The sequence below is a fragment of the Triticum aestivum genome, chromosome 1D, assembly GCF_018294505.1.
Source record: "Triticum aestivum cultivar Chinese Spring chromosome 1D, IWGSC CS RefSeq v2.1, whole genome shotgun sequence".
Taxonomy (NCBI): Eukaryota; Viridiplantae; Streptophyta; class Magnoliopsida; order Poales; family Poaceae; genus Triticum; species Triticum aestivum.
In genome coordinates, this window is record NC_057796.1 from 463609255 (window position 1) to 463752236 (window position 142982).

Consider the following 142982-nt stretch of genomic DNA (forward strand, 5'->3'; position numbering starts at 1 on the left):
TTGATGCATTTAAAAAATATGTTCTGCCAAATCACACGAATTATATAACTAAATAAAAAGTAAAAGCGGCCGAATCTATGATCTGCCAAATCACACGCACGTTGCAAGTGTGCTAATCCAATTCCATGGTGGTCCAGATTTTTATAACCCAACGATGCGTAGAGCGTAGTCCTTAGCTTAAACACCAAGCGCTAAGCTAATGCGGTTGCTGTTGTAATCCACCATCAGTATCATGGCTGGTGACCTCGGTATCACTCTGTATATATGGATGCTTCTCCGAGTTACTGTGCTAAAACTCTTTTCAGTTGAGCGGCTTGGATGAGCGACTAGTTTGACCTTTGCGCGGCCAACAATGAAGAGGAGAATCATTTATGTAGAATCGACTGAAGAGAAGAATCTACTCTTTGGGCGATGAGTACAGAAGAAAGAAGCTGATGCTCAGCAGCAACGAGGAATATCCGATTATTAGGCCATTATTCCCAGCAAGGTGTCCACCGGGGGCTGATCCGGCCGGAGCTTCTCTTGTGACTCCGCACTCCCCACGTTTCGCCGGTACGTACCACTTGCTAATTTGGACAGGCAAAATCCCTAACCGTCCCGCACTAGAAGCAAACACTGCAACTGTACGACAGTGCAAAGGGGTGGCAACGCATCGCCATCGTCCCGAGTGTTTAGGTAGGCGACGTGGATGGGCTGACGTCGCCGTCCACTTGCGCCGGCATCGTGCCGGCCAAACGAAAACAAACGGCACGGACGGCCGCGCGGCCCGGGTCCCCGTTGTGTGTGTGGCCCTTGTCCGTTCGCCTCCCTTCCAACAAGCTAAAGGTTCTGGACTCATCACTTTCTTTAGTTTAGTGATGGATATCTTAGAGAGTGTAAGCCAGTAGTACCCTTTAAGGTGTGTGAAGAAAAGTGAAACGTAAGTGAGGTTTCGAAGAAACGATATAAAATATAATTTTTGTCACCCTCCTTTCTATATTCTCCGAAATATTCACAAGTTTCTCCGGTGTTCTGTTACAGCCAGCCAATCGCAAGTGCTTTGATAGTGTGCCAGCTGAGCGACTAGCTTTCAGGTAATATGCATTTTCTATCCTAAGGTCAACAAGTAGGTAAGCAAAATTTATTTCCTAAGTACTCCATCCGTCCCGAATTACTTGTCGCAGAAATGGATGTATCTGTCTAGATACATCCATTTCTACGAATTCTAGATACATCCATTTCTGCGACAAGTAATTCCGAACGGAGGGAGTAGCAAACAAGTCCAATTCCGGAAGAAATGAGGTTCTCTTTTATTTGCCAAGTCAGGTAGGATACTCAAGTAAGAAAATAAAACATATGCCATCCTATATCTTTTTTGTCTAAGAAAGGAATTGAACCTAACTTTCCTCCTGCTTTACATATAAAACAACAATTGAACAAAGTACACGGCCGAATGATACAAAGTGAAAATGTTGTCGATGTGTCCAGGATGATGGTCGTGGAATGCTCCACATCACCTTTCTAAACTTCCTTCACCTATAAAAGGTGTTGCGCCAGGAACTCTAGAGTTTCGCTGCCTTCCCTTGTTTAGGCTCCCAACTCTCTCCATGAAATCTTGTACTCATGGCTCCAGGCTGGACACCCCCCAGGTGATTTTACTCAAAAAGGATTTCTGGAGCTCATGCTACAACTGGGTATAAATCGACATCTCGATTCTCTTCTCTCTCCTCCGGTTCAACATGAATCTCATGTGGCGACTGTCGTTCCATGTTGGCATAATGGCGTGCACTATTTTGGACAAAACCGCAAAATTCAAGCTTAGCCTGCTGCTTTTAATTTATATCGTGTCTTGATGGACTAGAGTCAATCGAGGCAAATCATTCCATGTAGTAGGGTTCGCATCTAAAGAGGCAAATCCACGTTCTGTATGTATCATGTAGCTCTTCTCCAATATGCCCAAACCCATAGTAGCCGCATGTTTGTACATTTCAGGCTCTCAATAGAGCAGCCGCAAATCCTATTTGACGCTTTCGCACAGACGAGCGAGGCGAGCGTTCATGGTGGGCCGACCCATTTAAGCAACTACGTGAAACCAATTATAGGTAACTTCTAGGATGTTCCGGTTCAATGTTTCCTATTTATTTTATTTTTTATTTTCTTTCCTTTTCAGGATTTTATAATTTTTCTTTTTTGTAAAAACTTGCCGAATTTCAAAAAATGTTTGGATATACAGTCCGTGTTTTCACAAAATGTTCAGGAATTTTCTAAAATATTCATGTTTTAAAAAATTGTTTGCATTTTTAAAAATGTGGTCAAATTATAAAAAATGTTCACAAATTTTCAAAACTGACAAAAAAAATTCCAAATAAAGAAATAAAGATTTTTTAATCTTACTTAAAAAAATCAAACGAAAATAAAAACACACTACTATAAAAGAACAACATTACAGTAACCAAGCCAAACCGCTACATCAGTGACCCGTCACCACAGTTGCAGTAATGGTTCGTACCAGTGCTGGTGTTCCTTTGCGTGGGGTCGCTATTGGATGGAGAGAGCGTCACATACTCCCTCTGTCCCCTTAAATGGATGTATCTAGCACTAACTTGGTGGTAGATACATCTATTTGAGGGGGAGGGGGGCAAGTTTTTTCGAACGAAGAGAGTAGAATATTCCTTGGGCAGCCATCATTTCTTTATTCTTTTTTACGGGATTAAGAAGTCAAACATGACGCTCCACCTTCACCTACTTTGCATCTCTACTCTTGATAAAAAAAAAGTTTGTGTCTCTACTCTTGTGCTCCACCTTCACCTCCCATATATCTTCATGTATGGTCAACCAACATGTGGTTGGATGGTATTTCTGGATTTATTTCAGGAATTCTAGCGATGCGCATTCAGTTGGAGGAGACGTTCCCGTCGACGACGAGGTGCCTACGATGACTTCGCAAATTTCAAGATGATATGTCGGCTCAGTCTTTCGGAGGTGCTCATAGAGATAGGGTGTGCGGGTGTGCGTTTATAGAAGTGAGTGTATGCGCAATGTATATGAGCGCTTGCGTCTGTACTGTTTTTAAAAAAAATATCTTCCTGTATGGTCACGGCACACAGCCGCTAGAGAACCTCTTTTTTTTTTTTAGGGGACTAGAGAACCTCTTACTCGTCCCTGGATAGCGTGGCATCCGCATGAATTTTAGCATAATCAGCATGAATTTTCCGTTGGATTGGAGGTTTCCACTTCTTCCTTGTCATCACCTGAACCGGCACCTTGGCCTGAGTACGTTTCGGAAGCGCAGACAAATCAGCCGCAGTTTGTAGAGCGATGCATCTATTTGCTTGCCTCCATGGGAACAAGGCCTGTTCCCATCTCTGCTTGTTGTCAACAGGTTCCACGAACGGCACGGAACCGTGCCATTTGGTCGTCGGAAGCCGGAACCACGTAAAAACGGCCAGATCTATGATGGCTGGCCCGGTTGCCTCTCGGGCGGCCGGCCGGCGCCGTGGATATCTTCCGCCCTGCTCGATCAGCACAAATCATACGCACGTTAGAGCATGGTTAATAGTATAGCCAGTTGTTGGTTATAAGCCAGTGCCATGTCATCTACAGCCCATCTTATAGCCAACGTATATAATAGTAGATTAAAAGAGTGTACTACTTTTTTATTATGTGGCCCACCTTTCATTCTCACAAAGTATATAAGAGCACGTGCTATAGCTGGCTCTTCATGAAGAGCCCGCTTACCTTCTCTCTCCTTTCTCTTTCCTCCAACTAAGAAGAAATATACTAGTTTACTCTTTATAGCCCTCTGACTCACCTCTATTATACTGGCTCTTAAGATGGTCCTTCGGTCCCGGAACGCGTGCCGATCAAATTCCACAGTGGTCCAGATTAACCCAATGGTCCTTATTAGTCCTTGGCTTAATCACCAAGCGCTAATGCGCTGTTGTTGGAATCCACGATCACGCCGAGCAGATCTCAGATCGTGGTCGTCGTACTGGAGCTTCTCTGAATTAAAATTGTAGGAGTAGTAAACGATTTCCAGCTTAGCTGCTCGGACGAGTGACCAGTTTGACCATGGCGGGCAGATCCGCAGGACTGCACACTCATTTATCTATTTCTATCTCTGATGAAGAGAAGAATCTTTCTAGATCAAAAACTGAAATGTCCGAAGAGAAGAACCTGGTGCTAAGCAGCAAAGAAGAATATCCGTTTAGTAGGCCATTATTCCAGGTGTCGACCGAGGATTGCACTGGCCGGAGTGCACCTCCCACGTTTTTCACCCGTACCACTTGCTAATCCACCACCAGATCGATTAAGCTCAGCCGGCCGGCCCCACAACGCACCGGCCGATCGACACGATGATGCCGCCCCGTGAAGAAGCCAGCAGTGGTACCAGAACTGGGCGGTCGACACGTCATCGAACTCCAACCTCATCCTGTTCGGCGACGTGGATGGGCTGACGTCGCCGTGCACGCACGTCCGCCGGCCTTTTGGCCACTCGTGCCGGTCAAACGAGCAAACTGGACGGACGGACGGCCGGCCGGCAGCGCAGCTCCGGTCCCCCCGGTGTGTGTGTGTGTGGCCTTCGTCCGTTCGACTGCACTGCAGCGCTGCGCCGCTACGGCAACAGCAGCGGGACACGGGCGCGACTAGCGACGATCGGCGCGTGGCACCGCCGCGGAAGGTTCCCAGGTGCACGTGGTGGATGCGTGCGGGTTCACCGCGACGTACACCATCCTTCGAATACATCACCTCGACTTGACACAGCTTGAACTTGCCGTCCATGTTGGGACGGTTTTTTTTTTCGAAACATGTTGGGGCAGTTCTTTTGAGCCTTATTCTATATATGTAAATCGTCTGAAAATATATTTTATGTAAGTTGATTTTCTAGGCCATTAGATTAAGGATCCAACGGCAGATCTCTTTCTTCTACCTTCAGCTTCCTTCCTCTTTTCACAAACCCAAATTGCAAATTCAGTCAACTCACATATAGCTATTGTGGCTTATTATAGCAGCTTAATGTGAAAATAAGCTAGAAAGCTCAAAGAACTCGTTTGAGGAGGATTATGTCGAAGTGCCCTTGTTTTTCGCATGCAACCGACTCATTCCCACATCCCACCCAACCCTAGACCCAGGAAGGCCCTCCTCTTCTCGCGTTTGTCTGCTGGCGGGCACAGAAAGCTAGGGTTCTTCCTTTGGGCAGCAGTAGTCGCAGCCGATCCCCTTCTGTCCCGTTGCTCGACTGCCATTCCTCAGGCGCCGTGTACATGGACGGCGGATAGGCCATCTCCAACATGCATATTTGATAAACAAAGAAACAAAAAACAGTATCTTTTGTATTGGCAGTGGGGTTGTTCCAATGCTTGTGAATAAAATTCTCTGTTTTTCTTGATATTAAATTATGTAATTTGTTTGTATTGCCATGACGAAAAATAGATGAAAGCACAATGGGATAGTATCGGCCTTGGAATTTTCCTTCATATTATGTGGAAGAAGTGAATGCAAATAATTGTGGTAAAGATGGATGGTTGACCAACCTTAATGTTGCATCAGGAACCCTAGGGTTTCGTTGCCTTCCCTTGTTTAGGCCCCCACCAAATCTTGTACTCTTATGATACACATTGAGAAACATATTCAGGTGGGGACACCCTTAGGTGATTTTACTCAAAAAAGTTTTCTGAAGCTCATGCTATAGCAAGCTATAAATCAACATCTAGGTTCTCTTCTCTCTCCTCAGATTCAGCATGAATCTGACGTGGTAATTGTCATTCCATGTTGGCATGTGCTATTTTTGACAAAACCCCAAAGTTCAAGCTTAGACTGTTGGTTTAATTTAAATCGTGTATTGATGAACTAGATTCGATCGATGAACTACATCCTCAACATGATAAAAGACGGTCCATGTACTAGTTTTGTTCGCATCCAAAAAAGGAAATCAACCTTATGTAATTATACAGGTATTTTGGGGGGGGAGGGGGGGGGTGTCTGCACTTATACATGCAGCACAAACAAGCGAGGGGAGAATTCATGGTTGGCCGGCCCATTTTAAGCAGCTACGTGAATCTGTTGTGTGGAACCTTCTAGAATGTTATGTCCCGTACTACCTAAAATTTTCTTTTTATTTTGTTTTCTTCCCTTTTCGGATTTTTCTTTTTCATTTTTTATAAAAAATTCTGAAATTACAAAAAAAAATTCAAAAAATGTTTGTTTTTTCAGAAAATGTACACGGATTTGAAAAAAACATGGTTTTAAGAAGTTTCACATTTTCAAAAATTTGTTTGAAAACTGTTAATTATTTTCAAAACGTAAATAAAGAATTTTAAAATGTTACTTCAAAAAATCAATCTAAAACAAAAACACTATTAAAGAATCACCATTACAGTAACCGAGCCGAACCGCTACATTGACCCATCGCTATAGTTGCAGTACGAAAGTACTCCATGCACGACATCCTGCTGCACGATCGCAGCACGATTGCTAATCATACGGCTTGCTGTAATTTGGCGCACTGTATCGACGGTGCCATCTGGAGTGTCGTCCACATTTTGTGCGTGAAGTGTCGTGTGTAGCAGCATTCTTGCAGTAAATGGTCCGGCCCAGTGGTGACCTCCCTTTGTACTGCGGTCGCTATTGGAGGCAGAGAGCGTCACATATGATCTCCCTTCGGCATCCGCCATTTGTATTATTTTTGAAGTTGTCACTAGATTTTATTTAATTAAAATAGAGTTGGTGATACAAGTAATCTATAGGGAATTAAGAAGCCAAACATGATGCCCTAGATCTAGTGACATTGCTGCTTACTATATAGCTAAACAATGGGCTTCATAGTTTGCATCTCTACTCTCGTGCTCCACCTTCACATCTTCAAAGTCTTCCATCATAGCCTTCACGTCCCTGATAAATAACAACGCTACTTGGTTTCGTTTCGCGAACCAACCTGTGGTTGGATTGTTAGAGAGACTGTGGTATCCCCAGCCCATCATGGTTTAAATCCTGGTGCTCGCATTTATTTCTAGATTTAATTCAGAATTTCTGGCGATGCGCATTCAGTGCAAGGAGACGTTCCCGTCGATGACGAGGTGCCTACGGTGACTTCGTAAATTTCAATATGATATGCCGGCTCAGTCTTTCGGAGGTGCTCATAGGGGTAGGGTGTGCGTGTGTGCGTTCATAGAGGTGAGTATATGCGCGTGTATATGAGCGTTTACGCTTGTACTGTGTTAAAAAAAATTACTGTACTTGGTTCCATTAAAAAAAACGACGCGGACTTTTTTTTACTCGGTCACCACATGGATCTTTGTAGCACATAGCCTCTAAAACTTCAGGATCGGTCAGACCTTGTAATCATCTGAACTGGCACCTTGCCTGAGAATGGTTGGGCACCGCCGCACCGCAGACAAATCAGCCGCCATTTGTAGACCGATGGAATGGATCTATTTGCTTGCCTTCATGGCCTGTTCCCTTCACTGCTTGGTGTCAACAGGTTCCACGAACGCCACGGAGCCGTGCCATTTGGTCGTTGGATGCCGGAACCTCGTAAAACCGGCCAGATCTATGATGCCCTGGTAGTCTCTCGGGTGGCCGGCCGGCCGGCGCCGAGGATTGCCTCCGTCCTGCTCGGTCAGCTCAAATCATACGCACGTTACAGATGGCTCGCCCATCCGATCACACGGTGGTCCAGATTAACCCAATGGTCCTTAGTCCTTAGCCTAATCACCAAGCGCTAATGCGATGGTGTATGGTGTTGGAATCCACGATCACGCAGAGCACATCTCAGATCGTGATCGTGGTCATCGTGTGTAGTCTGCTCTGCAACGCACGGGAGGTGGGGGTAGTACTCCTTGGGTCCTTCTTAGTCCGCGTATTAAATTTGTGTCAAGTTTAACAACATATAGTTTGACCAAATTTATATTAAAAATGTCAACATCTACAATATCAAATATATATACTATGAAACAATATTTCATATCAGGTCTAATGTTTATATTCTTTGTTATAAGTATGATCAAAGTAGGGATATTTTGATTTTGGACAAAACTTATATGCAGACTAAAAAACGAAGGGAGTACTAGACTATTTCCAGTTTGGCTGATCAGATGAGTGGCCAGTTTGACCATGGCAGGCAGATCCGCACACTAATTTATCTATTTCTATTTCTATCTCTGATGAAGAGAAGAATCTTTCTAGACAGAAGTCTTTGCTAAATGAAATCGGAAAGGGATCTCTCTTTTATCAGAAAAAAAAAAGAAGAAGATCAAAAACTGAAGTGTCTGAAGAGAAGAATCTTCCGGGTGATATGTGGAAATGGAGGAACCTGATGCTAAGCAGCAAAGAAGAATATCCGTCTTTTAGTAGGCCATTATTCCCAGCAAGGAATACAAACTGTACGCCAGGTGTCGACCGAGGGTTGCGCTTCCCACGTATTTCACCGGTACCACTTGCTAATCCACCACCAGATCGGTTAAGCTCAGCCGGCCAGCCCCACAACGCGCCGGCCGCCCAGTGAAGAAGCCATCAACAGTGGTACCAGGACCGGGCGGTCGACATGTCATGGAACTCCAACCTCATCCTGTTCGGCGACGTGGATGGGCTGACGTCGCCGTGCACGCACGTCCGCCGACCTTTTAGCCGCTCGTGGCAAAATTTTGTGTTTTGACTTTTTTGCAAACAAAATCAGAATCTGACCCGTTTGCAAGTATTTCGGGATCTGACCCTTTTGCCTACCGCCAGGGGGCCTGGCGGTAGGATCATATAGCCTACCGCCGAGACCAGCGGCGGTAGCAAATTTGTCCACGTCAGCAACGATAACGGCCTCCGTGCCCCCTCCGTCACACCCTACCACCGCTCCACCCGGCGGTAGGTTGTCTGAACCTACCGCCGGAGTCTCTGGCGGTAGGGTGTGGGCATATATAAACCGCGGGCCGGCCGCCCCCACCCCCTTCTCCCCCCACCCAGCCGCCCCCACCACGAAGAACAGAGCAGTTGCTCCAACTCGCCCTCTCTCATTCCCTCCACTCCCCCCTCCGATCTTCTTCGTTTCTTGACGGATTTTGCGGATCGAGATGGCCCCGAAGAAAGAAAAGTAAACTCTTTCAATCCCTCCAATAAGTTTTAATCAAACACCTTTCGATTCGTCGCATTATTCGATTCAAATCACTCCTATTTGAAAAAAAAATAACCCTAGGATTGATTTAGGTTGATTCTAGATGTTATATTGTGTTAGATATGAACTATATTGTATAGTTGGTATGTTTGTGTTAAGATGAACCCTAGTTCATAATTGATTTGAATGGTTTTTTTATATGATGGATGATGCATGTTCCTATGCTATGATGCAAGTATTGGATGTAGTGTATGATGAATATTGGAGATGAATATTTGATATATTTGTTATATGTAGTGTATGAATCCTCAAGATGAACCCTAGTTCATTTTTTTGTTTTTTAACAAAAAATGAGATTATGCATGTTGGATGTTGTTGGAGAAATATGTGTTATGATGCATTGAAACCATGGTGATTGCATCTTCATAAAAGTATTTTATTTAGTTCTTGATATATGTATTGTATTTAGTTCATGTTCATAATAATCTTGATATATGATTATTCAAAGATTAAACTCATTGGTTCTGTTGGATGTGATTAATTTTTGTAATGCATCGATATGTTTCGTAGTTAATGTTGAACCATAGTTCATGTTGAAAAATCTTTTGATATGCTTATGCAATTCTTTTAGGAGGCCACCTCTTGCGGACGACATCGGCACGAAGAATGCTTGACCCAAGGTTCGACAAGCGTCACCGTGCCCGTTTCATTGAGAATGGAGTGGTAATTACCATTTTAAACCAAATCTTTCGAATTGATGAAAACAAGTTGCTAACTATTATGTCCATGCTAATTATGCTTTGGTTATTGATTTTCACAAATGCTGCCGCCACTGTAGATGAGGGCTCACAAGACGACGGTTAAGATGGAGTACGACGATCGGTACGCGTCGTTCTTCAGGAGAGCCCGACTATTGGGTTTCGTCCTGCAATTCAAGCATAAGCCGCTGACGCTCGTTCACTCAGCTCTCACGGCTTTGATTGACCGGTGACGGCCAGAGACGCACATCTTTCATCTTCCATGCGGGGAGATGACCGTGACCCTCGAGGATTGGGCGATGATTACGGCACTACCGCTCGAGGGTCATCCTCTCACAGGAAGAGTGGAGAGAGTGAACTGCCCCCCCCCCCCCCCCCCCCGCTAAGAGCAACCGGACTTCCGGCATACCGCTGCCATGGCTCCTCGAGCACCAGAGCAAGTGCCCGGAAGATGCCGAGTCCCGGGTGGTGGAGCAGTACGCCAGGGCCTACCTGTGGTACATTCTCACGGAGGTAGTGTTTCCGGACTACTCCGGGAACTCTGCCCTATGGATGTATCTCGACTTCCTAAAGGACTGGGATGCGGGGTACAGCCGGGGGGCCGCCGGACTCGCCTACCTATACCGTTCGGTAAGTGAATATCACTTTCTTTCAAATATCAGACGTGTGCTGCTTTACATTTTGACATCTTATCATCTATACTTGGTTTGTAGCTTGACGACGCAACCCAGAGAGCGGAAGTCACGTCCGGTATGTGTGGATGTGTATGGGGCCTCTCCATTTGGATGTGGGAGCGAATCCCGGTTGAGCACGCCGGCATAGTACTACTGCCCGGTTGAGCACGTCGTAATGGAGGTGAGTGGTTTGGTGTTAGGGGACTCCGGCTCCGACGGCACAAGGTTCTGTGAGTGCGGGCATGGCCAGGGGCTTGATTGCTGCGAGCGGGGAGTCCGGCAGCCGCCAATGGACACCGCGCGCAAGCTTGTCGGGCTGGCGGCGAGGTGGCCATCAGCAGCCCGGCGGGTCCGACGACGAGCACCCTAGGTTCTTCTGTTGCAGCCCGGCAGCGTGTCCAGTTGCTGCTGCAGCCCCGGCCGCTCCAATGGGCCGATGGCGGCCAGACCACGAGGGGCGTGGGAGAAAGAGAAATAAAGAGGTGGGATCGGGTGGGTGGATGGCAGGTGGGCCACGCAGGACAAGTAGCGAACACAACCGGACGAGTAGGACGTGGGAAACATCCGGTTTGTGTCCGCTTTGTATTCAAATAGAGAGCAAATTTGAATCGAAAATGGGTCCGAGCGAACACAAAACGAGATGGGTGTCTGCGTTGGGCGTCACTTTTTTGTCCACATGGACACAGATGGACGCAACCAGACCATTTGGGTCGTTGCGTTGGAGTTGCTATAAGAAGATGGAGATGAAAGTCTATGAATGAAGACCATGATGTTTTTTATTTCTTGTTTGGGCGTTTCAATGTATTTCTATGCATTATTTGCCGTTTCTCACATATAATGAAACAAATACCGTGGCGTTTCTTGTGGAAAAATACAAGCCGAATCGAAAAACTGGTTGGTGAACCGGGCGAGGAATAACAATGGTCCTACCACCTACTACTAGGTGCCAGCCGAGCCCGGGGAGCCGGGGGACCTGCCAGTCCTAGGCCGGGCCGGGGTGCAAACGGAACGGTGGTGGTTCCGTGATTTCCGTGGCGCCACCGCGTCGTACGTGGAGACGCCAAATCCAATCCACCATCGCCGCTCACGGCTCCTCTCCCAGCCTCCCCCGTCCCATCCCGTCTCCCTCTCGATTCCCTCCTCCTTCCTTCTTTAAAGAAGAAACCCAGCCGGGAGCCGCCACCTCCTCCTCCTCCTTCCGCCCCGCCGGCTCCGATCGCCCGCCGCCTCCCTCGTCTCAAGTTGGCGGCTCTCAAATTCGCAATGAAGATACTAACGTGGCAGGCCTAGGATGTGCATTAGATGCTACCCAGCAACTCTAGTAGAATCGCCATATTGGTCAGATATCCATAATAACTGTCATTATGGCGATTTTGGTCAAAAAAAACACTCTAGCAGATTTAGAAAGTCCCTCCATATCTGGCCTCCCAAACTCCATACATGGTGATTTGGGTTGCCTTTTGGACCGCGCTTCATATGACAGTTATGTGTGGCGAGAAGGAAACTTCAAGTGACCCCCCACCTCACATGGGATCTTTATTTTAGTTGGAAAAAAGGTATGCCCCACTGATACATGGTCCCACAATTATGGCATTATGGTGGCTCAGTGTTTGCACGCAGCCTCCATAATCCATATGGAGCATGTCGATATGACGACTCTGCTAGAGTTGTTCTTTCATCTACCAAAGTTAAAGGTCTAAAAAAGAGATGATGTCCTTATGCACCTAGTCATGCGATGGTGCAAAAGATAATGATGATAGATTGCAATTTACGTGTATTTCCAACCTTTGGGGAAAGAGAGAGATTAGCCACAATTCGGTGACATCTGAAATGAAGGAGGATCTTGTGAGAGATGTGATTAAAAAGATGAAGGACATGGTGATGAATGATGGAGGTCTACCTGGAAGTGAAGTGTATTTCCATGCTCTGCAGTTGTTTATAAAGAAGGAACATCGTGATGTCTTCAGTGTCCTCATGGAGGAGACGACTAGTGTGAGGTTAAAACGGATCAAGAGGACATGGAATACATTTATGAAAAATATTAGAGCATGTGTTATGTTACTTTCTTTGTTGTGAAATTGTTGTAATGGCATATATCATGTGTTGTGGACCAAATGATTTGTTTTGTTGTGGACAAAATTTAATGATATGTATCATGTGTTGTTTGTGTCATAGAGGGACATCCGTATTGAGGAGAGTTAAAAACTTGATTTATATGTTGTTGCAATCACACATTATTTTAAAAACAAAGAGAGGGTGCCATATGCACCTACAAGAGCATGGACGATGACATGATTACAGTGGGTGGCAGAGAAACAGAAGCAACCACAAACATTGTACTTCATGTTCAGGATGCGGATGTTAGGGCATCTCGAACGTTAACACCCAAATCGAACACCGTATTCGTCCGCGGGCCTGTCCGGACACTGATACGGGAGCCGGCCATATAACCCTGTCCGTATCCATTTTAAAACAAATTTGAACAAGCCGGACTATATGTACAAAATAAGCACTTAAAAAGAAATGAGAACCTTCCGCCATCCTAAATAGCCATGCTAGCTAACTAGTGTCTTTCACCTTCCCCCAACATGGTATTACTAAAAATCACTTGAAAAAAATAAAAGTGTTTCGGAAAAAAGTGAAACAAGTGCTTCCCCGAACATGACGCGAGATGTGAATGGCGGAAGGTGAACTGGACGTGACACATGTTTGCGGAAACCCGACCTTCCGCCATATTTGACTAATAATGACGCCTTCATTCCCACCAAAGAGACAAAATTAGCAACCGCTTTCCGCCATCCAGACAGAGCGCCCTTTGGGTGGCCAGACAGATGTTTGGACTCGTGCAGAGGCTCCTTTGTTATCTCGGATTTGCGGAAAAAAAATGCGTTCAGACCGGCCGGCGGACCGATGCAAAACCATGTTGAATTACGTCCGCAGCAGTCCGGACGCCTGCGAAAAATTTGAGGAAGATGCCCATAGTGTTTTTTCACTACATGACATTTAGTTGAGAAGAATGGACTGGCTCGACTGTTGCAAGATGTCAAGCTAGGAAGCGTTAACACGGCCGACGGATCAAGCCCGGGCGGTCAGCGCGGCGACGTACGTACGCATCGACCGGTCGATGATAACGATGTGGTGAAGAAGTAAACGGTGGGCGCTAGCAGGCCGGGGCGACACGTCATCGCACCGCACCGCATCGTCGTCCTGTTAAGGCCGGCGACGTGGATGCCTGGATAGAGCAATGTCGCCGTCCACGTCCCGATGCCCGTCCCCTCGCGCCGGTCAGCAGGCAAACAAGCAACCAAACAAAGAAGGACGGACGGACCGCCGCTGCGGCAACGCCGGTAGAGCACACGGCCGTCGGACGGCGCGTCGCCCCGCGTCCTAGCGGGAACCGGCAAATTTAACAAATTTGACCTATAAACGAAATCAGATCACAGAATAACTATCCGTAAAACTATTTCACGCGTCTGACCTTTTTATTTGACACCCGACACGAAGACGCCACACTACACTGTGCAACGCCTCACAGATAGGCGCTACACGGCCAGTGTCGCACCCGTGTAATCAGAAAATTACTAAGTCAGTGTGCAGCGCCTGAGAGCTAGGCGCCACACTATACAGTATAGCGCCTAGCTCCTAGACGTTGCACTAGTGCAGCGCCTGAGAGCTAGGCGTCACGGGTCAGCCGCGTGAAATAATTTCACGGACAGTTCATTCTGTGATTTGATTTCGTCTATAGGTCAAATTTGTCAAATTTGCCGCGGGAACCGTGTCGCGCTGGCCGCGGTCCGGGCTATACGTGTGAGTGTGATGCGCCCGTCGCGTCGCCATCCCCTGCGCCTGCGCGCGCGTGTACGGTCTGCTTTGTCCTCCGTAGAAGGTGAGGCGAGTGCCGTCGCTGCTACGGTGGGCCCACTGCCCAGGACGTTGAGACCGACACGTACCTAGTGTAAAGACTCATGGCCAAAAATAAATCGAGAAAAGGAGCCGCGCTGCCATTTTCATTAACGAAATTGAGCACGCAGATTTAGAGACGCACTGTGCCAACACATCACTTTGAGATCGATGAAGTCGAAAATACGAGCACCAATGTCATGTTTGTGACTTGAACACTGTTCTCCTAAGAGAAGTATAATAAGGTGACGTAAGCGGGCTGTAAGGATTTAAATACTATATCTTTGCTGACTTGGAAAAGAGAGAAGAGAAGTGGACTGTAGACTTACAGCCGGCTGTAGCACGTGCTCCAAGAACCTATGTGACAATGTATGGTGGGCCATATGATAAAAAAATAGTACTTCCTTATAGCCCACTATTATACGTGTTGGCTATTATGTTGGCTATAGATGACATGACAAGATGTTATAGCCAGCAACGGGCTATACTATTAACCATGCTCTAACCATCCAACCACAGATTGTTTCGCGACACAAAACACTTTCAGTTGTTTTATCAGGCTGTGGGTGTTTCGCAACACAAAACACTTCCAGTTGTTTTATCAGGCTGTAACTAGCAAATAAACGGTGCCTGCAAATCCTGTTTAGTTACTTATAGCTAGCTGGATAGTTCATTTACCCTGAGGAAAAAAACTTTATTGAATTATTAGACCATGTGTGGACTTAAACGGGACCCAACTTACATCCCTATTATCGGTTTTGCTATATCCTAGGTGCCTTTTTTTTGCGTCAGTCACTTTATGTTTGCATGAGGCTGAAGGCGGGGATGGTGTGAGGAGCGCCGGCTATGGCAAGGTCGAGCTAGGACCTCACCAGAGTCGGGGCTCACAGCGTCGTCCCACGTGGAGGTGAGAAAGAAATTTAATTGGAGGGGAGGAGTCGAGGGGAGGGTGCAGAGCTCGTCGGGGCCATGCAGGTCAAGGGTTTAGAAGTGGGGCGGCTGGCCGGCGAGGGTGAAGGGAGGGTGGGACAATGAGGCGGTGCACTGTAGCATTCGCCGGCCATGGGTGTCGAAGGCCGGTGCCCGGTGGTTGGGGCAGAGTAGACGGGAGGCAGGAGGAAGAAGAGAAGGAAGGTTGAACATGAACAATGTGATTTATTTATTTTTTGCAGGTGAACAATGTGATTTCTTTGATAAAATATGATGGTCTTGAGAGAAGTGACTGATAATTGAAGCATTTTAAGAAATCTGACCTACAGAGAGTCCTTTATTATATATATTTATGATTTTTTCTGATCATGGCGGGATCATGTGATCTCGGTTGTAGGCTGACACTACTAAATATCTTGCGAGTAAAGAGAAAGAGACAGTGGAGTGGTTGTGTCTTTATTTCAAACTGGAATATTTCTTTTCAACGTAGTACAGACGCATATACAGATATAGATACATATAAACTCATATATATATATTTTTTAAAAACTTTCAATCTATTCATCCTCAAACATGACAGTAGAAGGAACACTAGAAATAATAAAAATTACATCAAAACCGTAGACCACCTAGCGACGATTATAAGCACTGAAGCGAGCTGAAGACGCGGCGCCGTCATGACCTCTCCCACACTGGAGCCGGGCAAACCTTGTTGTAGTAGACAGTCGGGAAGTCGTCGTGCTAAGACTCCATAGCACCAGCGCACCAGAACAGCAACCGCCGCCGTTGAAGAGTAGCATAGATAGGAAGGATCCAACCTGAAGACACACGAACGTAGACGAACTACGACAAGATCCGATCAAATCCATTAATGACAGATCCACCGAAGACACACCTGCACACACCCACCGACGATGCTAGACACACCACCGGAACGGGGACTATGCAGGGAGAACCTTATTCCATCTTCCGAAAGCCGCCGACGTCTCGTCTTCCTGAGCAGGACACAAACTCTAACAAAATGTGAAAAAACATTTAAACGCGGAGCCCGCTTCAAATAGCTGTTTGTTTCAGATTCTATTCAACTTCACTGGCAAAGCTGAATACGGGGTCTCAGAATCCGAAACAAACACGCCTAAATTTAGGACTAGCACAACACGGGAGCGTGCGCGTGACGAGCGACGCGGGGGAGGGGAGGCATCGGAGCGTGGAGCCGCGTCCGTGGCCGGACCCAGGCGCCGTGCGCGTTCGCGTCCCGTGCCGGAGACCGAGGCGCCGTCCTCGCGCGCCGGGACGTGTGTCCGTGCGGGTTTGACCGTGACGTCCCCCCGCTCTGCGGTGGCGGCGGGTACGACACGGTGGCCGTCCCGGTCTCCTCCGCACTCCGTACCCCAGGACAACATAGAGTATACTTCGCCTTTGCCTTGGGCAAGATTCCTGTACGTACTCGGTGCCAGAGTCTCAGCCGGCCCTGCCTATGCTACGTATGACACATGGTACGAGTAGAAACGACGGCGAGTAGTCGCGACGGCTAGAGAAACACGACAATGTGTACACATCATATTACATATACATGTATTTGTTTTTTTAACAAACACAATATAGACGCAGACGCTCCTTCCTATGAACGCACACGCGCACACCCAGTCCCATACGAGCACCTCCGAGAGACTGAGCCGACACATCATTTTAAAATTGAGAAGTCGCCACAGACGCTTTCGTAATCGACGGTAACATCTCCTCCCACTGAACGAGTGGACCGAGCATGACTCATAATAGCGGATGATTGCATTTTATCTAAAAGCTACTGTATTAAGGTTTGTCCATTTGGTCTCTAAGGTACTTACAAAAGTAGGGGTTTCATAGAGTGAGTGTGTGTTTCTCAAAAGAAAATTTACGGTTGACCACATTTATATGTTAGTTATGTACTCGCTACACCGTTTCGTTTGCAAGGCCCCCGCTATCGGTAAGGGCGTCGCGCTCGTCGTCGAGGACCTCGTCTACACTGCCGTAGCCTGGCACAAGAGCAGATGCACACACGTTGAGCATGCCGGCATAGTACTACTGCCCCCGTTGAGCACGCCGTCATGGAGGGTGAGTGGTTTGGTGTCAGGGACTCCAGCTCCGGCGGCAAAAGGTTTTGCAAGTGCGAGCACGACCGGGCGTGTGATCGCCGCGAGTGGGGAGGCCGGCAGCCACCCATGGCCACCGTGCGCGGGCTCGACAAGGCAGGCTGCTGCAGCAGCGCTACGACAGTGAGGTGTCCATTAGCAGCCCGGCGGCCCCGACAACGAGCACCCCGTCTGCTTCTGCTGCAGGGCGACGACGTGCCCAATTGCCGTTGCAGCCCTGGCCGGTCCAACAAGCCGATGACGGCTAAGTCGGGGGGGGGGGGGGGGCAAGAAAGGGAGAGGTGGATGGGGGGTGGATCCATACCAAGAGCAAATTTACGCCGTAAATGGGTCCACACAGTACGAATAGAAAACGAGAATGAGTGTTCAGGTTGGGCGTCACTTTTTATCCGCGCAGCCACAAATGGGGACGCGGCCGGATCATTTGGGTCCTGCGTTGGAGTTGCTCTAAGAAGATGGAGATGAAAGCCTATGAATGAAGACTATGATGTATTGTTTTTTATTTCTTGTTTTTGGGCGTCTCAATGTATTGTTTGACGTTTCTCACATAGTATAATGAAACAAATACCGTGGCGTTTCTTGTGAGAAAAATACAAGTGGAATCCAACAAAATTGGTTGGTGAACCGGGCGAGGAATAACAATGGTCCTACTACCTACTACTAGGTGCCAGCCCAGCCCGGGGAGCCGGGGGACCTGCCACTGCCAGTCCTAGGCCGGGCCGGGGTGCAAACGGAACGGCGGTGGTTCCGTGATTTCCGTGGCGCCGCCGCGTCGTACGTGGAGACGCCAAATCCAATCCACCATCGCCGCTCACGGCTCCTCTCCCTGTCTGCCCCGTCCCGTCCCGTCTCCCTCTCGATTCCCTCCTCCTTCCTTCTTTAAAGAAAACCCAGCCGGCAGCCGCCACCTCCTCCTCCTCCTTCCGTCCCGCCGGCTCCGATCGCCCGCCGCCTCCGTCTCCGCCAAATTCTATATCCATACTTCCTCGGCCCGCGCTACGGATAGGGTCGCAGGTCCACGAGGACAGCTGGAGTCCTGAACGAACTCTCCTCGATTCCTCGGGCGGCCGGCCTATCCATCCATACGTGCCGGGAAGCTGGCGGCAGGCCGCTTTGGCGTCTAGCCGCCACCCCCCGAGCCTCCGTCCGGCCGGCGGCGTTCCCCGTCGTCGCCGCCGCTGATAGTCCGCCCGCGGCGTCCGTTCTGCCGTTTCTCTGTCTCGAGCAGGCATGGAGGCGGCGGCGGCGGCGAGGCAGAGGGCGCGGCCGCGCACGCCGCCGGCCGAGGAGTACGACCCGTGGACGGCCTGGCTCTACAAGCCGCGCACCATCTCCGTGCTCCTCGTCGGCGCATGCCTCCTCATGTAAGCAAAACAAGAACTCTCCCCTTCCCCGGTCGATTGATTCCTCTCGTCTCGTGTTCGTCGCAATTCCCGAGCTTTTTTATCTTTCTTTTCTTCTTCTTCCGCCGGCCGTGCTGTGCGACCGACTGTGAAAAGTCAAAACCAGATGTGAAAAAGCGTGCGCGTATGCGCTGGGCAAGTACAAGGGCGTGCAGGGATATCAGGTGCTGCAACAGTGTCAGAGTTGTACACTCTTTTTTTCATGGAATACAGTACTTTTTTTCTGAGTCCAAGTTTAATGGGTTTTGTGCCAAAGGATTCAACTTTTGAATGATTGATTGAAGCATAATGAACCAACCTACTACTAGGAAGGTAGGAGTGCCGATGAGAATCGAAATCTTTTTCGAATATCTCAAGCCAAATTTTTTTATCTGAAAATATTCTTCTGCTGCTCGGCTGCATTTCGCCTCATTCTAGAAGAACACCTCTGCTGTTGCTTGATGAATGGATGAGAGTGACACCCCCATCAAGCTCAGAGCTAAACAAACCCCATAGACAATCCTCCATTGAGTGAGCTGAGTGTCAAGCCATCCCATATCCCATAAGAAAGATGTGCCTGAACTCATGCGGGACAAGCAACAGATTAAGTAACCTGTACTCCTACTACTGAAGAAATGTGGACTGTTCTTCTCCTCATTACTTTCCCTGGCTGCCATCTGACCTGAGATTCAATTGTTTCCCGTTTCAGCTGGGCGAGTGGAGCTCTGGACCCGGAGGGCGCTGCCTCCCACAGCAGCGCGACATCTATCAAGAGGTACTATGTACTAGTAGTAGTATGGCTGAATGCAACCTGAATTTTCCTTTTCGCTGTCATGTTTATCACGGCTGGGGAAAAATGGGTTCTGATGCCGCTTTTCGGCAAAAATGATTGGGGAGAGCGAGTGACGCTGACATGATTTTTTCCTTGCTGGCGCTTTCCAGGGGTGTCTGGGCTATGATTGCGGTGTTCCTCGCTTACTGCACACTCCAGGCACCATCAACGTGAGTTAATTTTTCCCAGTTTTTATATATTCTGTAGAAACTGAACATTAGTGCTCAATTTTCCCCAGTTGATTTCTTCATGATTTAAGATTCTTGTAAATTTGCTTGCTGTGCTGGTCTCATTGGATGATTTGATAGACAATAATTCAGCCATCTGGCGAAATTGTGACAGGATACTTATTCGGCCCCATCCTGCTTTCTGGCGCCTGGTGCATGGGCTGGCGGTTGTTTACCTTGTTGCTCTCACCTTTCTTCTTTTCCAGGTTAGCTATGTGCACACTATTTGTTACTGTTCTGTTAGCATCCAAACACATCGATCTTGACACTTCAAGAGTAAATACCATGGATATACACAGTGCCTTCTCATAATTTCTCGCTCGTTTTCCAGAATCGTGACGATGCTCGCCGGTTCATGAAACACCTTTCTCCTGATCTCGGAGTTGGTAATGTCTTTGTGTGAATTCGTTAGTTTCACATTCAACACTGGTTAAAATGCGAAAAGACGGTGTTAACAGACCCCTGCTTTTTTTTACCCCAATGCAGAATTACCGGAGAGATCCTATGGAGCCGATTGCCGTCTGTATGTTCCAGAAAACCCTAAAAACAAGTTCATAAATATTTATGTATGATTTCCATGTGAACCTTCCCATTTCATGAAGATGGCCTGCTTTTTATTGTTGCTGTCATTAATCCCACCAAATTTGATGGCTTCCGTGATCAATATATAGGAGACATTGTTTGATGAATTTGTGGTCGCCCATGTCTTGGGCTGGTGGGGCAAGGCTGTAATGATACGGAATCAAGCTCTCCTTTGGGTCTTGTCGATTGGCTTCGAGCTAATGGAGGTTAGATCTGGTCGTCTTGTTTGTAAGAAGTTATGTTTTTGTCGCCTTATTGCCGTCTTTGACAATGAAGTGTGCTTACTATCATCTTTTTGCAGCTTACGTTCCGACATATGCTGCCAAACTTTAATGAGTGCTGGTGGGATAGTATTATCTTGGACATCTTGATCTGCAATTGGTTTGGTGAGACATCTAAAGGCACTTAATGACTTCGCATACCTTTTCATACCTTATATTACCCAGAAATTTCCTGTAACAGATTTATGCATATTCAAATGGCTGAGTACTTCTCGGTTTGCTTGATTTGATACAGTTCCTTTGAATCTGACCTTATCAACTGTAACATGATAACATTAAAAATATTGATGTGATGTATCCAAAATTTGGAAGGGATTAAGGTGTAGTGCCTGATCGACATACTACTGATTGCTACATAAGATGCTTCCTACTTGACAATAAGATTCAGTTTCTCTTGTTCTTTTGCTTCAGTGGTAGAAACTGGACTTTCTGTTGCAAGTACCACTAGCGAAACAAGTCTTTAATTAATACATAAATCACTATTTCGAATATTGATTGCCCTTATGTTGACGGGATGGCTAGTTTAATTATCAAATGCTATGTGTACGGGAGCTAACGGTGTTCAGGTCATTGAAAATTCATGATATTTCACCTGGACGTCTTTTGAACTAAAGTAAACCATTTCTATCTGTTGCTGCAACACCTCATCATTTTGTCTGAGCACCAACTGCTAGTTCTGTCACAGGTGCAATCTTTTACTGAAATTCTGGTATTCTGATTCAGGTATTTGGGCGGGAATGCACACGGTCCGATACTTCGATGGCAAAACATATGAATGGGTTGGACTGAGCCGACAGCCCAGCATCATGGGTAAGGTATGTTAACTGAAAATACATCAACGGACCAATGGTTGCCTTGTCTCATGACTCAATTGCATCCACAGTCCCTAATTAGCACATCAGTGTTCCTTTGCCACAATGAATGGCCAATATCCTATACTTGTCAGATTCCCACGGTCTCCTCTGGCTCTCTAAAAGTTACAGCATGAATAATGTTGTGAGTTATCACAGACTCTGACCAGATTGTAGTGCAAGACCAGTAGTAACTCCATGAAACCTTGCTGTCAGCCAGTTACTGAGGAAAAGTGAATTGCTTTGACTTCTTGTATGTGAGATACCAGGCAACATGATGCAAGGGCATCCCAGTGGGGCTGTGTCTTGCGCTGTTCGAATCTGTCTTTTGTCATTATTGTTGTTCCATGATTTATTTTCTTCATAATTTGTCTGCTGCATGCCAATTCTTTATGCATTTATCTGGCACTGTACCCACATGTGAACAGTCACAGCCTGTTACATACAACCAAACTTGTTAATCAGTCTTTGTCCAGCTAAGAAATTGATATGATGGTATGGCCTAACAAACATTGATTTGGAAGGAAGCTTGCTAGAATCTGAGAAAAGGAAATGTTGTTAAAAAGAAACAATACTATTTTTATCATCTTTTTCATAGTTTATTCATGGGAACTATTGACTGATTTTATATTAGTTAACTATAAAAACATTTAATAAAATTATTTCAACATAAGCTGGTGTCGGTGTTGTTAGTGTGATTTATCTTGAAGCTTAGCTGTGCAACTAGTTAGTTTTGATTCAGTCTGCTTACACCATCTACTGCATCCCTTTTAATTTGCAGGTGAAAAGATCGTTGAGCCAGTTCACTCCGGCACAGTGGGACAAGGATCAATGGCAGCCGTTCATGGGGCCGTTGCGGTTCATCCAAGTGTTGTTCCTCTGCGTCGTTTTCATGATGGTGGAACTCAACACATTTTTCCTTAAATTCTGCCTCTGGATCCCTCCGAGGAATCCCCTGGTTGTGTACAGATTGATCCTGTGGTGGCTGATCGCGATCCCGACCATCCGCGAGTACAACTCGTACCTGCAGGACAGGTACTTCTCGGTTCCTCTGCACAAACCTGCCAACATATTAAGCATGCATTTATTGATGGAATTATAACATTTGGCCATGAACTGTTTTGATCACCTCAGCAAACCGGTGAAGAAGGTCGGGGCCTTCTGTTGGCTCTCTGTAGCCATATGCATAGTGGAGCTGCTTATCTGCATGAAGTTTGGGCATGGTGAGCTCACCTTTTTTCTCCTCGTCACATATACCCTGCTGCTTCATGCGCTGCAAAATCGGCATTAAGTGTCTAACATACGGAAACTGAAATTAATCTGGCCAGGTCTTTTTCATGATCCGATGCCTACCTGGCTGATCATCTTTTGGAGGTCGGCGGGGATAGCATTCGTGATCTTCATGCTCGCCTGGTCGTGGAGGAACCACCAGAAATTCCGGAGAAAGAATCTTTGATAGTTTGGTGTGAAGAATGATTTCTACTGGAATCACTTCAAAGTTACTTTCTTTTATACGTAGGCTGTACATATATGATGTAACTTGAAAACCTCACGGGAGCCAATTCCATGTGGCTCTTGACAGTGACACGAACCTGGTCTGTCACAGTAGCCCTTTGTTGCCAGCTTCATAAGATTGACAATTATAGATCAATCAGAAATAATGCATCAAGGCATGATGTAACGAGCTAATAAATCGAGATTCTACATTTGGGGTCTGTCTCAAGATGCCCGGACAATCTTTGTGTACAAAAGTAAATAAATCTGGGGCTGTTTTTCTGTTTGCGCCGAGTTTATATTTTTGTTTGGTCCAAGTTTCTGATGCTGGCTAAACCATTCTGGACAACAAGAAGAAAAGAGTCCTCAAGGAGTTCAGAAAAAACGAAGTCCCAAGCATACTTGTTAAATATTGAAAAATGTAGGAGAATATGTTTGGTTAATAGATGGACTTTGTCATAAAAATTGTAGTATTTTCGTGTAAAAAATATATAATGGCTGGACTTTGTCACACCTCTTCTACTAAGTTGTGTGGCAGGCGTGTCCAAATGGTTCCAAAATAAGCTGTGCCAATAATGAAAATTGCAGGAGAGTATTTAAGTAACGAAAATTGCAGGAGAATATGTTTGGTTAATATTTTTCTAGGATATTTGGTTAATAACTAGGGTATAAAAGCGGGCCACGTTGCACGTCGGCCGGTGGCCGTTAAATCTATAACTATTCAGCCGAAAACCCAATTCGGTGCCCAGGTTCATCTGCACCCGGTCAGAAAAAAATCAAAACAAATACTAAACAAATTCAAAAAACGACAAATGTAACGAGCGAACGTTCTGGAATTGACAAAAGGTCCGAACGATCGCACAACCGTCCGATCTGCATCTATCGCCGCGAGTGAATTTCGTCGTTGCATCTCAGCGTCTCTCGCGCGAGGGAGTTATCCCGCGCCCCTCTCTCCCTCTGGCAAGTGGCCCCGCCCGCCGCGGCTTCATCCAATCCCCACTTCCCTCGCCCACGATCCCCTCTCTTCTTCTCCCGAACTGCAACGGCTCTCGCTCCACTCCTCCCACTTCGCCATTACTTCTCCTCTTCCTCTTCCTCCGAGCGATTCGACTCCAAACCGCTCGAGTTTCTGCAGATATCGCGCGGACGGGCGCTGGTTGCTTCCGCGGCGGTTGGCGGCGACTTGTTCCGGTGAGATTTCCTCCCCCCCTGTTGTGTTTCCGTTGTTGGGTAAAGCCTGGGGTTCCGCGGATGAGAGCGCCATAGTTGATTTTGATGTTGCAGTGACCTGTTTTCGTCGAGTTGTTTTGATCGAGTTGCGAGTGCATATGTGAGTTCATTCCATTCTAGGTCGTACGGGGGGAGGGGGATAAATTGTGGATTGGGCGTAGATGGCGATGAAATAGGTGGTTGAAGACCGATTTTGACGGTGGGTGGTTTGTATGAGTCTTATCCGCGCGTGGTTCCTTCCATTTTTAGCAAATTTTTGGAATGTGGATGTGAACTCTGTACCCAACCCCCTCCCTGATGTGTTTTCGGATGCAGATCTGGGATGTTGTATTGCGCGAGGTGCTGCTTGTTTAGATTCACATTCCAACTGTAAATTGTAGTCGGTGCACAACTATCAGGACTCATTCACTAAAGTTACCATCGGAATTGTTAAGTGTTACCACGAAATTCATGCTAGCACATGCTTCAGATACAACTTATTGCGTAATGTTTTTTCCAAGTCCTTTTTTGCTTTGTCATTAGCACTGATTTTTGTTAGCGGTTACCCTGCAACCCGTCTGTGGTCCACTTGTTTTATATCTATCATTCTGTTTGATTTTTGCCATGTCTTATTACTTCAAACTAGCACTTGAATTGTTAAGTAGTTGCCATTTTAATTACTCTATCTGCATTTTCAAATCACCCATTTGTCTCAGTATCTATTTTCAATGACATTTTAAGAAAGCTCAGTATCTATTTTCAATGGCATTTTAAGAAAGTTATCATGGCTGTTAAGTTCTGGCTATCAGTCTCATTCATACAAGTTACCAGACTTTTTGTTTTGTTATCTCATTGGTTGATGTGTCTTCCAATTCACCTTTTGTAACTCCTTACTTGTCAGTCCTTTAATATTGTTTTGTTTCTCAGGGGCACGATGCCAAGGAAGCGCAAAGGTTCTGGTGATGGCCATGAGGGTGTTCCTTCCAAAAAGCCGAAGCGCCCTCCACCTCGGAACAGGGCTTCGCCAAACTCACTTATGGCTGCGTGTAAAGATCTGTCTGATGGTAGGAAAAATGCTATCGATGAAATGGACTTGAAAAGCCTTCGAGAGATCAAGTGCGACCACCTCTTCAGTTTTCTTAGTGAATGGCTTGCTGGGTTATACGAGCCAGACTCCCGTGAAGTGGTTGTTCTGGGGCGTGGGAGGATCCCTGTTAACGAAGAGTCGGTTCATCGTGTGATGGGTGTGCCCCGTGGTGGGAATGATGTCCCTTACAGTCTGCCAGAAAAGCTGATATTGAGTTAGGGATTGAGATGTTTGGTGAGCTTGGTCACACACCGAAGATGACTGATGTCCTTGATATCATAACAAGTTCTGCCAATTATGATGAGAAGTTCAAGCGGATATGGCTTATGCTTGTCGGCAATACTGTCATTGCTCCTACTACATCCAACAAGATCAGCCCTAGATGGTATGGTGTGCTGGTAAGTACTGGTAACTTATGCTACGTGGCTGATAACTTGCATCATGTTCACATGGTAACTGTATTGCTTTATATCATGTAGATTTTTTGTTCATTTACTTCCTTGTTTTTTCAGCAAAACATTAATAGAGTCAAGGACTTGAACTGGTGCAAGTTCATTGCTGATGAGCTCCATAAGGCACTTTTGAAGGGGAGGCCTACAAAGGGGTGTCTTCTTTTCTACAATGTAAGCGATGGTGCTTTTTTTTTTCTTTTCCTGCTGTCTGGTTGTGTATTTCTGACAGCAATGACTCTTTTTTACCAGCTTCTGTACATTGATGCTATCGATCTTACTGGTCTTGGTATCTCATTGCCCGATGGAGCGTTTGCTATCAATGTTTGGACAAAAGAGAAGATATCTGAATTGCTTAGTATGGATGTCCAAGCAGACGGAATTTCTTATGGCAAACTACCGGTAACTTTGTTTTTCTTTTCCTTCTAATCAGTTCATGTACTTACTGCAAATGCATTTGTTCTTTATACTTTTCTTTACTCGTTTTCATTCTCAACAAATCACCAGTTGAAACCCCAGTTTGGCTTTGATTTCTGCTTGTTTGGCAGTTTACAAGGTCTTGGGAAGTTCATGCGTGTGCATGTCCCACCAAACTGCAGTGAAGAGGTATGCTTTTTTTGTTTATATCTATTCTGGTAATTTGTAGCCTTTTTCTTTGTTGTTGATACATTTTTTGATGGTAACTAATGACTATGCAACCTTATAAGTGTTTTTGTATTACACATCTGAAATATTTTCTTCATTGCTATTTTTATGTTGTGTTTTATGATGGTAACTTTTGTTGCATACACATGGTAATTTGTGTCTGTTTTACCTGATAAATCATGTTTTACCAATCTAAATTTTATTTTTTTAATAGCTGATAACTTGTGTTGTAATTGGCTGATACTTTCTGTTGCACTCACATGATAACTTGAGTATGGAAATCCTGTCTATTTTTTTAGTTCTCTTATGATATCTTGTTTTGTTTGTTTTATTAATGAGTAGAAACTTGCAAAGGCTTCTGAGCTCGTGGGTCGGTTTTCATCTGGCTTGGTTGGCATGCATGGCGATCTTGTGCAAGGGTTCGTCTCACTTGATGATGAAGGCCGTTCATATGTGTCTCGTCGACTAGACACTGATCTTAGGGCGATTTCTTCTGCTACCCGGAATATGGCAAAGCCCTCTCCTGCCCGCCGTACCCGTCAATCGGAGACCCCCGGCAAGAATAATATGGATGAGCCTGATACTGACCATGATACAGATGAAAACGACGGGGACGAATCTGATGATGATGATGACTTTACGGTTTTGTATCATGGTTCTTCTTCCCGCAGCGGGGCAGAGAATGTGGCCTCTGGCAGCAGGGCAGCGGATGTGGATACAACTCACTCAGGCGATGCAAACGCTGAAGTGCGTGACAGTGTAACAGAAAATGTAGAAGGCATACCTGATAGTGTAGTAGGAAATGTGGACCCAACTCAATCAAGCGATGCAAACGCTGAAGCGCGTGACAGTGTAGCAGGAAATGTCAAAGGCATATCAGACCGTGCGGGCGATGAACCTGTTATTGAGTCCCAGATCTTGCTCACTGGTACTTCTAACACGGTGTCAAGCAGCTCAGGGGATGGCGTGCTCAGCCAGCGTGATATGACAGACACGCAGTTTGATTTGGCCACTGAGTCTTCTGTTAAAAGATGCGGTGCTCAGCTTGCCAAAAATTTGGCTTACATGCGGAGGCGCAAGAAGTTGAAGCTACCATCTCCACCCCGTTCTGTTCAGCTGTCCAGCTGTCAGAAAGGGACATCCATTTATCTGTCATGAAGGTTGTTGTAGAAGAGCTTGGGATCCGTGTGGCTGACAAGGGCATTGGTGAGGTCATTCGACCCTCAACTGGTACTAAACAGGTTCCACGCAGGTGAAATATCCTTTTGTATTTTTCTACTTCTTGTATTTCTTCAATTCTAAAACTGCATGGTAGCTTCAACTGATTTTATGTGATAACTTCAGTAGGACCCCTATGATAACTTCACCTTTTATGTGATAACTTCAGTAGGACACATCTTCTAAACTACTGGTCCAACCTCTTTGTTCACTACTTCATTTTATTTTTTCAGGGCACCCTGCAAACAAGTTGGTACACTTGAGGCGTCATCCAGTATCCCAAAGTCTAGGTAATCTGTTGGACCAATTGGTCTTTCTTTTTTTTGTCTTTTTTATTCATTTCGTGTTGCATAATATATGAAGAATTTCAGTTTCTTTTCTTTAGACTTCATACTTGCTACTTCTTATAATTAGCTGCCCTTTTGTACAGTATATACATCCGTGTAGTATATTTTTAGCTCGTTCATTATTCGTCGTGATTATCTTTTGTTAAAAAATATGTTGCAGATTTTCATTATTATTTTTGCATGGTAGTTTTGAACTGTTTGTCTGGTAATTTTAGTAGTATTACAATGATAACCTGTAACTGTCTCCTTGTTTCTATGCATCTACGCTCTTTTTATATGGTAACTTTTTTTTAGGATTCACACATGCTACTTCTTATAAATAGCTATTTGTGTGTGTTCATTTTAACACTACATCTCACAACTTATCTTTTTTTTGCAGGAAGTCAAGTGGAATTAATGCCGCTAAAAAGGTGCGGTTTACCAAGACTAGGTCTTCTCCTCGACTAAGAGTAGCATCTTCACAGCCGATAGAGGTTGTGGATCTTGAAGATCAGCCCACGTTGACGTCTCCTGTTTTCGTTTCACAACCTATTGTGATGGGCTCTTCGCCAGCGTCCGTCGAAGCAGCTGCTGCTCCCGAAGTTGCATCTGATGCTGTGAATCTGTAGAACAACTGGCTACAGCGGCCACCGTCACTGCTGTTGTTGAAGAGCTTGCCACTGCAGCTGTTAATGATGAAATTGATGCTGATGAAACTCCTGTTGTGGACACTGGTATGCATTGAATGATAACTAGTCTGATGTTAAACATACATATCTAGTTTGTTCAATGTGATAACTTTTTTTGTCCTCTCATTTTATGCAGCTCAACATGTTACTGAACCCGTCACCGAAGCTGCCCAAGTGTCCATGCCCCCTGAAGCCGGAGTGGCTGTTGTAGTGACTAGTGTTGATGCAGGAAAAACAACTCCAGGTATGGACTGTTCTGATGGTAACTATAACATTTTTCTGGTGGTAACTCTTACTTGTTTATGATGGTAACTATAGTGTATTTCTGATGGTAATTGTACTTGTATACTGCAGTCCCAGCTGTCAATTCTGATGCTCAAGATGAAACTGCTGAACTTCAAGTTGCGGATGATTCCCAGAATGTCCAATTGCATCACCAAGTTCAAGCTGAAGACGTTGTTGTTACTCCAGAAGCTGCAAGTGATGATGCTGTATTTAGAGTTGATGGTGATTTCACCCCACCAAGCTGCTCTCTCGGACTTGGCTCCATTTTTTGGTGTGACGCCTGAAGCTCCACCAGTGGCAGCTGCGGTTCAGGGTATTCCTGCATCACCTCATGCACCACAAACAGTAGCAGGAGCACCACAAGCAACAGAAGTGCTAGAATTAGTAGCCGCACCACAAGCAGCAGAAGTACCACATGCAGCAGCTACAACATTAGCTGATTCAGACGCGATCGTAGCGCCTGCCTCTACTGCCGCGGAGAAAGTTGAGGGCATTGACGTTGAACCGGTTGCTTGGGCGCTGCCTGCCAACTCCGGTAAGTGAAGACCTTTTTGTGTCTTCGCTTCACAACAACGATTGAATGATGGAGGCACTTAATCGAAGACTTTTTTAACTGTTTTTATGTGCTTTCTTCCGTATTTAAGTCAATTTTTTTCCTTTTCCCTATGTCTGTGTGCGTGTGTGGATGAATGTAATATGACTCTTTATGCTTTTGTGTTATGTGAAATGAACCATTTTGTGATTCTCGTTCACCATAATTTGTGTGTTGTGCTTTTGTATTTATTTTTCTGTATGTGTGTACTCCTGTTTGTGATTACTGATTACAATGTATTATTTTAACCTCCCATGACAACATGACTGTGTGTTGTTTTCATAATATAACACCCCCTTCTCCCACCTGGTAACTTACCTTCTCCCACCTGGTAACTCACCTTCTAACTACCTGGTAACTTGATATGGTACACGATGGTAACACCTCTCATTACTCTGACAACATGCTCCACTACCCTGCCTTAGACCATATGTTCTATGGTGATCTAAGCTAACCAGTTTTTTTGCATGACATCTTCTGCATTTTTTTCTGGTCAAGGTTAATAACAGTTTTTTGAACATTTTTTCATGTTTTTGCCTGAACAGTGATGTCCTGATAAATGTAATTGTTTTGGCATGATAACTTTGACTCTAACCACATATTATCTTACCCAATAAGGTTTTCACAACAGTCCTTTTGTTGTGTTGATAATTCATCTTGTTTTTGCATGAAAGAATGATGTCCTAATAAATGTCATTGTTTTGGCATAATAAATTTGACTCTAACCACATATTATCTTACCCAATAAGTTTTTTCACAACACTCCTATTTTTGTTGTGTTGATAATTCACTCATTACTTTTAGCTGGTAACATCCATTGGATTATACTGGTAACTATCACTCTATCCCAACGTTACCTTGCACAACAAATATTTTTGGCAACAGCCCCTTGTTTTTTAGTGTGCTGGCATGTCATTTATTATTATGCTTGTAAATTTGATTGTTATATCTTGATAACTTTATATTATATCATAATTTTTAGTTCTCCCACTAAGGCATTGATAACACCCCCTCCCTTTGTTGTTTTGATGGTACTTATCCACGGAGCTCATGAGTGTTATTTTCCGTATATGCATTATTTTGGTTTGTTTATCGTTAATATCCTTTTCTCATGCCCCTAATCTTACCTTTTTTTTATGTTCATGAAAAGACCGTCGTGTTCGGGTGTACGATGTCGAACTTGACGATGATGAAGTACTTATGTGGTGGGAAGAATTTGAACATAACAACCCATCAGCCAAAGGAAAAGATGTTGTCCAAGGAGGTAATCAATTTTTGTTAGTTTGAGAATGCCAAAGTTGTGATGTACCATATCAATGTCTGCTGATAACTTCTGTCCAAACTGCTGATGTCGGGGATACACCCCGCGGTGTAACCCGCCGGATGTATGACCCGGCTGGAGCATGGCGACTCACTGGTAACCCGCCCGGAGCTTGGCGATTCATTAGTAACCCGACGGGCGGGTCAGATGGACAATAAGGCCCAAAGCCCAGAAGACCGGTTCACGTTATGATGGGCCAGTTTAAGAGGGAAGGCATAAGGAATATTCTCCTACAAAGGAAGCAAGACTAGGACTCCACTTGTAATAGAGCAATCCTAATCCTACTAGGACTAGTCATGTAACCTGCCCCTTCAACTTATATAAGGAGGGGCAGGGCTCCCGAAAGAGGGACAAGCAACAAGCAATAATCTCTAGGGCTAGACCTAGAGGGGGAGCCGGCTTATGCGCCGACTCTCTCATGAGCATAATGAGATCTAGCCACAAACAGCATTTAGGGCTATTACCGGATGATGTTTCCCGGGGTCTGAAGCTGTCTAAATCCTTGTCTTGTGTTGCATCTCTCGATTCCGCTCAACCCCTCTCAAGCTACTACAAAGATGTGTTGGCCTCATGACTAAGTCCTCACACTAGGACATCTGCCGTGACAATTCCACGACAGTTGGCGCCCACCGTGGGGCTCACGCACGGTGGTGTTGAGTTCTTGGAGGGATCTGTTCCTAGGGTTTCAAGAAGTTTTGCGAATTAGCCGGATGAAGAAGAACCGGCGCGGAAGAATCACGCAAGATGATCTGGCATGGGACTTTTTTAGCAGAGCCGGCGTGTTCATTGTTTATGATCAGAGTTGTGATTAATTCTACATGGTCAGGACAAGAGCTAAGGGCTGCGTACGGCCGCCGGAGGCCAGCCAGATTGTTTTCATGGACCGCCGCAAGTTGCCAATCTGAGACGGTCAAGAAAATCCCGCTGCAGTAGTCCGAATACTATTCTGTAGACCAAAGGATACATTGGATTAAATACCAAGGCAGTGTTCCGGTTTGACCAACACGTCGACATACGCGTGTTTTGTTGCCGCTAATTATACTACTTCCAAACCATAGCTGCTGGTACTACTCCACGTCATTGTACAAAAGAAGAAACCAAGAGCATGGCCGGAGGCCCAGGCGCACACGTCGCTAATTGCACGTGTGTATGCTGCAGTTGCAGCAAGAAAAAAATTGGGCAAATTTGACCTATAGACGAAATCAAATCACAGAATGAACTGTCCGTGAAACTATTTCACGTGACTGACCCGTGGCGCCTAGCTCTCAGGCGCTGCACTACTGCAACGTCTGGGAGCTAGGCGCTGCACTAGTGCAACGCCTAGGAGCTGGGTGCTACACTGTATAGTGTGGCGCCTAGCTCTCAGGCGTTGCACGCTGACTTAGTAATTTTCGGATCACACGGGTGCGACACTGGCCGTGTAGCGCCTAACTGTGAGGCGTTGCACAGTGTAGTGTGGCGCCTTCATGTCGGGCGTCACACAAAAAGGCCAGCCACGTGAAATAGTTTCACGGATAGTTCATTCTGTGATTTGATTTCGTCTATAGGTCAAATTTATCAAATTTACCAAAAAATTGCGACGGCCGCCGATGGATCATGTGTATGCACGGCTGCTGCATCGATTGAGAGGATGTTCAAGTGGATCAAGAAAAAGGAAATCAAGCCGGCCATGTACGGATTGCACTACTAGTACAATACAAAATCAGACTGATGTGCCATCACAAAAGCCTAAGTGATTTGCACTGTTGTCGTACTCTTCGAGGACCCGAAGACCAGATCAGAAAAAATATATATATGTATATACCAAACTCAGGGGCCAAGGCTGCTACTAAAGCTGTGCGCGCAGACTTTCCGTAGCCTAACCGCTGGCCCGTGTCTCCATGGCAGTTGCTCTCCAAAGGCTTGCTACTAGTGCTAACTAAAAGGTACAATGGCGCAGTCTCCAAGAAGGACCATCATCCATCACGTGAAGGACTGCTGGAGAAAGGCTCGCACAAGGATGATCAAATTGACTACGACCCGGAAAACAGACTAGCAGGCAGTCTTGGCTGTTCGCCGCCGAGTCGCCGCGATGACTACGACCCGGAAAACAGACTACGGTTGCCTGCCTCTTGAGCCACCGACCACCGAGTCGTCGCCTGTGCCAGGACAGCCCGCCCTCACCGTGATCCGCCGCGAATTGCTCCTGCTGCTGCCATGGCCCGCCAAGCGCGCCGCACATTGAGCCGCGTCGACTGGCTCCGTATTAAGCCCTTCTGCTGCTATTGTGCTTCGCCAGCACACATCAACCCGCCGTTGCGGTGTGAGCCGCCTCTGCCATGACTCGTATCGCCTCTTTGAGTCGCCGGGACCCTGCGACCCATATCGCCAGGACTGAAGAAGTTTCGTGAGCCGTCCCGCGTTAAACCGTCACACGTTGAACCGCCGCCTGCCCTCGGGTCGACTCGCGTCCGTTTCAAGCTGTTCAAGTTGCCGCCTCCGCCGTCTCAACCACGCTGCCACTGCAGTTTATGAGCCGCCGCCTTGGTGATGCCTCCGTTTCGCTGTTATGTTGAGCCGTCGGGGCCGTGTTGAGCCGCCTCTGCCGTGTTGAGCCGCCCGGACAATCAGACTATTGTTCACTGCAAAGCCGCGGCCTCTGCGGCCTAGTTTACATCAACGTGACGAGGCCGAGCCACCCGTCCACGCGTTTTTACCGCGCATGCGATCGACTCGCCCGTCCGCACCGGCTTACAACGCCACGGCCGGCTCATCTGTCTGTGCCGCCTCTGATGCAACGGTCGTCTTTACCATCCGTCTCTTGCGGGTTGGTCTATATCAACACACCGGGCCACACCTGTCTGCATGAGCTGTTTATTGAATATGAGCGAGTCACTGCTTGGGAAGCCCGGTTTTCTTCCAACAAATTGGAGGCGAATTATCATGTATTATCAGCCGCCATCTGCACTGGATGGCTCAATGGGCAGGCGCACAAGTCGCCGCCACTACAGTTTGGTTAAACTTCAAACAGCCAGTAGTTGGAAGGACCATTGGCCGAGTTACTGACATGGCTCATACAGGATCATTTATAAACTGCCGCAGTCACTTCAACGTTCTGTGGATTCACATCGTGCTATCAAAGCCAATGATATGCATCTTATGCTATGGTCAAATATGGAGAGTCTCAAGCCAACTCCTCGAGTAGTCTTATGACTCGGGGGCTACGATGATATGACTTAGAAAATATTGTGAGATTCAAGAACCCCGGGTCATTGGAGGGAAAGATAACCCGGTCCCGGAGGCTACTGTTATATTGATGAGAAGTTAAAGGCCGTCAGAAAATTTCCGGCTCAAAATAAAGATCCCGGTTTAAAATCCGACTCAAGGTAACTCTGTCTCTCACAAAGCTTTAAAGCTCTCAATATCCGGTTTGAAATTCCGGTTCAAAAAGAATTCATCTCTCGCAAGTTCGAGTTCTCAGAAAAATTAAAGGTTGCCAAAGAGAATTTGCTGCCATAATGCGCGGTTCAAACATGGGTTATCCTGTCTTATTGGCTTATCATATTATTGATCACTTGGTGGCTTCCTGCTCATTGAGCATAGCTATGAATATCCCTCTTGATCTAGCTTATACGCCATGCTTACAATAAACTTGGGGGCTTACTAATACTACTCAGGTTAAAGGGACCAAAGAGAGTCTATTGCAAAAGCATAGTTCAAACATAGGTGCCCCTTGAGCACAGCTCACAAGGTCATTTGGGGGCTTCCTGTTCAAACATAGGTCGTATTCGAACCAAAGAGAACATAGCTGTCGATACCCTCTTGATCGGCACAATGCCAAACTCACTAGGGGGCTTCTTGATTGTATTCGAATCATAGCTTAACCCCTTTTGAGTCCGACTTGGATTGTATTCGAATCAGGGTCGTTAAAAACCTCTCAAGGTCATTAGGGGGATTCCTGTTCAAACATAGGTCATATTCGAACCAAAGAGAACATAGCTGTCGGTACTCTCTTGATCGGCGCAACGCCAAAGCCACTGGGTGCTACATGATCGTATTTGAATCCTAGCTTAACCCCTTTGGTCCGGTTTACTGATCGTATTCGAATCAGAAGCCTCATTTTTTCTCTGTTTGGCTTAAGTTTTTTGAAAACAGTCTTTTGGGTTTGTCTTGAGACTTTTTGCTCATATCTGAAGCATATATATATGGTTTCTCTTAACCCGGCCTGGCTTTCGACGACAAGTCGCCAGCATATGACAATATTAATACTTGGAATGTTTGGCTTCTAAGTTTTGGGTTATCACCCTTACTGCATAGGTATCATAAGCCGGGAGTACGATTCAATATCACAGGTATGATATTGTTTATACATGATTATGTTTAAACCGGCCCTGGCTATGGACTTTAAGCCGCCGGTATATCTTGAATTGCGCTATTGGAATCATGCGCGTATCAATCATTGGATTATTGCTATTATTGGATACGGCGATATAAGCCGGTGGTATGAGCCAATTCCATAGGTATGTTTTCTTGATTATATAAATATGCGAGGTTTGATAACCCGCCCTGGCTTTTCATGTTAAATCGCCAGTATGTTTAGGCTTGAATGGCCCTAATTCTAGTCTTTTCCATACTTGCATAAAGACTATATTATATTGGGGTTGTTACCCGCCCTGGCTTTTGACGTTAAGCCGCCAGGGCGTATGTTGTTTAAACTCTGTGCAGGATTTGCAGAACTATGGCTTGTATAAATGCTTAAGTCCAAGTTCATCATTAAAATTGATGCTTCAAAATGATTATCCGTTCTGGATTTTCTCAAAGGCTAAAAGCCACCGGGTTATAAAAATTCCGGCTTACAATGGAGGCGTATTAAATCGCCATCGGCCAAGAGCCGTCGGGTATTTAAAACTCCGGATTTACTTGTCAACCGATAAGGTATTCACATCTTTCATAGCCAAACTTGGCTGGATTGTCATGATGATATTGAATGATTGAGGTTTTCATACCGGATTATATTATTCAAATCTTTAATAGCCAACATGGCTGGATTTTTATTATGGTTATCAGTAACTAATATTATGATTGAGGTTTCCAAAGTCGCTTTAGCGCAATGGCTATTATTTTATCAATGGATATGATTTATTCTACAATGAAAGGAATAGTCCCGAGTCGCTGCAGGCTTACGACCCGGCACTTGGGGGCTACATTATTCAAATTGAGATTGCATCGAATATGCAAGTCCCATGTCACTGCCAGCATGCACCATGGCACTTGGGGGCTAATGCAAAGTCACTTTTACTGGCCTTATTGAAGACCCGACTCATCACATCATAATGAGCCGGCCCTTGGGGGCTACCAATTGCTCCTGTCAACAATTCAAGGTAAACAAGTCTTAATCCATTATATTGAAGGGTCCGCTGCTCAGTTGGTAAAAGCACAAAGCTCTTAACCTTGTGGACGTGGGTTCAAGCCCCATGATGGGAGTTAAATCATATGATGTTATTTTCAATGAAGTATATATAAAGTCCCAGCTCAGTATTATCTTACTGAGCCGGCCCTTGGAGGCTACACGTTGCTGTTAAAGTTTACATGATCATATTTACAAAGTCCCTACTCATTATTGCATAATGAGCCGGCCCTTGGGGGCTACACTGGTTGAAGCTTTTATGGGCATCAGGCAATTACAAGTCCCAGGTTGCTGCAAGCATGACAACCCGGCACTTGGGGGCTACATATGAGGAATACTCAGTTTTGACTAGTGATTGAGATAAACAACATGGATTTCTTTAAAGTGGTAATATTTACATTGAGGCAAGTCTTAAGTCATCACTTTGCTCTGCTCAAGACTTGGGGGCTACAGGTAACACGGATATAAGGAGAGATATATTCAAATTCTCAGTTTTGAGCAAACCAGATTGACCCGGCGTCACCAATCATTATGACCCGGTGTCTGCAGCAATCATAACCCGGTGTCATCAATAATTATGACCCGGCGTTGGCAATAATTATGACTCTGTGCCATCAATATTTACAAACCGGCAATTTCGGTAATACTAAACCGGCAAGTTCTATATCTTCAAGCCGGCTGAATATCAGATGAGTATTTCAAAGACCAATATTTTTTAAACCGGCACTTTGGAAGCCGACTCAAGTGGATTATTTCTTACAATATTTCTCTACAAGAGACCAATGTCAGCAAATTGATTCTGAAGCTGGCCTGTTGACCCGGATTTTCCAAAAGAAGTATCTAGATTTTTTGCATTAACAAAGTTGAAATATATCTGTATATATCAAGAAGGAGATGTCAAGGACTTAAGGATGATCAAGTTCCGGCTTACAAAGAATTTTTAACCCGGAGTACAACCTGTCAAATTTGTTCTTGAGTTATTTTGCAGGATCAGTTTAACATGGATAAATCCAAATTAAACTGGGGGCTGATGTCGGGGATACACCCCGCGGTGTAACCCGCCGGATGTATGACCCGGCTGGAGCATGGCGACTCATTGGCAACCCGCCCGGAGCTTGGCGATTCATTAGTAACCCGACGGGCGGGTCAGATGGACAATAAGGCCCAAAGCCCAGAAGACCGGTTCACGTTATGATGGGCCAGTTTAAGAGGGAAGGCATAAGGAATATCCACCTACAAAGGAAGCAAGACTAGGACTCCACTTGTAATAGAGCAATCCTAATCCTACTAGGACTAGTCATGTAACCCGCCCCTTCAACTTATATAAGGAGGGGCAGGGCTCCCCAAAGAGGGACAAGCAACAAGCAATAATCTCTAGGGCTAGACCTAAAGGGGGAGCCGGCTTATGCGCTGACTCTCTCATGAGCATAATGAGATCTAGCCACAAACAGCATTTAGGGCTATTACCGGATGATGTTTCCCGGGGCCTGAAGCTGTCTAAATCCTTGTCTTGTGTTGCGTCTCTCGATTCCGCTCAACCCCTCTCAAGCTACTACAAAGATGCGTTGGCCTCACGGCTAAGTCCTCACACTAGGACATCTGCCGTGACAATTCCACGACAGCTGATAAATTATTCATAAACATACTGATAACTTCTGATCTACCACTTTTGGTTGAAACCGTTAAGATTCTTTAACCTCTTTTATCAATGTCTGCTGATAACTACTGTACAAACTTATGATCTACCACTTATAAACAGACTGATCTACCATATCAATGCCTGCTGATAACTTCTGTCCAGACTGCTTATAAATTATCCACAAACAGACTAATAACTTATGATCTACCACTTTTGGTTGAAACCCTTTAGATTGTTTAACCTTTTTTATCATCACCAATCCTTGCTAAGCCTTTCATATTGTGTTGCAGATAATTGTCAAAGTCCCAAATTTGCTACACCACACTTACCCCAACCCAAAGAGTGTATGCAGCCTAGTGCCACACCTAGATCACTAATTCGGAAAGTTAGGGTTACCCGCCCATCACAATACCTGCTGCCGCCATTTTCGGACCTCATCCCCAGCGAAGACGATGAGGCTGTTTACGCTGAAGTTATCAAGCACACAACTGATTCAAACTCCAAGATTAAGGAGTAATAAACGACTATTTCTTAGATTTTCATGCATTTTTGTTGCCATTCCATTTGTTTTTTAGACTCTTCCCCTCTGGTATTGCAGCGTCAGCGTAATCAACATTGATGAGAGGTGGGTCACACTCGGCGAGCTTGCTAATTGTGTGAGAGAAACGGGGCAGGTTTCAACCAGTATTGCTGAGTTGCATGTTCGTGTTCTTCAATATTTGGAAATGCCAAACAAAATTATCTTCCCTTGGCTGTTGTCCGTTTATCTGCTTATTGGAGACTTCAACTGTAAATCTGTACTTCATCATTTCCGACGGGACCAGGACTACATTCTGAGCCATCAAAATGAGCTACTTTCTGGGTTTTCTTGCCACTCTACACTTTTAATATCCATTGTCTACACTTTTTTTTATTTTTACAGTGCATTTTTTTCATGATAACTTCATTATACATAGTCTGGTATGATAGTTCATTTACTTTTGCATGGTAACTTTAGCACTCAGTTTCTGGTAACTTGTTTCTTCTGCCATGATAACTTAGATTGTTTTGCATGGTAACTTTAGCACTCAGTTTCTGGTAACTTGTTTCTTCTGCCATGATAACTTTTTCTTTTGTTCCCTGTATTTAAATATGGCTCCCTCTTTTTTGTTACTGCTATGATTATTGTAGCTTCTATTCCCTGCCTTGCAAAAGTTGGGACCGGGACCAGATGACGGTCATTGGTATGTACTGTCGCTGAATCTTAAGGCGAAACGATTTGAGGTGCTGGATTCGTTGCGTGAAGAAGATAGTCCATCTTTAATCAAGCACGCAACAAGGTACATGAATGCTATAAAGAAGGCTTGGTTGATTTCATACAAGGACTCGCACAAGCAAATTCAAGATTGTGAACTCGTGTATATTGATGTTTTTAAACAAGAGAACGGGTTAGTTGTTTATCTGTGTTCCCTATTTTAGATGTAGCCCCATTTGTTTGATATCATGTTTTATGTACTCACACACATACTCTGTTTTCAGCATTGATTGTGGCTACTTCGCTTTCATGTCTTTGGAGCTGTGGAATGGGAAAATTATTCCTGCGTTCACCCATGAGCAAGTACCGGCACTCAGAAATTTTTTCACATCGAGGTGGCTAAATCACACTCAAAACAGATGCAAAGAGTGGCGCTACCATTTGTTTGGCAACAGTTCATGAGGTATCAACTGTCATCATCTTCTTTTTTTTCGTTGTGAGAGCATTTTTCAGTGCTGGTCTTAAATTGATGGTAACTAGTCGAAAGAAGCAGTTTAGCATTTTCTTGGTTGGCACACTGGTTGTTTTTTAGTGTCTTGTCATCACACATAGAAGAAATTCAGTACCAGATGGTAACATATACCTTACGTGGCTGCTATTTTTCTTATATAAATAGGCTGATAACTAGTTTGTTCTCTCATTCTTTTTTGGTCATGAAATTTATCTGATAACATGCATTTAGTTTTGCTGATAACTAGTATGAATAAAAGCTGATAGTTTTCCAAAAAAAATTAGGTGGAATAACTTTTTTCGATTGCAGATAGTGTTGAAAACTCATTGTAGTGAAATGACACATGTAAAACATATAGGAAACTGAGGATAGCCCACAAATAACTTACCCAATATGTTTACGATAACTTTCACCACACAATTCTTAAAACTCCAGCCCACAAATCTGCTGCTAACTTACATAAATATAGGTGCTATAATTCGGATTACATTTTTTGCACTGATAACAATCAGCAAAACAAATGAAGATAAGTTTCTTGTCCATTCATTTGTAGCGACGATCTTGTTTTCTCTTTCATTCATCTTGCTAGAGGTGACGTGCACCTCCGCTTGTCGTGGTGCACGCTGCCGCAAACACTGCACTTTCTTTGTTTTGCTGGTTTTGCAATGTCAAAGGGATGCTGATGCTTCTGTGTTTTCGGACGTCCTTTCGTGACAGTCTTTGGAGGGTCTAGTATCGTTTTTGTGTTCGAGGAATGGGATGCAGCGGCTGGCATGTTGGTGCTAGCTTGTATTGTCACAGGGATGCTTGTTTGTCCCGTGTTTGGGTTCTCCATGTTAGGTATGTTTGTTTGCTGTTCGGCATGGACAGCTTCACTCGTTGCGACCACTGGAATAGAACATGGGTCTTGTTGTGATTGGAACGATCCTCTAGCTTCTTCCTTGTCCTTTCTGGCCTTCTTACGTTGGCTTTTTGTTAGCGCGTCCATTTCTTCCTTGAAAGCATATAGGTGCTTCTTGGCCACCCTGGCCCCATCATCTGTGAGGCAAGCGTCCTTGGTTGTTGCCTTGAAGTCCCTTAGCATTGATGTATATCGCATGACGCTTTTTCCCTCCTCTGGCATGCTCTTACTAACTGTTGGTTGTTCAAAATCAGGTTTGATTAGACCTTCCTGTTGATCCCAAGTCCACCTCTTTAGAATATACTTCTCAGGTATCTCGTAGACCCCGATTTGGTCCATCACTCGTAACACATGTGCGCAGAGTATACCATCTCGCTCAAACTTGCAGCAAGTGCATGAATATGTCCCTTCATCCTTGTTTGCTTGCACATGGTAGTCCCTGTCCCCATATTTTGGTATGATTCCTCTGACTGAGCCAACCTTGAATGACCCATCTTGCAATGTGTCACATCTGTAGCCAGTTTTCACCTTCATCTCCATCTGGAATTTGGTGAAAATATTATGCGTGTAGAGGCCCTGCACCTGTAACTCGAGTGGGTTGAAGGAGTATGTTTCTACCTCTTTGTACACTGTTTCCAGGTGCTCTTTTGACACGCTCACCATCACCTTCTCCTGTATTGCAGTGTACTGTTTTGCAAATTCCACTAGCGAGTTATTTGGGTTGACGTACTTCTTCAACACAGCGTTGAATCCCTCGCTCCTTGCCGTTGTCTGAAAGAATGGGAAGAAGTCGTGCATGTAGTACACCGGGACCCAGCATTCCCTGTTTTCCCACAGCCAGTGGAAATGCTCGTTGTCCGTTTGCCCATGATCGTCCAGGATCTTCCACCATTTTTCCTCAAACTCCTCAACTGCGTTCAAAAACCAAGTAGATGGTGATTTCAGTGCACACATCATGGTAATTCTAATACACTTAACATGATAACTTGCTTTAGGGGACAGTATGTGGTAATTTCAGTGCACTACTCATGGTAATTCTAATACACTTAACATGATAACTTGCTTCAGGGGACAGTATGTGGTAATTTCAGTGCACACCTCATGGTAATTCTAATACACTTAACATGATAACACCTCATGGTACTCATGTTCTCAACTACATAGTTATATGTGACCCAATCTCATATAACTCTTCCACTCCATGCAATAGTGAAAAAGATGGTAAGTCAACTACACATATCATGATAAGTTTTGATGCACTTATGATGATAACTTCCTTCATGCAACACTAGGTGGTTGTAGTCGATGCAGATTTTGGGAACTATAACTACATGGCAAACATGCTAAAGTGGTCATGGTCACTTAAGAACATGAGTACTGGTAACTCTTTCACAACAGTCCAGATTTTCACATGAAACCTTATTTTTTATCAATGTGGGAAAAATGCGTAATGCTGGTCATAATTTACTATAATTCAGCATGGTAACATTGGATATCGCGGCACAATTATGTAGTTTGTGGCAATATGAGTAGAGTGTGTTGTGTGAAAATACAATACCATTCAAGTTGTTGTCAACACAATCTTTGAATGCTTTGTTCAGTGGTTCAGCATCGGCCATTAACCTCCCAAGCTTCTCCTGTGCTTTCTTCATAATGTGCCATCTGCAATTTCTGTGTACTATCCCGATGAACACCTCGTCAATAGCATTCCTCATGGCAAAGTCCTGATCTGTGATTATGTTCTTTGGTGCAACCCCACCCATCGCATGCAAGAATGTGTTAAACAGCCACACAAAGTTGTCAGTCAGTTCGTTTCGAACGAAACCACAACCGAATTGGATTGATTGGCCGTGGTTGTTAATGCCAATGAAGGGGGCACATGGCATCTTGTACATATTAGTCATGTACGTTGTGTCGAAAGACACAATGTCGTTGTATTTTGCGTATGCCCTACGTGATGCACCATCTATCCAGAACACGTTTTCCACCCTGTCTTCATCATCAAGTTTCATTCTCCAATAGAAACTTGGATCCTTTGCCCTGAGCTCCTCAAAGTATGCAATTGTGCTCCCCACGTCTGCATTACGGTACTCCTTGCGAAACTTGGCTCGCTGATTCGCAAGGTCCTGTGTTGTGTATGGTACATTCTCAGCATCACCATAGAACCATGAAATTAGTTGTATTTGCCTTGCAGTGTCTATGTTGCATTCATGTAGAATCCGTAAGAAATCTTGCTCGTCTTTGGGAATGTTCCTATGTGAGGCTAGAAATTTTGTCAGAGATGGCTTTCTTATCAGTGGATGGTTGTGGTTGTCATCAAAGCATTCAACTCTCCACCACGCATCCTTGTGCGTAAGGTAAAGGTGGGCTGGACACTCAAACCTCTTAACCTTACGCCTTTTGGTCTTCTTCACGATGCCTTCTAGGTTCAGTACATCCTGCACCTCCTCCTTCTTCTTCTTTGGCTTGCCGCCTTTCCCACACACCAGGAGTGCTCTGCTCACTGTGTTGTCCTTCAGTGTTCTTGTGTAATCCATCCTTGTCCCAAATCCATTTCTGAGTGCATATAGCTTGTAGTGAGCAATAGCCTCCTCAAAATGTTCAAACTTCATTGTTGTATCAGGAGCCTTAGGTGTGGAGTATGCCTCAGCGTTAACTCCTCCTTGATCAGCGTTGAGCGCTCCTGTTTCTGGACTTGCTGGCTCGCTGACCGACACATCATAGAACCTTTCTTGTCCCCCAACACTAGAACTTGCTTCCTTGTTTGGCTCATGGATCCTCTGGTTAGATGTAGGTGGAGCACCTGCATGTTTTTCACATGAAATGTTTTGTCATAACATGATTTATCATTGTTTGGTGGTAACTTGTATTGAACAAGTGTGGTCACTTGTAGTATGATGTGATGATAATATTATGCCTTCCAACATAAACATATAGTGTGACACTTTTGTAAGTGAGTTGCCACTTACCTGAACCAAAGCTAGTTGTACGCGCATCATCATCATGTTGTTTCTCTTGTCCAACACTATCTGTGGCATTTGTGTTATATCCATGGCTTTCCGACATGTTATTGAAGCACCTGCTTACACATGTTAATAGCATATGTGAGACAACTGAAAATAACACTACTGTTTACATACATCAATCACATTTTTGCACATTGTGCATGCTATCTTTTTTGTACTTTTTTGTGATTCTTTTTGAGTTGACATGGATATTATCATTTTTTATGCAGGTAACAATTTGTTACTCATTTGGGACTCTACTCTACTCGGCATACCATTCCCTGCTTCAAAAATTAGTTCAAGTTTTTTCTTGATGGTAACTTTTTGCATAGATGCACCATGATGGCATGGTAACAGATGACAATACTGATGATAACTTTTGTATGAAAAAATGTGGTAGCTTTCTCTACACAACAATTATAGCCTAATTGTAACAAGAGTGGATTCTGTTATGGTGTTGTGACTTCCTATTTTACATACATCACGAATTTTTTGTAGCCTAATTTCACTGTTTTTGTGCAACAAGTTGAAAAGGAGTTGTCTTTTTTCAAGAAAAAATCTTTGCATGTGCCCTGATAACTCATGTATTCTGTCATAATAGCTTCTATGCACATAGTACAATAAATTAGGAAAAAATGGCACTTTTTTCTTCCTTTTTTCATGGGGCTATTTTGGGTTGAACTGAAATGGAATTCAGATACAGTAGGGAGTGCTTAGAATGTACCTGATCCGCCTGGATTCTTGCTGGATTCTGGTGTCCCTGGTGGTAGATCAAGTCGAGATCGGGTGGTAACTTTAGCCCCCCAAGCGTTCCTGCATGATTTTGCGAAGGTTTTGCTGGATTCTGGACGCCTGGTGAGTTCTTGCGTCCCCGGTGGTAGATCAAGTCGAGATCCGGTGGTAACTTCAGTTTCCTCAAGTGTATTGCATGTTTTGTGAAGCAATTGCTAGGTGAAATCGGGGGTGGGGGGAGGAGGGGTGGGGGTGGGTAGGGGACGGAGATGAATGGTTGAGTTCGTCGCCAGGGAGAGAGGAATAGGGAAGAGGAGGGTCGATGGAGAGTGTTTGTTGCGTTTTCTTGCTGTGGAGGTAAGAAAGTTGGGATCACGTGATGTTTGTGGGCCAGGGTCAAGTCATGGGCCAGGGTCACGTGAGGGGCGCTGAGATGGGCCTCGCGATTGCCTCCGCTCGACGGCTCAGCCTCGCGCGCTACGCGCACTCGGCCTCGTGAAGGTGGGATCGTTCGGACCTTTTCTATAGGTACAAACGTTTGGTATATATCACAGCCTCAAAAAAAATCCATTTTTTTGTGTGATAGACAATTTTATGCGTGAGGTTCGCTCCAAATTTCAACTTATTTGGACGTCTGAGCAGCTCTCAGGAAAAAAAAACAAATCTGGCCAGAACAGTGTGTGAACAGTAACTTTTTTACAGACCCTGAATTTGTCTTTTTTGCTGAGACTTTCTCAGATGTTCAAATGAGTTAAAACTTGGAGCGCACCTCACGCGTAAACTTATCTACCACCCAAAAAAATTATTATTTTTGATTTTTTTAGTATTTGCTTTGATTTTTTTGTCGCGGGCGGGGGGGGGGGGGGGGGGGGGGGTTTGTGCAGATGAGCTCGGGAGCAGAAACGCCGCACTCCTATTCAGCATCCAACATTGTCCTTATCATTGCAACAAGGATTGTGTTGCAGAATCCTTTGCAACAAAGCTTATGTTGCATAAACTTTTTGCAACATAGGTGATATTGCAGTTTTTTTCTTCACTATTTTTGCAACATGGATGTTGTTGCGGAAGAAATTTCTGCAACACAGATGATGTTGCAGACAATATTTACAGTTCTCTTCATCTTCATTTTCTTACAACATGAGTGTTGTAGCGGGAGACAATTTGCAACACGTATGATGTTGCAGTAAAAATTACAGGAAAAGACATGTATCACACGGAGGAGTCGGCGGACGCTATCCGTGGTGGGGAGTGACCAACACCCCCCCCCCCCCTGGATGGGTTTTTTTTACAAAATGGGTTTTTAGTCAGGTCTATTTATTTTGGCCTGTTTTATATTATATAAATTTAAATTTTAAATGTTCGTTAATTCCAGAAAATAATTGCAATTTTTTTAAATATTGTTCCAAATTTTTAAAAGTATTTTCTGATTCAAAAGATATTCGTGAATTTCAAAAATTATTCCTGAATATCAAATAATGTTCACTCAAACAAGTGTCCTGAATTTCAACTCGTGTTCCGGAATTTTAGAAAATGCTTGCAGAATTTCTAGATTTCAAAAACGTATTCACGAATTTGAATTTGTTTCCAAAATTCTTGGATTTCAAAAAATGTTCTGAATTATAAGAAATGGTTCCCGACTTGCAATTTTTTTCTTGAATGTGAAAAAAGTTCCCCTATTCCAAAAAATATTCAGGAATTTGAACATATTTGTGAATTTCAAAATATGTGCTATTTTCGAAAAGTTCACAAGATTAAAAATCTAAAAGCGAATAAAACAGAAAACAGAAACAACCAGTTGAGGTCACGTTCTAGAACCATCCCAAAACCGGAGGGAGAAAAAACATAGAAAAAGAAGCCGCGAATAGGCCGGCCCATAGAGGCGCTAGCACTCCCACGTGTTTTTCTACAGCGCACCAATCTGAGCCGGCCTTACCTATCGTTTTTTTTTCTTTCCTCTGCGCATCGGTTCGTCCTGGCATCATGGACCGTCAGTTGATTTTTCTATTGAATCTCAAAAAGTTGATTTATCTATTTCCATTTTTCTACTTCTCCGATTTTACAGTTTTCTATAGTGCTTTTCTTCTTTTGATTTTTCTCTCTTTATTGAGTTCATTGTTTAATAAATAAATTCAATTTATTTCCCTTTTATTTTTCTACTTATTTTCCTATTCACCACTAATTTTAAATACATTTCTTTTATATTTCCTTTTTATTTTAAACATACATAATTCATTTTGTTTGTTCGCTGGTTTAAGAAATGTTAATTGCATACTTCAAGAATTTTTATCCCATTTGAAAAATGTTAAACATGTACACCCTCGATTCCGTAATATTTCATAAGATGTTCATGGTGTATTAAAAAAATGTGCATCTTTTATTTAAAAATGTTTGTCATGTATTTCAGAAAATTTCATCGTGCTTTAAAAATGTTCCAATATATATTAAGAAAACATATATTGTGTATTTTATAAATGGTCCATATTTAAATATATTTGTATTATATTAAAAAAGTGTTCATCATGTATTAAAAAGTTTCATCTTGTATTTAAAAAATGTTAAGTATGTATTAAAAAATATTAAACTTATATTAAAAATATCATCATATATTTTCAAAATAGCCGCTTTGTATTTTAAAAAATTCATTATGTGTAGAAACACTGTTCTTTGTGCAATAGGAAAAATGATTATTCCCACTAAATGTTTCTTGATGCGTATATGAAAAATGTTCACCGTACATCTAAGAAATGTTCGTCATGTATTCTAAAAATGTTCTCCCTGCATCTAGGACAGTTTTATGTGTACTGAAACAAATTTGTTCTTGCAACAAGTGGTTGTCTAAGTGCATCATGGTGGGCTTTTCCATTTAGGGCAGGATTTTCGTCCAGCTGTAGGACCCCCCCCCCCCCCCCCCGCGCGCGCGGCGTATAGGAACCTTCTAGAAGGTTCTGTGCTCTCATTTTTCATATCAATGTCTTTTTCCTTTTATTTTTTTCCATAAAATTCATAAATACGATCTTGTTTCGCAAAGTTTTAAAAACGATTAAAAAGTTCAGATGATTTCCGTATTTAAAAATGTTCACAATTTCAGAAATTTTTCATAATGCAGAGAAATTGTTTCTCAAATTAATAAAATCCTCGGATTTGCAAAATAAATCGCGTTTAAAAAGTGTTCATACTTTCAAAAATGTTCCCAAATATTGATTTCCAAAAAAATGTTCACGAAAGTAAAAAAAATTGAACTTGTAATAAAAAGAATTAACTGTTTGAAAAAAAGTTCACAACGTTATGAAAAATGCTTACACTTTTTAAAACGTGTTTACTTTAATAATAAAACATTAATATTCAAACCCACTGACAAATGCTATAAAATAAAATCAGGCCCAATACCTGTGTTGCTGGAGTGAGTGTGCTTGTTGCAGCGCCTTGTGGATTGGTCCATGCGCTGACCTCCTGTGTATTTGGCTGTCTATTTGACTGTAATTTTTTTTAGAAAAGGAGGTTAAACCCCCGGCCTCTGCATCAATCGATGCATGCAGCCATCTTTATTAATTATTTCATAAACGTCAATAAGAACATACATCCATCCACCCAAAACCACCACTCACATCTACAAACTCGATAATGTGGAGTGCTCTCACTCCCCATAGATAAAACCGGTGTCGTCGCTGATCTATCCACATAACGTATCGAGACCAATATCTGGTGCAGCCTACCTAAAGCGCACACTACATGCACACGTTTTAGGAGTCGCCGTCATCATCGGACCACTGACCCATCTTCAGAAGAGAGATCTGCATCATCCTTGCCACTCCGGACATCCGTTGATACCACCACGGCGCCTAACGGCGCCACCGCCCTGCGCTCATCCGTCCAAACACGAAGACTCTGGAAGATCCGTCGTGCGTAGCATCTACCAACCAGGCATGACTCAGCGTAGCACCTGTCGGTCAGGCATGACTTGACAGCTCCACCGAAGCTCCGTGCAAGACGAAGCCGCTCCACCTCCTGCCTCTGTCTTCTAGTGCCGCTCCACAAACGATGCTCCCAAGAGAGAAACGACACCGTAGTACCGCCATCGTCTGATCTGGAAGACCAAACCCTAGGGTTTTCCCCGAAGCAGCACGAGTGGGTCGACAACAGTTACACGACGATGCCTTCATCAAGGTAACGGCGCAAAGCGCCGCCATCGCCCGCCAACGGCTCAGTTTTCACCGGCAACTATGTCTCCCTGATTCGTAGCCGGGACTAGATGACGAATCTCGAGATCTGACCACCCAGCCGCTGGCTGACCACCTCTGGCGGAAGAGATGACAACCACCGCTGGCTGCACCGGCCAGAACAGATCTGACCGGAGATGCCGCCGACGTAACCACCAGGCCCTCCACGCCGTCGCCGCTGATCCAAAGGTAGATGGCGCGCCGCCGCCGCCGACCGCCACGCCGCCGCTTCCTGAACAGGGCTGGTCGCCGCGCCCGCAGCGCACACCGCCTCCGCCGCCGCCGCGCAGCAGCCATCGATCGGATCGGGCGTGCCCCCATTTGAATTGGGGCCCCACACAACCCGAGAGACGCCAGAGAGAGGTGATGTCCTCCGCCACAGCCGGCGGCCCCGAGCTTAGGCCGGCGGCGGCGGAGGGAGGAGAGGAGGGAGTGCGAGCTGGCGGCGGCTAGGTTTTTGGGTGCCGCCCGAGTTGCCCTAGCGGCGGGCGACGCGGGGGCCCTTCGCTGGGTTTTTCGCGATGGAGAACCTCTATCCAAAGGTCTATTTGACTGCAATAGGCCAAAAAATGCTATATAGGGTATGCATATATACCCACTCATATAAACGCACGCACGCACACCCTATCCTTATGAGCATCTCCGAAGACTGAGACGACACACATCTTGAGATTGACAAAATCGTCACAAATGCCTTCATAGTCGACATGAACGTCTCCTTCCACTGAACGAACTTCAGCAGAAGGCCTGAAATAAATTCAGAAAAATACGAGCACAAATATAAGTCTAGGGCTTGAACCATGAAGGGTTAGAGATACCACTGTCCTCCTAATCATCCAACCACAAATTGATCTCAAAGGAATGATGAATCGGGTCGGCCTAAGAAGCGGTTTTGGGAAGCCGAGGACTGGTTCCCGGAATATTTGGACCAACTTATGTGGGACCTTTCATGGCCTCTTTGGATGAATTGGCAAGAGAGAGTTATGCTATCCCTATTCACACGCGCAGATGCGCCATCTGGCGTTTAATTATGTGTGGTTTCCGTGATACACGACTATCCTTTTTGTAAACTAGTCTACTAACCTTATCAATCCGCTCTATCTCGTGCACAAACTGCTTACAAACATGCATGTCAATGTATAGTTCAGAGGTGGTGCGTCGTGGCGGTTCTTAGCATCAAGGTTGGGAAAAGCGCTAGGCATAAGCGAGGCGGCTGACCTTCGCCTAATGTCTAGCCGGTACTTAAGCGCACTACGCGTGACCCAGACAGTGATATATATTTGACCGTTAGGGCACGTTTGGGATATTATATACCCATATGCATCAATTTAGAGCATGTAAATGAGTAAACTGTCATATAATGTCCATTGAAATATGGTTCATTTGGGTCATCAACAAAATATGACATGATTTCTCGCTTGAGTGGACAATTTACTGATTTCACTTCCTAGGCTTCTGCCTCAGCCCTAGGTAGGTTGTGGCCTAGCTCCTAAGCGCAACCTAGGCACTGCCTTTTCCAACAGAGCTTAACATATAGGTATATGGTTTTGCGTGTTACTTATTGATATGAGTATGTAAGAGGGAGACATTCCTCTCAAGAGAGTCACCACTCGAAACAGATCTCATCTATTCTCTTCTACATTCGACGACACTAAGCCTCATCGCTCATGTCCCATAGTAGTCTCTGGACGTTCCTTGACAATTGGCTACCTGCGTAGGTAGTGGGGCAATAACGTTTCTGGAGAGGGCCCACATGACTTCAACTTCCTCGTCGACTTCATCTTCATCCGGTACTTCTCGACTACGCCATTGTCATCTTCATCACCAACCTTGCTGGGTTTATTTTTTGGTAAATGCAATTCTAGCTTCCTTCTATATGAATCATAGATTAATTTGGGTACATCAATCCATATCATCTATGTTGTTGTGTATGTTCAGAATTTTATTAGTGGTAGCCTACACATTATTTCCAACACAACTAGCAAAGGTGCGCACCAGCGAGAGGGATCATGTGCAGAACCTGACACAGAACCTTAAGGGCCTAAGTAAGAGCATCCCCAATAGATGAAGTAAAATCATGGCTCGCACCTCCCCCTCCATGTCCTTTGGTGCCTTCTCCTCATCCTCTGAGCTCCTCCACCCATGGCACCTCCTCTTCCTCCGATACCTCCTCCTCCTCCCATGGCTATTTTCTGTCTGGGCCCTATCCAGTTTGTCTGCCCGGGCGTTTAGGGGTAAGTGGAGGGTCCGATTGTAGATGCTCTAATTTAAGGAGAGGTACTGTTGGGGATATAACTACTGGCGTAACCCGCCTAGGAGGGGCCGGGTTACGTTATGGCGATTCATCATATGAAGCCCAATATCAAGCTTGAAGATGGCGGTTCAGTAAAGGGCCTAAAGCCCATAGGCGACTTAAAGGCCCGTAGTGATAAACCGCCGTAATGGCATGACTTGTATTGTAAGGCAAGAATAGTTAAGAGACCGAGCCGGACACTGTTTATGAGCCGGCCGGGACTCTGAGAGCCGCTGGGCGTTAACCTCTGTATATAAAGGGACGACCCAGCGGCGGTTCAGGACGGGTAACATCAAATCGGTAGCCAGGCATAGCGGATTCGCTCCCTGGTCATCGAAACCCTAGTAATTCCACCTCAACTGGAGTAGGCTTTTACCTTCACCGTAAGGGGCCGAACCAGTATAACCCCCGTGTCCTTTGTTCCGCTTTAACCCCTTTAAGCTTCTTAGTTGCGATGGCTCCATGACTAAGTCCTTTCACGAGGACATCTGCCGTGACTATTCCACGACAGTTGGCGCCCACCGTGGGGCCAGCGCACGGTGGATTTGAGTTCTTGAAGGGTAGCTTCGAAGGGCTCAAGGGATACGATGTGGGCCGGATGACCAAGAGTCGTCGCGGCAAGCTTTACATCGACGACGCAGGCTGGGGCCCCGACGCCGGCTCAATCGAGTACGGGTACCGGGTCCCCTTCGGCGGAATCCACGTTTTCATTGGCAAGATCGGCGAGCCGGGCCCTGAGCCGGACATCTGCACCGACCTCATCGAGACGGCTCAGCGTGCGAGACCCGCCCGGACTCTGCCTGGCTTGAAGCGTGCTTTCGTGGGATGCATCCACGGAGGACTCTCTGAAGGATCTAGATCTGGCGATGAGACGGCCATCTGCTCTGATGGTGAATCGTCCACAGGTGAGACGGACTCGTTGTATGAACTTCAAGACGGCAGGCTCGGGGGTTGTTCCGATGGCGACAGTATTCCGGACCCTTTTGAGCCGCCAAGCCGGGTTGGAATCTTCATGGCCGGCACGCAACCTGTTCAAAACTCCGCCGCTGGGGCAGGAGGCCCTGTGCACTCGCCGGCTCAGGTGCTGATGGATCTCACGGATAAGATGACTGCCCTGTTAACCGCCACGGTCGTCCCAGCGGATCAAGCTCAACATGATGCAGAAGTGGCACAGTTAAAGCTGAATATAGCGTAGGCCAAGGAAGATCTGGCAGCGGAAGGAATCAGGATGGCTGCAGAACGGGCGGCTCTGGACGCCCAGACTCAGCTGATTCAGGCGCAGTCTTTCCGGCTCACAATGGATCAGAATGCATCCAATGAGGTCATGAGAAGGAGGCATCAGAAGGCTCAATCTCGGCTCCCTCCGGTTTATGATCCTCGAAACCTCTTCAACACGCCCGGTGCAGGGCCTAGTAACCCGCCAGAAATCACGGCACCTGGGGTTGGAACGTTGGTTCAGCCGCAAGTGATGGGGCCTCCCCGTGTGAATACTGCCCCACCTCGATACGTACCAATACCACCGGGTCATTATTCTAATCCATTGGAAAACATGATCGCTGCAGCGGCACGACTGGCGGCTCTCCCGGTCGAGGGCGATTCTCCAACGACGGTCGAAACCCGCAGGGTCAGAGAACTTCTTCAAACAGCTTTGGCACAACAGGAGGCATATTCATATAGCTGGGACAGGATTCATTCAACCCCTCGTCCAAACCGGAGCCCAAGTTATAGCAGACACATGGTTTCAGTGGCCGACTCAAGCAACGTCCGGTGTCGTGACTTGCCAGGTGGGCATGGCCCGGCGCATAATGGAGCCTTTAACGCGGTAGATCAAGACAGAGCACGTCAAGAGGTTGAGCAGGCGGCTCAGCTGACAGCTTACCAGCCTTTTCCGGTTTACCCAACAACTTCTATCGAGGCAGGTGTAGCTACGAGGACCGGAGGTGTCCCTTGTCTGGTGCCGGCTCTCCGTAACGGACGTCTGCCCAAAGATTTCAAAGGACCTAGGAAGGTACCTAATTACACGGCTGATTTACTGCCCGGAGCATGGATTGAAAGCTACGAGACGGCTATGGAGTTGCTGGAGGTCAGTGAAGCGGCGATGGCCAAATACTTCACCATGATTTTGGATGGGACTGCCCGCACTTGGTTGAAGGGACTGCCACCTAATTCCATCGGGTCATGGGCAGAGCTGAAAGCCCGGTTCATCCAAACTTCAAAGATACATGTAAGCAATCTATGTTAATTGTGGATTTGACTAGCTGCAAGCAGCAAGAAGGCGAATCTACAACCCATTGGGTACGCCGGGTCAAGGAAATAATACATTCGTCTGATAAGATGGATGCCGGCTCTGCAGTCTTAATGTTGGAGCAAAATTGTCGTTTTGCGCCCCTGAAGATGAAGCTCGGGCGGCTCAAGCGCGATTGCAACGATATGGGTACGCTGATGGCGGCTCTGGTCAAGTACGCCGACTCTGATAGTACCAAGGATCCCGCGTCTGATGATGAAAAGACAGGGAAGGGAAAGAAGAATGGCAACGGCAAGGGCCCTAAGCATAACCCGACGAGTCAAGGAGGTAATAAACGTAAGGCTGATGATGGTATGGAGTTTGTGGCTAACACCAACGCGCAGGGTAACAATCACCGACGTAAGGGGAGACCACCTCCCCGGTCTGGCGGGTCAGGCCCGACGCTTGAGCAATTGTTAAATGAGCCCTGTCCAAGGCATGGCTCTAGGGAGAAGCCGACCACTCATCTATGGAAAGACTGCGCGATCATGAAAGCTTTCAAGAATTCCAACATGTTCAACGGTAACAATGGGCAGGGCGGCGGCTCAGGTGGCGGCGGCTTTCATGGCCCGGGCGGCGGTTCAAATTCCAATTTTCAGAATTCTCAAGGTGATCAAGGTGGTTTTAACCAGCAATCTGGCCAGAGTAATCAGCAGCAGCAGCAGGGGGGATACCAGACCCATCCAAAGCAGCTCAATAATGGACAGTATCATGTGTTTACTACCAGTTTGTGCAAGCGAGACCAGAAGCTTCATAAGAGGGCTGTGAGCGCTGCTGAGCCGGTAGTTCCACGTTACTTGCGATGGTCTGAGCAGCTGATTGTATGGAGTAGGGAAGATCACCCTCCCAGGGTTGATAATCCGGGTCACCTGGCCTTGGTGGTGGCTCCTCAGGTTGGTGGGTATAAATTTACTAAGGTACTCATGGACGGAGGCAGTAGCATCAACATCCTCTATTATGAGACCTTCCGTCGTATGGGATTAACTGATAAAAACCTCAACCAGTCCAATACTATTTTCCATGGCGTGGTGCCCGGTAAGTCGGCGTATCCAGTTGGTAAGATCGAGCTGGAAGTAGCATTTGGAGATGAGTACAACTCCAGGGCGGAAAAACTGACTTTTGAGGTAGTCAAGATCAGAAGCCCGTACCATGCTCTATTTGAGCGGCCGGCTTACGCCAAGTTCATGGCACGGCCGTGTTACGTATACTTGCAGCTCAAGATGCCGGGTCACAACGGGACCATTACGGTTCATGGCAGCCGAAAGATAGCTTTGGAGTGCGAGGAAGGTGACGCTGCTTACGCTGAATCTGTTTGTGCGACAGAGGAATTAAAGTTTTACAAGGATAATGTTGACCCGACAGATATGACGTCTTTGAAAAAGCCGACCACGGAGCATGAGCCGGTAATGAAATTTAAGTCGGCCGATGAGACTAAGCTTATTGACTTTGTTCCAGGCGACTCATCTAAGCAGTTCAGCATCAGTGCCAATCTGGATCCTAAATAGGAAAGCACGCTCATCGAGTTCATCCGTGAGAACCGGGACATCTTTGCATGGAAACCTTCGGACATGCCGGGTGTACCGAGAGAACTCGCTGAGCACACTCTTAATATTGATCTAAAATTTAAGCTAGTCAAGCAATTTCTCCGGCGGTTTAACAAGGAGAGGCGGAAAGCCATTGGTGAGGAAGTAGCCCGGCTCTTGGCGGTCGGGTTCATCGTTGAAGTCTTTCATCCGGAATGGCTAGCTAACCCGGTGCTCGTGCTCAAGAAGAACGGCACCTGGCGTATGTGTGTGGATTATACGGGTTTAAACAAGGCTTGCCCGGCTGATCCTTTTGCTCTCCCCCGTATTGATCAAATTATTGATGCTACGGCGGGTTGTGAGCGTTTGAGTTTTCTGGATGCTTACTCTGGTTACCATCAGATCAAAATGGCAGTTAAGGACCAAGAGAAGACGACGTTCATTACTCCCTTTGGAGCCTTCTATTATGTGTCTATGCCTTTTGGGCTCAAGAGCGCCCAGGCGACTTACCAGCGCTGTGTACAGAATTGTCTTCATAATCAGATTGGGCGCAACGTTCATGCCTATGTGGATGATATTGTGGTAAAATCCAGAGAGAAGGAGACCTTGATAGACGATCTGAGGGAAACCTTTGGTAATCTCCGGGTCTACAAGATGATGCTTAACCCGGCCAAGTGTGTTTTTGGTGTTCCTGCAGGCAAGCTTTTGGGTTTTCTGGTTTCTCACAGAGGCATCGAAGCTAACCCGGAGAAGATCAAGGCAATCACCTCTCTGGCTAAGCCGGCGTGCATAAATGACGTCCAGCGTCTGGCGGGCCGGATCGCTGCTTTAAGTCGGTTTATAAGCCGGTTGGGCGAAAAGGCCATACCGCTGTATCAGATGATGAAGAAAACAATTGACTTTGTCTGGAGTGATGCTGCCAATGCCGCCTTTGAGGATTTGAAAAGACAGTTAGCTGAACCGCCAGTTCTTGCTGCTCCTGTTGATAAGGAGCCCTTATTATTGTATGTAGCCGCTAACACACGAGCCGTCAGTGTGGCCATCGTGGTGGAGCGCAAGGAGGCGGGTAAGGAACATCCGGTTCAGCGGCCGGTTTACTACGTCAGCGAAGTACTTATTGAGTCCAAGCAACGGTATCCACATTGGCAGAAGCTTGTTTATGGGGTATTCATGGCAAGCCGGAAGCTTAAGCAATATTTCCAGGGCCACCCTATCACTGTGGTTAGTTCTGCTCCTTTAGGAGATATCATCCAAAACAGAGAAGCCACAGGAAGAGTCGCTAAGTGGGCCATTGAACTTGGGCCTCATGGTCTAAAGTATGTGCCACGCACGGCTATCAAATCGCAAGCATTGGTAGATTTCATCAACGATTGGACAGAGCTGCAGATGCCTGAAGAGAAACCGGATAACACATACTGGACTATTCACTTCGACGGGTCCAGGCAATTGGAGGGCTCGGGGGCTGGAGTCGTGTTAGCTTCCCCTCGAGGTGACAAATTTCGTTATGTGCTACGGTTGATGTTTCCCTGTACTAACAATGCAGCTGAGTACGAGGCCTTGCTCCATGGTCTTCGGATGGCTAAGGAGATGAGCTTAAGCCGGGTAAGGTGCTTTGGCGACTCAGATTTGGTGGCTCAACAAGTATCAGGCAAGTGGGATTCCAAGGACCCCCTCATGGCGGCTTATCGCCGTGAAGTTGATGCCATTGCCGGACATTTTCAGGGTTACCAAGTAGAGCACATTGACCGCAGAAAGAACGAGGCGGCTGATGCCTTAAGCCGGCTGGGCTCTCAGCGAAAGCCGGTGCCGCCTAATACTTTCTTGGATATTCTGCATAACCCTTCTGTCAAGTTACCTACAGAGGAAGACTTGGCTGTTCCGGACCCAGAAGCACAGTTGGTGGCGGCTCTTCATGTTATCCCAGATTGGACAGTGCCATACTTGGCTTACATGACCCGGGGAGAATTGCCTGAGGATGAAACTTTGGCCAGACAAATAACCCGGCGGTCTAAGTCAATGATAATTGCCAATGGCGAGTTGCATCATCGCAGTGTCACTGGGGCTTTTCAGCGTTGTGTTTCCCCTGAGGAAGGTCAAGAAATTTTACGTGAGATTCACGAGGGGGATTGTGGCCATCATGCCGGCTCAAAATCCCTTGTGGCCAAAGCTTTTCGTCACGGTTTTTATTGGCTGACGGCTCATGCTGATGCAGAGGACTTAGTCAGTAAATGTGACGGTTGTCAGAAGTTCTCAAGACGTGCTCACGTGCCGGCTCAAGAGTTGAGGATGATTCCAATCACTTGGCCGTTTGCAGTCTGGGGGCTTGATATGGTTGGACCTTTCAAAAGGTCCAAGGATAAGAAGACCCACCTCTTGGTGGCGGTTGACAAGTTCACAAAGTGGGTTGAGGCAGAGCCAGTTAGTAAGTGTGATGCAGCCACGGCGGTTCAGTTCATGAAAAAGGTGATATTTCGCTTTGGTTTTCCACACAACATTATAACTGACAATGGTACCAATCTGTCTAAAGGCGCCATGGAAGAATTTTGTCAACGAGAGCATATTCGACTTGATGTTTCATCAGTGGCTCACCCCCAATCCAATGGTCAAGCTGAGAGAGCCAATCAGGAAATCTTGAAAGGCATCAAGCCCCGGCTTTTGGTCCCTTTGCAGCGGACGCCGGGTTGTTGGGTGGAGGAATTACCCTCTGTGATATGGAGCATCAATACTACTCCTAATAGGTCTATGGGTTATACGCCTTTCTTCATGGTTTACGGAGCCGAGGCGGTTCTCCCTGGCGACATCCGTCATGACTCGCCTCGTGTGGCGGCTTATGTTGAGGCGGACAATGAACAAGCGCGTCAGGATGCTCTTGACTTGTTGGACGAACAGCGTGACGTAGCAGCAGCTCGCTCGACGATTTACCAACAAGACATGCGCCGCTATCACAGCCGCCGGGTTAAGTCCAGAACCTTCCAGGAAGGTGACTTGGTGCTCCGGCTCATCCAGGATCAAACAGATGCACACAAGTTATCCCCACCTTGGGAAGGGCCCTTTGTGGTCAGCAAGAACTTGCACAATGGGTCATACTACCTCATCAATGTTCGAGAGCACAAAGATTGACGTAAGTCGGAGGAGGAGACCCGCCGGCCGTGGAATATCGCTCATCTTCGGCCTTATTACACTTGAGCCACCGGCTCTCATAATGTACATACTTCTGTGACAATGTATATATTATGATAAATAATAAAGCAGGACCTCTGTCCTTTTTTCCCCTCAAAGGTAAATGTGTCATTGTTATTTTCATTATAATATCACATGATCACTTGGGGGCTGATCCGGCTTACGATCGTATTCGAATCTATCCGTTAAATATTATGATCACTAGGGGGCTTCCTGTTCAAACATAGGTCGTATTCGAACCAAAGAGAACATAGTTGTCGATGCCCTTTTGATCGGCACACTGCCGAGCTCATTGGGGAGTTTCTTGGTCATATTTGAATCATAGCTCAACCCCCTTTGGGAACCGACGTGGATCGTATTCGAATCAGCGTCGTTAAACAACTCTCCAGGTCATTTGGGGGCTTCCTGTTCAAACATAGGTCGTATTCGAACCAAAGAGGACATAGCTATCGGTACCCTCTTGATCGGCAACGCCAAAGCCACTGGGGGCTATATGATCGTATTCGAATCTTAGCTTAACCCCTTTGGGACGATTTTCTGGTCGTATTCGAATCAGAAGCCTCCAAATTTTTGAAGTCTCTTTTTGCAAACAAGTTTTTGGATTTTACTGGAAGTTCTTTTGATCATGTCTAAAGTGTTCAAGGGTGGTTCCTATTCCACCGGCTTAACCTTGATCAATAAAGATGATCGCATATAATAAACATCGTATTACAGAGTTGGGTTCTCACCCTCATTGTTCGGGTCACATAAACCGGAAGTGTAATCGAAGGGTCACCGGTATGCTGTTATGGTTGTCTCAAAGATATAATTGAGAACGGTTTTTTTTATTTTATGATTTTGATTCATACTCCGGGTTATATGTAAAATATATGACCCTCTATGCGGTAAGCCGCCAAGGGACTTGTAATTTGTTCTCTATGCAGGACAGTTAAAGGCAGCTCTTTAAACGTAAGGAAAGAAGAGGATCAGCATAAAACGGGGGAATATAAGATGGCGGCTTAAACAGTGTTGAGCGCCACACAAGTGCGCGATGGCACGACAAAAATAAGTGTTTTCCTACTCTATTACATGACTCACCGAGTCCAAATAGTGAAGCATTGTTTTTTATCAAGACATAAATATGAGCCACCTGAGGGATCAAAGGTGTTGTTGGGCTGAAGCTTCCGGTTCATCCCTTTCCGCTCCTCCGTCTGTTTCCCTGTCCTGGAAGGTTGATGATTTCCAGTCAATGCCACTCAAGGCTTCAAATTCAGCTTCATCATCAATTAACCCGACCGGATCAACGTCAGGGGCGAAGGTATGCTTACGAGTGGGAGGGATCAGGCTGATTGCTTCATAACGTGGTGTTGGAATTCTCTGATTCTCAGTGTCATAACCTGGTTGGTATTTGGTAAGATCCGTGTCATTACCGATCAGAGTGGCCACAGGGCGTATGTCCTTCACGCAAGCGGCGAAATCCTTCTGGTCAAAGGGGGTGCCGTCCTCCTTCAAACTGGGATACCCAAGGGTGATGTCGGCCGGGTCTAGCTCCAGTAGCCACGCCTTGGCCCGGCTTAATGCAGCTATGGCTCCGGCTCTTGCAGAAGCTCGTCTCAATTCCTGGAATCGTTGAGGTAGCATGGCAAGCCGCCTTAGCACATCCGCCAGATGAGTGGGAACTTCATTTGACAGAGCCACGACGGCTAAGGCGCGTTGTGACCCGGTGTAGAGTTGTTCCACCAGGGTATAAACGGCCTTCAGCTTTGTCAGCATGCTTTGGTTGAGATTGGAACTCCTGGGGCCTGCATTACAAAGTCAGGTGAGCTGATGACAATTGAGATGCTTGTTGTAAAGGATTTAAACTAGATAACACTTTCAGGGTAACTTACCAAAGATTGCTGAGACCATCTGAGATACATGGCGTTTAAGCCGGATAACTCGGCGGTTGTTTCTGCAAGAGTGGCCTCCGCTTGTTCAGCCCGGTTGAGCAAAGTGGTCTTTTCATCCGCCCAGGCCTTTCTCTCTGCTTCAAACTTCTTTTTCAATTTCTCTTGTGCGGATACACTGAATTCAAACTTGGAATTCGCCTTTTGGGTTTCACTCTCTTGAGTTTTCAGGCGATTCTTCAAGTCAGAGATCTCCGATTCAAATTGCTTAATGGCGGCCTGTATAAATTCCGGGTTACAGTTAGGGTTATCATAATGCAACATTAAGTCCCAAGCACTTTGCAAGCAAAGATACTTGGCACTTGGGGGCTAATGTTTGCTAAAGAGCTCTATTTACAGTGGCGGTTCATGGAAATAAGTCCCAAGCACTTTGCAGGCAAAGGTACTTGGCACTTGGGGGCTAATGCATATTGCTGTTCAAGTACTTGGTTAAAATACGGTGAAGACCGGTTCAAATATGCTGTCTGAGCCAACCCTTGGGTGCTACCGGATAAGCCGGTTTTCTTGCAGTGATTACTAAGCTGGTGTTAAGTCTACAACATATTTCATCATAAGTAATAGACTTGGGGGCTGGCATAGTAAGGATAACTAAGGAACAAGCAACAAGAGTTATACCTCAGATTTTTGGTGTATTTGTTTCACCATATCAATTTCCAGATCCCGGCTGTTGTGCACTTGGTTTACATAACCAGAGACGATTTCTCCAATACTCAGATGAGCATAATCAGTGACATCCAGCCGGGTTTTGCGGCGTTCCAGAAGTTCTTCTTTGGCGGAGCACTTGGCCAGCGCGGTGGGTCTCCCCGATTCAACGAAGTCAGTCCGGATGATTTCGACGTCCGGGTCATCTGCCTTGGCCGGGCTAGGGTTCTCCGAACCTTCCATAGCTTGTTCGACGGACGGATTAGTGGTGACAGTTGGAGTATCATGGGCTGGTTCAGGCGGCGGCGCATGAGCGGAAGTATCAGGAGCAGCCGTTCTGAGCTCCGGTTCAGCAAAGATTGGCTCTTCGGCCGGCTTACTTCTCTTCGTCCTCTTGCTGGGCTTTACTTGTACACTGAAAATTAAAGGGTTAGTACAAAAACATGAGTAAGATAAGCACAAGATAAACAGATTATCATTACCCTGGAGCGGTTTTGAAAGCCGGCATGCTGGACTGCATTGATTCGCCGGAGGAAGGTGAAGTTCCCTGATAGTTTGAGTCAGAAGAATTGAGTGGTTGACGAGTGAAACCCGCCAAAGGATACAAAGAATATAAATCAGAGATAACCTCAGTCCGGCGTTTTCTTGTTACATCGGGTAAGCCGGAGGAGAGGTCCGCATCTTTACTGGTCCGGGTCTGCCTCCGACTCTCGTGAATCTGTCGCTTCAAAAGAAATTGAGGATCTTGATAAGCTAAAGGATGTGAAAATCTTACTTTCCGGGTTACCCTTCGGACTTTCTGTCTCGGCAAAGGCTCGGAGTCGGAAGGAAATTATAGTTACCTCTTCAATTACTGCATGACTTGCTCCTGTATCCTCCTGCTGATAATCAGTGTCAATAAGATGGTTAAAGAAGGAGCCTAAAGAGTCAAGAGTTACCTCTGACTCGGAGGTATCGTCCAGATGAAACATATCCGAGGCGCTAGGTTTGTTCCCCTTCTTACGGGCAGCGGCTTTCCTGGCGGCTTTCTTGGCCTTTCTGGCTTTCTTTGCAGCCTCATGGTCATACTTGACCTTCCAGAATTTATCACCAGCCTGTAAAATATAGCAAGAGTTTTTGAGTAAAGATGAAATTATCAAAGTGGAAAGTAAGATGCTCAAGTTAATGGTTTACCGCTGGAGCCGGGTTAGCCTTGCATAAAGGACTTAAGCCCGCTTTCCCGCAATCTGCCAGGCTCTCATTCAGAAGAGACTTGGTCATGTCATCAACGACATCCTCAGGTAAGTCGTCAGGACTGTGCCGTAGAGGATCATTTTCCTGGCCTGTGTAATCACACATCAAGCCGGGGCGGCGGCTCAAAGGAATCACCCGCCAGGCAATCCAAACCCGGACCAAGTCAATGCCGTTTAGGCCGTTCCCCAGAAGAGCTTTGATCTTGTTTATGGTGGGGGCAAGTGTTTGACGTTCAGCCGGAGATAATTTATCTGGTAAGGGGAGAGTTGACTCCAGGCGCAGGGCGCGAAAGCCGGGCAAAGGGTTCTCATTAGCCGGAGAAGTGTCTTGACAGTAGAACCATGTCTGGTTCCAATCTTTAGGGTGACTTGGCGGCTCGGCATAAGGGAAGAGACAGTCTCTACGTCGCTGGATTGAGATTCCGCCAAGCTCCAAGCTGGGCCCGTGGGCACATTCGTTTTGACGGTTTAGATAAAATAACTCTCTAAAGAGTAGTAAGCCGGGTTCTTCTCCAAGGTACTACTCACAGAATACTTGGAAATTGCAGATGTTTGACACGGAATTGGGTCCGATGTCTTGAGGTCGCAGGTCAAAAAAGTGCAAGACGTCTCTGAAATTTTTTGAGCCGGGTGGAGCAAAGCCCTGGTTCATGTGATCAGTAAAAATGACAACTTCCCCATCCTTGGGTTGAGGCTTTTCTTCTGACGGGTCAGGAGCATGATAAGACATGATCTCTTTCTTTGGCAGATGACCAGTCTTCACAAAATTGTTTAAGATGCTATCAGTGACGGTGGATCTAACCCAGTTGCATGTGACGGGTGCTTTAGGAGCCTTGGGCGGCATTATGAAGGATGGAAGCCTATGACAAAATAAAAATTTCCAGCTCAAATTTAAGCCAGAGAAAATATTTCAATTCATATTCAAGATGGCGGCTTACAAAGGGGCCTAATGATATATGGCTAATTGTGTCAGATTGTTTAAGCCGCCATGGGAAACAGTAGCAATTAAATTATTTAAATCCACTATGAGTGATCAGGATTATTCATTGAGCATTGCCTCTTTAAGCCGGTGATAAGAGCCGCCATGGCTAATGGATACAGTTTTTGCCTATGTGTCGCACAAACAAGTTTCACAAGTTGCAGCTGTTATTTTGGATCAAATGGTCATTCAGAAAAGAAAATATTCTAGACCTAAAAAACTGGTACAGATAAGTTCGTGAGCTCTAAGGAGGTCTTTTTACAGGCAAAAGGGATCTGCTAGTATTGAAAATGGACGCAAAACAACTACCGCATGAGTTCCGTACCACTTTTGGATCAAAGGAGACCGCGGCGGAAGAACTATGAATAAACCATGATGAACTATGAAGAACACGAAAGAACGCAGAAACCCTAATGCAGATCTGATATTTGAGAAGAGGAATACGTACTGGAGCTGCTGAACAGCGGAGGTGCGTCGCAGTTCTCTGGTCAGGACAGGTTGATGCAGCGGCCTTGGCTGGTGCAGATGCGAAGGTCGACGGCGGCGGCGGAGTTCGGGCTCTGAGGCGTCGAGAGGAGGAAGACGATAGAAAGGGGGAGAATGAGAAAAGACCTGGTCGTGCTTATTTATAAGGGAAGACTGATAAGTGGGCGCGAAAAACGAGGAGGCCGAAAACATGATTATCCAACTACAGAGACGCCTCGATTTTCGGGATGGTTATTAAGATAAGGATCCGTTGAGATACGTTGGGTAAAGCGTGCATTAATGGCAGATGACGTCATGGCGGGTTACCAAGAATCCAGAAGATGACGTCATGGCGGGTTATAACTTTTGCACAGACAGAAGCCAGAAGGTTTTTTCTTAAGGTATTGAAGATTGGCATGAGCCAGTTCAAATCAATCTGGGGCCTAATGTTGGGGATATAACTACTGGCGTAACCCGCCTAGGAGGGGCCGGGTTACATTATGGCGATTCATCATATGAAGCCCAATATCAAGCTTGAAGATGGCGGTTCAGTAAAGGGCCTAAAGCCCATAGGCGACTTAAAGGCCCGTAGTGATAAACCGCCGTAATGGCATGACTTGTATTGTAAGGCAAGAATAGTTAAGAGACCGAGCCGGACACTGTTTATGAGCCGGCCGGGACTCTGAGAGCCGCTGGGCGTTAACCTCTGTATATAAAGGGACGACCCAGCGGCGGTTCAGGACGGGTAACATCAAATCGGTAGCCAGGCATAGCGGATTCGCTCCCTGGTCATCGAAACCCTAGTAATTCCACCTCAACTGGAGTAGGCTTTTACCTTCACCGTAAGGGGCCGAACCAGTATAACCCCCGTGTCCTTTGTTCCGCTTTAACCCCTTTAAGCTTCTTAGTTGCGATGGCTCCATGACTAAGTCCTTTCACGAGGACATCTGCCGTGACTATTCCACGACAGTTTATAATTCAGAACTCATTAGCTCAATAGTATAGGTTAACAATTACACTTTTCTATACTTTAAAACAATTACTCACATAGTAATGAAGCATAATATTAAGATAATATATATATTAATTACATGTTTAAATGTCGACGGTGTAAAATTCACTTGCACAAATTTTGAAACATATAGTACTATGAAAGTGTCATTAGTCACTTTTTTCTAAGAGTCTAAAAAATCTTTAGTTAAAGCAAATTATTTCGGATCAAAGAAAGAAAATACATTTCTCCACATATTAAGTTGTGCCACTCAGATGAATGCAAATTTGTAGATGTATTCAAGTATATTTTGTTTTACTTAAATATCATGGCAGAGACCTTCGAAGCTAGTAGATACTTTTAGAATGCATGGTCGCCTTATGTAGGTTTAAGTAAATATCATGGTAATTATCAATATATTAATTCAAATAATATACAAAAATAAAACATATGAGGGGTTTACTCTCGCATTATTGCATTGATAGCTTATTGGTTCTTCCACAACCCAACATATCTTTTCTTAATCCTGGGTGCAATAATCAGCGAGTATCGTATGCATACTTGGTCTAGAAATAGAACCATTCAGGCCAGTATACATCGCATGCGTCTATCCTTTTTCCTTGGTTTTAATCTGCATCATTTATGAAAAAAGTACTTGTCTTGAGATATGTAGGGAAATTTATACATCATGTTTTTTTAGCTTCATGCAGGAACAAACATCTTGACAAATATAAAATAAACCAAACATATCATGTAATATGTATAGATATTTATCACTTTTCTTTCATTGAATGGTGTTCATAAAAGAATGAAATACCACAAAAAATCAACGAAAACAAAGCATATAGATATTCTATAACAGTAATCCACAAATAAGATATTTCATAAGTATGACCCTATCTTTGGGTGCCAACGATTTTGGTGTCATTGCAAGAATTAGCGATTGATACGATTTGAATAGCTACAATCACTTCAAAGTTGCTTCTTTTATACATGGTTGTACATATATGATGTAACTAAACCTTAGTGGATTCAATTCCATCTACCTCTTGACCCAAACATGGCGTGTCACATGATCTCATTATTGCCACATCATAAGATTGAATAATTCAAGTCTAGTAAAATATAATGTGGAAAAGCATGATGTAAAGAGCTAATAAATCAAGATATAACATTCAATGGGTTCCTGTGAAAATCTTATGGCATAAAGTGCAGTGAGATTCCTGGAGCTAACCACGCCTCGAGGAGGAGGGGGCTTTGTCAGGAACTAGATGCAAGAGAGTTCTCTGATTTACATTTCTTAAAAAATTAAGCATGAAGCATTTGCCAATAGTGTATGAAAAGAGAAGAGCTTTTGGGCAGGAGTTAATGGAATGTCCTATTCTAAAAAAATGTAAAATATGGACTACATAGGTATGCTCCAAGAATCAAGCATGTAAACCATCAACCAAGACATAAAATAAATTGGAAATGTAACTTTTGACTAATATGCATGACTTGCTGATGTGGTATGATTGCATAGATAGATTAATGCAAGTTGTAACTTATCATTGTCATGCAAGACCTATTGATGTGGCATGTTTGCGCGACTAGAATTAATTATGTAGTGAGTTGCAACCATTTTTGAATATCCTGATTTAACTTATATACAATGGCATAAAAGTAAGTGCATGGTACCAAACTATCTCTAATATGATTTGCTTCTATTGAAGATCTTTCCAATTTACAAAGATAGAAGTGATACGTCCATTTTGCATCATATTTTCTTACTGTTATTTATGATGTTTTTATCCATAATATTACTTTTTGGAGTAATTCTAATGCCTTTTCTCTCATAATTTGCAAGGTACACACCAATAGGGAGAATTCCGGCAGCTGGAAATCTGGACCTGGAAAAGCTATGTCGGGCTACCTATTCTGCACAACTACAAACAAGCTAAAACTTCACGAAGATTTTTTATGGAATATTTAAGAATTATTGGAGCAAATAACTACCAGAGGGGGCCCACCAGGTGGGCACAACCCACCTGGGTGCGCCAGGGAGCCGAGGTGCGCCCTGGTGGGTTGTGGTCACCCAGGGCCACCTCCGGTGCCCATCTTCTGGTATATAGATCATTTTGACCTAGAAAAAATAGGGGGGGGACTTTTGGGACGGAGCGCCGCCGTCTCGAGGCGGAACTTGGGCAGGAGCACTTTTGCCCTCCGGCGGAGCGATTCCGCCGGGGGAACTTCCCTCCCAGAGGGGGAAATCATCGTCCTCATCATCACCAACAACTCTCCCATCTTGGGGAGGGCAATCTCCATCAACATCTTCAACAACACCATCTCATCTCAAACCCTAGTTCATCTCTTGTGTTCAATCTTGTTACCGGAACTATAGATTGGTGCTTGTGGGTGACTAGTAGTGTTGATTACATCTTGTAGTTGATTACTATATGGTTTATTTGGTGGAAGATTATATGTTCAGATCCATTATGCTATTCAATACTCCTCTGATCATGAGCATGATTATCATTTGTGAGTAGTTACTTTTGTTCTTGAGGTCACGGGAGAAATCATGTTGCAAGTAATCATGTGAATTTGATATGTGTTCGATATTTTGATAGTATGTATGTTGTTATTCCCTTAGTGGTGTCATGTGAACATCGACTACATGACACTTCACCATATTTGGGCCTAAGGGAATGCATTGTGGAGTACCAATTAGATGATGGGTTGCGAGAGTGACAGAAGCTTAAACCCGAGTTTATGCGCTATTTCGTAAGGGACTGATTGGATCCAAAAGTTGAATGATATGGTTAATTTATTCTTAATACTTTTATCGTAGTTGCGGATGCTTGCGGGAGGGTTAATCATAAGTAGGAGGTTTGTTCAAGTAAGTACAACACCTAAGTACCGGTCCACCCACATATCAAATTATCAAAGTAGCGAACACGAATTAAACCAACATGATGAAAGTGACTAGATGAAATTCCCGTGTACCCTCAAGAACACTTTGCTTATCAGAAGTGACCGTTTTGGCCTGTCCTTTGCCTCAAAAGGATTGGGCTACCTTGCTGCACTTTTTTTACTACTATCGTTACTTGCTCGTTACAAACTATCTTGCTATCAAACTACTCTGCTACTTATAATTTCAGCACTTGCAGACATTACCTTGTTGAAAACCACTTGTCATTTCCTTCTGCTCCTCGTTGGGTTCGACACTCGTACTTATCGAAAAGAGCTAAAATTGATCCCCTATACTTGTGGGTCATCAAGGCTATTTTCTGGCGCCGTTTTCGGGGAATGAAGCGCCTTTGGTAAGTGGAATTTGGTAAGGAAACATTTATATAGTGTGCTGAAATTTATTATCACTTGTTACTATGGAAAACAATCCTTTGAGGGGTTTGTTCGGGGTATCTTCACCTCGTCCGAAACCACAATTAGCTACCCCTCAACCTACTGCACCTACTGAAAATATTGAATATGAAATTCCTTCGGGTATGATAGAACAACTGCTAGCTAATCCTTATGCAGGAGATGGAACCGAACATCCTGATATGCACTTGATATATGTAGAACAAATTTGTGGATTGTTTAAGCTTGCAGGTTTACCCGGAGATGAAGTGATGAAAAAGGTTTTCCCTTTATCTTTGAAGGGAAAAGCATTGGCATGGTATAGGCTATGCGATGATATTGGATCTTGGAATTGGATTCGTTTGAAATTGGAGTTCCACCAAAAAATTTATCCTATGCATCTAGTTCATCGTCATCGGAATTATATATATAACTTTTGGCCTCGCGAAGAAGAAAGTATCGCTCTAGCTTGGGGGAGGCTTAAGTCAATGTTATATTCATGCCCCAATCATGAGCTATCAAGAGAAATTATTATCCAGAATTTTTATGCTCGTCTTTCTCGTAATGATCAAACCATGCTTGATACTTCTTGTGCTGGTTCTTTTATGAAGAAGACTATTGGATTCCAGTGGGATCTTTTGGAAAGAATTAAATGCAACTCTGAAGATTGGTCACTCGATGAAGGTAAAGAGTCAGGTATTAAACTTAAGTATGATTGTGTTAAATCTTTTATGGATACCGATGCTTTTCAAAAGTTTAGCACTAAATATGGATCCAGTTGTTCCTTCTGCTTATACAGATAAACCACCTTTCCCTGTTAGGATAAAGGAACATGCTAAAGTTTCAACTGTGGTTAACAAAGCTATATTAGAACACCTAAACCTGATGAACAAATCAAAGTAGAACCTAGCATTGCTATGGTTAAAGATCTCTTAGAAGAAGATATAGATGGGCATGTTATTTACTTCTGTGAAGAAGCTGCTAGAATTGCCAAACCTGATATAAAGGATAAACATAGACCTGTGGTTGGCATGCCTGTCATCTCAATTAAAATAGGAGATCACTGTTATCATGGTTTATGTGACATAGGTGCTAGTGTGAGTGCTATTCCTTACACTTTATATCAAGAAATTATGAATGACACCATATCACCAATTGGGATTGTTAGAGATGTTGAAGTTCTTGTATGGGAAAATAAAATACCCTATTGATTTCCTTGTTCTTGGTTCCCCACAAGATGACTTCTATCCCATTATTTTTGGTACACCTTTCTTGAACACAGTTAATGCTAAGATAGATTGTGAGAAACAAACTATCGGTGTTAGCTTTGGTAATGAGTCTCATGAGTTTAATTTTTCCAAGTTTAGTAGAAATCTTCGTGAAAAAGAATTGCCTAGTAATGATGAAAATTGGTCTTGCTTCTATTGCTGTACCACCTACTGATCCTTTAGAACAATATTTGCTAGACCATGAAATTGATTTACATATGCATGAAAGAAATGAAATAGATAAAATTTTCTTTGAACAACGTCCTCTACTTAAACACAATTTGCCTATTGAAACTCTAGGAGGTCCACCTCCACCTAAAGGTGATCCTGTGTTTGAATTAAAACAATTGCCAGACACTTTGAAATATGCTTATCTTGATGAAAAGAAGATATATCATGTTATTATTAGTGCTAACCTTTCAGAACATGAAGAAGAAAGATTATTGAAAGTTCTAAGGAAGCTCCAAGCTGCTATTGGATATACTCTTGATGATTTAAAGGGCATTAGTCCCACTCTATGTCAGCACAAAATTAATATGGACCCTGATGCTAAACCCGTTGTTGATCACCAACGTCGGTTAAATCCAAAGATGAAAGAAGTGGTAAGAACGGAAATATTAAAACTTCTGGAAGCAGGTATTGTTGGGGAACGCATTATTTCAAAAAAATTCCTACGATCACGCAAGACCTATTTAGGAGATGCATAGCAACGAGACGGGAGAGTGTGTCCATGTACCCTCGTAGATCGAAAGCGGAAGCGTTTAGTAACACGGTTGATGTAGTCGAACGTCTTCACAATCCAACCGATCCAAGTACCGAACGTACGGCACCTCCGTGTTCAGCACACGTTCAGCACGATGACGTCCCTCGAGCTCTTGATCTAGTTGAGGAAGAGGGAGAGTTCCGTCAGCACGACGGCGTGGCGACGGTGATGATGAAGTTACCGGCATAGGGCTTCGCCTAAGCACTACAACGATATGACTGAGGTGGTAAACTGTGGAGGGGGGCACTGCAAATGGCTAAGACAATTGATCTTGTTGTATTCTAGGGTGCCCCTGCCTCCGTATATAAAGGAGGGGAGGGGGAGGCCGGCTGGCCCCTGTTGGGCGCGCCAGGAGAGAGGAGTCCTACTAGGACTCCAAGTCCTAGTAGGATTCCACTTGGTGGAAGGGGGACGAAGGAAGGGAGAGGGAGAGGGGAAGGAAAGGGGGGCGGCCAGCCCCTTGCGGCCCTCCTCTCTCTCCACTAAGGCCCATTAGTTCCCCGGGGGGTTCCGGTAACCCTTCCGGCACTCCGATAATTACCCGGTACCTCCCGGAACTCATCCGGTGTCTGAATAACATCGTCCAATATATCATTCTTTATGTCTCGACCATTTCGAGACTCCTCGTCATGTCTGTGATCTCATCCGGGACTCCGAACAAACTTGGTCATCAAATCACATAACTCATAATACAAATCGTCATCGAACGTTAAGCGTGCGGACCCTACGCGTTCGAGAACTATGTAGACATGACCGAGACACATCTCTGGTCAATAACCAATAGCAGAACCTGGATGCTCATATTGGCTCCTACATATTCTATGAAGATCTTTATCGGTCAAACCGCATAACAACATACATTGTTCCCTTTGTCATCGGTATGTTACTTGCCCGAGATTCGATCGTCGGTATCCTCAAACCTAGTTCAATCTCGTTACCAACAAGTCTCTTTACTTGTTTCGTAATGCATCATCCCGTAACTAACTCATTAGTCACATTGCTTGCAAGGCTTATAGTGATGTGCATTACCTAGAGGGCCCATAGATACCTCTCCGATACACGGAGTGACAAATCCTATTCTTGATCTATGCCAACTGATACATCTCCAACGTATCTGTAATTTTTGATTGCTCCATGCTATATTATATTCTGTTTTGGACATTATTGGGCTTTATTATTCACTTTTATATTATTTTTGGGACTAACCTATTAACCGGAGGCCTAGCCCAGAATTGTTGTTTTTTGCCTATTTCAGAGTTTCACAGAAAAAGAATATCAAACGGAGTCCAAACGGAATGAAACCTTCGGGAACGTGATTTTCGGAACGAACATGATCCAGAGGACTTGGACCCTACGTTAAGAAAGCTACCAGGAAGCCACGAGGTAGGGGGCGCGCCTACCCCCCCAGGCGCGCCCTCCACCCTCGTGGGCCCCACGTTGCTCCACCGACGTACTCCTTCCTCCTATATATTCCTACGTACCCCAAACGATCAGATACGGAGCCAAAAACCTAATTCCACCGCCGCAACCTTCTGTACCCGTGAGATCCCATCTTGGGGCCTATTCCGGAGCTTCGTCGGAGGGGGCATCGATCATGGAGGGCTTCTACATCAACACCATAGCCTCTCCGATGAAGTGTGAGTAGTTTACCTCAGACCTTCGGGTCCATAGTTATTAGCTAGATGGCTTCCTCTCTCTTTTTGGATCTCAATACAATGTTCTCTTCCTCTCTTGTGGAGATCTATTCGATATAATCTTATTTTGCGGTGTGTTTGTTGAGACCGATGAATTGTGGGTTTATGATCAAGTTTATCTATGAACAATATTTGAATCTTCTGAATTCTTTTATGTATGATTGGTTATCTTTGCAAGTCTGTTCGAATTATCTGTTTGGTTTGGCCTACTAGATTGATCTTTCTTGCAATGGGAGAATTGCTTAGCTTTGGGTTCAATCTTGCGGTGTCCTTTCCCAGTGACAGTAGGGGCAGCAAGACACGTATTGTATTGTTGCCATCGAGGATAACAAGATGGGGTTTATATCATATTGCATGAGTTTATCCCTCTACATCATGTCATCTTGCTTAAAGCGTTACTCTGTTCTTATGAACTTAATACTCTAGATGCATGCTGGATAGCGGTCGATGTGTGGAGTAATAGTAGTAGATGCAGGCAGGAGTCGGTCTACTTGTTTCGGACGTGATGCCTATATACATGATCATGCCTAGATATTCTCATAACTATGCTCAATTCTGTCAATTGCTCAACAGTAATTTGTTCACCCACCGTAAAATACTTATGCTCTCGAGAGAAGCCACTAGTGAAACCTATGGCCCCCGGGTCTATTTTCCATCATATTAATCTTTCAATATTTAGTTATTTTCGTTGCTTTTATTTTACTTTGCATCTTTATCACAAAAATACCAAAAATATTATCTTATCATATCTATCAGATCTCACTCTCGTAAGTGACCGTGTAGGGATTGACAACCCCTTATCGCGTTGGTTGCGAGGATTTATTTGTTTGTGTAGGTGCGAGGGACTCGTGTGTAGCCTCCTACTGGATTGATACCTTGGTTCTCAAAAACTGAGGGAAATACTTACGCTACTTTGCTGCATCACCCTTTCCTCTTCAAGGGAAAACCAACGCAGTGCTCAAGAGGTAGCAAGAAGGATTTCTGGCGCCGTTGCCGGGGAGGTCTACGCAAAAGTCAACATACCAAGTACCCATCACAAACCCTTATCTCCCGCATTACATTATTTGCCATTTGCCTCTCGTTTTCCTCTCCCCCACTTCACCTTTGCCGTTTTATTTGCCCTCTCTTTTCCGTTCGCTTCTTTTTCGCTTGCTTCTTATTTGCCCGTGTGTTGGATTGCTTGTTTGTCACGATGGCTCAAGATAATACCAAATTGTGTGACTTTACCAATACCAACAATAATGATTTCCTTAGCTCTCCGATTGCTCCTCTTACCGATACTGATTCTTGCGAAATCAATGCCGCTTTGTTGAATCTTGTCATGAAAGATCAATTCGCCGGCCTTCCTAGTGAAGATGCCGCTGCCCATCTAAATAGCTTCGTTGATTTGTGTGATATGCAAAAGAAGAAAGATGTTGATAATGATATTGTTAAACTGAAACTATTTCCTTTTTCGCTTAGAGATCGTGCTAAAGCTTGGTTTTCGTCTTTGCCTAAAAATAGTATTGATTCTTGGAATAAGTGCAAAGATGCTTTTATCTCTAAGTATTTTCCTCCCGCTAAGATCATCTCTCTTAGAAACGACATTATGAATTTTAAGCAACTTGATCATGAACATGTCGCACAAGCTTGGGAGAGGATGAAATTAATGATACGTAATTGCCCTACTCATGGTTTGAATTTGTGGATGATTATACAAAAATTTTATGTCGGATTGAACTTTGCTTCTAGAAATCTTTTAGATTCGTCCGCGGGAGGCACTTTTATGGAAATCACTTTAGGAGAAGCTACTAAACTCCTAGATAATATTATGGTTAATTATTCTCAATGGCACACCGAAAGATCTACTAATAAAAAGGTGCATAATGTTTTGAGTGGAAACATGGATGAACTTATCAAATTATTTGCTACTAAGAGTGTTTCTTCTGATCCTAATGATATGCCTTTGTCTACTTTGATTGAGAATAATAATGAATCTATGGATGTGAATTTTGTTGGTAGGAATAATTTTGGTAACAATGCATATAGAGGAAACTTTAATCCTAGGCCTTATCCTAGTAATTCCTCTAATAATTATGGTAATTCCTACAACAATTCTTATGGAAATTTTAATAAGATGCCCTCTGAATTTGAGACTAGTGTTAAGGAATTTATGAATTCGCAAAAGAATTTCAATGCTTTGCTTGAAGAGAAATTGCTTAAAGTTGATGAATTGGCTAGGAACGTTGATAGAATTTCTCTTGATGTTGATTCTTTAAAACTTAGATCTATTCCTCCTAAGCATGATATCAATGAGTCTCTCAAAGCCATGAGAATTTCCATTGATGAGTGCAAAGAAAGAACCGCTAGGATGCGTGCTAAGAAAGATTGCTTTATGAAAGCGTGTTCTTCAAATCTCTATGAAAATAAAGATGAAGATCTAAAAGTTATTGATGTGTCCCCTATTAAATATTTGTTTTGCAATATGAATCTTGATAATGATGGGACTGAATATGATCCACCTTTACCTAGAAGGCGTTCCAAAAATTCGGAGTTTTTAGATCTTGATGCTAAATTTGATAAAAGTGGGATTGAAGAGATCAAAACTCTAGATGTTAATGAACCCACTATTTTGGATTTCAAGGAATTTAATTATGATAATTGCTCTTTGATAGATTGTATTTCCTTGTTGCAATCCGTGCTAAATTCTCCTCATGGTTATAGTCAAAATAAAGCCTTTACCAAACATATCGTTGATGCTTTGATGCAATCTTATGAAGAAAAGCTTGAGTTGGAAGTTTCTATCCCTAGAAAACTTTATGATGAGTGGGAAACTACTATTAAAATTAAGATTAAAGATCATGAATGCTATGCTTTATGTGATTTGGGTGCTAGTGTTTCCACGATTCCAAAAACTTTGTGTGATTTGCTAGGTTTCCCTGATTTTGATGATTGCTCTTTAAACTTGCACCTTGCGGATTACACTATTAAGAAACCTATGGGAAGAATTAATGATGTTCTTATTGTTGCAAATAGGAACTATGTGCCCGCAGATTTTATTGTCCTTGATATAGATTGCAATCCTTCATGTCCTATTATTCTTGGTAGACCTTTCCTTAGAACGATTGGTGCAATTATTGATATGAAGGAAGGGAATATTAGATTCCAATTTTCATTAAAGAAAGGCATGGAACACTTCCCTAGAAATAAGGTTAAATTACCTTATGAATCTATTATGAGATCCACTTATGGATTGCCTACCAAAGATGGCAATACCTAGATCTATCCTTGCTATTATGCCTAGCTAGGGGCGTTAAACGATAGCGCTTGTTGGGAGGCAACCCAATTTTATTTTTAGTTTTTTGCCTTTTTTTCTTCTGTTTAGGAATAAATATTTGTTCTAGCCTCTGGTTAGATGTGTTTTTATGTTTTAGTTAGTGTTTGTGCCAAGTTAAACCTATAAGATCTTCTTGGATGATAGTTATTTGATCTTGCAGAAAATTCCAGAAACTTTCTGTTCACGAAAATAATTGTTAAAAATCACCAGAACGTGATAAAATATTGATTCCAATTGCTGCTGATCAATAAACAAATTGTCTAGGTCTTCCTATTTTAGCTGATTTTGTGGAGTTCCATAAGTTTGCGTTAGTTACAGATTACTACAGACTGTTCTGTCTTTGACAGATTCTGTTTTTCGTGTGTTGTTTGCTTATTTTGATGAATCTATGGCTAGTAAAAGAGTTTATAAACCATAGATAAGTTGGAATACAGTAGGTTTAACACCAATATAAATAAATAATGAGTTCATTACAGTACCTTGAAGTGGTATTTTGTTTTCTTTCGCTAACGGAGCTCACGAGATTTTCTGCTGAGTTTTGTGTTGTGAAGTTTTCAAGTTTTGGGTGAAAGATTTGATGGATTATGGAACAAGGAGTGGCAAGATCCTAAGCTTGGGGATGCCCATGGCACCCCCAAGATAATATAAGGACACCTAAAAGCCAAAGCTTGGGGATGCCCCGGAAGGCATCCCCTCTTTCGTCTACTTCCATCGGTAACTTTACTTGGAGCTATATTTTTATTCACCACATGATATGCGTTTTGCTTGGAGCGTCTTGTATGATTTGAGTCTTTGCTTTTAAGTTACCACAATCATCTTTGCTGTACACACCTTTTGATAGAGACACACATGATTCGGAAATTATTAGAATACTCTATGTGCTTCACTTATATCTTTTGAGTTATATAGTTTTTGCTCTAGTACTTCACTTATATCTTTTAGAGCACGGTGGTGGATTTGTTTTATAGAAACTATTGATCTCTCATGCTTCACTTAGATTATTTTGAGAGTCTTAAATAGCATGGTAATTTGCTTAAATAATCCTAATATGCTAGGTATTCAAGAATAGTAAAAACTTTCTTATGAGTGTGTTGAATACTAAGAGAAGTTTGATGCTTGATGATTGTTTTGAGACATGGAGGTAGTGATATTAAAGTTGTGCTAGTTGAGTAGTTGTGAATTTGAGAAATACTTGTGTTGAAGTTTGCAAGTCCTGTAGCATGCACGTATGGTAAACGTTATGTAACAAATTTGAAACATGAGGTGTTCTTTGATTGTCCTCCTTATGAGTGGCGGTCGGGGATGAGCGATGGTCTTTTCCTACCAATCTATCCCCCTAGGAGCATGCGCGTAGTGCTTGGTTTTTGATGACTTGTAGATTTTTGCAATAAGTATGTGAGTTCTTTATGACTAATGTTGAGTCCATGGATTATACGCACTCTCACCTTTCCATCATTGCTAGCCTCTTCGGTACCGTGCATTGCCCTTTCTCACATTGAGAGTTGGTGCAAACTTCGCCGGTGCATCCAAACCCCGTGATATGATACGCTCTTTCACACATAAACCTCCTTATATCTTCCTCAAAACAGCCACCATACCTACCTATTATGGCATTTCCATAGCCATTCCGAGATATATTGCCATGCAACTTTCCACCGTTCCGTTTATCATGACACGTTCATCATTGTCATATTGCTTTGCATGATCATGTAGTTGACATAGTATTTGTGGCAAAGCCACCGTTCATAATTCTTTCATACATGTCACTCTTGGTTCATTGCCTATCCTGGTACACCGCCGGAAGCATTCATATAGAGTCATACTTTGTTCTAGTATCGAGTTGTAATCATTGAGTTGTAAATAAATAGAAGTGTGATGATCATCATTTTCTAGAGCATTGTCCCAAGTGAGGAATAAAAAAAGGAAAAGATAGAAAGGCCATAAAAAAAAGAGAAGGCCCACAAAAAATGAGTGAAAAAGAGAGAAGGGACAATGTTACTATCCTTTTACCACACTTGTGCTTCAAAGTAGCACCATAATCTTCATGATAGAGAGTCTCTTGTTTTGTCACTTTCATATACTAGTGGGAATTTTCATTATAGAACTTGGCTTGTATATTCCAACAATGGGCCTCCTCAAGTGCCCTAGGTCTTCGTGAGCAAGCAAGTTGGATGCACACCCACTTAGTTTCTTTTGTTGAGCTTTCATATATTTATAGCTCTAGTGCATCCGTTGCATGGCAATCCCTACTCCTTGCATTAACATCAATCGATGGGCATCTCCATAGATCATTGATTAGCCTCGTTGATGTGAGACTTTCTCCTTTTTGTCTTCTCCACATAACCCCATCATCATATTCTATTCCACCCATAGTGCTATATCCATGGCTCACGCTCATGTATTGCGTGAAGGTTGAAAAAGTTTGAGATTACTAAAGTATGAAACAATTGCTTGGCTTGTCATCGGGGTTGTGCATGATGAGAGCATTCTTGTGTGACGAAAATGGAGCATGACTAAACTATATGATTTTGTAGGGATGAACTTTCTTTGGCCATGTTATTTTGAGAGGACATAATTGCTCAGTTAGTATGCTTGAAGTATTATTATTTTTATGTCAATATTGAACTTTTATCTTGAATCTTTCGGATCTGAATATTCATACCACAATTAAGAAGAATTACATTGAAATTGTGCCAAGCAGCATTCCACATCAAAAATTCTGTTTTTATCATTTACCTACTCGAGGACGAGCAGGAATTAAGCTTGGGGATGCTTGATACGTCTCCAACGTATCTATAATTTTTGATTGCTCCATGCTATATTATATTCTGTTTTGGACATTATTGGGCTTTATTATTCACTTTTATATTATTTTTGGGACTAACCTATTAACCGGAGGCCTAGCCCAGAATTGTTTTTTTGCCTATTTCAGAGTTTCGCAGAAAAAGAATATCAAACGGAGTCCAAACGGAATGAAACCTTCGGGAACGTGATTTTCGGAACGAACATGATCCAGAGGACTTGGACCCTACGTCAAGAAAGCTACCAGGAAGCCACGAGGTAGGGGGCGCGCCTACCCCCCCACCCCCAGGCGCGCCCTCCACCCTCGTGGGCCCCACGTTGCTCCACCGACGTACTCCTTCCTCCTATATATACCTACGTACCCCCAAACGATCAGATACGGAGCCAAAAACCTAATTCCACCGCCGCAACCTTCTGTACCCGTGAGATCCCATCTTGTTCCGCAGCTCCGCCGGAGGGGGCATCGATCAAGGAGGGCTTCTACATCAACACCATAGCCTCTCCGATGAAGTGTGAGTAGTTTACCTCAGACCTTCGGGTCCATAGTTATTAGCTAGATGGCTTCCTCTCTCTTTTTGGATCTCAATACAATGTTCTCCTCCTCTCTTGTGGAGATCTATTCGATGTAATCTTATTTTGCGGTGTGTTTGTTGAGACCGATTAATTGTGGGTTTATGATCAAGTTTATCTATGAACAATATTTGAATCTTCTGAATTCTTTTATGTATGATTGGTTATCTTTGCAAGTCTCTTTGAATTATCCGTTTGGTTTGGCCTACTAGATTGATCTTTCTTGCAATGGGAGAAGTGCTTAGCTTTGGGTTCAATCTTGCGGTGTCCTTTCCCAGTGACAGTAGGGGCAGCAAGGCACGTATTGTATTGTTGCCATCGAGGATAACAAGATGGGGTTTATATCATATTGCATGAGTTTATCCCTCTACATCATGTCATCTTGCTTAAAGCGTTACTCTGTTCTTATGAACTTAATACTCTAGATGCATGCTGGATAGCGGTCGATGTGTGGAGTAATAGTAGTAGATGCAGGCAGGAGTCGGTCTACTTGTTTCGGACGTGATGCCTATATACATGATCATGCCTCGATATTCTCATAACTATGCTCAATTCTGTCAGTTGCTCAACAGTAATTTGTTCACCCACCGTAAAATACTTATGCTCTCGAGAGAAGCCACTAGTGAAACATATGCCCCCCGGGTCTATTTTCCATCATATTAATCTTCCAACATTTAGTTATTTCCGTTGCTTTTATTTTACTTTGCATCTTTATCACAAAAATACCAAAAATATTATCTTATCATATCTATCAGATCTCACTCTCGTAAGTGGCCGTGTAGGGATTGACAACCCCTTATCGCGTTGGTTGCGAGGATTTATTTGTTTGTGTAGGTGCGAGGGACTCGTGTGTAGCCTCCTACTGGATTGATACCTTAGTTCTCAAAAACTGAGGGAAATACTTACGCTACTTTGCTGCATCACCCTTTCCTCTTCAAGGGAAAACCAACGCAGTGCTCAAGAGGTAGCACCAACCCAACAAACACCTTCGGAGACATCTATAGAGCATCTTTATAATCACCCAGTTACATTGTGACGTTTGATAGCACACAAGGTGTTCCTCCGGTATTCGGGAGTTGCATAATCTCATAGTCAGAGGAACATGTATAAGTCATGAAGAAAGAAATAGGAATAAAACTAAATGATCATTATGCTAAGCTAACAGATGGGTCTTGTCCATCATATCATTCTCTAATGATGAGATCCTGTTCATCAAATGACAACACATGTCTATGGTTAGGAAACTTAACCATCTTTGATTAACGAGCTAGTCAAGTAGAGGCATACTTGGGACACTCTGTTTGTCTATGTATTCACACATGTACTAAGTTTCCGGTTAATACAATTCTTGCATGAATAATAAACATTTATCATGATATAAGGAAATATAAATAACAACTCTATTATTGCCTCTAGGGCATATTTCCTTCAGGTATAATCTATCCCATAGCTGATAGTAGATGGGTAAGTCCTGTTCATTGTGTTCCTAAGAAAGGAGGTATAACTGTTGTTCCAAATGATAAGAATGAACTTATTCCACAAAGAATTGTTACATGCTATAGAATGGTAATTGATTTTAGAAAATTAAACAAAGCAACTAGAAAAGATCATTACCCTTTGCCTTTTATTGATCAAATGCTTGAAAGAATATCTAAGCACACACGCTTTTGCTTCCTTGATGGATATTCTGGCTTTTCACAAATACCTGTTTCTCAACCTGATCAAGAAAAGACCACTTTTACTTGTCCTTTTGGAACCTATGCTTATAGACGTATGCCTTTTGGTTTATGTAATGCACCTGCTACCTTTCAAAGATGTATGACTGCTATATTCTCTGATTTTTGTGAAAAGATTGTTGAGGTTTTCATGGATGACTTTTCTGTTTATGGGAAGTCTTTTGATGATTATTTAAGCAATCTTGAGCGAGTTTTGCAGAGATGTGAACAAACAAATCTTGTCTTGAATTGGGAGAAGTGTCACTTTATGGTTAACGAAGGCATTGTCTTGGGTCATAAAATTTATGAAAGAGGTATTGAAGTGGACCAAGCTAAGGTTGATGCAATTGAGAAAATGACATGTCCTAAAGATATAAAAGGTATTCATAGTTTCCTAGGTCATGATGGTTTCTATAGGAGATTTATCAAAGACTTTTCTAAAATTTCTAGGCCTCTCACTAGTCTCTTGCAAAAGGATATTCCCTTTGTTTTTGATGATGATTGTTTAGAAGCCTTTGAAACACTCAAGAAAGCCTTAATTTCTGCACCTATTGTTCAACCACCTAATTGGAACTTGCCTTTTAAAATTATGTGTGATGATAGTGATTATGATGTTGGTGTTGTTCTAGGATAAAGAGTTGATAAGAAACTGAATGTTATTCATTATGCTAGTAAAACTCTAGACAGTGCTTAAAGAAATTATGCTACTACTGAAAAAGAATTTTTGGCAGTTGTGTTTGCTTGTGATAAATTTAGACCTTATATTGTTGATTCCAAAGTAACTATTCACACAGACCATCCTGCTATTAAATATCTTATGGAAAAGAAAGATGCTAAACCTAGACTTATTCGATGGGTTCTCTTGTTACAAGAATTTGATTTACATATCATTGATAGGAAAGGATCAATGGCAGCTGTTCATGGGGCCATTGCAGTTCATCCAAGTGTTGTTCCTCTGTGTCGTTTTCATGATGGTGGAGCTCAACACATTTTTCCTTAAATTCTGCCTCTGGATCCCTCCGAGGAATCCCTTGGTTGTGTACAGATTGATCCTCTGGTGGCTGATCGCGATCCCGACCATCCGCGAGTACAACTCATACCTGCAGGACAGGTGCTTCTCAGTTCCTCTGCACAAACCTGCCAACAAATTAAGCATGCATTTATTGATGGAATTACAACATTTGGCCATGAACTGTTTTGATCACCTCAGCAAACCGGTGAAGAAGGTCGGGGCCTTCTGTTGGCTCTCTGTAGCCATATGCATAGTGGAGCTGCTTATCTGCATGAAGTTTAGGCATGGTGAGCTCACCTTTTTTCTCCTCGTCACATATACCCTGTTGCTTCATGCGCTGCAAAATCGGCATTAAGTGTCTAACATACGGAAACTGGAATTAATCTGGCCAGGTCTTTTTCATGATCCGATGCCTACCTGGCTGATCATCTTTTGGAGGTCGGCGGGGATAGCATTCGTGATCTTCTTGCTCGCCTGGTCGTGGAGGAACTACCAGAAATTCCGGAGAAAGAATCTTTGATAGTTCGGTGTGAAGAATGATTTCTACTGGAATCACTTCGAAGTTACTTTCTTTTATACGTAGGCTGTACATATATGATGTAACTTGAAAACCTCACGGGAGCCAATTCCATGTGGCTCCTGACAGTGACACGAACCTGGTCTGTCACAGTAGCCCATTGTTGCCAGCTTCATAAGATTGACAATTATAGATCAATCAGAAATAATGCATCAGGCCATGATGTAACGAGCTAATAAATCGAGATTGCTACATTGATTGTTGTCTGTCCCAAAATGCTTGGGCGATCTTTGTGTACAAAAAATATACAAGTCTGGGGCTTGTTCCCCGCAAAAAAAAGAGTTTATATTATTTTTTGGTCCAAGTTTCTGATCCTAACTAAACCATTCTGGACAACAAGAAGAAAAGTGTCCTTAAGGAGTTAAGAAAAAAGGAAGTCCCAAGCATACTTATTAAATAATGAAAAATATAGGAGAATATGTTTGGTTAATAGCTGGACTTTGTCACAAAAATTGTAGTATATTTTTTTTGCGGGGAATTGTATTATATTTTTATCCTGTAAAAAATATAATGGCTGGACTTCGTCACACCTCTTCTACTAAGTTGTGTGGCAGGACGCAGGCGTGCTCAAATCGTTCCAAAATAACTTGTGCCAATAATGAAAATTGCTGGAGAGTATATTTAAGTAACGAAAATTGCAGGAGAATATGTTTGGTTAATAATATTTTTATGATGTTTGGTTAATAACTGGAATTTAAAAGCTACTCCCTCCGTCCAAGAGTAGGTTGCAAACTTTGACTTCTTGCGGAGGACCATTGAAATTAATAAGCCAGCGGAGTTTTAGAAAATAGGAAGAAGTCAAAAGGGGTGACCAAAAGGGAAAACTTTTTCTTTTTTGAGTCCAAAAGACCAAATGGGCAAACGGATGCTACAGAGAGAGAGAGAGAGTAACGCGGTGGGGACCGACCAAACACACACCCTGGTTCTCTGGTGTTTGTTTTATCGGTTTTTTGATGATTTTTTTCTTTTGCAAAACAGATTTTCAATCAGTTATATATATTTTGGCCTGTTTCTACTAAATATTTTTTAAATTAAAAATATATTCATGAATTCCATAAAATGTTTGCAATTTTTTATAGGCATAATTAATTTTATGCCCCTAGTTGTATCTCACTCGGTTGTTTTACCCTTAATTTTCAGAAAGCACTTGTTCTACCCAAGCCACTTCACTCTTATGATTTTGCCTTTTGACCGTCACTTTGAAAACCTCATAAAAAATTCATACAAACTCGGAAATATGCAAAAAAAATCAAAATGTTCAGAAAAACATCACCTATATGTGCATGTGGTTTTCATTCATGAAAAAAGTGTTGGAAAGTTCCCATCTGAGTTTGACTCTTATGATCCCAGCATTAATAGTAAAATCTGAAAAAAATAGTATCCATACCGCTTGTCAAACTTGTCTATAAGATGTGTGACAAAGTATGGTTGACAAGCAAACGACCCATAGATTGGTACACATAGAATGATAAATTCATGAAGACATTTTGGCCTATCTCCTATTTTGTCTCCAATAATAACACAGATCTTGTATTAAACAAGTCAACTTTATTATCAATACTTTGTTGAATACAACAAGACTGTAAAACTTGGAGGCCACACACGACTTGCAAGCATATCACGGGCACTTAGGCTTGCCATCTTGGGTCTTCAAGTTGTTGTAGCACGGGCATTCTTCCTTGTTGCCCACCGTGCCGGACGGAACACACAGGCACCTCTTGCAACAGTAGTTACAATAGAAATTGCATGGTTTCTTGTGTGACGTAGCTGAGCAACGGATCTTGCATTTCACTGGGCATTCTGTTCATCGTGCGCAACATATTAAAAACTAAAGAATGGCAGTTATATTTGACATTATTCTGACACCATCATGCATATTACTTTTTATGCTTCAACAAAAAAAAGTTCCATGTCTTTCCTCCTAGAATGCTCATGTTATGTGGAATATTTGAAGAATGTTTTCTTAATTTTACAATGACTTTATAATTATTGACATGCATGGACTTAGAATTTTGTTGTATAATGATTTGACAAATGTAGACTTAGATTTGTTACCTTTTAAAGGAACAGATCCTTCTGCACCAGCCTAGATCAGAAATTCAAATACCAAAATCAGTGTTTTGATACAAGTACGACATAATGCTTGCGACTTATTTTCCGTTTCACCAGCACCATGGAAATAGTACATTAAACATACCGGTTTGTATGATTCTACGTTCATGCTCCCGGATACCTCAGCCTAAAAAATGATCGCAACTCATGGTTAAACATATGTTTTCATCAACATTTGATATATTGCGAGAGAGAGAGAGAGAGGGAGAGAGAGGTACCACGAAGAATAATGCAAGCAAGAAAGGAATGGAAAGAGTGCGTGCGACAATAGCCATGCTTCTTAGTTGCACAGGTATGGAATGAGGATCTGATCTTGGGGAAACATGTTGCTGACCTTGGTATATATAATATTCAATTATGATATATTTAGAAGCATTCTAGATTTTAGTTTTAACTGGCAATTAAAATTAAAATCTTCCAAATTTTGACATTATTGTTCACCAACTTATCTATTGATATACCCGTTTGGTGATCAAATCATTTAATAGATAGATACCAAAATCTAAATTTAGAAGTCTGGTATGGAGTAGAAGATAATTATGCGATCCAAAAGGATCCATAATGTGATATATTTGACATGCAACTAGTGACGACCTATTAATTCATAGATATCTTTTAAACTAGATAGGGAATACGGTCAGTATCCAAATATTAACAAGCCAGTCAAAATTAGTGTCCACACTTTCATCTCTACTATTATCTGTATTATTAAAGAGGAGTTGGTAGATTCTCTTCACGTCCTTCCTGGTTTTTTCCTCCCCACGCTCCTGCTCTCCTTGGTTTTCTTTGATTTTTTTGGTAATCTTAACCGATGCCGCACAAAATTAAAAACCAATGTAAATAGAGTAACTTTGAATAATCTAACCCATATCAGTATTTTTCTCTAATTCACATATTGCATTAACTCAATTAAATCAAATAAAATATTTCCAAAATCTCAACCAAAACAAAACTTTCCTTCCCTTCCTCTACCCATACCCATATCAGATCAAATCTTACCAAAACCTCAACTAAATCAAAAATTTACTAGTCTTCTCCTATCCAAACTCAGATCAAATCAATTCTTACCAAGATCTAGAATATACTAGGTGTGACGTATATGTTGGATATGATTGGTGTTGAACCACTAGAATATGTATGCCTCATTGCAACACACGGGCAATGAGCTTGCCTAGTAGGTCCGCCTCACCTCCTCCCCCCTCCCCACCGAAATTTCTATTGACTTTTTTACAATCTCAACCGATGCCGCACAAAATAAAACCAATGTAAGTACAGTAACTTGGAATAATCTAAAATAAATCAACACTTCCCAAAATCTCGTCTTGCCTTAAGTCACAAAAACAAATCTTTCCAAAATCTCAACTTTCCTTGACTTCCCTTAATCATTACCAAAATCAAATCAAATCGACTTGATTGGTGTTGAACCACTAGAATATATATGCCTTCGTTGCAACGCACGGGCATCTCTACTATTAAAGAGGGTCGGTAACTTCGCCTCACCTCCTCCCCAGTTTTCTCCTTTCCACACCTCCTTTAGTTTTTTTTTGATTTTTTGGTAATCTCAACCGATGCCACACAAAATAAAAACCAACGTAGATAGATCAACTTGGAATAATCTAAACAAAATTGGTATTTTTTTTCAAAATCATGTCCTACAATAACTCAATCAAATTAAGTCATTGTTTTCAAAATCTCAACTAAATCAGAACTTTCCTTGCCTTCCCCTGCTCATAACCAAATCAAATTAAATAGATATAATTGGGCGAACCAACATGTGGTTGGATGGTTAGGAGGAGAGTGGTATCCCGAGCCCACTAGAGTTCAAGTCCTAGAGACATTGTTGCTCGCATTTTCTTGAATTTATTCCAGACTTCCCGGCGAAGTGTGTTCAGTGGGAGGAGACGTTCCCGTCGACTAAGAAGGCGTCTGTGGCGATGATGACCCACAAGTATAGGGGATCTATCATAGTCCTTTCGATAAGTAAGAGTGTCGAACCCAACGAGGAGCAGAAGGAAATGACAAGCGGTTTTCAGTAAGGTATTCTCTGCAAGCACTGAAATTATCGGTAACAGATAGTTTTGTGATAAGGTAATTTGTAAGTAATGAAAGTAAATAAGGTGCAGCAAGATGGCCCAATCCTTTTTGTAGCAAAGGACAAGCCTGGAAAAACTCTTATATGAAGGAAAACGTTCCCGAGGACACATGGGAATTATGGTCAAGCTAGTTTTCATCACGCTCATATGATTCGCGTTCGTTACTTTGATAATTTGGTATGTGGGTGGACCGGTGCTTGGGTGCTGCCCTTTCTTGGCCAAGCATCCCACTTATGATTAACCCCTATTGCAAGCATCCGCAACTACAAAAGAAGTATTAAGGTAAACCTAACCATAGCATGAAACATATGGATCCAAATCAGCCCCTTACGAAGCAACTCATAAACTAGGGTTTAAGATTCTGTCACTCTAGCAACCCATCATCTACTTATTACTTCCCAATGCCTTCCTCTAGGCCCAAACAATGGTGAAGTGTCATCTAGTCGACGTTCACATGACACCACTAGAGGAGAGACAACATACATCTCATCAAAATATCGAATGAATACCAAATTCACATGACTACTTATAGCAAGACTTCTCCCATGTCCTCAGGAACAAACGTAACTACTCACAAATCATATTCATGTTCATAATCAGAGGGGTATTAATATGCATAAAGGATCTGGACATATAATCTTCCACCAAATAAACCAACTAGCATCAACTAGAAGGAGTAATCAACACTACTTGTAACCCACAGGTACCAATCTGAGGCTTTGGGACAAAGATTGGATACAAGAGATGAACTAGGGTTTTAGAGGAGATGGTGCTGGTGAAGATGTTGATGGAGATTGACCCCCTCCCGATGAGAGGATCGTTGGTGATGACGATGGCGATGATTTCCCCCTCCCGGAGGGAAGTTTCCCGGGCAGAACAGCTCTGCCGGAGCCCTAGATTGGTTCCTCCAAGGTTCCGCCTCGTGGCGGCGGAGTTTCTTTCTGAAAGCTTTCTTATGATTTTTTCTATGGTAAAAGACTTCATATAGCAGAAGATGGGCACCGGAGGCCTGCCAGGGGGCCCACGAGGCAGGGAGGCGCGCCCAGGGGGTAGGGCGCGCCCCCACCCTCGTGGCCAGGGTGTGGGCCCCCGCTGGTACTTTCTTCGCTCAGTATTTTTTATTAATTCCAAAAATAACTTCCATGGAGTTTCAGGACTTTTGGAGTTGTGCAGAATAGGTCTCTAATATTTGCTCCTTTTCCAGCCCAGAATTCCAGCTGCTGGCATTCTCCCTCTTCATGTAAACCTTGTAAAATAAGAGAGAATAGGCATAAGTATTGTGACATAACTTGTAATAACATCCCATAATGCAATAAATATCGATATAAAAGCATGATGCAAAATGGACGTATCAACTCCCCCAAGCTTAGACCTCACTTGTCCTCAAGTGGAAGCCGATAACGATAAATATGTCCACATGTTTAGAGATAGAGGTGTCGATAAAATAAAATACGGACATGAGGGCATCATGATCATTCTTATAACAGCAACATATATGGATATTTTCATATGATTTCTTATGCTCAAGTAATAATCTATTCACAATGTCAAGTATGAATCAGAAACTTCATTGAGAACTAACAAACTATGATCTCGGTCATTGAAGCAATTGCAATTTATCATAACATCGGAGAGAGTCAATATAAGAGCTTTTCAGCAAGTCCACATACTCAACTATCATTTAGTCTTTCACAATTGCTAACACTCACGCAATACTTGTGGTTATGGAGTTTTAATCGGACACAGAGAAAGATAGGGGCTTATAGTGTTGCCTCCCAACCTTTTACCTCAAGGGTAATGTCACCAATAATAATACATGCTAACTTACATCCAATTGGATATATATATATATATATATATATATATATATATATATATACATATATATATATATATATATATATATATATCAGGATCTTTCCAACACAATGTGCTTGCCAAAGGATAAAATGTCAAAAGGAAAGGTGAAGATCACCTTGACTCTCGCATAAGGTATAAGACAAGAATAAAAGATAGGCCCTTCGCAGAGGGAAGCAGAGGTTGTCACGTGCTTTTATGGTTGGATGCATGAAATCTTAATGCAAAAGAACGTCACTTTATATTGCCACTTGTGATATGGACCTTTATTATGTAGTCCGTCGCTTTTATTGCTTCCATATCACAAGATCGTATAAAGTTTATTTTCTCCACACTAATAGATCATACATATTTACAGAGCAATTTTTATTGCATGCAACATGACAACTTACTTGAAGGATCTTACTCAATCCATAGGTAGATATGGTGGACACTCATGGCAAACCTGGGTTTAAGGGTATTTGGAAGCACAAGTAGTATCTCTACTTGGTGCAAAGAATTGGCTAGCATGAGGGGGAAAGGCAAGCTCAACATGCTGGATGATCCATGACAATATACTTTATTTCGAATATAAGAAAACATAACCCATTATGTTGTCTTCCTTGTCCAACATCAACTCTTTAACATGTCATATTTTAATGAGTGCTCACAATCACAAAAGATGTCCAAGATAGTATATTTATGTGAGAACCTCTCTTTCTTTATTACTTCCTATTAATTGCAACGATGACCAAAACTGAGTTTGTCAACTTCAACAACTTTTATTCATCATACTCTTTATATGTGAAGTCATTACTCTCCATAAGATCAATATGATCTCTTTATTTCTTTTTATTCTTTCTCTTTCTTTTATTTTTATTACCTCAAGACCATAGCAAAATAATCAAGCCCTTGACTCAACACTAATCTTTATTATATATAGCTCACGGACTCGATTACATAGAAGGATCATAAGGAAAAACTCAAAACTAAATCATACTAGAACTTTATTCTACTAGATCAAGATATTACCAAAAGGATCGAACTAAGAAAAACAGTAAAGATAGGAGTGTGATGGTGATACGATACCGGGGCACCTCCCCCAAGCTTGGCAGTTGCCAAGGGGAGTGCCCATACCCATGTGATTATGTATCCTTCCTCGGAGGTGGTGATGATGGAGTTGTTGATGATGTAAATTGTGCTTTCAGCTTCTTCATATTGTAATTGAGAAGAGCAATTTCCTCCTTTAAATCATCGACCTCCGATTCTAGCTTCAAGATCTTGTCACATAAATCTCCTTTGCTTTTCTACCGAAAACGAGAAGGAATAGATCGGTTGTTAGACAGTTTAGCCCTCTTAGGGAGACTAGACTTCTTGAACTTCACGTGCATATCCCCAGGTTGAGGTAGAGGGACATCCTCCTCCTCCGAACTTGAATCATTGATCCTTATCAAATGAGCATCCTCCTCCTCATCCGTAGTTCGACCACAAGGAGATAGATCCCCATAGGTCTTTGGGTCAGCAATGAGGTGTGCGACATAGCTCTCTCCGTCGGAATCCTGTGATGACATCTCCAAATCTGCTACAGAAACAACTCGAAAGAAAAACAGATGATATTTGCGTGGTACGGTGATCAAAACCTTCGGGAGATTATATAATGAATTTTTACCGACCAAAAGAAGTATCGTGCAAGAAAACGGAGTCCGGAGAGCACACGAGGTGCCCACGAGGCAGGGGGCGCGCCCTCCACCCTCGTGGAAGCCTCGTGTCCTTCCCGGACTACTTCTTATTTTCCTATTTTCTTAAATATTCCAAAACGGAGAAAAATTACCATTAGAACTGTTTTGGAGTCGGTTTACTTACCGTACCACGTACCTATTCCTTTTCGGAGTTTGAAACGTTCTGGAAAGTGTCCCTTATGTATTCCTCCGGGGTTACGGTTTCAATAACATTAGTTTCAGCATTTATAGGATTACCTGAGATATAATGTTTGATTCTTTGACCGTTCACCACCTTTGGATTTGTGCCTTCGAAGTTGTTGATTTTTATGGCACCGGAACGATAGACCTCCTCGATAAAGTAAGGACCTTCCCATTTAGAGAGAAGTTTTCCTGCAAAAAATCTTAAACGAGAGTTGAATAGCAACACATAGTCACCTACGGTAAACTCACGCTTTTGTATCCTTTTGTCATGCCATCTTTTAACCTTTTCTTTAGATAGTTTGGCATTCTCATAGGCATGGGTTCTCCATTCATCAAGTGAGCTAATGTCAAATAGCCTCTTCTCACCGGCAACTTTGAAATCATAATTGAGCTCTTTAATGGCCCAATATGCCTTATGTTCTAGTTCGAGAGGTAAGTGACATGCTTTTCCATAAACCATTTTATACGGAGACATACCCATAGGATTTTTATATACAGTTCTATAGGCCCATAATGCATCATCAAGTTTCTTAGACCAATTCTTCCTAGATCTATTAATAGTCTTTTGCAAAATTAATTTAAGCTCTCTATTACTCAATTCTGCTTGACCACTAGACTGCGGGTGATACAGAGATGCAATTCTATGATTAACATCATACTTAGCAAGCATTTTACGAAAAGCACCATGAATAAAATGTGAACCACCATCAGTCATTAAGTATCTAGGGACTCCAAACCTCGGAAAAATAACTTCTTTAAGCATCTTAATAGAGGTGTTATGATCAGCACTACTAGTTGGAATAGCTTCTACCCACTTAGTAACGTAATCAACAGCAACTAAAATATGTGTATACCCATTAGAGGAAGGAAACGGTCCCATATAATCAAAGCCCCAAACATCAAATGGTTCAATAACAAGTGAGTAGTTCATAGGCATTTCTTGACGTCTACTAATATTACCAATTCTTTGACATTCATCACAAGACAAGACAAACTTACGGGCATCTTTGAAGAGAGTAGGCCAATAAAAACCGGATTGCAATACCTTATGTGCAGTTCTATCTCCAGCGTGGTGTCCTCCATAAGCTTCGGAGTGACACTTGCGTAGGATCTGTTCCTGTTCATGCTCAGGTATACAACGTCTAATAACACCATCTACTCCTTCTTTATAAAGGTGTGGGTCATCCCAGAAGTAATGTCAAATCATAGAAAACCTTTTTCTTTTGCTGGTATGTGAAACTAGGTGGTATAAATTTAGCAACAATGTAATTAGCATAATCAGCATACCATGGAGCAGCGTGAGAAGCATTTATGACAGCTAATTGTTCATCAGGAAAGCTATCATCAATAGGTAGTGGGTCATCAAGAACATTCTCTAACCTAGACAAGTTGTCTGCAACGGGGTTCTCAGCTCCCTTTCTATCAATAATGTGCAAATCAAATTCTTGTAGCAAGAGAACCCATCTAATAAGTCTAGGTTTAGCATCTTTCTTTTCCATAAGATATTTAATAGCAGCATGATCAGTGTGAACAGTTACTTTGGAATCAACAATATAAGGTCTGAACTTATCGCAAGCAAATACAACTGCTAAAAATTCTTTTTCAGTAGTAGCATAATTTCTCTGGGCATTGTCTAAAGTTTTACTAGCATATTGGATAACATTTAATTTCTTATCAACTCTTTGTCCTAGAAAAACACCTACAACATAATCACTAGCATCACACATAATTTCAAAAGGTAAATTCCAATCGGGTGGCTGAACAATAGGTGCAGAAATCAAAGCTTTCTTAAGTATTTCAAATGCTTCCACACAATCATCATCAAAGACGAAAGGAATATCTTTTTGTAAGAGATTAGTCAGAGGCCTGGAGATTTTAGAGAAATTCTTAATGAACCTCCTATAAAAACCGGCATGACCAAGGAAACTTCTTATACCTTTGATGTCCTTAGGACACGGCATCTTTTCAATAGCATCAACTTTAGCTTTATCAACTTCAATACCTCTTTCAGAAATTTTATGCCCCAAGACAATGCCTTCATTAACCATAAAGTGACACTTCTCCCAATTCAAGACAAGATTAGTTTCTTCACATCTCTGCAAAACTCGATCAAGGTTGCTCAAGCAATCATCAAAAGAAGTTCCATAAACAGAGAAATCATCCATGAAAACCTCAACAATCTTTTCACAAAAATCAGAGAATATAGCCATCATGCATCTTTGAAAGGTAGTAGGTGCATTACATAAACCAAAAGTCATACGTCTATAAGCAAAGGTACCGAAAGGGCAAGTAAAAGTGGTCTTTTCTTGATCCTCTTTTGACACAGGTATTTGAGAGAAACCGAAATAACCATCTAGAAAGCAAAAAAGTGTATGTTTGGAAAATCTTTCTAGCATTTGATCAATAAAAGGTAAAGGGTAATGATCCTTTTTAGTAGCTTTATTTAATTTGCGGAAATCAATTACCATTCTATAACCTGTAATAATTCTTTGTGGGATCAATTCATCTTTATCATTAGGAACAACAGTAATACCTCCCTTCTTAGGGACACAATGGACAAGACTTACCCACTAACTATCAGCAAAATTATACCTGCCTCCAGAAGCTTTAGTATTTCTTTTCTTACCAATTCTTTCATCTTAGGATTTAACCGTCGTTGATGATCAACAACTGGTTTAGCGTCTTTCTCCAATTTTATTTTGTGCTGGCATAGAGTGGGACTAATGCCCTTAAGATCATCAAGAGTATATCCAATAGCAGCACGGTGCTTCTTCAGAGTTTTCAATAATTGTTTTTCTTCATACTCTGAAAGGTTAGCACTAATAATAATAGGATATATCTTCTTTTCATCAAGATAAGCATATTTAAGAGTATTAGGTAAAGGTTTAAGCTCAAACAAGGGATCACCCTTGGGTGGAGGAGGATCCCCTAGGATTTCAACAGGCAAGTTGTGTTTCAAAATAGGTCCCTGTTTAAAGAATACTTCATCTATTTCCCTTCTTTCATTCATAAACATATCATTTTCATGGTCTAGCAAATATTGTTCTAAAGGATCACTAGGAGGCACGGCAATAGAAGCAAGACCAATAATTTCACCTTTATTAGGCAATTCCTCGTCACGGGGTTGTCTACGAAATTTAGCAAAGTTAAACTCATGAGACATATCCCCTAAACCAATAGTAACAACATCCTTTTCGCAGTCTATCCTAGCATTAACAGTATTCAAGAAGGGTCTACCAAATATAATGGGACAAAAGTTATCTTGTGGGGAACCAAGAACAAGAAAATCAGCAGGATATTTAACTTTCACACACAAGACTTCAACATCTCTAACAATCCCAACTGGTGAAATAGTATCTCTATTGGCAAGCTTAATTGTAACATCAATCTCTTCTATCTCAGCAGGTGCAATATCATGCATAATTTCTTTGTATAAGGAATGAGGTATTGCACTTGCACTAGCACCCATATCACACAAGCCATGATAACAATGATCTCCTATTTTAACAGAAATAACAGGCATGCCTACCACAAGTTTATGTTTATTTTTAGTATCAGGTCTAGCAATTCTAGCAGCTTCATTGCAGAAGTAAATAACATGCCCATCAATATTATCAGCCAAGAGATCTTTAACCATAGCAATACTAGGTTCAATTTTAATTTGCTCAGGGGGTTTGGGTGTCTTAATATTACTTTTGTTGACCACAGTTGAAGCTTTAGCATGATCCTTTATTCTAACAGGGAAAGGTGGTTTCTCAATATAAGCAGTAGGAACCACAGGATCATTATAAGTGATAGTCTTTTCTTCAACATTAATAGGTGCAACTACTTTTAGTTCAATGGGAGGATTATATTTAAACCACTTCTCCTTAGGGATCAACATAAGTAGCAAAGGATTCACAGAAAGAAGCTACTATCTCAGAGTCAAGTCCATATTTAGTGCTAAATTCACGGAAAACATCGGTATCCATAAAAGTTTTAACACAATCAAACTTAGGTGTTATACCTGACTCCTTACCTTCGTCGAGATCCCAATCTTCAGAGTTGCGTTTAATTCTCTCCAATAAATCCCATTTGAATTTAATAGTCTTCATCATAAAAGAGCCAGTACAAGAAGTATCGAGCATGGAGTGATTATTGAGAGAAAGCCGAGCATAAAAGTTTTGAATAATCATTTCTCTTGAGAGCTCATGATTGGGGCATGAATATAACATTGACTTAAGCCTCCCCCAAGCTTGAGCGATGCTTTCTCCTTCGCGAGGCCAAAAATTATATATATAATTACAATCACGATGAACAAGATGCATAGGATAAAACTTCTGATGAAATTTCAATTTCAATCGGTTGTAGTTCCATGATCCCATATCATCACCTAGCCTAAACCATGTAAATGCCTCTCCCTTCAAAGATAAAGGGAAGACCTTCTACTTGATAACATCCTCGGGCATACCTGCTGTTGGGGAACGTAGTAATTTCAAAAAAATCCTATGCATACGCAAGATCATGGTGATGCATAGCAACGAGAGGGGAGAGTGTTGTCCATGTACCCTCGTAGACCGTAAGCGGAAGTGTTATGACAACGCGGTTGATGTAGTCGTACGTCTTCACGATTCGACCGATCCAAGTACCGAACGCACGGCACCTCCGAGTTCAGCACACGTTAAGCTCGGTGACGTCCCACGAACTCACGATCCAGTAGAGCTTCGAGGGAGAGTTCCGTCAGCACGACGGCGTGATGACGGTGATGATGATGCTACCGACGCAGGGCTTCGCCTAAGAACCGCTACGATATGACCGAGGTGGATTATGATGGAGGGGGGCACCGCACACGGCTATAAGATCAATGATCAACTTGTGTGTCTACGGGGTGCCCCCTCCCCCGTATATAAAGGAGTGGAGGGGGGGAGGAGGCCGGCCTCCTAGGCACGCCCCAAGGGGAGTCCTACTCCCACCGGGAGTAGGATTCCACCCCTTCCAAGAGTAGGAGTAGGAGGGAAGGAAGGAGGAGAGAGGGGGAAGGAAAAAAAGGGGGGCGCGCGGCCTGCCCTGGCCGCCCCTTCCTCTCTCCACCGAGGCCCATGAGGCCCATTACACTCCCCCGGCGAATTCCCGTAACTCTCCGGTACTCCGATAAATACCCGAACCACTCAGAACCTTTCCAATGTCCGAATATAGTCGTCCAATATATCGATCTTTATGTCTCGACCATTTCGAGACTCCTCGTCATGTCCCCGATCTCATCCGGGACTCCGAACTACCTTCGGTACATCAAAACACATAAACTCATATTACCGATCGTCACCGAACGTTAAGCGTGCGGACCCTACGGGTTCGAGAACTATGTAGACATGACCGATACACGTCTCCGGTCAATAACCAATAGCGGAACCTGGATGCTCATATGGGCTCCCACATATTCTACGAAGATCTTTATCGGTCAAACCGCATAACAACATACGTTGTTCCCTTTGTCATCGGTATGTTACTTGTCCGAGATTCGATCGTTGGTATCTCAATACCTAGTTCAATCTCGTTACCGGCAAGTCTCTTTACTCGTTCCGTAATACATCATCCCGCAACTAACTCATTAGTTGCATTGCTTACAAGGCTTATAGTGATGTGCATTACCGAGAGGGCCCAGAGATACCTCTCCGACAATCGGAGTGACAAATCCCAATCTTGATCTATGCCAACTCAACAAGTACCATCGGAAACACCTGTAGAGCACCTTTATAATCACCCAGTTATGTTGTGACATTTCGTAGCACACAAAGTGTTCCTCCGGTAAACGGGAGTTGCATAATCTCATAGTCATAGGAACATGTATAAGTCATGAAGAAAACAATAGCAGAATACTAAACGATCAAGTGCTAAGCTAACAGAATGGGTCAAGTCAATCACATCATTCTCCTAATGATGTGATCCCGTTAATCAAATGACAACTCATGTCCATGGCTAGGAAACATAACCCTCTTTGATTAACGAGCTAGTCAAGTAGAGGCATACTAGTGACACTCTGTTTGTCTATGTATTCACACAAGTATTATGTTTCCGGTTAATACAATTCTAGCATGAATAATAAACATTTATCATGATATAAGGAAATATAAATAACAACTTTATTATTGCCTCTAGGGCATATTTCCTTCACCTGCAAGCTTAAATAATCCACAAACTTCATCCACATAGATTAGGTGCAAATCGGGATGTAATGTTCCATCTCCTGTAAAAGGATTAGCTAGCAGTTTCTCTATCATAACCGAAGGAATTTCAAAGTAAACATTTTCAGTAGGTTCAGTAGGTTGAGGAGCAAATCTTTGCTCTACTGGTCAGGGTGAAGATACCCCAAAAAAGCCCCTCAGAGGATTACTTTCCATAGTAACAAGTGACAGTAAATTTCAGCACACTATATAAATTTTTCCTTACCAAATTCCACCTACCAAAGGGGCTTCACTCCCCGGCAACGGCGCCAGAAAAGAGTCTTGATGACCCACAAGTATAGGGGATCTATCGTAGTCCTTTCGATAAGTAAGAGTGTCGAACCCAACGAGGAGCAGAAGGAAATGACAAGCAGTTTTCAGTAAGGTATTCTCTGCAAGCACTGAAATTATCGGTAACAGATAGTTTTGTGATAAGGTAATTTGTAACGGGTAACAAGTAATGAAATTAAATAAGGTGCAGCAAGATGGCCCAATCCTTTTTGTAGTAAAGGACAAGCCTGGACAAACTCTTATATGAAGGAAAACGCTCCCGAGGACACATGGGAATTATGGTCAAGCTAGTTTTCATCACGCTCATATGATTCGCGTTCGTTACTTTGATAATTTGGTATGTGGGTGGACCGGTGCTTGGGTGCTGCCCTTTCTTGGCCAAGCATCCCACTTATGATTAACCCTATTGCAAGCATCCGCAACTACAAAAGAAGTATTAAGGTAAACCTAACCATAGCATGAAACATATGGATCCAAATCAGCCCCTTACGAAGCAACTCATAAACTAGGGTTTAAGCTTCTGTCACTCTAGCAACCCATCATCTACTTATTACTTCCCAATGCCTTCCTCTAGGCCCAAACAATGGTGAAGTGTCATGTAGTTGACGTTCACATGACACCACTAGAGGAGAGACAACATACATCTCATCAAAATATCGAACGAATACCAAATTCACATGACTACTTATAGCAAGACTTCTCCCATGTCCTCAGGAACAAACGTAACTACTCACAAATCATATTCATGTTCATAATCAGAGGGGTATTAATATGCATAAAGGATATGAACATATAATCTTCCACCAAATAAACCAACTAGCATCAACTAGAAGGAGTAATCAACACTACTAGTAACCCACAGGTACCAATCTGAGGCTTTGGGACAAAGATTGGATACAAGAGATGAACTAGGGTTTTAGAGGAGATGGTGCTGGTGAGGAGATTGACCCCCTCCTGATGAGAGGATCGTTGGTGATGACGATGGCAATGATTTCCCCCTCCCGGAGGGAAGTTTCCCCGCCAGAACAGCTCTGCCGGAGCCCTAGATTGGTTCCGCCTCGTGGCGGCGGAGTTTCTTCCCGAAAGCTTGCTTATGATTTTTTTCCAGGGTAAAAGACTTCATATAGCAGAAGATGGACACCGGAGGCCTGTCAGGGGGCCCACGAGGCAGGGGGCGCGCCCAGGGGGGTAGGGCGCGCCCCCACCCTCATTGCCAGGGTGTGGGCCCCCTCTGGTACTTTCTTCGCTCAGTATTTTTTATTAATTCCAAAAATAACTTCCGTGGAGTTTCAGGACTTTTGGAGTTGTGCAGAATAGGTCTCTAATATTTGCTCCTTTTCCATCCCAGAATTCCAGCTGCCGGCATTCTCCCTCTTCATGTAAACCTTGTAAGATAAGAGAATTTTTGCAATAAATATCGATATAAAAGCATGATGCAAAATGGACGTATCAGGCGACTTCATCAATCTCAAGGTGATGTGCCGACTCAGTCTCTTGGAGGTGCTCATAGGGGTAGGGTGTGCTTGCATCTGTTCATAGGGTGAGTGTATTCTCGTGTATGTGAGCGACTTTGATTGTAATGTGTTAAAAAATAGATATGATTGGTGTTTAACATGCGACTATTCTCAATGACGCGGGTTATTTTTTATTATATATATATAATATATATATACTTATCAGAAATGATGTAGTGCTCCCACTCACTTTCTTTTAAATACAGGCTTCACCGCAAGTCTGTATAAAACTATCTGCTTTGATCAACTCATCAAAGCGTATATTCCAACTCCGAGATGCTTGCACCAGTCCATAGATGGATCGCTGGAGCTTGCACATTTTTGTTAGCACCTTTAAGATCGACAAAACCTTCTGGTTGCATCATATACAAATCAATTAAGGAACGTAGTTTTGACATCCATTTGCCAGATTTCATAAAATGTGGCAATTGCTAGCATGATTCGGACAGACTTTAAGCATCGCTACGAGTGAGAAAATCTCATCGTAGTCAACACCTTGAACTTTGTCAAAAACCTTTTTCGACAAGTCTAGCTTTGTAGATAGTAACACTACTATCAGCGTCCGTCTTCCTCTTGAAGATCCATTTATTTTCTATGGCTTGCCGATCATCGGGCAAGTCAACCAAAGTCCACACTTTGTTCTCATACATGGATCCCATCTCAGATTTCATGGCCTCAAGCCATTTCACGGAATCTGGGCTCATCATCGCTTCCTCATAGTTCGTAGGTTCGTCATGGTCAAGTAACATGACCTCCACAACAGGATTACCGTACCACTCTGGTGCAGATCTCACTCTGGTTGACCTACGAGGTTCGGTAGTAACTTGATCTGAAGTTACATGATCATCATCATTAGCTTCCTCACTAATTGGTGTAGGAGTCACAGGAACAGATTCCTGTGATGAACTACTTTCCAATAAGGGAGCCGGTACAGTTACCTCATCAAGTTCTACTTTCCTCCCACTCACTTCTTTCGAGATAAACTCCTTCTCTAGAAAGGATCCATTTTTAGCAACGAATGTCTTGCCTTCGGATCTGTGATAGAAGGTGTACCCAACTGTCTCCTTTGGGCATCCTATGAAGAAACATTTCTCCGATTTGGGTTTGAGCTTATCAGGATGAAACTTTTTCACATAAGCATCGCAACCCCAAACTTTAAGAAACGACAACTTTGGTTTCTTGCCAAACCACAGTTCATATGGTGTCGTCTCAACGAATTTGGATGGTGCCCTATTTAACGTGAATGCAGTTGTCTCTAATGCATAACCCTAAAATGATATTGGTAAATCGGTAAGAGACATCATAGATTGCACTATATCCAATGCTGTGGTGTTCGGACACGCCATTATGCTGTGGTGTTCCAGGCGGCATGAGTTTGTGAAACTATTTCACATTGTTTTAATTGAAGGCCAAACTTGTAACTCAAATATTCGTCTCCGCGATCAAATCGTAGAAAAACTTTATTTTCTTGTTACAATGATTCTCCACTTTTTAAATTTATACTTAACACACAAGTTATTTTATTTATACTTAACACACAAGTATTTTAAATTTATTTTTATTGAAGTGATTATAATTGACAAACTTTTTGCAATTTATTTTAATAAGCTAACATGCGCAAAATGGGTTGAGCTGATTGCAACATAGGCATCGTTATCGGTATTTCTTATTCACCGCTCGCCGCGTCGAAATGTCGACGCAACGCACAGGCTGACGACAGACCGGATGATCTGGCCGTCCACTTAGACTGTGAGGAACCAACCGGTTTTGGGAACCTTCTATTCCCTCCGTTCCTAAATGTAAGTCTTTTTAGAGATTCTACTACAAACTACATACGGATGTATATAGACATATTTTAGAGTATAGATTCACTTATTTTGCTCCATATGTAGTCCGTAGTGGAATATCTAAAAAGACTTATATTTAGGAACAGAGGGAGTACATGGTTCCCAGAAACGAGTTTTTCTGTTTACTAGTAAGCGTGCACGTGCAACGCACGCCTCAATCAAACCATGTCAAATTCATGCGGGTATAGAATTATGAATTCATACGCTAGGATGGCCCATTCTCTATAAACAAAAGGAGAAGTACAAATCCATCAATCATCCTTTTACGATACCAAACACACCACATAAATCATAACTGTATAAAAAATGTCGCAAATAAATGGCAATCAACTGGGTGGACAACTTCTCCACGGAGAATGTAAGGGCGTAGCCTATTTAGTCTGTTGTATAGTAAAAATGGCATCAAATATCCTATAAAGATTTCAGAATTTTTATTTTCTTGGTGAAAATGAAAGGAACACATAAACATTGTCCAAGTGGTGTCAATGCAAAGTTGGAACAAAGATACCCAAAATATAGTAGTCTTGGCAGAACTGAATTAGTTTTCTTCTTGGATTCAGGCTACTTGTTATCTTCAAAATTTGAAGGCTCGATAGTTGCGGTAATGCCACCCATGAGAGTCATAGCAGGCCCGCCTGCGAGCAGGAAGGGTCGGAATTTCATTGCCCCATTCTTAGTTTATCTCAGCTTCTCATGGAGTGGAGCTATAGTTCAGACAGATAGTATCTATTGTGTATATAGTTGCAGAACATCTAGAAGCTAAAAACAGATCAATAAAGCGTTAGATTCATGGTAAGGACATGGAGAGAGGGGACTTAACATTTTCTCATTGACACTATTTATCCATTCTTGTAATATGATTATTTTCTTACAAGTCCTACTTCCCATAACATTCTTTATGTTTTGACGCCATTGTTTCAACAAACTCCGTTGAATGCCGTAGATCTATGGAGTAGGGGAACAACTGCTCTAAATTAACATCATCATTTTGATCCTAATTAGCAAGAATATACTTAAACAGAATCAACAACAAAAAATTAGTGGGTACACAAAATATTTATGGCCCGTTGCAATGTAGGTGAACATATTTATCACCTTGAGCACTCGTGTTGTTATCTTTTTCTAGCTAGAAAATAAAAATATCAAAGCTTGCCAATGGAGCAGTGTCCATATCCTTCTAGTTAGATATAATCCAAACCTGACCCACGAAAAAAAAATCCAAACCTGCCAATCAATTGTTATCATCAGGCAAATCATGTATGCTCAATGCACACCTGAAGTAATGAACAGAGATTTACAGTCAAATCCCGTTGGACAGAATGCGCGCACCCTAATACAATTCACGCAAGCATCATGCCACACTGTCCTCAAAACCCGTCGTTCATCTGCAACCTCTATGGTTGTGATCAATGGATAAACATTGTACAGAAACACAAATTGTCAAACAAGTCTGATTACTTCTGTCATGGCCATACATAAAGTACATGCTTAGAGAACTGAAGTTGTACCATTCTGCACCTTGAAGTGCATTTTGGATCACTTTTACAGGGTCGATGATACCAGCCTTGACCATATGAGCATACTCCTCTACAGTAACCAAAATGCAAGAGTTAAGTACGGAACCTCAAAACCGTTGGAGGAATATGAAACATGTCGATTTTTAGTGCACTTGAAATGAACAGCTAAAACACGATTAAAAAGCACAGGCCTATTGCTGCAACATAGCCCAAACTAAGATTGACTTGTTCTAGTAGCTTCCAAATAAATATGGTGATCAGGGGAGCCTGTAGAAATTCAGGAACAATTAATATATGGATTAATAGGCCTGAGATAGTAATGAGAGAGCACAAACAACATATAACCAGGCTGCAAATAAAGTACTCCCTCTGTAAACTAATGTAAGCGTTTAGAATACTAAAGTAGTGATCTAAACACTCTTATATTAGTTTACAGAGGGAGTAACAAGAATGAAGTGGAGAAATATCTTTAAGATGCTAAAGGAAAATTTGATGTAGAACAGAGTATACACAATAGTAAAATTATCACAATTCACTATCCTGCAATGTAACAACAGTGCATACACATCAATTCCTCCAAATCATCGTACCTAATTTCAGAAAGTAATGACCAGTCCAAAAAGACATACAAATTATCGGAAAGTCTTCACCAGACTGGCAATCAGATAGAAGGGAGAAATCAATTGGTCATGCAGCTGACCCTCATTGGAGAAAAGAATATACAACACAGTGGGCTATGATTATGCTGAAAAGAAAACATACATGAGAGGAAGAGCTATCGAGAATCATTCTGCAGCGAACATACTTTGAAAGAAAAGTGACGACCAAGCAAAATTATGTACCCAACACTGTACCTTCCCGATTCCCCATGACAAGTATCGCGTCGGTACTCCACTGTCGAGCTGCTCGTTGTTCTGCAGCTTGTCGTCGTGTACCTGCGCCTTACCATGATGAAGAGCTTTTGTGGCCACGCGCGCTTGGATGGCGTATCGAGGCAATCGGCCAGGGGCACACAGCAGGGTGATGCGAGGAGGACGTCGGGATTATGGCCGGATAACGATGGTCGGCGGTGGCTGTGTGTGCCAATCGTGCGAGCAGACTGGATAATGACCTGTGTTTCATTGCTGGACTAAACAGCTCCGAAACTAAAAATATATTCAAAATTAAAGTCGTTCCAGGCCTCGCAATGCATCACAGGATCTAGTGTAGGTGTAGCAGGAATTGATCATCACAGGAAACAATGCATATGTAGCAGGTATTGATCTTGACAGGAAACATTGTCATCGCTACCGGTTTTTATTCTGTGTGTGCACAAATTAGCATCCCGAAGATCAAATAGTTAGGTTGTACTACAGATAATTGAACACAAATTAAACGTCAGAGTTACAATAAAGTGATACATGAAATTTTTTTAAGCAATCTGCACCAACACACCTGTAACTTCCAAGTGATTTCTAGCATTGCCCATCAGTCTAACTCGAAGCATATATGATTCTTTCAGAAGAAGGAAAAAAAACCATACATACACACACAAAACAGTACAAAGATGGGTGCTTCAAACGACCATGTATTAAAAATGAATCTAGAAGTTTAGATGTATGCTAATGTGAGAACAGCCTATTGTCCTCAAACAAAGGGTAAATTGACAACGGAATATGATATAAAAATTTCACTCGGCAAGAGCTATACATGCACTGCATGTTCGTGCTTGGTGGTTATCACAAGAAAAAAAATAGTGCTCCATGTTCAAATTAGAATTAGAATTCATGTGCCACCGAATTTCCAGAAAGCCAAATTGGCAATGGATGTCAGATTGCAAGTAGATTAGAGATAGGAGAAATAATCTTATTCTTACGACAGAGGTTGCGGTGGAGCTTTTCTCTACCGTGTGCGCCAATGTCCCTGACAGCGGCCACGCCCGCGTGCGTACACGTCCCCGGCGGCTGGGCGACGGAGGCCACGGCCGCATGCGTCCACGCCGGGCAGCAGGCCGGCGGAGGCCAGGCCCGCCGCGGCGGCAACGGCCACGACCACGACCACGTGTGTCCAGGTTGGGCGGCGGAGGCCACGTGCCCGGTGGCGGCGACGGCCAGAGTCCACATCGGACGGCGGCGGCGACAACCACGGCTGCGTGCTTCCACGCCAGATGGCGGGGCGACGGAGGCCACGTGCCCGGCGGCGGCGACGGCCGCGTGCGTCCACGTCTGGCGGTAGGGCGGCGGAGCCCACGTGCTCGGCGGCGGCAACAACTCCCGCGTGCGCCTGCGAGAATGAAGGGATGCGAGGGGCGGTTGGGTTGAAGACGGACGTGCGCGGGGCAGGACGTACGGTGGCAGAACATCGAATCTGGGCCATCCAATTGGTTGGCAGACCATGGAGGCGAAACTGACCCTTAGATATCGTTAAGTGGAATAGATCCTAGGGTACTGATTGTCCTGTGTACACTAATCCGCGTGGGTTTAGGATAAGTAATGTTTGCTCTTTTAATAATAGTGTAGATTTTCTTCTACTGGCTTTTCATTTTTTTCTGTGTCTTTTTCTCTTCCTTTTTTTCTTTTCTTTTCTTTTCTTTTTCTGTTCTTTTTCATTTTCATTTATTATTTTTCCTTTTTTGTTTTTCACGCGTGATTTTATTTTCATATTTTTAAAAAAATCAAATATTAATCAGAATATCAAGAAATATTCTTGTTTAAAAAAATCATATTTAATAAAATGTTCATAGTTTCAAATTTTGTTCACAATTTTAAAAGATGTTCCTTTTCAAATATTTGTAATTCCGAAAATGTTCAAAAGTTCCGCAAAATATCACATTTGCAAAAAAAAATCACTACTTCCAAAAAGTACTGAATTTCAAAATTTGTTCATGTTTTCAAAAAATGTTTGGAGTTTCAGAATTTTGTTCATGTTTAGAAAAATTATTCGTGTTTTCAAGAAAGTTTAGTGTTTTATTTTTTTAGTTTTTCTTAAAATTGTTCAGAATTTGTAAATTTGTTTGTGTTTTGAATAAAAATGGTGTTTCAAATTTTGTGCATGTTTTAAAAAATTGTTCAGACTTTTAAAAAAATGTTTGGAATTTCAAAATTTATTTGTGTTTCTATAATGTTGAGACTTTCAAAAAATCGTGTTTCCAAAAGTTGTTCGGAATTTCTAGATTTGTTCATGTTTTCAAAGAAGTTCGGTGTTTCAAATTTTGTTCGTGTTTCAATTGTTCGGAATTTAAAGTTTTTGTTCTCATTTTTCAGTATATCTTCATAATTCCAAAAAGGTGTTCCAAGTTTTCAAAGAGTGTTCGTGTTTTCAAAACATTTTTCGCGTTTTGAAAATAAATTGGAATTTAATAAATTGTTTGTATTTTTTTAAACATTGAGTAATGGTCATTTATGCTGCTGCAGTTTGTTCTTTAGACTTTTTTTGCGGAAAAACTTCCAATCTATTCATCTTCAATCATGGCAGTACAACGAACACCAGAAATAAAAATCGCGAGTTCAAATCCGATAGGCCATAAATTTTTATCGTTTATTTTCCCTTTGTGCTGACAGATGGGCCCACTGGACATAGAGACTTTTATAAAGCAAGCCATCTATTGTATGTGAGTTTCATATCACGTGTGCATGCTGATTAAAAATACAGTGCCACATGAGCACATTATACATCTATGAATGAGATTATCATCGTATTTACACGTTTGTGTCAAGTTTTAGAATCAGTTTGATGTAGTTTTTTAAGTTTAGGCAGTAAAGTAAACATCGGTGGCAAATTTAAGCACGGCGATATTACCTCTAAAAGAAAAATAGATATTGGCGAGAAGGAAGCACGAATCTTAAAGCGCACATCGCAACGACTTAACATCAGGCGGCCCAAAGCCTTCACAGAATAAACCCTGGGCCTCCGACCGCCGCCCCTCTCCTCCTCCTCCTCCTCCTCGCCGTCCTCCTAACCCAGTCGCCGCGCCGCCGCCGCCGCCGCCACATCCTCCGCCCGCCGCCATGTCGAAGAAAGGAGGTAAAAAGGCCACGGCAGGCGGCGGCGAGCTGTCCCGCTTCCTGCAGCCGCACCTCCAGACCATCACGGACACCCTCCAGGTAGGTACCCGGTGAATCCCCGGTTTCACCGCACGGCGCTAATCCTGCTCGGAGCTCCCTCGTTTGACTTGCGCTTCCTCTCTCGCAGATGATGTCGGAGGCGGCTCCCGGGGGACTGGAGCGGACGGAGTGGTCGGAGGTCGTCGCGCTCGGCGATGTGGTGTCCAGGCAGGCCACCGTCGGTGAGTCTGAAACCGGACTGAATTCCCTAGATTAAGTTTGTGCGCTGGGGTGACAGTCATCGCGTGCAGTCAGAGCTGTTAGGGCCTCTCTGGGTGAAATTCGTTCCACTTGCTTGACATGCCGGCTAGCATCACAAGTTAGGAAAATTAGGGGTTTTATCTGAATTTATCCTTGCTCAAGAAGCTAATTAGCTGAAAGTGCATACGTTTTGGCCGCCGTATGCAGCAGAATTAGAGTTATTTATAATATTTTGTTTCTGTCTAGTGCTCACTGCTGCAACTCATGCAGTCCTTATGGGTGTGTGATACTGCTTTTTTGCTGGTGATTTATCTCTGGCCGTGTTCACTTATTGTTGTTATGCCTGTTTTCGATGTAGCTGGGATGGTCTGGAGCGGAGACTTGCCTGGTGTGGAGACGCTCAAGGAGAACATTGCCGCGTATTTCAACGTCCTGCAGGGTTTCCTTTTGGCTTGCCATGGAAGCACGGTCGGTGCTGGTCCTACTCTTCACAAGTATATCACTAGTTCTGCAAAGGGTGTGGTGGATGCCAGCTTCTCGTTGTTCAAGCTAGCTCTTTCTGCCTATGGTATGTGATATCCAACATCCTGATGCAGCTTATCTCTAGATCCTGCCATTTATCTATAGAAGGTGAAGCAACTTGGGTGATGGGTAACTAACATGACTAAACTTGCTGATCTAATCTTCATTTAGCTAAAGTGGAAACTAGCAACTTACATATCTGGTGGTATTGATTGGCTGTTTTGTTGTGATTCTGGTTCATGAATGGGCAAGTGGTACTGTAATAATTAGTAAACGACATGTGGAATAGCAATGCAACAGTTGTCGCCTTAAACAAAAAAGGGAAGGTTGCGAGTGTGTTCATATAGTTCTGAGGTATCGTGCATGATCTTGATTCTGCTTAGTGCTACTGAAGATTTGGACCATGCTTTTAATCCACATTATTTTCTTAATGTTTTAAGTGGTCAGAATCAGGGCTAAATACGCTTGTTTGTGACATGCAGAATCTGGCAGTCCTGACCGGAAAACAATCATACCTCCAGTGACAGGAACTGTATGGGAAGCTTGTCTTGCTCTTAAGAAGGTGCCTGCAACCAACTGTATCGCCATAGGGCGAGCCATGACGCAGATATGTGTATGTCTGAAGGATATCCTGCGTGAGATGAAAGAACTCCCAGTTGGTGATTCTGATGATACCAAAGCTGGAAAATCTTCCAATGGAGATGCCGCCATGAGCTTTTCAGATAAGGATGAATCCTTCTCTGATCTTGAGGAAGATGAAGGCTTCACTGAGGAGGAGATAGCCGTCGCCAAGTTGATTATCGCTGTTACAGCAGATTCGCTTGATGCGGTGAAAGAAACAATCCGTTTCATCACTAGTTTGCTCAAGAGCTCTGGCAACCAAAGCGGTGCTGCTGAGGACAAGGTGGAGTCAATGGAGAATTTGCTGAGCCACTGCAGGGACGTTGCTGACCAGGTTAACGAGCTTGGGGCCTCCGTTTATGCACAAGACCCATCTGAAATGAAGTCAGCCATAAAAAGACTGTACGTTGGCATCACAGGGATGTGCCAGGAAATAGCGGGCCTCGGTGGCTCGCCCAAGAACGCCTATGCAGCCTTCAGTGGATTTGAGAAGTCGTTGAAAGCTCTTGAGGAAGAGATAGGTGAGGATGTCGTGGACGAAATGAAGAATCTTACCATCAGCCCATCCTGATTGTTGAAGTTGAAGACTTCTTTTATGACATGCCCTCTAGTTTGTAGCAGTGTTCTGGTGTGTCTTCTAGTTGGAGTTATGAAGCTTGTGTTGTTGAACCAAACGACGAGTGCATAGTTCTTTCCAGTGAACAAGAGAATGCTTAGTACTTAGTGTGGTGTTGGAATTCCTGGTGTGTCTGTTGGAATTCCTGGTGTGTCAAAGGCAGTATGACTGGTTGTAATATATACAAGGTTGGTCCTAGATAATTTTGGGTGCTGTAATATCTAAGGTTGATTCTAGATGAACTCTGGTAGTTACCCGGTGGATCCTGTCCTGATTGTTGAAATGTCCGAACTTGTCGGACTCAACATCGTTATGATATGCCTTTCTAGTTCATACTGTAGCAATGCTGAAATCTGTCTTCTGGTCTGCAGCCACAATATGAGCACTAGTGTCAATAATTTTTAACAGTTCCAAATAACAAGATAATGTAAAACACATTTTCAGTTTGGTTTTGTTGGGGCCCTTCCTAATGAAGGAGGGCACCCTCAAAAAATTAGCGTATGCTGCTATTTGTGACGCGCACACGGTATTCTTTAGTAAAAGGCGAAAGAATAGTTCGCTTTGTGCTCACCACGCAGCTCCGTGCTCTTTGGCAGAGCGGCTGCATTCCTTCTTGTATATCTCCCCTCCAGCCCATCCTTAGCAGCTAAGCGGTATGGTACTAATCATAAAACACCGTCGCGAGCTGCGCGCTTACCTCTTGTGCTGCTGCTGTTATTGTGGGCTGTTAATTAACAACTTGCCATGTCCAGCCTTGGTCCAACAGCCCACTCGGATGCATTGATTGGCTTGGTCTGCGGAAGTTCGGGCCATGCTAGACTCAAAAAAAAAAAGAGGAAGTTCGGGCCATGCCATCGAAAGGCCTTAAGACGGACAATATTGGTTCTACTGCCACGCTACCAATAATAATGTCGAATGCTTCAAAGACAACTAAAAGTTAAAAAAATGTACATGAAACCCATTTGTCAAATTTAGCTAATTTTTTTAGCTTGCATTTGTTGGGTACTTCCTCGCAAGGAAAATGCTTCAAAAAAAACATACGTTGTTCTCACGACGAAGCTAGAAAAAATGAGCACCGGTGTCAGCCACTACAAAAAAAAAGGCAACAAACCAAATGATATAATTTTTGTTATATAGAAAGCTTGCCATATCGAGTATTGGTTGAGCAAAATCGTAAAACCAGCAAAAGAAGCACCAACTTTAGAAGTTGATAACCAAAAGGAAAAAATAATTATTCTTATTGTCCACAAACAATTTAGCAAGACAAAATACTGCTTCAATAAGCTCTCCAAGTTAAAAGCAGCGAAAGAGTTTCTTTAGGCTTTGTAGTAACACCAACATTTTTTGAACATAGACGCAAGCGCTCATATATGCGTACACACTCACCCTTATGAACGCATACACGCACAACCTATCCCTATGAGCACCTCCAAAGATACTGAGCTGGCATATCATCTTGAGATTTTATGAAGTCATCGTTGCCTCATAGTCGATGAGAACGTTTCCTCCCACTGAACGCGCATTGCTGGAAATCCTGAAATAAATACAAGATAAATGCGATCACTAGGACTTGAATCCTGGTGGCTGAGGATACCACTGTCCACCTAACCATCCAACCACGGGTTGATTCGTAGTAACACCAACATTTGATACATGATTCTGTGTAGGTGGCCTTGAAGTCCCTGTTCATCTTGTAGTGTTCGAACAAAAATCTATCCGTAACTCCTAATGAGTCAAACGAAGAAAAAAATCAAAAAACAAGTTGGGGAATTTTAGCATGGAGCTTACTCATGTGCCTATATCTAACGTAAGTTGGACTCCAAATATGCAATATTCCCATGATACTAAATTTGTTTCTATCTTATTTTTCAATAATATTTCGAATTTAGATATTTTTTTGAAAAATATAGATTCATATCGTGGCTACTGGCTATATACTCCTAATTTTCTTCCTATTAAAAACAGTTTACAGTACAAACCGAATCACCATATGAACCCTGCAAACTGAACGGAAACTTGGACTATTTGCCTACATGGGCTCAAAGCACGAATCATGGACTTGGGCCATGATGCGCAACAAAGTTAGCCCACGAGGCAGGATCCAGAATCTCCATCACTCCCTCCATCGACTCCTTCCACTCCCGAGCAATGGGGAGTCAACTGCTGCCAGCGGCGGCGGCGGCGGCGGCGGCTGCGCCACCAGCGAAACCCCCGTCGATCCCGTTCACCACCACCACCGTCGCCAACGGAAGCACCACCACCACAACCAGAACCACCTCCACCTCCGCCGATGGCACCACTACCATCACAACCAACACCACCACCACCACAACAGCCACAACCACGGCCACCGCCGCCGCCGCCCCCAGCGCCACCACCATATCATCCCTCAGCGAAGACGACCTCCGCGAGATCTTCCTCCGCCTCCCGGACCTCCGGGCCCTCATCCGCGCCGCGCTCACCTGCCGCGCATGGCTCGGCGCCGTCCGCGCCTCCCGGCCCTTCCGCCGCCTCTTCCGCGCCCTCCACCCGTCGCCGCTCCTCGGGCTCTTCATCCCAATCGACAGCAGCGCCACCCCCTCTTTCGCCCCCCCTGCGCCGCCGCTCAGATCCGGACGTCACCGCCGCTCTCCGCGGCGGCGACTTCTTCCTCACCTCCCTCCCTCTCGAGGCCGACCCGTCCAAGGGCTGGGGCCTCATGGACTACCGCGGCGGCTACCTCCTCCTATGGAACATGCTCTCCCTCGCCGCCGTGAACCCCTTGACCTGGGCCGTCGACATCATCCCGATGCCCGGCGACGATGTCAAGGCCGGGAGTCGCCGCCATTTCTCCTTCCTTGGTTTCCATCTGCTGTGCTCCGATGAGCACCCCCTCGTCGTTCCGCGTGGTCTGCATCTGCTCGAACCCGCGAAGGGTCCGTGCCGCCGTCTTCTCGTCGGAGACGTGGGATTGGGTCGTCCACCCGTGGGTGCACGTCGGCGGTAACCGCAGCCTGAAGTTCAATGCTGGTACGCTGGCGAATGGTTCCATTTACTGGCCTGTGGACGGTGAACCCCTCACGATTAGGATAAACACGGCCACCATGGATGTCTCCTCTGTGGATCTACCCTCTGAAGTGAAGGTGCACGGATTCAATTTCAGCGCCGGGGACACCAAGGATGGCCAACTATGCATCGTCTATGAATCGGATTTCTTCCTTCATGTTTGGATCCGTGGCGTGGACGGTGATGGAATCGAGATTTGGGTCCCGGACACTGTAATCGATTTGAGTGCAGAAATTGATCGGGTCACTCATGGGTTCGCTCTCGACTTGCACGGCGACCTCAAGGTTATGGAAGTTAGGTCTGGATACATCTACTTGTCCACGACATGCTTGACCCCTGCTGGCACACTCCACTGCTGGTTCTTCTCCCTTTCATTGGAGACCTTGGTGCTTGAGTTACTGGTCTCGGGGAAATTTGACGGTTGTGCCCATCTGTATAATATGGCCTGGCCTCCTTCTTTGGTTGGTGATGATGGAAGCACTGGACATGAAGTTGAAGGTTCTCATTGAAGTCTGCAGCTGTTTGTCATACGAGGAAATGGATGGAAGTGTGTGGGTATGAGCTAACCCTTACAAGACTGCTAGTTCTGGAAAGTAATGGTTATTAATTACTCTGTTGATGCAAAATGATATATGTTTAGCATTGAAACCTGGATTGTATAAGTAATGGTTATTGCCATATAAACCCTCAGATGCTTTAAAACTATTGGTACATTTCTGGAGCTAATGAATTTTATGGAAGATTGGATTTTGATCTGCTGCAAACTTTCTGTGGAATAGTTCTGATATGTTGCATTTCCTGCTAGGCCTTTTGACTAATTTATTTCTATTGTTGGTGTTCAAGTTGGTCATTTATTGAGAGAAAAACACAAGATTACTAGTTCTGGAAAGTAATAATGATAAACTCTGAATACAATGAACTTTCGAACATGCATATGTGGTTCTTACAGTTTTCTTGTTTTACTTCTATTTTATCAGTCTTCATCTTTGACGATGCAAAATTTCTTGTTTTCCATTCCTTTTGCTGCACAATCTCTTAATGTTTGAGAATATCTGGTTCTCAGCCTTTGTTGTTCTTTGTTGCACGCAGGGGGGCTAATAATATAAACCGGCTTCTAAGTCCTTAACTTCCTTTTGTTGAATATGCTCGCCACCTAACTCATATGACCCTGACCCTTTCCTTACAATATTTGTTGTTCATTGTGTCTGCCAATTGTCATGGGTGAATATATACAAACGAATTAGACAGATGTGATAGGCATGAAACATACCCAGAATCTTGAGGTTTGTGAAGCTGTTGAAATCTTGATAATCCTTAGGTACAACCGGACTTTTGGACAAATAACCCCTTTTGATCATCATTATACTGTAGCAAAGCATGTTATGTGTACCATATCCTGCCTTTTATTCTGTAGTGTTCATGCCTGTCAGTCGTGCTATCATATGCCTTTAGTTGAGTTGGGAGTACCTCATTCAGCAAACAGTAAATCTGCTAGGTGGTTCAGCACAAATCTGTCAGATGCAGCACTGTTAGTAAAATCTTCTAGGTGGTTTAGTACAGATCTGCATATATATCTCTTTGATCATAGGCAGTTGTAACAGGGTGATAGTGATATTGACATATGGCTAGTGTGCAGTTGAGAAATTGTTTGTGTACGAACGAGTCTGCCTTCTGCAGTGATTTCATTAGTTATCTTTGGCCTTGGTTGCCATTATGGACTTGTCTATCTCGTTACACAGAGAAAGTACTGTAGCATTTGTGGGCACTTCATTTCCCAAATTGGTTTATGGGTTTATGAGAAAGGAGATTATCACTTCTGTGCTCCAGTATGGGTTTATGGGTACCAATCCTTTCTCTCCTTCTCAGTTTGGTCCCTTTGCTGATCCGTTTGCAGTGTTGTTAGGGCAATGGGTCCCCAGCTTGGGCACCTTTTAGGTACTGCTTGCGCTGCAACTGGCTTGTGGTTGCTGCTACTAGTTCCAAACAGACCAAGAAATCTGAATTTCTTCTTTATCCTCCTTTGAATGTTCAATAGAATGAACCTTGCTCTTTTGTTGCTGATTTAAATCTCTCTACTGAACCTGATCATATAGTCTTGTTGTTAAAAAAAACTTTACTACTAAGTCTGTTTATGAACATCTCGAGAGCTCATTGCTGGTTGTGATTTTAAATGGTTTTGGAGAGCCAAAATCCCTTAAAAAAATCAGATTTTCCTCTGGCAATTATTCCAAGACGCTGTTTTGACTAGGGATATTATGAAAAGAAGAAATTGGGCTGGTAACCCAAAGTGCTCCTTTTGCAATGAGAGGGAAACCTCCCAAGATCTCTTCTTCATTTGTCCTGTTGCTAGGATTGCTTGACTTACCGTAGGTTCCGTCTTCGGGACTGAGCTTTGTCCTTAACAATTTATGGCAATTTTACTCTTGGTGCTACATGTTTTTACCTGATGGTGCAAAGTTTTATACGTTTGGTCTTGCAGCAGTGTGCTGGGCAATCTGAAATTGCCGAAATCGTGCAACCTTTGAGTTTAAATATCCTAGATGACTATTTGAAGTGGTGTTTTCCTCTTGTGTATTTCTTAAATATTGGGCAGGACTACTGAAGTAGTAAGATCAGGGAGCTATGGAGCGTGGCGCGATGATGCTCAGGAAGAACGCCACCAATATGATGGGGATCTGTGCAGCGGTGCCTGAGGATTCTGCAGCGAGCTGAGCCGTGGAGCTGCCAGGATCCATCTGGAGGCCTTGTAGCCCAGTGTTTCCTTTTGTTCTGTCTCATTGCTCCTTTGTGAGCGTCGAACTCCTTGCTCCTGCGCGAGCCTTACACTGTTGTTAGGATAGTATTTGGTCTTTCCAGTCCCCTTAACTCTCTTTGGTTCGGACGCTTGTATTTCCGTTATTCAGTTAATAATGGAAAGATTTATGCCTGGTTCAAAAACAAGATAAATTGTTTTTTTTTCAAGCTTCAAAAACAAATTAAGTGGTAAAAGTTCAGAGGCACCGGCAGAGCTTCAGCAAGGCTGAAAGGGCCTTGGCTGGGGCAAAAAAATGTTTTATATGAAGTCTAGCCCATAATAATATTGGTTTTTTACTTTGTTACCACTCTTTACACTATCCGGCCCGCCCATTATTATCTTGGTAGCTCCGCCACTGTTCAGAGGAGACCTCCGTGAACAGAGGAGCCGGCAGCGACGCTCTTTGGCTGCTGTGCGATGTTGTCTACTCCCTCCGTTCCCAAATATAAGTCTTTCTAGATATTCCAACAAGTGACTACATACGAAGCAAAATGAGTGAATCTACACTCTAAAATATGTCTACATACATCCGTATGTTGTAGTTCATTTGAAATGCCTAAAAAGACATATACTCCCTCCGTTCGGAATTACTTGTCTCGGAAATGGATGTATCTAGACTAGATACATCCATTTCTGAGACAAGTAATTCCGAACGGAGGGAGTATTTAGGAACGGAGGGAGTAGTTGGCAGATGTTTCGCTGGAGTGATAAACTCAAAGGAACAAAGGTAATAATTCCAAAATAAATTATTCCAGCACTTTGGCAAAACAAATCATAGCTGTTTTAAATACACACTTTCATGGACATAGATAATTACAGATTTTGCCCAACACCTCAGCAAACCAATACGCTGCGTTCCACATTGAAATGTCTATCATGACAAGCTGGTAATTAGTTCCCAGATTTTCACCCAGTTCTTACATAGCTCTTCCACATGCACTTTCACACTTCTTCCATTTTTCAACTAGAATGTGTATGCCGGAAGGTAGGTTGCAGAAGCCCATTACATAATAAAACACATCAGAATGTTTGGAACCAGAGAGATGACAAGATAAACAGGTACTCCTGCATAGAAGGGCATCAAAACGGTCCACAACATTTGCATAGTGAGCTATCAAAGGGATCAGCTATCCACATATCATGCGTGTGCCTCTTGTTGGCAAAAAGCATGCCCTCATCACTATTATATCTCTCAAAATCGAACCGGGCATCTCGAGAAGCGCTGTTATCCAGTTGTAGCTTTGTGCGCTGATCGGGCATCCATTGCTCATTGCAGTTACTAGCAGAGACACCGAATTTCATTACCTTGAGCGCCTTTGCGTTCAGAACAAAGAACTTGGCAAAGTTAATGTCTGGTCTCAAGCCTCGATAGGTGTTCACCACGATTGCTCTGAGATGAAGATCAAGGCATTCCAGAGGATCAACAAGTGCGTCATATTGCTGCGCATTTTTCATGTCCTTCCTAATAAGTGACTGCAAAAGAAGAAATTTAAGTATGGTTACTACTTAGGTCGCTATAAAAAGAGTACTAGTCTTGCAGGAAATGAAAGAGTAATAACTTTGAAACACACATTTCTTTTAACTTCAAAGTCTCCACTATGCAGTTTTGACCATTATATTTGGCATCGTAAAATTTGGAGAAATTTAACAGAAATAAAATCTTTTACCGGAAGTGTACTAAATATTGCCACTGTATGTCCAAACTACGCATCCAGAGAAATGTATGACTGGTGAAAGTTAAACTAGGTTTTAATCTGACACTTTTTGCTGTAGTGGTTAACATTTAACAAGAAAGATTTTTCACCCGAATGTACAGCTTCTCCACGCAGGGAAAGCATCTAAGAAATCCAACAACTGCATCCAGATTAGGGCCGATAGATTCTAGAACTAAGACCTTCACCGTGCGCACGGTCGTGGTGAACAAGATGGGGATCATTTCCTGGAAAAAATAAAGATACACTGACACATCAAGAAAACACAGAATGCGATGCAAATAGGAAATGGACAAACTCATCATGCATGCAAGTTTCTAGAAGAATAAGATTTGTTCTACCTTAACCCTTATGGTTCCAATAACAAGCTCGTAGATTTGCCTAGACAGGTAGGCCAACACCGTCAGTTTTGGCGCCGCGATGACCCTGATTGTCCTTGGGCTACCACTTAAACCATGTGGGATCAATCTTTTCAAGGCAAGGTGCATCCTCAATAACAAGTTCCGGGAACACAGGCTCTTCATCATAGTGGTCACAAACAGATACGCCAATACTTCGGAGAGTCGGCGAGACAATCCGGATGCTGCAGAGCCCACGTATCCATCAAAGATCAAGGCTCTGTAGCATAGTGCAGCCGGCAAGCAGGCGGTGGAGAGTCGCCTCCGAGATGGAGACATCATAGAGTTTGAGCTTCTTCAGCCGAGGGAAGCTAAGTGTGGGGGCAGCATTAATCTTGGTAAAATCACAGCCACCGATGCTGGCAATGTGCAGCGTGTGCGCGAAGCGGAGCACGGACGGCGGTAGCGGGCACGGTGACTTGTCGTCGCTAGACAAGTAGAGCTCCTCAAGGCCATTGAGGGAAGGGGACTGGAACCAGCCGTCGAATTTGCCATAGAGCTCGCGGCGGAGGCGGATGCCACGAGGGCGGTTGAAGGAGAGACGTCGGGCAGGGCCAGAGTGAGTGGTGAGAATCTTGGAGACGATGGTGGTGCACTCTCCCTCCTGGCTGAGGAGGCTATGGTCAATGACAAGGTTGAGCGGGGCAGTGCGCCAAAGGTGGCGCCACCGGGAAGATAGAACAGATGTCTGCGCGGCACCCTTGGTGGTAGGGAGGAGGGAGATGATGCTGCCTAGGATCTCGTCGGGAAGGCTGCTGATGAGGTCAAGGCTCGCATCATTCTTGCCACAACCAGCGCCACCTCTGCTCATCGGGGGCTCTTGCGATTCCAGCTCGTCCCGCCTGCACTTCTTGGATAAGGAACCCGCTACATCGTCCATGGCTGCTGCTGCCAAAATAAATGTACAAAAGATCAAGAACACATTTGTTGAAGAAGAGCGCAAGAACACTCTGCCACAACTTGGAACCTTTCACTCATGAACACATTGTAGGCATTTATATGAGTTTGGAATGCAAACAGTTTACAGAAGTAAACACATCACAAGAGAATCCTCATCGGAATATTCACACACAAAGTAACTCTGATCTAGGAATTGGACCTTTCTTTAGCCCACACAACTCACTGTTCAGTACAGCCATGGAAGATGACCGTTCACACATATACAAACTTAATAAGCATGCAAAGTATATAGACATATTTTAGAGTGTAGATTCACTCATTTTGCTCCGTATGTAGTCACTTGTTGAAATCTCTAGACAAATATTTAGGAACGGAGGGAGTAGTACCATGGCCGCACACAGCAGCTACTTATGCATGGCATGGTTCCAAAACTTGTAACAATATGTGTGATGCTGCAGATTGCAGTGGTTGTACGCATGCATGATCATAGCAACCAAATGATCAGTGTTATCTCTATCTAATAACATAGCATGATGCTATGTTGACATACCAAATGATCAAGATGTCCTGGATTAAGAAGCAGTGCCACCGTGGGCTGAATAATAATTTAATGAAAACATATACAGGCACCGCATATCATGATCATCATATATAAAAATCGGTTGCAGAATTATTTGACCGATAACATCCATTTGAATTCTACAACATATTAATCTGATATATACAAGCTGAAGCTGGTAAATATGTTGCTTAAAAACGAACAAGCAACTACTGTACTGTACAGCAGCTGAGAAATCAATTAGTAGATGCATATATGACAGATCAGTATACCGTCTCTACCTTCCTCTGCTGCAGCCAGCGGGCGCCTCCCCCGCTCCGCCGCGCACGTCGAAGAAGACGCTGCGCGTGACCTGGACCTCGTGCTCCTCGTGGCGCCGTCCGCCGCGATGGAGCTGGGCGTCGATCCCCGTCCCGGCGGCGAGGGTTTCTCGTCGGGTTCGACCCCAGGCCAGGGAGAATGGTTTTTTTTTCTTTGCAAAGTCCGTCATGTACGGGTCCTGTGGGCCGTTGCGGCCCAATTATGCATCCAGGGAGAGAATGTTTTCTTTTCTCCTTTTGTTTTGACTTTTCTTTGCAAAAAGCCCCCAGAGCTACATTGAAGTACCAAACAACAGTATAAGCACCCCAAAGGAACCAGAAAGTACATCCATGTCCAAGGAGTAGCTGACACCCCCATCAATTAATGTGAGTCGAGGGCGCGCCGCCGCCGCTTCACCTGAAGCTGGCCTGACCTTGATTCGCGTGGCACCTACGAGGACGGGAAGTCTCTGATCTTCGATCCAAGAGGACCAATGCACCAGTAGAGAGGTCACCGCCGATTGGACCCTACATAGAATTGGGAAGAACAAACCACCACCGGTGTCGAGAACAACCATCAGCAGTAGAGGACCGACCACTCCACCGGCCAGACGGAGGAGGGCGACACCAAGCTCACAAGCTCCTCGATGAAGTCTCTTCTGGCCAGAGTTCACCGGACGAAAAGGGAGCTGGAGGAATAAATCGTTGTACCGCGCCATCCCCTCCGCTGGACTGGCCCGATGATCAGGCAAAATACTGAAACAACGATGCCCGCATCCCAGTGCCACCAAAGGCATCACTGAGGGGGAGGAGGGAGGGCGACAATATCCATTATTCCAAGCTGGTGCCGACACCTCCACAACAACAACACTTCCAACGACTAAAGTTACCCTACCTACACGGCGGGCCGAGGATTGGGATACCCACCCCTCTAGCCACCGGAACGGCGACCAGAGGAGGTAAGGATCCATGATCTCACCGGCAGGAGGACGGGAAACTTTTGGTTGCTCCTGTCGCCTCTCTGAACTTCCTTATCCCTTCAGATCCGTTTCTTTCCGTAATCTTTTTGTATTGACTTTAGAGACAAAAAAAACATGAACATGTAGTACCGTAAAAAAATGAACATGTAGGTGTAGTTTTTTCTCCTTATTTTTCATTAAAAAAAGAATCTTCCATTTTTTCCCTCTGGTATCGTCACACATGCTGAAAATTGTTGACAGACATTATACATACTAGATGATGCCTCGTGCATTGCTGGGGGGCCTTAATAAAAAAAATACAAAAATAGATTCAGAAAAACAAAAATTATTGTCAAAACAAATTTAAGATTGCTCTAAATATATATTTTAAAAAATCATATAAATCATGTGATAAAATGGTGTATACAAAGAGAAAAATGCTGGATTGAAGTCAACGCGCGGGGGGGGGGGGGGGGGGGGGTACATAAAAAATGTGTAAGATGACCTACATGTATTTGCTCCAAGCTGTCGCGTCTATGCCCAAGAGTTACTGAAACAAATTGACATGCATGATTGTTGACATGGCATGATTGCATGGATAGATTAGTGCACAAATTGTGACTTTTTATCACACACATAACTTGATGATGTGGTATAGTTGTAGTGCATGAAGAGAAAAAATAGGTAGTGGGTTGCAAATATTTAAGAATAGAGTGAAAGCTGAATAAAACTGTTGCTTGTTGATGATTTGGTGCGGCATACAAGAGTATATAAGAGGGTACAAACCGACTTGGGGTAGGGGTACAAAACTGACTTGGACTAGAAGTCGTATACCATAATGACTACTCTAACATCCCCCCGCAATATCAACGGCAGGCTCGACGACGTTGAGACTGAAACATATATCTTGAAACGGCTTAGTAGGCAGTGCCTTGGTGAAAATGTCAGCAAACTGAGCCGTAGAGGGAACATGAAGCACCCGAACCTGACCAAGAGCAACCTTTTCACGAACAAAATGAATATCAATCTCAATATGCTTTGTGCGTCGGTGTTGAACTGGATTGCTGGTCATGTAGACTGCTGATATGTTGTCACAGTAGACAATAGTGGCCTGCTCAATAGGCCTGTGTAGCTCGGAGAGTAACTGCTGAATCCAGATTGTATCTGCAACGGCATGTGCCACAGCGCGATACTCAGCCTCGGCCGACGAACGTGAGACTGTAACCTGTCTTTTCGAAGACCAAGAAATCAAATTGTTACCAAGAAAAACACAAAAACCGGAAGTGGACCTTCGAGTGTCAGGACAACCAGCCCAGTCTGCATCAGAGTATGCGGTAAGCGAGTTTGGAGAAGAATTATTGAGGTGGAGACCATGATTGAGAGTTCCTTTTAAATACCGAAGAATGCGTTTAACATGATTATAGTGAGGAACCCGGGGATCATGCATATAGAGACATGCTTGTTGAACAGCAAAAGAGATTTCAGGACGAGTAATGGTGAGATATTGGAGAGCACCTGTTAGGCTACGATAGAGAGTAGGATCGGAAAAGGGTTCACCGGTAGCCGAAAGTTTAAAACTAGTATCGACAGGAGTGCGAGATGATTGACAGTCAAGCATACCAGCACGATTAAGAAGATCAAGAATATACTGGCGTTGGGAAAGAAAAAGGCTGGAGGAATCTCGAACAACAGCAATGCCTAAGAAATGATGAAGGAGTCCTAGGTCAGTCATAGAAAATTCAGATCTAAGAAGAGAGACAATATGATCTAAGAACTTTTGAGAGGAGGCGGTAAGAATGATATCATCTACATAGAGAAGTAAATAGGCAGTGTCAGAAGTTTGATGATACACAAAAAGAGAGGTGTCGGAGAGAGATGGAGTGAAGCCTATTGTTTGAATGAAGGAGGAGAAGCGTTGAAACCAAGCTCGTGGGGCCTGTTTAAGACCGTAGAGAGATTTCTGAAGAAGACATACATGAGTTGGAAAGGATGGATTTTCAAAACCCAGAGGTTGCTGGCAGTAGACAGTTTCTTGAAGGGAACCATGGAGGAAAGCATTTTTAACATCAAGTTGGTGAATGGGCCATGAAGAGGAGACAACAACACTAAGAACGGTGCGAATGGTGCTAGGTTTAACAACAGGAGAGAAGGTTTCTTCGTAATCAATTCCTTGTTGCTGAGAAAAGCCACGACAAACCCACCTGGCTTTATATCGTGAGAGGCTCCCATCGGAGTGGAACTTTTGGCGAAAAATCCATTTGCCAGAAACAATATTTGTATTGGGAGGACGAGGAACAAGTTGCCAGGTGTTGTTTTGAAGTAAAGCATTATATTCTTCTTGCATGGCAGCGGCCCAATTGGGATCAAGTAGAGCAGTTTTGTAATTCTTTGGAAGAGAAGTGAGAGATACGGAGGTATGAAGGTTTAGGCGGTCTTGGGGTTGATGAAATCCTGATTTGGCCCTAGTACGCATGCGATGATCATTAATCGGGGCTGCTGTAGGAATAGCACGAGGGGGTAAGGTGGGTACTGGTGAGTCCGGCGCAGCGGAAGAGTCGGACGAAGGAGTAGGGCTGGGTGGTGGAGTGGGAGCAGGGCTGGGTGGTGGAGTGGGAGTAGGGGCCGGGGGTGTTGGGGAGGGAGCAGGGGTCAGGGGTGTTGGGGACGTCTCGGGTGGGGTGAGTGTATGGTTGGGATTGGCTATGGTGGGTGTTAATGGTGGTGGTGATAAGTTGTGTTCGGCAGGTAGGGGAGTATATAGTTGGAAAGGACGGGGAGAGGGGGTGTTTGCGGAGCTAGGGGTGTTGGATGGTGTAGTAGTGCGTTGTGAGAAAGGAAAAATGTGCTCAGCAAACGTGACATGACGAGAGACATGAACGTGTCCGGTGTGAAGGTCGAGACAGCGATAGCCTTTGTGCTCGTCAGAGAAGCCGAGAAAAGCACATGGGATAGAGCGTGGTGACAATTTATTTGCAGAAGTGGCGTAGGCATTGGGAAAACAGAGACAGCCGAAAACACGAACCGCGGAGTAGTCGGGGTGGGAAAGAAAGAGGGAATAATAGGGAGTAGTGTTGGGTTTAGTTTTAGAAGGTCGAATATTTAGAAGGAAGGTGGCCATGTGTAGGGCTTCAGCCCAAAACTTGGGAGGCATAGATGATTGAATGAGGAGAGTGCGAACTATATCATTGAGGGTGCGAAGAGAGCGTTCTGCTTTACCATTTTGAGGGGAGGTGTAGGGACATGAGAACCTAAGCAGGATGCCATGTTGTAAGAAGAAAGTACGATTTTTAATGTTATCAAACTCGCGACCATTGTCACATTGGATAAAGCGAATTGGGAGGAAGAAGTGAACAGACACATAGCGTTGAAAATTAAGGAAAAGAGAATGGACCTCGGATTTGTTGCGTAGAGGAAAAGTCCAGACAAAGTGGGTGAAATCATCTAGGATAACAAGGTAGTATTTAAAACCCGAAACACTTGCAATGGGAGAGGTCCATAAATCACAATGTATTAATTCAAAGGGATAAGTGCTACAAGAACTAGAGGAACTAAAGGGAAGACGCACATGTTTGCCTAATTGACAAGACTCGCAAAACACAGAATTATGAGAGTCCCTATTACATGGTATGGTAAATTCACTAAGCATAGAAGCTAAGACGGCGGGGTTGGGATGGCCCAAGCGACGATGCCAGAGATCGACGGAGGCCAGCATGGATGTTGGAGGGGTGGCGGCAGGAACTCCATTAAGAGAATAAAGATCACCGGAGCTATTGAAGCGAGCGATCTCGGCCTTGGTCAGGTAATCCTTCACAGATAAACCAAAAGGGTCAAATTCAGCCGAAACTAGATTGTCGCAAGTAAATTGGCGAACAGAGATAAGATTTTTAATGAGGGCGGGTGCAACTAGAACATCGCGAAGTAAAAGAGGTTTGGTGGAAGAGGGAAGTTGAGCCTGACCAACACAATATATAGGAATAGATGATCCATCTCCAAGGATAATGGAAGGGAAAGGAGATTTAGTGCAAGAAGATAACCAATTACTAGATGCAGACATATGACTAGAGGCCCCTGAATCAAAGATCCAATCCGTACCTGAGTTTCCTTGTGCAGCAAAGTTATTCATGGCCTGGAGAAAGGCAGCTTGATCCCAGCTCGGCGTCGCAGGTGAGGGTGGCGTCGGAAGCAGTGCCGGCGGATACGATGGTGAAGGCAGTAGGGCCGGCTGGGGAGTGTAGTAGGCATTGGCCGGCTGTGGTGGGGGTGGCGTCGGGAGCAGGGCCGGCTGAGGTGTGTAGTAGGCGCCGCCGTCGGTGGTGTAATGACCATAAGGAGCATACGTCGGGGCGGCGTGATAGGCATTGGCCGGCTGTCGGGGGTTGAGAACCCCGGGAGCACCAGTAGGCGGCCGAAGGCCGGGTTGCCAGGCACCTGAGTATGCCGGCGGAGCACCGAGGGTGGACGGAGCGGACCAGGGCATGGGCCATGCTTGAACAAGCCCCGTCCAAGGATCATGAGGAGGCCGCCATGCAACCGCAGATGGAGCACTGGTGGGTGGTGCAGGACTCGGTGCTGGTGATGTCGTAGGCGGAACCGAACGAGTCGACGGCGGCCTGTAGATAGGGTTTTTGCCGCGGTAGTTCGGACTAGGACGCCAGCCTGGGGGCGGTTGAACAGATGACGATGCGGACGGCCCGGCGGCAGGAGCCGGCCTGGAAGGCGGCGCTGGTGTAGACGACAGAGGAGGACGAGCCGCAGCATGAAAGACCTTGGGGCGAGAGTCCTTGCGAGCTTGTGTTTCCGCCGCGAGTTGTAGCAAGGAACGAACTTCAGCGAAGGTAGGAGGGGGCCGTATCATCGGTATGAACGAGGCTTGCTTGTCAAAGTCTTCGCTGAGGCCGACGACGACGATATTGATTAGCTGTGAGTCGCTAACTGTATCGCCGAGTTCGCGGAGCTCATCACCAATGGTCTTAACGCGCTGGCAGAACAGGTTCACCGGGGCGTCTCCTTGCACCATATTGCGAAGCTCGGTGTGGAGAGCGTTTTTCCGAGCGTCGGTGTTGCTTTGGAAGAGCTGACGGAGGGAGTGCCAGATGTTGGCAGCGGTGGCGCCGTCGTGATCGAGCATGTTGAAGATCTCGGTGGTGATGCGGGTGTAGAACCACTGGACGATCGCGAGATCGTCTTTCAACCATTGCGGATCGTCGGGGCGGGGAAGACAGTTGGCGGCGACATGCGAGCGCAGGTTGCAGCGGCCGAGGTGGAGATCGAAGAGATGTCTCCAATGGTAGTAGTTGTGGGCGGCGAGATCAAGAACTATGGGGATGTAGGGGCTGACGTCAGAGATTGTGTCAGCAAGAGATATTGGTGCGGCGAGGATGGGTGCAGGGTAGTTTTGTGGAGCTATGGTGAGGGCCGAGAGAGAAGCGGCCGCGGCGTTGGCAGCCTTGGCAATGAGTGCGGCCCGGCGCTCGAAGTAGCCGGGCGGCGGCGGCGGCGGTGGCGTTGGCGGAGCCATACCCTAAACCCTGGGACCGGTATCTGATACCATGAAAGCTGAATAAAACTGTTGCTTGTTGATGATTTTGTGCGGCATACAAGAGTATATAAGAGGGTACAAACCGACTTGAGGTAGGGGTACAAAACTGACTTGGACTAGAAGTCGTATACCATAATGACTACTCTAACATAAAGGATAAAGGATGCCATGCACCTAGTTATCTAGCCCACGTTCTCGCTTGTCACACATGCTGAAAATAGTAAATAATTAAATAAATTCTGATTTTTTGGGCAACAAAAAAATGTTGAATGATCTACATACCTTGAAATTTCCATGAATAAAAACATTCCTAATGCTTTGGAAAAAGCTATGCTCCCAAAAGGCTATTTTTGAAAGCATTTTGGAGAGCCGATTTTGTTACTTTTGCCTAGAACCTAACAAACGTGATTCCATCACGAAAAATGTGCACGTAGGCAAAAAAAAAATCTAAGCAATGTTAGTTGTAAAAAATCTGAAAATTTTGATTTTTTTAATAGTTTTCAATTTTATGGTCACGAGGGTGTATTTGAGCACGGGATTAGAAGAAGCTTTCGCGAGCGGGGCGCTTTTCTATTGGTGCCAACAAGGGCTCGGCCATTGAGCCAGACCACTTCATAAATCTTAGGGTCCTGTTTAGATGGAGTAATTTCAGAATGCATTCAATTTGTTTAGGCTAGGTTATAAACTAAATTTGGAGGGGCCAGGTTTTTTTTTTGAGAGAGAACCATCACGGGCAAGCTGAAGGTGGGCTTGCTTACCATTGATGCTGGTCCAGTAACTGTGGGCTGGGCTGTGATTACATTCCCCTCTGGTGCAACCACCACCAAGAAAAAAGCTCTGGCCCAACCAGGGACGGCGCGTCGCGAAAGCTCGGGCCGACGAATGGTCCAGGAGGAGCCTCGCGCTGGCAGCTGGCGCCGGTCGGTGGTCACCACTGTCCCATGCCGACCGAGGTGGGCACCGTCGTGGCCGCGCGTGCCGCCGCCGGCTTCCACGCGAGACTAGGCCGCCCAGAGGTTTCCAAACGAAACGGCCGCGCCGGCGAGTCAACAAAAGCTGCGAGCAGTGCGCGCGCGTGGTGCCGTGGCGTGGTGGGGACGTGACCACCGGCCGAAAGAGGGGGCGGCAACGGCGAGGGCTCCCCTACCTCTACGGACTGATGGACGGCGCGACACGAGCGCACGGCGAAGGCACCCACAGAAAAGAAAAGCGAGCAGGCGCGGAGGAGGAGCGCCCAGCACCGCCGCCGGGCGCGCGTGCGCCCTCGTTGAGCGGACGCCAGCACGCGCCGCTAGCTCCCGTGTCGCGCGGCGGGCAGGCAGCGTGTCAGCTTTGGCACCGGAGACCCGGGCCGGTCGATGAGACGAGTTGAGTGCCCAATGATTGAGCATATTAAACTCAACACTCCTCGATCCTCGCTCGCCCGCGCACTGGCACCATGCCATTACCATGCCATGCCGCCTTTTCCCCTTCCTTCCTTTCTCTCCGGGCCCCCGGTGCGTGCGTTCCGTCGCTCCCACGACGCTAGCCCCGCCGTCTCATCTCTCCCTTTGCTTGGAGCAGAATGCAACAAAAAGGTCAGCCCCTCTTTTTACCAAAAGCTAGTAGTACCATCCTATAGGACTATAGGTGCATGCATGGCATGAGCAGCACGTTACTGCTACGTGCTTGGCCAGGAGCATGAAGCTCAGATTGAATCTTTTCAATTGTTCATACCTGCTTTAGGACGCTGGTGGTTGTTGTTGGGGACAACTTGACGTAACTGGGCGTGGCAGACAAGTGTGATCGATCGACTTCTTTCGGTGGATAGATTTTGGCAATCATGCAACGACTCTACGAGGAGTAGTATGCATGGTATGGAACAATCTTCCCCGTCATCAACCTCTCTTTCGCCTTGTGTGCTCCATTATCTATCATTTCATTCCTCTTGTCCATCGGCAGGTTGTCTTGTCCAAGCACGTACGTAGACCCCGAGGCACTGCCCAAATCATGATTCACTCCTTTTTGCACTCGATTTGCTGTCTACAATTCAGCAACATGCCAACAACGTTCCAGTCCTACGTCTTATCTTTGCAACCCTCGCGCATGCATGCCGATAAACTACTGCATGTAGCACACATGATTCTGAAGGAACAAGAATAAAGCACCACACGACAGTGCATGTACGAGAAGAAAAGGGAGAATATCTGGTAAAACGCAACCAAAACAACGCCAATATATGCGGCATTGGGTGCTCACGCTGGCAAAGGTGAAAGATGTTCGACAAGACGAGCTTTATAAGCTGGAAAAGCATGCAAGGGCTGGGGGTTTTCTCTCCTCCTGTCACGATCGTGCATCCTAAAGCGATCGTCCATCGGTCTGCAAGCGGATTAACGGGAGACGACGACGAGCATCCACTGGGTGCTTCCTCCTTCCTAAAAAGGCAGCGTAGGAGAATATATCAGTTTTGAGTTTTGATCGCTGCTTGCTCCAGCTTTCTGTCCGATCGATCATGGGGACGCTAACCTCCTTCAACCCCGGCCCCAAACTAGGTTTAGTCTAAGCGCTTAACCCTAGTGTCAATAACTACACTGCATGGCTGGTTATGCATTAGCAATGCATAAGTGATAAGTGATGAGTGAGTAGGGCTGGTGCAAGGCAACCGTACATATGACCTGTTGATAAAAATGGTGAAGCTATAAGCTTCCTAACAACGGTACTATAGTATTATTGGGGTGATCAAGTTGCCACTGTTGGCAGTACTACTTAATGGCTTACTTACTATAGGCCTGACAACGGTTGTGCCAAAACAAGAGTATCACCTTCTTGTTTTGCAGGAATATTCCTGTTCAACCTGTCCTATTCTGTACACTTGTCAGTTTTCCGAAGTATAATGTGGATTACTCTACTACCTGCCCCTGGTTTCGTCGGGACACGAACATAATTAAGCAATGCTACTACGTACCGGCTGGCATATTTTACGTCTACATATGACGCGCGCTTTGCAGTTCTCTTAGGCCGACGCATCACATGAAAGTCATCAACTATATATCGATAAACAATCATCTTCTTCTCTTTTGTACCATCGCGGTGAGTATATATCCTATTCTACACCAGGACCAGCCAGCAGTCCACTTTTGGAGAAAACATAAACAAACAATCAACGGGAGTGAAGCTTTATTTGTAGTGCTTCACACCAGTAAAACGTATGGAACCTTTCTTTAGCACGCATGTTACCTCTCCTTGCATGCGCCTATGAAGGAAAAGTATGGGGGAGACGGAAGAAATTAAGCGGGTGAAGCTTCCATGACTAACTGAGCTGATCGTAAGTCAAGCTATTGCTACGAGCCTACGACTTAGGCTGGTCACAATGGGCAGGGACTTAGAAGTAACATCATACACTCCAATGCAACTTTGCTTATGTGGCACATATTTAATGAAAAGAGAGCTGCTTGTGGTAACTAGCTAAGTTACCGGAACATCACACACTTCAAGAAACAATGAGTCTATGACCTAGTAAATACATCGTTGCATGACACTACATACATGTTCCTACCCACTATGGAGGTAGTAACATAGTCTAGGAAAGTGTGTAGGTTATTAGCTTATGTTCCTGCCCATTGTGACCAGCCTTAATAACAAGCCAATGAGCCTCTCCATAATTAATTAACTGATCAGCGGCTGCACCAACATGATGCATCATGAATTACTTACCCTTGTTAACCTCATGCATGCAGCTACTCTGCTAGCTGCTATGCAAGTTAGTTAAACTACCGAGTAAGTGGAGATCAAGGGTGAGTGACCAACCCATTTCATTGTGCACAAACTTACAGTACATGTAATGTTACAGAAGTACTTCATGATACACCATGAAATCAGAAGTACAAGCATCCCTCACACTGGCAGCTCATTTTCTTCCAGTAACTTTCACCTTTATTACTAGTAGTATTTAGTCAAAAAGGAGAAAGGACAGGTTCTTACAAATGTGTCGCCACTTTCACCTCCAAATGCTTTGAATTGTAGTTGCTGCACAGTAATCAAACAACAAGATCAGCGGGCAATGTGCAGAACTTCTGTTCGTGTGGGGTACTATTCAATCTCTTTTTTTCTTTTTTCTTTTTTGACGCTAATTAACAAATGGGGTTGTTTGGTTGGGATTCCTGCCGGCTTCCCTACTTAGGGGCTTCCGGCTACAGTTGTGGCTTCCGGCCTTATGTGTTCAAAGCCGGAAGCCGGAAGCTGGCAGGAATCCCAACCAAACAATTCAATTCTTTGACCAGTTTAGGAAATCATGGTGGCTTTTCTGGCTGCAATATTTTCGTTTCCTCATCCATCGATCATCCTGATCATGCACCTCATCTCTCTTCAGAAAAATACTCCTATGGTAGTGCAGCAGAAGGGCTGGTCAGAAAAGTAGAATATTTCCCCTCCCTACGTTGCAAAAGCAGAAGAGGGAGCTGCTCGACAAGGTAGTCAAACAGAAAGCCCATTCGTTCCAAAATTTTCCCCCTGTCCTCCATCCAATGTATGGTCCATTTCACAGGGAAAAAGTGGGGATTTTGAAGAGAGTGCTGTATTGTGCACAAATAGTCAGCTATGCGTTGTGTCCAATGTATTAAAGAGAGTGGGGATTTTGCCGCGAAAACAGGGCGGACAGTTACAAAAGCGTGGGCTCCGTCTTCCTTTTGGGTGGGCCAGAGGTGTCAACGTCCTACGTGTCTCGTGTCCGAACTCCCGCAAAGCCCCCCGCATTTGGTTCCAGTTTTGCTGGAAAATTGTGGTCCGGGCTAGTCAGCGGATGATGGGGACAAGCGTTGGATGCCTTCCAGGGTCCAGACAGCTACATCTTAACGGTTACAGGCGGTTCGGGGGTCAGCGTTGGAGATGACCTAACAACTATGCGACCAGCTACATGCGTGCGTGCTTAGAGAACCTCCAACAACTTCCCAATAAATCTTTTGCAATAAGTGATTACCGGGGCTCTTTTAATTAATTTATCAGGGTTGCAGGTGTGGTGCTTTCTCTAATTTTCAATAATTCCTTCACAAATACCGAACTTGATGTATGCCCCCCACTTGTCAATATAAGAACAGTGGCGCGAAGATATATGATGGTAGTGTGGTGACGGCGGGTTGGTACGGTGGTCGACAATGGTGGTGCAGCAGTAGCGCGATTGTCTCGCGACGTGTGGGTAGCGGCGGTCCGGGCTGCGAGAGCAGCGGTCAACGGCGGCAAGTGTGTCCTCATGTGAGAGTGCAGGTGTTTGATACATGGGTCCCACATTATTCCTACATACTGAAGGAAATGGGGTTTCTTAAGTTCCAGTAATTTATTGAAATGTTAAAATCTGGTATTTTTATGCTTGCTATAATTTAATTTGCCATCCTCGAAAATCTGACGTCAAATTTGTAGCAAAATTCTTAATTTATTATAGAAAGTAGTCGGTTGGAGCTTTTTTGGTTCAACTCTTCGGATATACCGACTTATTTGGGGTGTGGCAAGATCTCAGTCAACTGAGGAAACATATAAAGAAAGAAGAAAGAATAATAATAATAATTTCATGACGTAAGATCTAATGAATATCGCATTGACTGAGACTTCGTTCGGCTGAGATTTAGCAATCCAGTTTATTTGAGGATTGGGGTCGTGTGGGAGCTGATCTTGCCACCGTTCATGGAGAGTGCAGGTGCCAGTGCCAGTCCTCGGCCCAAGCCTACGGATACGTCGCAAAATGTCGCGCCGACGGATGGTCCAGGTCTCCAGGAGGAGCCTCGCGCAGGCAGCTGGCGCCGGTCGGTGGCCACCCATGCCGACCGAGGTGGGCACCGTCGCGGGCGCGCGTGCCGACACCGGCCGCCCAGAGCCAGAGGTCTCCAAACGAAACGGCTGCGCATCCACAAAAGCTGCGAGAAGCGCGGGGGATGTGGCGTGCGCACGCCGTCGTCCGGCGGACGTGACCACTGGCCAAAAGAGCGGGCGGCAACGGCGGGGGCTCCTCGGGCCGACGGACGGCGCGACACGCGAGCACGGCGAAGGCACCCACTAAAAAAGCAAAGCGAGCTGGCGCCCACCACCGCCGGGCGCGCATGCGCCCTCGTTGCGCGGGCGCTCGCACGCGCCGTGTCGCGCGGCCGGCCGGCAGCCGCTTTCGCGCCGGACTGACCAGACTCACCGGAGTCCCAGGCGATGAGTTGAGTACCCAATAATTGAGCGTATTAAACTCAACTCCCCACGATCCTCGCTCGCCTCGCGCACTGGCGCCGGAGACCGGAGCGCCATGCCATGCCATGCCGCCTTTTCCCCTTCCTTTCTCTCCGGGTCCCCGGTGCGTCGTCGGCGACGTACGTGGGACTATTCCATTGCACCCACCACGCTGCACGCACGCACGCGCGCGCGCTCAGCCCCGCCATCTCCTCTCTCTTTGCTTGGAACGGAATGGAACAAAAGGTCAGTTCCTCTCTTTAGGAAAAGCTAGCGTCGTATAGGTACATGCATGGCATATATGCATGCGCTGCACGTTACTACGTGCCTGACCAGGAGCATGATCGGAGCTGAGCATGCATGCAGGCAGGCACGGTATCCTGCGTTACGGCATCTTCAAGCAAAATCCGGTAACTTGTCCGGGCTCTTTTTTACACACATGGTCAGTTGGTATACTCGCATATGAAGTTTCATGAAGAAAGTGTTGGGGAACGTAGTAATAATTCAAAATTTTCCTACATGTCATCAAGATCAATCTAGGAGATGCTAGCAACGAGAGAGAGGGAGTGCATCTTCATACTCTTGAAGATCGCTAAGCGGAAGCGTTACAAGAACACGGTTGATGGAGTCGTACTCGCGGCGATTCAAATCGCGGAAGATCCGATCTAGCGCCGAACGGACGGCGCCTTCGCGTTCAACACACGTACAGCCCGGAGACGTCTCCTCCTTCTTAATCCAGTAAGGGGAGAGGAGAAGTTGAGGTAGAACTCCAGCAGCACGACGACGTGGTGGCAATGGAGCTCGTGGTTCTCCGGCAGGGCTTCGCCAAGCACTACGGAGGAGGAAGGGGCTGCGCCAAGGGAAGGGTATGGCTGCCCTCCCACCCCCTCACTATATATAGGGGAAGGGGAGAGGGGGCCGGCCCCTCTAGATGGATCTAGAGGAGGAGGCGGCGGCCAGGGGAAACCCTAGATGGGTTTGGGCGCCCCCACCCCCTAGGAAACTTGCCCCCCAAGCCGGGAGGGGCGGCTGCCCTAGGGGTGGCGCCCCCACCTCTCCTGGTTACGTGAGAGGGGTTGGGAGGGGCGCACAGCCCCTTAGTCGGCTGGTTTGCCCCTTCCCCTTGGCCCATAAGGCCCCCAACGCTTGCCGGGGCCTCCGAAACCCCTTTCGGACATGCTGGCCATAGCCTGGTACCCCGGAACAATTCCGGACTCCAATACCCTTCGTCCAGTATACCGATCTTCACCTCCGGACCATTCCGGAGCACCTCGTCATGTCCGGGATCTCATCTGGGACTCCAAACAACCTTCGGTAACCACATACTATTTTCCATAACAACTCTAGCGTCACCAAACCTTAAGTGTGTAGACCCTACGGGTTCGGGAACCATGCAGACATGACCGAGACACCTCTCCGACCAATAACCAATAGCGGGATCTGGATACCCATATTGGCTCCCACATGTTCCACGATGATCTCATCGGATGAACCACGATGTCGGGGATTCAATCAATCCCGTATACAATTCCCTTTGTCCATCGGTATGTTACTTGCCCGAGATTCGATCGTCGGTATCCCAATACCTCGTTCAATCTCGTTACCGGCAAGTCTCTTTACTCGTTCCGTAACGCATGATCCTGTGGCTAACTCCTTAGTCACATTGAGCTTATTATGATGATGCATTACCGAGTGGGCCCAGAGATACCTCTCCGTCATACGGAGTGACAAATCCCAGTCTTGATTCGTGCCAACCCAACAGACACTTTCGGAGATACCTGTAGTGTACCTTTATAGCCACCCAGTTACGTTGTGACGTTTGGTACACCCAAAACATTCCTACGGTATCCAGGAGTTGCACAATCTCATGGTATAAGGAAATGATACTTGACATTAGAAAAGCTCTTAGCAAACGAACTACACGATCTTGTGCTATGCATAGGATTGGGTCTTGTCCATCACATTATTCTCCTAATGATGTGATCCCGTTATCAATGACATCCAATGTCCATGGTCAGGAAATCATAACCATCTATTGATCAACGATCTAGTCAACTAGAGGCTTACTACGGACATGTTGTGGTCTATGTATTCACACATGTATTACGGTTTCCAGTTAATACAATTATAGCATGAACAATAGACAATTATCATGAATAAGGAAATACAATAATAACCATTTTATTATTGCCTCTAGGGCATATTTCCAACAGTCTCCCACTTGCAGTAGAGTCAATAATCCAGTTCACATCACTATGTGATTGCAATGAATCCAACACCCATGGGGTTTGTTCATATCTCGCTTGTGAGAGAGGTTATTAGTCAACGGGTGTGAACCTTTCAGATCCGTGTGTGCTTTACAAATCTCTATGTCATCTTGTAGATGCAGCTACCACGCGCTACTTGGAGCTATTCCAAATAATTGCTCTACTATACGAATCCGGTTTACTACTCAAAGTCATCCGGATTAGTGTCAAAGTTTGCATCGACATAACCCTTTACGGCGAACTATTTTTCCACCTCCATAATCGATAAAATTCCTTAGTCCATTAGATACTAAGGATAAGTTCGACCGCTGTCATGTGATCCATTCCTGGATCACTCTTGTACCCCTTGACTAACTCATGGCAAGGCAGACTTCAGGTGCGGTACACAACATAGCATACTGTAGAGCCTACGTCTAAAGCATAGGGGACAACCTTCGTACTTTCTCTCTCTTCTGCCGTGGTCATGTTTTGAGTCTTACTCAATACTCACACCTTGTAACACAGCCAAGAACTCCTTCTTTGCTGATCTATTTTGAACTCCTTCAAAATCTTGTCACGGTATGTATTCATTTGAAAGTACTATTAAGCGTTTTTGATCTATCCTTATAGATCTTGATGCTCAATGTTCAAGTAGCTTAATCCAGGTTTTCCATTGAAAAACACTTTTCAAATAACCCTGTATGCTTTCCAGAAATTCTACATCATTTCTGATCAACAATATGTTAACAACATATACTCATCAAAAATTCTATAGTGCTCCCACTCACTTCTTTGGAAATACAAGTTTCTCATAAACTTTGTAAAAACCCAAAATCTTTGATCATCTCATCAAAGCGTACATTCCAATTCCGAGATGCTTACTCCAATCCTTAGAAGGATTGCTGGAGCTTTGCATACTTGTTAGCATCTTTCAGGATTGACAAAACCTTCTGGTTGTATCACATACAACCTTTCCTCAAGAAAATCGTCGAGGAAACAATGTTTTTGACATCCTATCTGCAAGATTTCATAAATAATGCAGTAACTGCTAATATAATTCCAACAGACTCTTAGCATCGCTACGAGTGAGAAGATCTCATCGTAGTCAACTCCTTGAACTTGTCGGAAAACATCTTAACGACAAGTCGAGCTTTCTTAATGGTGACACTTACCATCATTGTCCGTCTTCCTTTTAAAATCCATCTGCACCCAACAGCCTTACGACCATCAAGTAGTTCTTCCAAAGTCTATACTTTGTTTTTATACATGGATCCTCTCTCGGAGTTTATGGCCTCGAGCCATTCGTCGCAATCTGGGCCCACCATCGCTTCTCCATAGCTCATAGGTTCATTGTTGTCTAGCAACATGACTTCCAAGACAGGATTACGTACCACTCTGAAGTAGTACGCATCCTTGTCGTCCTACGAGGTTTGGTAGTGACTTGATCCGAAGTTTCATGATCACTATCATAAGGTTCCACTTCAATTGGTGTAGGTGCCACAGGAACAACTTCTTGTGCCCTGCTACACACTAGTTGAAGTGACGGTTCAATAACCTCATCAAGTCTCCAACATCCTCCCACTCAATTCTTTCGAGAGAAACTTTTCCTCGAGAAAGGACCCGTTTCTAGAGACAATCACTTTTGCTTCCAGATCTGAAATAGGAGGTATACCCAACTGTTTTGGGTATTCTATGAAGATGCATTTATCCGCTTTGGGTTCGAGCTTATCAGCGTGAAACTTTTTGTAACACCCTGAGAATCATGCTACAGTAACCCCCTGTGATTAAGCTAATCATGTTGCTAAACAGGGCTTGATCACATTTGGATCACCATCCTTTTCAAACTCCTAGTTCAAACTTCAAATATAATTAAAGTGGAAAATAAAAGTTTTCAAAAATTCAAACAAAAATGTTCAGTGGGTGCTAAATAATACACTGGTAATTATGGTGGAGGAAACACATTTTTATAAAATACCTAAATACTTTTAAAAGAAATAAAACAGAAAAGGAAATCAACAAATAAAAAGAAAACAGAAAAAAACAGCACAGTCAGAGAAAAAGAGAAAAAAGAGAAAAGGGCCCGTTCCCCCCACTGCCCCCCGGCCCAAGTTGGGCCGCGCCCCGACCCGGCCCAGCCCACCTTCCCCCCCGCGTCCCCTTCCTGTTCCCCCGACCGGGGTCGGAACAGGGGCGCGCTCCCGCCCGACCACCTCGCCGGCACCGACGCCGGAGGGGATAAGGTCGCCAGCCCCCGCGCCTCCTCGGGCCTCTCTCCCACTCACCCCCGCTCTCCCTCTCGGCCCCCGCGCCTCCCTCTTCCCCCCCGGGTCCGCGCCGCTCTCCTCTTCCCCACGCCCGACGCGCTCGCCGCCGTTCCCGTCGTTCACACGGCCACCGTGCCCCAATCGCCACCTCGCCGTGTCGTACGACGTCGCCGCCCTCGACTACACCCCCTCCGCCTCTCCGTCGAAGCTCGGAGCCACTACAACGGCCTCCCCGAGCTCGCCTTCAACTTCGGACGCCGGCGACCCCCTTCTTCCCCGGCGCCGACCTGCTGCTCCTAAGCTCTCACCGGCCTCCGTGTGCCGCACGGTGAGCCTCTCCCCCCTCCTCCCCTGTCCTTTTCTCTCTCGCGCGCCCCCTAGCTTCTTCCCCACGCGCGCCCGAACGCCGCGCCGCGGAGCTCGCCGCCGGCGGGTCTTCGGTGACCTTTTGGTCACGGGCTCAAGCCCGCAGCACTCCCCACCGCACGTAGAAGCTCCCCAGTCCCTCCGCTTGCTCGACAGCCTGCCGTAGCCACGTCTCCGTCGGGCACCCGTGCACGCCGCCGCCTCCGCCGCTCGCCGGCGCCGATTCCGGCCAAGTCCGGCGAAGCCCCGGCCACCACTGGATGCGGTGCTGCGAGCTCTTTCGAATGGGCCTAGCCCCGTTCCTCCCCGAGCCCCGTAACGTGATTCCGGCCAACTCCGGCGAGGGACCGCCGCTGTTTTGGTCGCCGGAGTTGCGCCGGCGCCGGCCGCCGACGTGGCTGGCCTGGGGCCACCCCCAGTGCCCCTGCCAGTGGCCCCCACGGGCCCCAGTTGACTGGGTTGACCCAGTCAACTGCTGACTGGGCAGGCCCAGTCACTGACATGCGGGCCCCGCCGCAAAAAATTAAAAAAAGAAAAGAAAAAGAAAATGTTTTATAAATAAAAATAATTAGTTTAAATAATCTCTCACTGACAGGTGGGCCCAGTAGTTAATTAACTAAAAACTAATTAGTTTAATCCTCTGTTAAACCACTGTCTATGACAGGTGGGTCCCCCGTGTCAGTTTTGACCAGTCAACCCGGACTGTTGACCGCTGACGTCGCTCATACGTCATGCTGACGTCATATCCCTTTTTCTGTTAATTAAATAATTCCAGAAATTCAAATAAACTTTGAAAATTCATATCTTTTAAACCGTAACTCGGATGAAAATGTTTTCTATATGAAAGTTGCTCAGAACGACAAGACGAACCCAAATACGCAGTCCGTTCATCCACCACACCTCCCTAACCTATCGAACTAGCAACTTTCCCCCTCCGGTCCGTCTGTCCGAAAACGCGAAACATCGGGAATACCTCCCGGATGTCCCCCCCTTCACCGGTACCACCTACTGTCGCGTTAGGACACGCCTAGCACCGCTCATCGTCATGTCACGCATCGTCATGCTTATGTTTGCATTGTATTTACTGTTTCTTCCCCCTCTTCTCTCCGGTAGACTACGAGACCGACACTGCTGCTGCCCAGTTCGACTACGGAGTCGACGACCCCTCCTACTTGCCAGAGCAACCAGGCAAGCCCCCCCCTTGATCACCAGATATCGCCTATTCTTCTCTATTCTGCTTGCATTAGAGTAGTGTAGCATGTTACTACTTTTCGATATCCTATCCTGATGCATAGCCTATCCTTGCTACTACTGTTGTTACCTTTACCTGCAATCCTATCTGCTTAGTCTAGGATGCTAGATTTCCATCAGTGGCCCTACATTCTTGTCCGTCTGCTGTGCTATACTATCGGGACGTGATCACCTGGGCGGTGATCACGGGCATATACTTATACTATATACATGACACATGTGATGACTAAAGTCGGGTCGGCTCGTAGGAGTACCCGCAAGTGGATCTTTGTGGCGGAGCGACAGGGCAGGTTGAGACCGCCTAGGTGAGAGTGGGCCTGGCCCTGGTCGGCGTTCGCGGATACTTAACACGCTTAACGAGATCTTGGTATTTGATCTGAGTCTGGCCATTTGGTCTATACGCACTAACCATCTACGCGGGAGTAGTTATGGGTATCCCGGCGTCGTGGTATCAGCCGAAGCCTTCTTGACGTCAGCGACTGAGTGGCGCGCGCCGGATTGGACTGGAACGCACTAGGCTAGGTCTGCTTTCGCCGCGTACGCAACGTGCAGGTGTGCATAGGGCGATGGGCCCAGACCCCTGCGCGCATAGGGTTAGACCGGCGTGCTGACCTCTCTATTGTGCTTAGGTGGGGCTGCGACGCGTTGATCTTACGAGGCCGGGCATGACCCAGAAAGTGTGTCCGGCCAAATGGGATCGAGCGTGTTGGGTTATGTGGTGCACCCCTGCAGGGAAGTTTATCTATTCGAATAGCCGTGTCCCTCGGTAAAAGGATGACCCGGAGTTGTACCTTGAGCTTATGACAACTAGAACTGGATACTGAATAAAATACACCCTTCCAAGTGCCAGATACGACCCGGTGATCGCTCTCTAAACTGGGCGACGAGGAGGGATTCCGCGGTAGGATTATGCTATGCGATGCTACATGGAGGACTTCAATCTACTCTCTCTACATGCTGCAAGATGGAGATGTCCAGAAGCGTAGTCTTCGACAGGACTAGCTACCCCCTCTTATTCTGGCATTCTGCAGTTCAGTCCACTGATATGCCCCTTTACACAAATACCCATGCATATGTAGTGTAGCTCCTTGCTTGCGAGTACTTTGGATGAGTACTCACGGTTGCTTTTCTCCCTCTTTTCCCCTTTCTATACCGGATTGTCGCAACCAGATGCTGGAGTTCAGGAGCCAGACGCCACCGTCGACGACGACACCTACGACACTGGAGGTGCCTACTACTACGTGCAGGCCGCTGACGACTACCAGGAGTAGTTAGGAGGATCCCAGGCAGGAGGCCTGCGCCTCGTTCGATCTATATCCCAGTTTGTGCTAGTCTTCTTAAGGCATACTTGTTTAACTTATGTCTGTACTCAGATATTGTTGCTTCCGCTGACTCCTCTATGATCGAGCACTTGTATTCGAGCCCTCGAGGCCCCTGGCTTGTATTATAATGCTTGTATGACTTATTTATGTTGTAGAGTTGTGTTGTGATATCTTCCCGTGAGTCCCTGATCGTGATCGTACACATTTGCATGCATGATTAGTGTACGGTCAAATCGGGGGCGTCACAAGTTGGTATCAGAGCCGACTGCCTGTAGGAATCCCCCTATCCACACTCCTTGGCCGAAGTCGAGTCTAGACATTACAAAACTTTTACTAACATGGCTGTGTGTCTTACGGGCCCACGTCGCCATTGGGTGGTACTAGGATCTTTTACTCCTCGACCTTTACTCTGGGACTCTGAACTCTCTTCTACTCGGGTTAAACGAATTTACTAACTCTACCACTAGGATCCCGTGACCGCGTTCACCCCAAAGATGGATAAGCCATAGTTGTTTCTTAGAATAGTATTTTGAACAATTCACACACTGTCATTTGACTCCTTTGAAACGTCTTTGCTTTCAGATGGAACCCACGAGGCAGGTCGTTCGCCACACGATGGCCATTGGTGCCTCGGGATCACCTGCGGTGCTAGCTGAGATGATGACCTATCTGGGTTATCGCTGGCACCCTGAGTACACCGTCTACGAGGAGTACCAGGACTTTAACCAGGAGCAGTACCGTGCCATCGTCCACCTCTACTCTCGGGAGTACGACTCCACTACTGTGCTGCACACCGCACATGGTGTTGGTGTGACCATCGATATGGCTGTCCACGATGCTGCCTATGCTGCTCTGACACGTCTTCGTGGAGAGTATCGGGAGTTGGACACCTCCCCTTTCAGGCACATTGCTATCGCCTCTGATGTTGGTGCGGAGGGATACTATACTGCTGCCTACTCCACTGTCACCCGAGAGCCCTTCTACCATCAGCACCTGGTTCTGCATGCTGATGGGCTGGATCGAGCTAACCGAGCTCTTCGCCACGAGATGTACACCACCCGTCAGCACCTTTACCGAGCTCTGACGCTGCTGCACCCCTTTGTCCGGTCTGGACAGGTACCGCGTGCTGCGATCTACCCAGCCAGGACCGTGATGCCCCACGGTGTTGGATGGCCAGAGGTGGGAGGCTACTCTCCCGCACTTGGTCCTCTTCTGCCACCTGAGCGTCGGACTCTACACCTGAGTATCCGCGGGCCCCAGTCTGCTGACGTGGAGGGCTATCCGTTGCCTCACTACCAGCTGTCGGGCTACGATTACCTCCACAGTACTTCTTGGGACTGATGTAGACTTGCTTGTATCGTTAGGTGCATTCGCCGCGAGCCTGTGTGCCGCCTATGGTGTTTTAGTCCATGTACGGAACTCTATGTACGGAACTCTATGCATGACCCCTTTTGTAAGTTATGCCGACTACTATGCAGTAGCTATCGTGCTCCTTTCATTATGCATGTTTCATCATGAACGATTCTTGTCTTTGCAAATATTTCTCAATGCTGAACCACCCCTGTTATATATTAGCAGGATGGTTAGACCAGGTGGTCGTGGTCGTGGTGGCGATGCCCCACCACCACCTGAGTACATGACTGGTATGATCCAACAGCTTGAACTGAACCGCCAGTTCATGGAGAATATGATGGCACAGTTTCCTCGCCCCAATATGAACCAGCAGCCAGCCCAAGTGACTCTTCAAGATTTCATACGCCTCAACCCAACCATCTACCGCAGCTCAACTCAGCCTCTGGATGCTGATGACTGGCTCCGTGACATCACCTATGAGTTGGAGTCTGCTGATGTAGCCCCTGCTAGCTATGTCAATTTTGCTTCCTTCTTTCTGAAGGGACCCGCAGCTCAATGGTGGGACAGCCACAGGCGTACTCTGCCAGCTGGAACAATCATCACCTGGCCAGACTTCCAAGCAGCTTTCCGTGCCCGCTTCATTCCTCAGGAAGTCATGGACCGGAAGAAGCGTGAGTTCCGCAACCTCACCCAAGGCAACAAATCTGTCGAAGCTTATCAGCGGGAGTTTCTGGACTTGTCCCGCTATGCTAAAGAAGACATTGCAACTGATGCACACAGACAGGAGAAGTTCCGTGATGGCCTTCAAGCTGACATCAAGCTCGCACTTCTAGTGCATGACTTTGCTGATTTCGCCACCTTGGTGAACAAGGCCATCAATGTCGAAACTGGTCTGCAGGAATACCAGAGCTCTCACAGGCGCAACCGTGACACGGGCTCATCTTCGGGCCCGCCCTCACAGAAGCGTAAGATATGGATCCCGAACAGCATGTACCGTCCAAATGCATCTGCCCCAAGGCAGACCTATGCTGCCCCTCGTCTGCCTACACCACCGTCCAGGCAGTCAAGACTTCCAGCTCCACCATCCCAAGCTCCTGTTCCCACTCCGAATAATGGCTTGTGCTTCAGGTGTGGTCAACCAGGACACCGTGCTAAAGAATGCACCCAGAACCAAAATCAACTGGCCCTTCCAGCAACTGGCCGTGGTAACAATCAGCCCCGCAACAACAATGCTAAGTCTTATGGTCGTGCTCATGCCAACCACGTTGATCTCAACGAAGCTCAAGACCAGCCTGCTACTGTGATGGGTACACTCCTCGTAAATTCAGTACCAGCATCCGTTTTATTTGATACAAGTGCATCGCATTCATTCATGTCAGAAGATTTTGCATACAAGCACGACGTTAAATGTGAGGAGATGAACACCTCTGTATTGGTCAAAACCCCCGTGGAACAGTGTCAAACCTCCTTGGTTGGCATCGATGTCCCCGTGGAAATCGAAGGGCTGGAATTCTATGCCTCTCCCATTATCCTGAAGACGTCTAACATCGACCTCATTTTGGGTATGGATTGGTTGAAAGCGCATACTGCTTCTATAGTTTGCGCCACTAAGACCGTCCATCTGCTACACCCTTCAGAGGAAATAGTTGCTTACCAAGCTCATCTGGTGCAAAATGCCGAGGCAAGGCTCTATGCATTGAATGCATTGAACGCTGCACCACTCGAGGGCATTGAAAATATTCCCGTCGTGCGTGAATTCCTCGACGTCTTCCCTGAAGAACTTCCGGGGATTCCCCCTGCTAGAGCTGTCGAATTCATCATCGACTTGAAACCAGGCACCACTCCTATAGCCAAGCGACCCTACAAAATGCCGCCGCATGAACTCCTTGAGCTTAAGGAGGAAATCGACAAGTCTCTTCGCAAAGGATTCATTCGCCCAAGTTGCTCTCCTTGGGGAGCACCTTCTCTCTTTGTCAAGAAGAAGGATGGGACAAACCGGTTAGTTCAGGACTACCGTCCTATAAACCAAGCTACCATTCAGAATAAATACCCTCTTCCTCGGATCAATGATTTGTATGATCAACTGGCGGGTTCGTCAGTGTTCTCTAAGCTCGACTTGAGGTTGGGCTACCACCAGATCCGTGTTCGCGAAGAGGATATCCCAAAGACCGCCTTCGTGACTCGCTATGGTTCATACGAGTACACCGTCATGTCTTTCGGTTTAACCAATGCTCCAGCCACCTTCTCTCGTCTGATGAACTACATATTCATGGATTACCTCGACAAGTTCGTCGTGGTTTATCTGGATGATATCCTGATATTTTCCAAGAACGAAGAAGAACATGCTGAACATCTTCGTCTTGTGCTGGAAAAGCTACGAGAACATCAACTATATGCCAAGTTCTCCAAATGTGAATTCTGGCTACCGGAAGAGAACCTATCTGGGGCATGTCATCTCTAAGGATGGTATTGCCGTCAACCCCGAGCGAGTTCAGGCTATTCTTGATTGGACTCCTCCCAAGAACGTTAAGCAAGTCAGAAGTTTTCTCGGTCTCGCCAGCTATTGCCGTCGATTTGTCGAGAACTTCTCCAAGATCGCCAGGCCTCTGACTAACCTGTTGCATAAGGGCGTCAAGTTCCAATGGACAGACAAATGTCAGGAAAGTTTCCAGGCACTCAAAGACAAGTTGACTTCTGCCCCAGTTCTAGCTCCACCTGATACTAAGAAGGACTTCGTCATTTACTGCGACGCTTCCCGTCAAGGATTAGGCCGTGTCCTAATGCAAGACCGCAGAGTGATTGCTTATGCCTCTCGACAATTGCGCCCTCACGAAGAGAACTACCCAGTTCACGACCTCGAACTTGCTGCCGTCATTCATGCGCTGAAGCAGTGGCGACATTACCTTCTCGGTAGTCGTTGCGAGATCTTCACTGACCACCAAAGTCCGAAATATCTGTTTACTCAGCCAGATCTGAACCTCCGTCAGCAGAGATGGATGGAGCTTGTTGCAGACTTTGACTTGGGTATTTCCTATACGCCAGGCAAGGCTAATGTAATGGCTGATGCCTTGAGCCACAAATCTTACTGCAACCACCTCCAGGTTCATAAAGTTCAGCCCTCGCTTGTTGAAGAATTCAGGAAGCTGAACCTCCATATTGTCCCTCCGGGTGCACTCGCTCCCCCTCCTAAGAAATTTGGCAAGGTGAACCTCCACGTTGTTGCCCAGGGTTCCCTCAATACCCTAGTTGCTAAACCAGATCTCGAGGACAGCGTCAAAAGGCTACAGGAGTATGACTCTGAAGCCCACAAGATTAAGCGCTACCTCGCAGAAGGAAAGCCCTCATTCTTCACCATTTCTGAAGATGTCACCTTATACTTCAAGGGCCGCCTAGTGGTGCCATGTGCAGAGAAAAACCTGGATATGACACAGGAAGTTATGAAAGAAGCTCATGATACGCCTCTATGTATCCATCCTGGTAGTACAAAGATGTACCAAGATATCCGTCAGAGATTCTGGTGGACTAATATGAAGCAAGACATTGCTCGTTATGTTGCTGAGTGTGACGTTTGCCGTCGTATCAAAGCAGAACATCAAAGGCCTGCTGGAACTCTGCAACCTATCTCTATTCCTGAATGGAAATGGGACCATGTTGAGATGGACTTCGTCACTGGATTTCCCAAATCACAGAGAGGTAATGATGCTATTCTTGTCGTCATTGACCGTCTCTCCAAAGTTGCACATTTCCTGGCAGTCAAAGAATCGATCACTGCTAGCCAGTTGGCAACGCTCTATATGTACAGGATTGTTTCACTCCACGGTATTCCATTGGTTATCAGTTCAGACCGTGGTAGCTTATTCACTTCAAGATTCTGGGCAAGTTTCGAAGAAGCTATGGGAACTCATCTGACATTCAGTACTGCGTTTCATCCTCAATCGCAAGGACAAGTTGAACGCGTCAATCAAGTTCTCGAAGACATGCTTCGAGCTTGCGTTATTTCCTTCGGCAAGAAATGGGAGGAATCTCTCCTGTATGCTGAGTTCTCTTATAATAATAGCTATCAAGCTAGTCTGAAGATGGCCCCCTTCGAAGTGTTATATGGACGAAAGTGCCGAACCCCTCTGAACTGGTCAGAAACTGGGGAACGTCCACTCTTTGGTCCGGATATTATCCAAGATGCCGAAGAACAAGTCCGCATTATTCGCGATAATCTCAAGATTGCTCAGTCACGTCAGAAGAGTCAGTATGACCGTCATCATAAAGACATGGTCTATCAACCTGGCGAAAAGGCTTATCTTCGAGTCACACCTATGAAGGGTGCTCACCGCTTCGGGATCAAGGGCAAACTAGCTCCTCGCTATATTGGCCCATTCACTATTCTCGAAAGGCGTGGAAAAGTGGCATACCAACTGGAACTACCGCCGAACCTTTCTCAGGTTCACGATGTGTTCCATGTGTCACAGCTCCGCCGTTGCTTCAAGGATCCAATCCGAGCTGTGGATCATGAAGTGCTCGAATTGCAGCAAGACCTCTCCTATAAGGAGCATCCGGTCCGCATTCTCGACCAAGCTGAATGCCGCACACGTCAGAAGGCGATCAAGTTTCTCAAAGTCCAGTGGTCGCACCATTCTGAAGATGAGGCCACTTGGGAACGAGAGGATCGTCTGCGCGAAGAATACCCCGCACTGTTTCCTTCTACCTCCTAAATCTCGGGACGAGATTTCTTGTAGTGGAGGAGATTTGTAACACCCTGAGAATCATGCTACAGTAACCCCCTGTGATTAAGCTAATCATGTTGCTAAACAGGGCTTGATCACATTTGGATCACCATCCTTTTCAAACTCCTAGTTCAAACTTCAAATATAATTAAAGTGGAAAATAAAAGTTTTCAAAAATTCAAACAAAAATGTTCAGTGGGTGCTAAATAATACACTGGTAATTATGGTGGAGGAAACACATTTTTATAAAATACCTAAATACTTTTAAAAGAAATAAAACAGAAAAGGAAATCAACAAATAAAAAGAAAACAGAAAAAAACAGCACAATCAGAGAAAAAGAGAAAAAAGAGAAAAGGGCCCGTTCCCCCCCACTGCCCCCCCGGCCCAAGCTGGGCCGCGCCCCGGCCCCGGCCCAGCCCACCTTCCCCCCCCGCGTCCCCTTCCTGTTCCCCCGACCGGGGTCGGAACAGGGGCGCGCTCCCGCCCGACCACCTCGCCGGCACCGACGCCGGAGGGGATAAGGTCGCCAGCCCCCGCGCCTCCTCGGGCCTCTCTCCCACTCACCCC

The 142982-nt window shown here is 44.6% G+C and overlaps 5 protein-coding genes, 1 non-coding gene and 1 pseudogene across 7 annotated transcripts; 4 read left to right on the forward strand and 3 right to left on the reverse strand.

Moving 5' to 3' along the window:
- Window positions 1-18196: 18196 nt before the first annotated feature.
- LOC123182994 (CDP-diacylglycerol--serine O-phosphatidyltransferase 2) lies at window positions 18197-23408 on the forward strand. 2 transcript variants are annotated; one of them, XM_044595712.1, is made up of 12 exons: window positions 18197-18837; window positions 19565-19630; window positions 19798-19857; window positions 20030-20120; window positions 20246-20300; window positions 20401-20480; window positions 20586-20702; window positions 20798-20882; window positions 21501-21592; window positions 22410-22663; window positions 22763-22851; window positions 22957-23408. In XM_044595712.1, exons 1-12 carry the CDS (start codon window positions 18704-18706, stop codon window positions 23082-23084), a joined length of 1251 nt encoding a protein of 416 aa, XP_044451647.1. In that variant the 5' UTR covers window positions 18197-18703; the 3' UTR covers window positions 23085-23408. The 2 variants fall into 2 exon arrangements, with proteins under 2 accessions (XP_044451647.1, XP_044451649.1); XM_044595714.1 differs by lacking the exon at window positions 18197-18837 and adding an exon at window positions 18864-19040.
- Window positions 23409-50666: 27258 nt separating this feature from the next.
- LOC123160678 (CDP-diacylglycerol--serine O-phosphatidyltransferase 2-like) lies at window positions 50667-81078 on the forward strand. The gene is made up of 4 exons (XM_044578528.1): window positions 50667-50802; window positions 80444-80657; window positions 80757-80845; window positions 80951-81078. Exons 1-4 carry the CDS (start codon window positions 50667-50669, stop codon window positions 81076-81078), a joined length of 567 nt encoding a protein of 188 aa, XP_044434463.1.
- Window positions 81079-82753: 1675 nt separating this feature from the next.
- Window positions 82754-83356, reverse strand: LOC123160688 (gibberellin-regulated protein 12-like). Its single transcript, XM_044578538.1, has 3 exons — window positions 83333-83356; window positions 83191-83221; window positions 82754-82935 (listed from the first exon to the last, which is right to left on the reverse strand). Exons 1-3 carry the CDS (start codon window positions 83354-83356, stop codon window positions 82754-82756), a joined length of 237 nt encoding a protein of 78 aa, XP_044434473.1.
- A 20975-nt stretch (window positions 83357-104331) lies between these two features.
- Window positions 104332-106765, forward strand: LOC123182995 (uncharacterized). Its single transcript, XM_044595715.1, has 4 exons — window positions 104332-104549; window positions 104638-104731; window positions 105109-105318; window positions 105755-106765. Exons 1-4 carry the CDS (start codon window positions 104454-104456, stop codon window positions 106462-106464), a joined length of 1110 nt encoding a protein of 369 aa, XP_044451650.1. The 5' UTR covers window positions 104332-104453; the 3' UTR covers window positions 106465-106765.
- Window positions 106766-106968: 203 nt separating this feature from the next.
- LOC123183727 (U5 spliceosomal RNA) lies at window positions 106969-107089 on the reverse strand. Its single transcript, XR_006492757.1, has one exon. It is a non-coding gene; the product is annotated as a U5 spliceosomal RNA (small nuclear RNA).
- A 1527-nt stretch (window positions 107090-108616) lies between these two features.
- On the forward strand, window positions 108617-112477 carry LOC123182996 (uncharacterized; annotated as a pseudogene).
- A 684-nt stretch (window positions 112478-113161) lies between these two features.
- LOC123160700 (putative FBD-associated F-box protein At5g56390) lies at window positions 113162-115328 on the reverse strand. Its single transcript, XM_044578546.1, has 4 exons — window positions 114668-115328; window positions 114402-114528; window positions 114153-114287; window positions 113162-113821 (listed from the first exon to the last, which is right to left on the reverse strand). Exons 1-4 carry the CDS (start codon window positions 115267-115269, stop codon window positions 113429-113431), a joined length of 1257 nt encoding a protein of 418 aa, XP_044434481.1. The 5' UTR covers window positions 115270-115328; the 3' UTR covers window positions 113162-113428.
- Window positions 115329-142982: the final 27654 nt, after the last annotated feature.

Coding starts and splice junctions, on each gene's coding strand:
- LOC123182995 (XM_044595715.1), top strand. CDS start 104,454: ATGTCGAAGAAAGGAGGTAAAAAGGCCACGGCAGGCGGCGGCGAGCTG. Junction 104,550..104,637: donor CCATCACGGACACCCTCCAG/GTAGGTACCCGG, acceptor CCTCTCTCGCAG/ATGATGTCGGAGGCGGCTCC. Junction 104,732..105,108: donor GTCCAGGCAGGCCACCGTCG/GTGAGTCTGAAA, acceptor TTTTCGATGTAG/CTGGGATGGTCTGGAGCGGA.
- LOC123160688 (XM_044578538.1), bottom strand. CDS start 83,356: ATGAACGTAGAATCATACAAACCG. Junction 83,222..83,332: donor ACGTAGAATCATACAAACCG/GTATGTTTAATG, acceptor TTTCTGATCTAG/GCTGGTGCAGAAGGATCTGT. Junction 82,936..83,190: donor AGGATCTGTTCCTTTAAAAG/GTAACAAATCTA, acceptor CACGATGAACAG/AATGCCCAGTGAAATGCAAG.
- LOC123160700 (XM_044578546.1), bottom strand. CDS start 115,269: ATGAGCAGAGGTGGCGCTGGTTGTGGCAAGAATGATGCGAGCCTTGAC. Junction 114,529..114,667: donor ATGCTACAGAGCCTTGATCT/TTGATGGATACG, acceptor TGCCTTGAAAAG/ATTGATCCCACATGGTTTAA. Junction 113,822..114,152: donor TGGAGAAGCTGTACATTCGG/GTGAAAAATCTT, acceptor CTTCTTTTGCAG/TCACTTATTAGGAAGGACAT.
- LOC123160678 (XM_044578528.1), top strand. CDS start 50,667: ATGTCCTTTGGTGCCTTCTCCTCATCCTCTGAGCTCCTCCACCCATGG. Junction 80,658..80,756: donor AACTCATACCTGCAGGACAG/GTGCTTCTCAGT, acceptor TGATCACCTCAG/CAAACCGGTGAAGAAGGTCG. Junction 80,846..80,950: donor CTGCATGAAGTTTAGGCATG/GTGAGCTCACCT, acceptor TAATCTGGCCAG/GTCTTTTTCATGATCCGATG.
- LOC123182994 (XM_044595712.1), top strand. CDS start 18,704: ATGGAGGCGGCGGCGGCGGCGAGGCAGAGGGCGCGGCCGCGCACGCCG. Junction 19,631..19,797: donor AGCGCGACATCTATCAAGAG/GTACTATGTACT, acceptor GGCGCTTTCCAG/GGGTGTCTGGGCTATGATTG. Junction 20,883..21,500: donor CTTGATCTGCAATTGGTTTG/GTGAGACATCTA, acceptor ATTCTGATTCAG/GTATTTGGGCGGGAATGCAC.